Source organism: Lasioglossum baleicum, chromosome 7 (genome assembly GCF_051020765.1).
Source record: "Lasioglossum baleicum chromosome 7, iyLasBale1, whole genome shotgun sequence".
NCBI lineage: Eukaryota > Metazoa > Arthropoda > Insecta > Hymenoptera > Halictidae > Lasioglossum > Lasioglossum baleicum.
The window spans coordinates 9,531,885-9,666,176 of record NC_134935.1 but is presented as its reverse complement, the minus strand read 5'-3'; the positions used below and the strand labels follow the sequence as shown (position 1 = coordinate 9,666,176).

The following is a 134,292-nucleotide window of genomic DNA, read 5'->3' as shown; positions in this document are numbered from 1 at the left end:
TCTTTAATCAGACAAGCACCGTAGACCAATCTTTAACCAATCCAGTAGTTATAAGGTCTCTAATTATCCGCATGTTATGGGTCAACGTAGAATGAACCCAGTAGTAGTACAGATCAATCTTCAGTCGCCCCAGAAGCATAGAAGTGAAGTACAAAATTAGAATAAAAATAGAAAAATAAAATTGATCAAGCAGTGATCATCGTTGGGTCTGCTGATTGTCAGTTGCGATTCGATAATTGGCACTTATACGGAAGAATCCTCATTCGTTCGATTCTATTGTCCCGGGAAACGGAAAGCGAGAATCCACGGTTCACAAGGATCAGTGGTGAATAGCGAAGAAAGGTGTTTTCAATCGCATCATGTCGGCCGGTCTTAACGATACCGGAGGACTTCTTAAGACGTCCTGCTATCGGTACCCCCCGTTGTATTTCTCCAGGTCCGTAGTATTTCCAAGGAAAACCGACTTGGCAGCCGGGTAATGCGAAGCATCTTTCATGGTAAAGTGGTGCCGCGTTGCGTGCTGCTCGCCCGGGACAAATATGTCTGCGAAATAGGGCTGAGCTCCAATTCCACGTGGAGAGTGCCGCTATTTATGTTGCCTTGCTCACGATCGTTCCGTTTGTTCATATCTCCGCGGTTCCGCTAGCTCCCTCCAACCCCGTCGCAACCGTTCCCTTTGTACTGAGACCGTTTAGGCGATACCCGAACCACCATTGAGATAGTTTTCAGAAGAACGTTGACGTCGGCTTCCAAACCGAGCATTACGCCGGTATCTGGCCGCGGTAACGTCCTTGAGTTACGCCGTTCTCGCACGTAACCTTAACACGTTGACTCTCACGTGAATCTCCGCACGTTTCACATAAGTATCACTTACTTGATCTGTCGCACAGGCATAGTCTGTTTCGCGAAAACGTGGACACGCGCAAGACGCGTTTGCTCGGAGTTCCTTACAATTTGAACCTCTATCGTTGCTGCCAGAAAGGTGGACATTTTTGTGCGGCCATTTACTGTGCTTTTCGTTAGTGTCGTCACACGGATTTTTATAGAAAATGAAAGTAGTCCGCGTTAATTTAAGACACAGGGGCTAGTTAGACATTTAATGAAAGTAAATACAGTAGAACCTCGATTATCCGAGCCAGTGGATAAGGAACCTCGAAAAGACGGACTTGGATGGTCAATAATAAAATTCAAGATATAATATTATAATTACTATGTATTGTACACACGTATATGTTGAGTTTTATATATCACTAGACTGCGGATCATTATGCAAGATAAAAATTGTATGCGTTAATTGCAAGGTACTGGAACCAAATAACACTGTATTTTTTCCTTCAATAATTTGAATAAGTTGACGGTAATATAACGACACTATTAAATTCTTTTAATCCTTCTATCGTTTTATATTTCACCTATCCATGTTTACCGTAAACGCATAAAATCCGCAGTCTATATATCATATTTCTAATTACAGCAGCAGTGAAATAGAATGACGGTGTATACTTCTATTAGGGAACACATTTCTGTGTCAGGTAACTGGCACGACGTTGTAATTGTTTTCCACGTGCATCGGCTATTTCGGCGAGCGATAAACGTGCTTTTATCTAAATTGAATACGCGGAGATTCAGGGTTAGGTCGAAGACATTCTGCAGGGTTTCCATGTGGGTAGCAGTTTCGATTTACAAGCGGGAGAAGGAACGAGATTACTTATGGAGCGCTCATCTTCGTAGATTAGTAATCTTGCACCGAGGAACGGTTCAATGGGATTGCGGAAACGTGACACAGTTCCACTCGGTCTGGAACTTCAATTACGCCCGAAGAGAATATATACGTTGGAACGACAGTCCCCTCGAATATTATTATCTTTCAAGAAAAATGCACGGCTTAAAGAGAGAGAGAGAGAAAGTAATACCGATGTAAATCCCGGCCATAATTTCCAGTTTCGTATTCAGTTAGGAGAGACGAACGAGCTGCGACGAATTTCTTCGAGGAACACGGACCAGGTACGAGGACGGGAACGTTTACGGTGATCTTTAAATGATGTATGAATTTAGCCACCGAATCAGAGAACGAACACGAAACTACTATGTCATGATAATTCTACGTCAAGTGCATGTATGTATATCTCGGTAATACTAAGTTATTCCCTTTGTGACGATGCAGTCTGCTCTTATGTGACGGCTAACGTTCAATAAATAATATCCTGTCTGACTGTCTCACGGTCGATACTTATGTTTCGATGCGATAATAGCGAGAAAGTAATTAGAAGACTGCTGACTTATGATTTGGGGTCAATGAAATAATGAAGGCGCTATAGTGGCCGAAAGGTTCATAGCTTGTCTTGTAAAAGGGAATTAGACCGTCTTAGAGGATCTAACAATATGCAGACAATTTGGCAGCGTCGTGGAGTATTGTAGCTGGTCCTTAAGTCTGCCAGTAATGTGAACTGAAATTGGCAAGATAAGGAATCTAATCCTGTAACTTGTCAGACAAGTAGAATAGATCGACACTGGTCAGACAAAGAATGTCGGTTAGCTGCACAAGTAATTTAAGATGGTCACTGGTCAAGTAAATAATATTCGAGAACAATATAATAATCGAGTTAGATGTCTGCACGTGTCTAACTGATCAAGGAAGTAGTATAAGTTTCTCATTAATCAGACAAGTGTATTAATATTGAATTGGCGATAAGTCAGTCGGCGTAATCTAAAACTGTAAAGATGTTAGTGGGAAAAGTAGAGTAAGTAGTAATAGTTGATAACTGTTCAATAATATACATGTCTTAAGTGACTTCAAATTGATTTTTCTCAAGAACGATATAAAATGAATTTTATTCCATAATTTATGTATAACCGTTCTATAAATAATAGGACACTTTGTATGTAGCCGGTACTATACAATAATCACAAGATGCCAGTCCAGTTCCACGTTTTCATCGAGGAATAATGGAAATCGTGCTCCCATAACAATGGTGAAGTATTATTAGACGGAATGTTCCTGTGGCGTCGTCGAACTAGAATTACAAGATTCGGATGGATATTTATTCCAATTAAATCTAATAAAGAAAATGCAAAGTACGTGCAATTAAATGCCATCTAACAGAGATAAAAACAGAAGAACTATGCTTTGAGACAATTTGAGATCTTGAGTGATTATCATAATAGGTCACTGTATTCATCTTGAGACACACTACCGGAATGTAAATAAACAACCATTCCGTACCATTAAAAAAAAAAAATACAGAGTTACCAAGTCAGTTTGGTCTGATGCATTTTCTTCTATTTTCAAAACCTAGCGAGTTATTCTGGTGACTTGTTTTAGATGCCCCAACCTTTACACATATTACTGTTATGTAGCAGAAATAAGTCTCGCATGAGACTTCAAATGCTTAACAATAAACCTACCACCGGTCAAAATGACCGGTTCCAGATTTATTATTTTACAATTATTGAAATAACAAAAATTATTTTATTGAATTGATTGTATAAATATCTTTAGTAGAGCACGTATTTTGATAGGAGCAGCACAAAGTCCAAATAAAATCCAGTTACTTTTAAGACCCGGTAGGTTTAGTGCTAATAAAAGAAAAAAAATATGACAGTTAATGCAATTTGTCTAATCACCTGAGACATGCACAGTTGTCCATACGTTTCGGGAACGAAGATTAATGATAATCAAGATGCAAGAGCTAGGTCTACTTTCTCTGATTCGATACCGTACATCGAGAGCACCTTTAGGAGATTATCTCAGCAAGCGGTCGAATGAGCGAATTGACCGGTCGAGAATTTAGGATCGCGGAATTCTCAGGTGTACTATAAACCACATTATAATGTGGCGTGAGAACTCGTAAAACTAACTCGATGGCTGGCCTGAGCCGGTCCAAAAGTGAAAGCTCAGCGAAAGCGCGCGCCGTCGAGGAACCGTGACGTAGTCAGCACCCGGTATTCCGTCCGGGATGTTCCGTTGCATATCGAAGTCATGCGCCGATATTATCGACTGGATATACCGGGTAGCCAGGCCAGATTGGCCAGGAGCTGCGCGACGATGACGAATGACGTTCCGGGGAAATTTAATTGGCTGGCGTTGCAATCGTGTCTCCGGTAACTCAAAAATCGGTGCAATCGAGCGGTCCATTCTTCTCGTGTCCCGACAGCTCGACGTTCGCGAATGACTAGTTTGTCCGTGCGGCAAATACCCTCCAGGCTACAGGACGGCGAAATGTTATTGCCGTGGAATTCGCGCTACCTTTGCGAGCCCTCCACACTATTCTACGCCAAGAGCTCCCAACAAGTGGTCAAAAATTAATATGTTTCTAGACATTTCTAAAACAAGGGTAAATGTACTGCGGGGGTGTACATTTCTTCTGTGGTATTTTTCCCAATGAGATTCAAATATGTAAAAATATGTATGCATTAGGTTTTGAGGGCCGCCAATTTTTTTTGTATTCAGAACACATTCTTCCATAAAATGCTTACGCATATTATTGTTTCATGATAAATTAGGAATAATATTAAAATAAAGCACGATCGAACAGTTACCCTATGTAGAAGTGTGCGAGGTCGATGAAAACAAATCCAAAGATTCAAAATTCCCCAGTGGGGTTGCTATAAAATTGAAACCACTAGATTTTCTGCTAGACTGAATAAAATTTTATAAATCAAACATAAGATGCTAAACAATACGCATGCTACGATAGTCACACAAAATATTTTCTCCGTACTGTATTTTCAGTTATTTTATTGTTGTTTCAACGTCAATTTTCAACTTGCTTTCTGCCCACTTTTCCGAAGCTTCTGACCTACCGTGCGCTCGCGTATTACGTGGATCGAAGAATAAATGATGAGAAAGGAACGGGAGAAAAACTTTACATAAAGTGAATCGTTCCCATCGGTGAGTGTCTTAGTTTCTCCCTTGTCCTTTCATTTCCTTGATAAACGGCCGGTTTCTTCAGCATGGAGAAAAAAAAGATAAAGAAAACGAAAAAAGAGGAAAACGGATCGCGCCGAGGTCGGTCCAAAGGAACGCGCTTTTATCTTTTATGCTCGGAGTTGCGAGAATTCAAGCCGCTTCTGAAGTTTACGAGCAAGAAGCACGGAGAAGAAAGAACGCCCGTTATATGTATTAACATCGACGCGCGCGTCACAACGACGGGGGGGAGTGGAGGCGTGACTTCTGTTTGTCCTGAACTCCGGGTTCGTAATAAAGTACGCATACTGGGGTTGAAGCGACGAATCCTGTTCTGTTTACAGACCAATCTGCCAAAGCACTTTCGCTTCCGCACTCCGCCACGCGCTGGTCATGTTAAAACACTGTCCAACATCGATCCAATTCGAGCATAGACAGGAACAAAGAATCAGGGACAGAGCTTGACATTTTCATCTCCATAAAATATTAATCGATGAGCGAATGATTTGGGACCAACGAAATAATGAAGACGCTGCAATGGCCGAAAGGTTTATAGTTTGTAAAATGGAATTAAACCGTGTCAGAATATATAACAACATGCAGATGATTTGTATTTAATTTTTTAATTTTAATTATATGATTGTATTTAAGTCTGCCACTAATGTAAATAGAAATTGGCAACATAAGAAATCTAATCCTGGAATTTGTCAGACAAGTAAAATAGATCGACACTGGTCAGACAAATAATACGAGAATATGTTTGATTCGAGAAGTAGTATAAGTTTGTTCTTAGTCAGACAAGTAGAATAGATCGACACTGGTCAGACAAAATAATACGAGAATATGTTTGATTCGAGAAGTAGTATAAGTTTGTTATTAGTCAGACAAGTAGAATAGATCGACACTGGCCAGACAAATAATACGAGAATATGCCTGATTCAAGAAGTAGTATCAGTTTGTCATTAGTCAGACAAGTAGAATAGATCGACACTGGTCAGACAAATAATACGAGAATATGCCTGATTCAAGAAGTAGTATAAGTTTGTTATTAGTCAGACAAGTGCATCAAAACCATACATTGAATTTTTTGTTCATTGCACTTACGTTTATATAAATAAATTAATGTCTACGCGCTGTACACAAGGCAACACTTATCTTCGCTTCTGTCACATATGTACCGACAAAGCTCCCGTTCCAGCAATCAAAAAACGAATTTCACAGTTCGGAATTGGTTTTCTGATTCGCTTATAAGAATGCGCGTATCTATGAACCCGCGTAAAACGAATCCGCGTAAATCGAGGACTCGCTGTGCGCTATGAATGCAGACTCGAGTCCTGTAGAAAGAAGAAAGACGGGAGGGCAAGGTCCATTATTTCCCGAAAATGAACGACATCGCTTCGAAGATTGAAAATCGAATCGTTGCGAGAGGCTCCATACATGTATATAGTGCGTGAATCGCCTCTCGATAATTTTCCAATTTCGCCCCTGAATGGAAGCGAAACGTTAAAGGTTTCAATTCTCTTACCTATCGGGGACGGAAATGAAATCACTAGTAAACTCTCCTTTCTTTTACAGACTGAAAGGTTTTGCTATAATGGACCCGTTATGTCATACGGCACACTTTTTCCCCGGGATATCGGCTGGGATCTGAAACTCGTATTTTTTACAATTTTTTGCACCGTGCGTCCGTACCCGGAGCTTTTTTCCAGTTGTCGCAAATTATACAATTTATTTTCGTTCGCATCGTATAAAGTAAATATCGGATCGTTTGATGGGCATCGTATGTTTTTTCAAAACATGATGACGTTCGAGGAAATACGGTGAACACGATTCGTCGGTATAAACGACGAAACGATTGCCTTGACGATGAAATGATTCCCCTGTATTACACAGAGCTGCTCTCTCTCTCACTCTCCTCACGTTCGCCGCGACACGGGAACGATCTAACTGCGTCAGCGTTGCGAGTTTTCACTACAGCTGCGCTGAAATTTCGATCTAATTAATAAAGTTATGCGACATTAATCTCCGCGACCCAGAATCTTTCGCGTCGCACAGCAATTTTGCGCTCGTGAGGCGTTATTGTCGAACCTAACCCAAACCACGCTCTTCTCAAAGAAACGTGTGCACTACCACGCATATGACAACCAGTACTTACCTGATAATTAGTAATTTACCTCGAAGCACGGGAAGAGGGACCGTATAGCATCGCGGCTTTGACTATTTATGCAATAAACTTGGCCTGTAGTGCACAGTGTCGAGGAGGCGAACATCGCATAAAGTCATTACCATCCAATTACAGCAATTGTTCCATTTGCACAGAGCAGTCACATAACGTGTTTACCTAACAAAGTGAAGTTTTCATACCGCTGTTTGACACGCAACTACACGGTCCATGTAATTACGCGAATCATAGCCGAGTGCGTGTATTATTCCGTGAAACGTTATTTCCCAACGAGCCACGCTCGCTCGGGAGTTGACACCTACGTTCGAAAAAAGCTTTCACAGTATTACAATAATTATTAAAACAAACGGTACACACGCGGCTCGAGTACGATAATTGCCCGTGTTCCCTCTGTCACTGTCAGCGGCTAACATCACCGTTCAGATGCAAATAATCTAAATTTCATTTTTCTTGTCGTCCGATCTGGTCACGCAACACTGTTGACGTTATCGCGATTCCTAGTGTTGGTGGACACGAGGAGCTTTTGAATTGTCGCACAGTCGTTTGATTACGCTTCGTGCTGGCTGGACATAATTATTCTTTTACGGTTCAAAGTCACCTTCGTGTTGCAGTTTATAATTTCATTAAAAATTTTGTAATGTTGAAAATCTGTTTTCTCAGATCTAGTCCTCACAAAAAGGTACAGAAGTTTGCCCTTTAAACGATTCCTCTACCTGTAATAATTTCCATGATATTCGATAAAATATGTCTGTCAAGTAAACCTCGTTGTAAGAGAAACCCTCGTGTCCGTGTTGTCTCTTAGATCATGTAGTTCTACTATTTGTGACCTAGTCGACCGCGTTGAACTGAAAACGGTATTTTTTAACATTTAATATATAATGGAATCATTCTGGGTCGGCAAAAATGTTTAATTTTCAAGTTAAAATAGCTCCGAGTGCAAAAGATTAACTCATGTATAGACAACGAATTTTATGCATTTATGGCAAAAATTAATAGATGTAATTTGAAAGAGTTCATTGGAAAAATTAGAAAGTACTCTAATGTATATTATTTTCAACCTATTGAATGTATCAAGAAAGAAAATAAATTTCTATTTCTCTCTAGTTCGTTGCAATTCAGCTGGAAAGTTTTTATTTTGCATAAAGATCCGTTGTCTACTCACGTATGTCGAAAAATGATTAGCTTAGCGGATATTAATTGAAATATTACTAACTATGGAGAGACCATTTATCGACCGGATTTATTATGACGAAACTTAATCGTCTACTCCGCGAGCGTTTACAGCGTAATTCAAAGTGGCAGTGACATCTGGTCGATGAACGTTTCCCGGTAAATGAAAGCCCGATCGTTTTCATTCGCCGGACAGATTGCTCACGATGTCCGTAACGAAAGTCATAAACAGCGCGGAAAATTTACGGTCTGGCCCGTTCGTTAGTCATTTATGCACGACGAAATCGTCGACCGTAAGGGAAACGTGCTAATTGAGCGGAAGCGTCGTTGATGAATTTTTATGATGCAATAACAATGCGAGGAACCAGGCCAAGTCGCGGCGCGCGTCGCACTCGACGAATAAGACATCTCGCTGCTTCCCTGAATTACCCTGTTATGTGTGCCCGCCGTCTCCGAGACGGGAGCACTCATTCTTCTTCGAAGAAATGGCGAACTTTTCGGGAATGTCTCCGACTCGCGACGTGCCCTTCTCTTCTACCTTTCCTCTTGGTCTTTCTGTCAGTACGCGTCTCACTCCGGAGAGTCATCTTCGCAGAAAGTTGCGACAAGTTGAGGCTTTACCGTCGCCGAGCAACCCGTAGTTTGTTCCATCCCTCTTCTTACCTGATTGTTCGTACAGGATATAAGCTATCTTTACAAAGAGCTTACCTGTGATACGCACCGGGTCTCCCCATGGATTAAGACCCTCCGACTCCGGAGCGTTCAAGGTGTGCGACTCCGGAGAGAATCGGGTCACGAAGTCAACCCAGTCCCACGGTGGAACGCGATTAAACCATCTGCGAAACTGTCCTCCTCTAGTCGGCTCTGTCGAAGCGAAATCTACATCGTTTGTCGAAAGTATTCCTCTGCTGTATTCCTTTCTGATAGTGCTCTGCTCTAACGGAGTGTCGTAAAGGTTGAGACACCGTATAAGTTGGTTTTCCATAAGTCGTTTTTCCATATTAACGCACTGGAAACGCCAATGTCATGGTTGTCAACTTCTTTTCTGTTTATAACCAAACTTTTCATCACCATTAGAAGCAGCAAATCGTGTTCAGTGTAGATGTGCGAAGCAAAGGCTACAAAATCGCTCATAATTGATGAACCACAGATCTCTTAGCCTCGAAACTTGAATTTTTGGCATTTTCTCGCCAAAATCTACAGGATTACGCAAGAAAAGAGCAAACAACTTTTAAATATACCAAACACGTAAATATATCTAATTTATAGCTGAAAAACAAAACGTGTCCCAACTTTTACGACATTCAAATAACTATCAAATCTCCTAAGCACCTCCACGTGGATAAAAGTTATGTACAAACAACTTTTGTCTGAAACATTTCTTCCTATCTCAAAAAATGTAAAAGTCATTCAGGTGGATTCTCTCAGGTGACTCAGCTTGTATAATTGAATAATTAACAGTTATTGTAAAATGTGGAAATAATTCAAAATTTCATTATCGCATCGGCCACGAACTTTTATAATCAAGTGTCGCCCTTCAAGTAGCTAATTGCACTTGGTTGGAGCGTTATGAGGGATGTTGTGGGACCACGAGAGACCTTTTAATATAAAATATCCGGAAGAGCTATTGTCATGTAAAACCTGTCGTCCAACGCTCAAGCTTACACAGGATTAGCTTTTGTCGAAGCGTGCAAAGTCCGTTTTGATGAAAGAATTGCTGATCGGCGTCATTCAATTTTCCCGAACACGGGCACGTCGCGACGTTAACATTTTAGGTACACTGGAATGAAAACGCGTTCGCCGCAGCTGATACGCAGATCACAAACAAATTACTAGATTGTGGAACCGCAGCGGAATCGGAGAATCGACATGTCCTCTCGTTATTTGTTGTTGCGGCGGCGTGTATCCATCGCGTGCAACCATACGTGCGCTTATGCTATCGTAACGCAACGATATCGCCGACAAGCGAACCACGAGCATGTCCCGTTCATCTTTCCCTGGAACGAAAAGATTTCCTGGGCGACCGAACTTCATAACGAAAATTGACCGTGCAAAACGACGCGCACACACGATGTCGCCGATTTCAACTCGCCGAGAAAGAAGCACATTTCTTTGTTGTAAAGGGGCGATCTCGTCGTGACCGGGCAGGAGTGGCCGAAGGAACGGTCTTTGTGTAGAAAGTCACGGGACCGTGCCGCTATGTTGCAAGTAGTGTTTCAATTTAGCACCCGTTAAAAGAGTTTCGGTGCTTTTATCGCGAAAGTTCGGTGCGGCCAGGTGGAAAATAAGACAAGAAAGTACGGCCGGGTTCAACAGAACGAGGTTAAAGGACAGACAGAGGGGGACGAAGTCGGAGGCGAGGAGCAAGAGACTGGGATACGCCGCCGTACCGTACCGTGGCGTGTCGAGGCACCAAAAGCTAACCCGTGCCACGCCGATTAACACCTGCCTGCTAAATTAACTTTCTATTGTACTAACTACACACGGTATCTTCGTCCTCCACGGGAACTTTGCGAATAACGAGCGATACTGCGATCTCCAGGCTGTGTGAATTATTCGGCCGCCTTTCAACGGCTAATCAGACCGGCAATGCCAGACACCTCTTGCGCATTAGACCATGAGGGCACGTGCACGAGCTGAGAGCGATTGGTATGTGCCGTTTTAGGATAATGACTAGATTGAACTCGTTCAAGTATAATCATATCATTTTTGGTGTAATTTTCATCAGAAAAGCAAGACGAATACGATAACAACAGTTTCATTGACGCACAACCAAAATTAAGAAATTTTGATTTTTTAATGTAGAAGGCTGAGCGGGGTCCTTTGATGTTTGCCAAACACCCGAACCTCAATCCCTCTTTCTTTTTCAATCGCTATCCTTCTCTCCAAGAATGTGGCATCTCTTCCATAACTGTCGCTCGACGACAGAGAATACTGTAATATTTACGCTTTGGCGTTATACTCTGCGTTACCTCGGTTTCTCCATAAAGAAATTCTGTGGTTGTCACAATTTCAAAAAAATTCAGTTTTGTGCATTAAAAAAGTCATGAAAACAAATTCGAAGGCTCCAAAAAATAACGCAATTTAACCGGTGTCCTATGTCAAAGGATTAGCGATGAAAACTTTGAACGGCAACATCTCGAAAGTGAAATTAAGTGACATGCGGCGTTCTTCCTGGCAACCACAGAATTATCTGAGTACCCAATGAGACAAGACGGGCAGCTTAAAATGTGTTACTTGCTGGATAAGTATGTAATATCGGCGACCCTCGACGAGTCTTATCGATTAACCGAGGCCCCAGGTTGTTCCGAGAAGCTCTTACCGTCGCAAGTCGGTGCCAGTGGTAAGGAGAGCATATAGTTCAAGCCTCTTGGCGGATCGTGATATTTCTACGGTCGAATTCGCGGTCGAATTAGTCCGTTTTAACACGATTCCGGCGGGAGATAACGGGGCCGGGCTCTTGTAATAATGTTTGCCATGGGCGTGTTAAAGCTCGTGGAAAGTTCGGGGACTTTGTCGGAGAGAGATAGGTAACGCGCGCGTTTATCGGCCGAAGCTATTCCGGAGCAACTTTCGTACGGAGTTTCGTCGGAATAACTTTTCTCCAGCGACGCGGGGACGTTCGTTTCACCGGCGAGCGTGCTACTTCGCGTTCAATTTCTTGCCTCATCGTTTGCCTATCGAATGACGAGAACAAATGGCGAAGTTTATTCGCAATTCGTTCGCGCTTCATCGATGAACGGGACACGCCTCCGCCTTACACAAGAGGCAGCATCTGTTCGGGGACGTCGAATAAAGTATGTAATTCGTTATTCGCAACGTTTTTCGAGTTGGGGATTCTTTTCGTTATTTGCCAATTGTCTTGCAACCTCTCACAGAAAACGTGGCTCAAAATAATTAAGGTAAATGTCGTATAATTCTGTTTACGTCGTTTCGTGGTGATAAATAGCAATTATAAATTTTAATAAAAATGTATTTTTAGAGAATTTTCTGGTTGTAACTGAAGGGAGGCTGCTACTAAAAACAATAGAAGTTGAAGGGAGAAGACAAATTCATACAACTACTCTACGAATAAAAATGACTGATTTTTTAATCAATGTACTTGAGAAAATTTCAAATTGACATAGTTAAAGATATTTTCTTCTATTGATGAGCTGTACGCGTGCTTTCCTAAACTTCATTCTTAGTTTATTCATTCCCTGATGTTTTATATGAGAAAAACTTATTTAAGAAGATTAAAGACAGATGTTTGACACATCTTTAGTTTTCAATTTCGATTTAATTCGACGAATCACAGTGGAATTATTCACTGTATTGACTCGAATATGACAAAAATAATCGCGAGGATCTCCAAGAGCTTCCGTTCAAACTCGCAGGAAGTAAGAAAATGGTCGCCTGCATCGTTCACGAGTAATGTTTTATTGAATGTATAATTAGAAGGTAGTATTTACATTGATTCCATTTACCGGGGCGAATGACAGTAATGGTCAAGGGACCGGATATCGCCGAGAAATCTCCGACGGTCCTTTATCGATCGACACGATCTGTCTTCGACAGCTCCAACAATCGTCCGCTCGTCAAAAACCAATCATCCGGACACCGTCGGAGATCAATCGGTACGAAAAGAAATCATCTCGAGGTCGAGCGATCGTCTTACAAGATCCGAAGGTACCATACATCCACGAAAGAAAGCGAGAAGAGTCTATGTCCGCGTGACGGTTTCGACGTCGGTCATCCGACAACGAGATCCACGCGGCAACTTACACGCTACATGTATGTGTACATACATAAATGTATACGTGCTTCTCGCGTACGCAACGAATATCTGTATATATGTGTGTGTATATGCATTTATATACGTATATTTATGTATTTATATATGTATAACGCACATTACGAAGGAAACGGTTATCGCGCACACCGAGGGACGCTAACCTCTTCCTGTCCCTTCACGGTAGAATGTGGGACAGAGAACACGAGTTGTTCTACGTGTTCGTGTCTCTTCCTTCGTCCAAGGTTAGCGACGTATCCTCACCACCGTCGAGTCCTACGTCAATTCCAAAACTGGGGATAACGGTCGATTGCGAGCACGTGAATCGGGACATCACTGGAAATCGAGAGACGATCTCCCGAGCAGCGTACAAGATCAACGAACAAGGTTCACAGTTACTCTACACTGGCTGGAGCACTAGTCTTGCGGTACACACGAGGTGCATTCGTTACTTTCGCGGGTTTCAATCGTCGCACGCGCACACAGGGACAGAAATCACTGTTGTTCCTCTGGTCGATCTTCTTGTTAGGTCGATCCGAGGAAAGGCTGCAAGGTCGAGCGTCGATCCCTGGATCGTCGGAGTCGTTCTGGCGGAAGATGGCGGATCGGGTTGCTAACGCAGCCACTCCCGTAACTTCGACGGTGATTCACGTCGGGTAAAGGCTGGTGAAACTCGGTATCCTCCAGCTGACGACCGCCAGGAGGGACGCCAGAAAGTTGCTCGCCAAAATTGCGGGGCTAAGGTTCCGTCTGTCGCCACCGTGCATCGCCGCCGGTTTCTCCTCCTCTGAAACCAGATTAGAAACTCCGACTTTATTACAGCGGGAAGAGCCTCTCTTCTCCGCCTCTATCAGCCCCGCTCGTTACGGAGGAGAGGGGGGAAAGGAGGCACTCGCACAAGACCGGTAAAGTAGCCCCGAGGGCAAACTACCACGCGACGTTTTAAACGAGCACGACCAGTTGGACACTGCACGGCGAACCTTGGGACCAGACTGGTCTATTTTACTTCTGTGGCCTGACTCTTTCGCCAACGATCGTCCACCTTCGCAGTCCGATCACGCGCCTCGCGATCTACGGAATCCACGTGACCGGACCGCGGTTAAACTCGTCGTTCACCCCCCGTCTATCCGGATATCTATTAAACGGGCATCCCGGCTTTATGGGGCGAAAGATCGATCTTTCTTTAGTATCTCTGACGGGTCTTATTGTTTAGGGGACGCGTCCGTGTGAAACGACGCAGACGCGAAGACAGAATCGGTTGTGTGCACGTGTGATGCCAAGTAAAATCTTTTGGTATATTGATTCTTGAAGTAATTTATAAGTTATAAGTTATAAGTAGACTGCGGATCTTTATGCATTTATGGCATCTGAAGATTTACTAATAATGCGGAAACTTAAAATTCGATAGAATTTGGTACGATTTTTACTTGTTCCAGATCTACAAAGGCCACTATCACTGAAAATAAGATTTCATTTAATTCCACTTTCTTAAAATTTGACTAGAAAAATTGAAAATTGCGTAAAAATCCGCAGTCTAGTTATAAGTTACTACATTATAAGTTATTTGCAGGATTACGTAGAAATACGCAGAAAAAGACGAAGATGATATGAAAAGAAATTTTAGTAATTATACAGAAATGGGCACACCTCACTGATTTATAAGACCTAGAAAAATGTTGTCAAATAATCCAGTATTTTATACCTACTCGGAAACTGTGCACGACAAAAATCCACTTTCCGACCGGAGGGTAGTTTTAAATTTCTGAAATATCGACAACTTCTTCAGGAGTTCAAAGGTTTTGTTTCCTTTTATACCGGGTGCTGTGGCTTGATAGCGTGTCATATTCGAGGTCAAAACGCTTTTGATAGAGAAGCAAGGCTGGCGAAAATATGAAAAGACTAGGGGACACAGAGCGAAAATTGAAATATCTAAAGAGGCAAATATTATTCTGTTCAGCGTCTACCGTTTAATATTTTCATTCAGATTCGATGCAGATAAATTATTTGCATACATTCAAGATTATTTCAAAACACATACTTTAGGAGTGAAGTTTACCCCTTAGACATCTTCGTTAACCTTTAAAATGGCGGTTGTTTCGCCGACTTTGAGTGAGAACTTGAAGATTGAGCAAATTTTACCATTTGTGAATCAGTCGATAAAATTTCTAAAAAATGATTAAATCTTATTCATTCTCGTAGAAGGTAGCATAACTGTGATAGGTCCGACAAGTAGTATAGAATCGTCTAATACAAATATCATATGATAAAAAAGTCGAACACGTTGCCCATCGACATGCGTGTTTATACAGACCCTGTGTGTCAAGCTCTATCGGATAGGCAGCGTATGATCTCGTCTGATCGGCCGTGTAATACGACACCACGATTGATCGTACAAGTAGTATAGATTGACTTGTAACTAGTAAAGTGCAGTCCATTAATCGCCTATTCTAGTATCGCGCGATTCCAAGCAATAGAGGTCCGGTTAAGGAAAAAGTATTGGCCGGTTCTTAGGCGAGTGGAACATTAAAGCTTCGCCACACGCGTGCAGCGTATCTTGATGATCAATCGCTGACGGAATACATTGCGCGGCAGCCTCGTGGATTATTAATTACGTTTAAAAAGAAGAAAAATGAAACAGCCACATTGGAATGCATTTATGCAAGGGTATTACCGCGCTGGGGATACAACCGGAAAATAACTGTGATTCCTCGTGAAAAATGGACCGGAAAATCTGTCCCGCGAGAATCAATTTCGCCGTCGTTTTTCTCATTTCGTACGCCGCGATCTAAAGACAAAGGTCATTCTGATGACCTTGACCACATATTTCAACGTTATCAGAATTGTTGAGGTGTACACTTTTCTGTATAATTACTAGACTGCGGATTTTATGCATTTATGACAAAAATGAGTAGGTGTAATTCTAAACAATAAACAGATTAAAAGAGTTTAACAGTGTCGATATACCATTTTTACCGTATGAAAGTTGTTAATGAGCAAAATAAATGTTTACTTAGCTGCTGTAGATTGCAATTGACGTATCAAAATTTTATTTTGCATAAAAATAAACAGTCTAATAATTACCAATCATCCTCAACTTTTCCCTAAAGTTGTTCAGAGTAATGACTTTGACAACATATTTCAAGATCATTAAAATCGTCTGCATCGATTGCAAGAAATAGAAACGAAGTTGAATGTTATTTCTTCCCTTAATGATTTTAACAAAGGAGGAATCATTAAAAATATTTCAACAATTTTGAATTTCATCTACTCAATTTTACTATAAATGCATAAAGATCCGCAGTCTAATAATTACCAAAAGAAATTGTAAAGCAATGTATTTAATACTGCTCGCTACGATCGACAAGTTTTCTTTAGCAAGAAGTCGCGTTTGTTTATCGTGACTTAAAATTCAGATATTTCATATGCAACAACCTGCCATAATCTTGCCCATCAGCGTGTAAAAGGCGGATCGATTCTCACCTTCGATCACATGAACGACCACGTACGAGGACCTCGCGTTGCTCGGGTCGCACGTGTAATTCCCGCCGTGCACCGGCTTCGTTTTGTTCACCATTAGGATCGATCCGTTCTTCGTTAGCTCGACTTTCACGCCCGGCTCCTCGTCGTAATTGATCATGCGACCCTGACGATACCAGAAGACGTACTGCGGCGACTCAGCCGCCGCCATCAGTTGACACTCCAGCCGAAGACTCGAGCCCTGCTTCACATGCAAATCAGGTGCGCCAGGTATGACCGAGTATGCCTCCGTGATTCGTAAGCGGACGAAATGCCGTTGCACTGGATGCGACGTAATCTGAAATACCGAACACCCTAATTACTCCGTAGAATGTCACGGTCGACAAGGATCGCGTGGTTCTGATGATTTTCGAAGACGAACGAGCGGGTGCTCGAAATGATAGAGCACACGAAATTGACGATACTTTTAGAATATGTATAATTAATACAGATCTACAAAATGTATTTTTTAAATTTTCAATATTGGCCCCCATAAAAAAGTTGCAAACAACTTCTAGAATTTTCTCTGTAATCCCGACCAATTGCAACTTTTTCAAAAATCTTTTTTCACGTCTTGTATAGTAAACTAACTGCTCTAACTTCTCAAAAAATATCTAATTCGTATGATCGAATATCTATGGTTCACTGTACGTATTAACAATTATTTGATCTGGTGTCTAATAGAAGAGTGTACGTTACAATTCACGGAATTTATGGGCAATCCTGACAAACAATTTGTTGCACAATGTATTCATGAAAGGATCGGCTGGTGTAATAAACGAAATTTCTCACAGTGGAATAAGGTCGTATGTTCCAGCACATACGTTGAGCGACAAATTGTTTTTACATCCACCTATAAATTTCACGAAACGTAACATACAACCTTCTGCTAGACATCCATTTATTTCTTGAACACTGATAAGAGCAGAAACTTCGTTACGGCTGAAACTGACCCAGTGTTTCCTGCCACATTCGTTATCGAAGCATTCATAGTCCGTCGCAACATGCTTTCTGAGGTTAACTCCATTTAAAGTCGCTGTCACGCTTCATGTAACAATACTACGTACATTACGGAATATGGTCACGGGGTGTCATTAATCAAACGTAAGTAGTATGGCCCTACCATTAATCAGACAAGCAATAAAAGTCCGTTTTCAATCAGGCAAGTGGCACAAGGCCCGTCATACATCAAACATAAGGCTCGAAACAATGACTGAGATCGCAACGAGTACCCACAAGTCCATATTTCAAAGGAATATTCAGTCAATTCCATTCTTTCTGTGTACAGTGACTACCACTAATATTCGGACAGTCTTAAAAAGGCGATAATATTTTTCATAGTCGACCATACAACTTGGAGTTCTTTGAGAAGTTAGAACAATTAGTTTGCTACATCACGTGAAAAAAATTTTTGAAAAAAAGGTAGAAGTTCCAGAGAATACACTAAAACTTGTATTTTATAACTTTTTAAAGTGGGCCTATACTGAAAATTTAAAAAGTGTTGTGACAGTTGTTAGATACAACTTTCAATATTTTCTCAAATTTTCACGTCATGTAGTAAACTAATTGTTTGAACTATTCATAAGAATTCAAGACGTATGGTCGAATGTTACAAAAGTTATTGTGTTTTCCAGAGTGTCCGAATATTAATGGGAGTCACCGTATACGTAATTTTCATTCGAAGCAGTTCGCTAATTAGGCGGGTCTCGTTCGTCAGCTAACAGAGCCAACGAGATGTGAATCAACATAGAATTTTGCTGAATCATTGTTTCAACGGAACGAATCATTGTTACCCAATTTGAGGCGGAATACGAGACCTGACCACGTACCTGACCGGAAACACGAAAATGACCTTAAACAAAGGTCGGACTGCCATATTTCATGACGAGCACAATGTCTAAGCGGTTAGCATTTAATGTAGCGAATAATGCCGAGCATTAAACACATCTATGAACTTTCTTGACCTTATGCGTCCATTGTTGCGCGTTCTATCCAGTTGGCCGTTGGCATTTCGGCTGATATTTCGTCCCGGTGTGGTAATGTATTATGGCCGATGTAATTAAATGGCGACCAGGCGATATTAATGGTCAGCGAACGTTTTATACGGGCTATCTGTTCTCATTTTGTTTCCCGCTATTGTCCACGCGCAGAAAGAAATGCTTCATAAAAGTCGTCGGAAAATTCAGCCGTAAATTTCGGACACGGCCGCGAATAAATGGACGAACGGGTGCAGCATGATGTGCTCTTGTGAGAAAGGAACGCGGATTTTAATATATGCGGGTGCATCGGCCGCGGTGCATACCTGACACTCGTAGATGCCTGCATCTTCGATGGTTACCGCTCGTATCTGTAGCGTCCAATCAGTACTCGAATGGATCACGACAAATCGTTTGTCGACCGAGTGGGTGTTCATGCCGACTGTTAGCAGCTGCCTGTCTTTCACCCATGTGATCTGCAACACGAGACAAACAATATGATCTTGGTATACTCACTTTCTTGGTATAGAAAAATCGTGGGTAAATCAGATAGGGCGTAAAAATATCTGGATGATTCTCTTTACTTTCAACAGTAAACCTACAGAGCCTTAAAAGTATTGAGTTGTTCTGAAAGTCTCCGCCGTTTTTCAATTATTCTTATAAACCTTTATTATTATAGATTTTCTGAATGATGGCACTTTCGCCAATACTTGTATCTATTCACCATGAACATAGGCTCAATCGTTTTTGTTTGGCGTCAATGGAAACGTGGAGAACGAAAAAGTGCATTTTCGCCATTTAATGCTTTTCTACTACAGAAAAGGCAAGAATGCTGTTCAAGTTACGGAAAAGATATGTGCTGTTTAGAGTAGGAAAGTGAAACTGTTGTCAAATAAAATGGTGCATATATTACTAAATAACTTGATTGTTAGTACAATTTTTGTTATTTACAATTTAATCAAAAAATCGGCGGAGACTTTCCGAATAACCAAATAACTGGAACACATATTCTCTTATAAAAATTACAAGATCGATTTTGTTTAGACTTTGTGCGGCTCCTATTGTAACGCGTGCTCTACTAAAGATATCTATACAATCATTTCATATGAAATGATTTTTATTATTTCAATAATTGTAAAATAAAAAATCTAGAACCGGTCATTTTGACCGGTTGGTTTAGCGTTAACTATATCGATATTTTCGCGATCGAAGGTCACTTCAAAATGATGGTCGTTCAACTCATCTTGGCGGCGATTATCACATTGCGATGTAAAAAATACATCCTAATATGCAAGAAAATGTGATGATCTTGAAAGAACCGTTAAAGCGACCTTCACAAGATTTTTTCATCACCATCAGATGCACGTTTCAGATTAAGACCATGTTAACCTATTTAGACATTTTGTCTTACTTTCGATAGTAACGGATATAATTGAGGCGAGTTAAAATTAACAGCCTGTATATAATTAGCCCTATAGAAAATTTGATCTGTAAAAGGGCTGGCAGAGAAACTGAATATTCGATTAATGGAAGAAGAGCTCCTAGCAGTCGCGATTATTATGCTTCTCTCTTTCTCTCTCTCTCTCTCTCTCTCTCTCTCTCTCTCTGTGTGTGTGTGTGTGGCAAGTCGTAGTCAGGAATGCATGGAAATAAATCATTTATGAATCGTGAACAAAGCGTGTGTAATGAAATAAATAATCCTTCTTGTAGTAATAATGAAGAGATTATTCCAGGGAATTCCCAAGCAATTAATTCAGATTGAAATATCGCGTTGTTTTTGCTTTCTTTCTTTCACAATTTATTAACAACACTTTGAGCACAAAGAAGCGTCTTTGTACAGAATCGGTACAGGTTATTTTAATTAATGCTCGTGCACGGGTTCCGTAATCTGTGTTTCAAAGACTTCCCTTGTGAAGTACGCACGAAATAATGTATAGGTGAAAACGAGTCGCGGTTGGGCGGAGGCGTTAAAAGCATTTACGGTAACAACGTATAGGAAACAGCGTGTATCATATCAGCGAGGGGTGGAGGGGTAAGCCACGCTTGCGTCCAATATCAATTACGGAGGCCATTAGTGCACCCTAATTTCGGGCCAATTTTCATTCCTGACCGTAGTGACCACGAAACTTTACTCAATTTGCCCGACACCCGTCGCTTCCCTGTTCTCCCTGTCCAGTACACTTAAAAATACCTTCATTGTTGCCCGATACACCGACAGAGAAACGTTTTTCGGTCATCCTGTGTGAAGCAATGACAACATTTCTGAATGTATTGTACAATACCGAATGAAAAACAATATTCTAACAAGAGAAGTTTGTTAGTAGGTCGTTGCATATGAAATGACCGATTTCAGAATGCAAATTTTGTGAAGTGTTTTAATCAAGAAAATTGTAATCTGCTACCTAAATCTGGCTTACGTGTAACTCTTTTGTTTACAACCTTGAATTACAGCCATGATATGGGACGCTAATAAATAATAAAAGTTGATTTTAAAGGGAATGATTGCCTTTAAGACTTATATATAACTTAACTATCGGGTCAATTTAAAAATGCTCATTGTGCACACATAAATTATTACTGCATCCGACAGGTTCGAAATATTTGGTCACACGTGGTGTACATTCCTAATTCAAAGGACTATTTCCAACCCTTCGAACGATTCCAGGTAGACAAAAATATGTGATGAATATTTTGGCGAGCACTATGCCGTACTAAAAGCGTACAAAACTCGACATTTGTCACTTGCCCGACTTCTCTGGTTAAATAAAAAAAATATCAACGAACCGACGGTAGTATTTATTCATCTTATCTAGCTTAACGTTTGCTAGCTTTATGTACATGTACACCGTACTTCAAAGTTACATTACCAAAACAAAAAATTTTTAAAACGCATAGAAAAGCAGATCCACATTTTGAAGTTGTTGAAGCAGTAAAACCATTCCGGTCATTCGTCGTAATCTGAATTAATTACATGCCTTTAAACGGCGGAAATACGAGATATTCGAGAAGTTTTTTTAATATATAAAATTACGTTCGTTTAACAGAGACCGCATCAAGTGAAAAATGTGCGCGCGTATATGTTGTTTGATAAAAATTGCTGAACTAAATTTATTCAAATTTCTCGTAATTTTTATGACAAGCTTTAACGAAGTGATGTATTTAATAATATCCAATGGAAGCATCCCTGTAATTTCGATACTAATAGAATAAAAAATGTAAAAATTTCGAGATTTTACTTGACATTTGGAACACTTTTAAAAATGACATCATAGAATTTATATAGATTTTTATTATAATATGTGCTTGGATACAAAAATTTCAACTATTGTAAAATAAAAACCGAGTGGTTCAGTGTTAAATATCAGAAAAGTGAAAAATGTAAGAACAAAACTTCGATTGTATTGAAGACCTAGACCGGAACCTTCCGTTAAGAACTTGAACAATCGTGTGATGCTCAAAGCGGCAGCGAAGGGAACTCGCAATTTACGTTTGCTCGTGTTGGATGTGCTCTTCGACTAGCTGACTCCGATATCTTGCTGAAGGCTCGATAATCGACGTACCAATCAAGACTCGACACGGTTGCAATCAATCAATCCATTCTTGGTTCGCGGAACGTTTACAATGACCTGTTTTAATGCTCAGCCCGCGTTCTAATTACTGCGATTCTATCTAATATGTCTGAAGGGAACCGGTTACCGAGGTATGATACTCGAGAATCCACCGAGCACCGTAATCCCGGAGGTTTCCTATAATCCTGGGTTCCACGTGAAAAGGACCTACCTTCTAGACCCGTCGTTGTCTAATAGCAAATCCAATATTTCGACCGGGTGTTCGCGCGTGTCTCCGTGTCTGTGTGTCTGTACGCGAACGGTTCTCGCACACTGTTCCGCCTACACCTCGGAACGCTACGAGTTATCGAGGACTCGAGTTTTCCTCGATCAGCAAGAAGTTAACCGCGAACTTTGTCCTTGTCCTGTCGAACACATCCGACGCCGGGCAGCAAAGACAAAGGCGAACTCCCGACGTTTACCCTGATCACTTTGACTGGCAGCGGCGTGCTGGATAATTTGCGAATTTCGAGTAAATGATACTCTCCGCCGTTCCAGAATGCTCTGTCCAATATTCAAATATCTATCCCTCAACTTCAAAACATTGTGGTGGCCGTGGAATGTACTTCGGTTTTCCGAATTTTGTAAATTCGAACAAATAAGAATTTTTATGGGTACTAGTCTGGGTAATGAAGCTGTTATATTGACATTTTATAGTGAACACTGATATACTTCGGCGATTCGAATTAGGACATAAAGCTGTAAAAGCTCCTTGAAGTAAAGCCTGCGGCGACGACACAGCTGGTGAACACACAAGACGGTCGTTGGTTTAAGAAATTTCGTTTAGGTGACACAGGCTTCAGGGATCAAGAAAGCAAGGGTGTAAACTTCCCTCGAGTCTTCGGAGCCTGTGTCCACACTAACACTATCCGACAGGTAAAAATGACCCACTTCAGAGAATTTTTCTTTTACTATAATAATAATTCTATCAAGTACAAGTCTATCTTAACCTTTCATTCTTCATCACTCTCATTCCCATTATTTCCTCTTTCTACTATCTACGTATATTAAGTATCTACATAATTACTTGTTGCACCTCTTTAGTCCTTAGTTTTCATATTCCCCTGTCCCTTCATTGCGATACCCTTACCTCTTTGTTCTTTTTTTCTTTCCTAATGCAGTTTCCTTAACCAAACATCCACCCTCTGTTTCTTTTTCTTTTACTAAAGTAACCAGAATTAATATTATTTTACATGTAAAAACATCGTAACGTCGAACACAATATTACGCAGCGATAATGTAGCAAAGAATTTCAAGATTGCTTTGTTTTTCAGTGCCGTTAATCGAAACTCCAGTTGGCATGTAACGGAAAGAAGACGTAAAGAGTAAATGAGGGGTATAAGTCATTCATGACATACATAAATAGTGTAGAGCGTTCCGCGAACATGCGAGGAATAAGACTGTTTCTAACGACATGCATCAGGCTGCAGTTTATAAGTCGACACGTAGTATAGGTCACCTTGTGGCTGAACAAACATTATCACGAACAAGTGGTGCAGACCAGTTTCTACAGAAATGAAAGAATGTGTAGACGTTTCTCAAAACAAAATGTAAACATAGGCTAATAAAGGGAATCGTTCTATTCCTATAGTCAGGCAAGGAGCAATCAAATCTGTCTCGTCAATCATGCCGATGGATAAGAAACTGCCAATTTACATATAGGAGTTCGAACGAAAATATTGTTTGCTCTGTAACTGTCTCATTTAGTTAATACATGCTTTTGAGGAGAAACAAATTCTTTGGAGTTTTTACGCTGCGTGAAAATAACCAAAATTCTACTTTCCGACTGTCTTATTTAGTCAAAATAATTTTCGTCGGACTTAATACATGCTTTCGAGGAGAAACAAATTCGATGGACTTTTTACACTGCGTAAAAAATGATGAAAATTCTCAATACTCATGTTTGCCACACGACTCTGTCATTGTTAAGGCATCCGATCATGGGATTCGAGTTTACAAAGTGGCGGGTCGCGGATTTCCATAATAAAGAAGTACAAGTCAGCGGCGGGGGAATTTTGGCGGCGTTCTACGAGCCATAATGGCCTCGTCGAACGGGCTTTTAGCTCGGCGAACTAGTTTGTTAAGATCTCGACAAGATACGAAACGCGACCATAACGTTATCCCGTGATCGCTGGGAAGACATTCTCCACAGTTCGCGGCAATTCCCATTCGAGAGATTAAGAATGGAGGATGGGGGGTGTGGGGCGATCGAGGAAGGGGTGGGTGGGGTCTCGGGGAGACGAAGTTAGTGGATGCTGCGGATAGCCGTTTCCAATTAAGCTTCCTCCGGTGTTGGTGAACGTTCTCTTGAAACGCGCTGGTATGTGTGTGTTTGGATCCACATCTGCGTTCGTCGCACGTACGCTTACTCCTCGGGCCGTGGTTCTAGGTGCAGGTAGCACTGCTCCGCGTTATACAAAGTCTTTCTTGCCTGTTCGAGCTTTAATAGCTCCCCTCGGGAATTCCCGGAACATCGGTCGCCCGATTCCCCGTCTAAGAAGACCGATGGCTTGAAACAATGTCAAAGGGAATTAGGGGTCGCGTAATGAAGTCGGCGTTTTAGCCCGCTACGCAATTTACATTTCGCCGAGAGCTTTCATCGATCTGAATATTAACCAGGATCTCGTCCCCAAGATGCTTTAAAGCTCCTCTGGTAATCAGTTTTTAACGGAATTAAGTTCATTGTTCACATTGTTCAACTGCGACAATCGGCGTCGGTACTGTTCTAATCATTCATGCTTATTAATATAGACAGCGGATCTTCACGCAAAAGTTCATTGTTCACATTGTTCAGCTGCGACAATCGGCGTCGGTACTGTTCTAATCATTCATGCTTATTAATATAAACAGCGGATCTTCATGCAAAATAAACATTTTGTACCTGAAGTGCAACAAACTAGAGTGACATAGACATTTATTTTCTCTCTTAATATGTTCAATAGGTTGATAATAATATAAAAGTGTTCTTAAATTCGTCTAATGTTTTTACTGTTTTAAATTACACCTACTCATTTTTGTCATAAATGCATACAATCCGCTGTCTACTTATTAATTGATAGTTGTATGCTTAACCTTCACCCGTCCCTCATTTCACGAACTGAACCTGCCTCCCTCGGTGTCAAATTGACACAGCGGGACAAAAATCATTAAAACAAATCTTCATTAAAAGTCTGACACGATATCATGTAAAATGAAAATAATATTTCTTACTTTAATCGAAACTATTCATGAATACTTTCATCGAGAGGAAACGTCAGCCAAACTGCAGTGAACAGTTTTCAACAGCGTGCTGAGTACTTTCTTCGCAAGGTTCTATTGTTACAAACATCGAAGTATTTATAAGTACACTTTCAAGAAGTGACACTCTAGAAGTATTGGAACCAACTTGTACGGTCCGACATGCAGATGTAATCAACAGGACACTATTTCTGATAGAAAGTATTCGGAAGCTGAAAAATAAAACTTTCGCATTGAAATCGAGTCGGATTCGCAATTCCAGAACATAAAATATTATGCAGGGGACGTTCGGTGAGTGGTTTATATGCACAATTTTTTATTGAACCAACCCAGGAATTTTACCGTATTTGGTTTTACTACGTTTGTACTCTAGAAGAGAAACCGTCCCTTTCGCACATGTCGCTTCTTTTACTTGCGCGCTCATAAGTCGTAAACTACAAAAGATATCGAAGGAACATTTACATAAATTTTATGCCGCTTCTAGAGCTCCATGTATCCGCGAAAAATAATTTTTTACGGAAATTGAATCCGCTCGTTTTCTTCGAAAGTTTCCATCTTCTCCAGATACGTAGAAACATTTATTCTAAATCTAGTAACACATCTAATCGACTGGGAAAAGTAATTTTTTTAAGTACTTTGTGATTGTATCATATTAATTCTATAATGGTATAAATGATAATATAATTGGATTGAACTTTGATCATCGACGAAAAAGTCGCATAATAATGTAGGTTCAAGATTATCCTCAGCATAGGGTGTTCGCAGGAGATTCTCCGCAGCTATCTATTCTTTGGAGACAATTCTGCAGGTTCGCAAGAAAATTCCGAAAGACACGAGAGAAGTCGATACATACGTGTCGCCCATTTTCGATTTGGCCGCGTCTGGTAGATAAAAAGCAACTTACGAAGCCGAGCCCGAAGTAGTCCGTGGAACGAGACGGCAACTTTCTCGATGTAATCTCCGAGATCGACGTTCCGGTGTCTCTCTTGTCGCGAGTTAGGAACAGTTTCGCCAATTTCTCGCATGCACAAGGGGAACAACCGGGAGAGCAAAGGCTCGTAGAATGATCGAAAGACTGTCGAGCCTGTCGAGCCGAGAAATCGGTGGTCCTAATATCCACGGCCTAGACTCTGTAACCCTTTGAGGAAGCCTCGAAATTACTACGATCGTAGTAGGAGCTGGGCCCGAGTTCGTGCGCGCGCGATTTCTCAACGGTGGGCGAGAAAACTTTCCTCATTACCGGAATACTTTCGAAACCGTTCCTCTGATAACCGGACGAACTTTCGATGTTCCACCGGCGAATTATGTGGCCCGCGCATCGGCCCGCGATCGTAATTGTTTCAACGTAATTGGATAGCGGTTTTATTTCGCGCCGGGGCCGCGCGCGCGCGCGAGAAACTGACACTCTCCCCACCCCAATGTATCCGTGAAATGCGCGATTGAAAGTGCGCGCGACCATGCGACCGATTATACAATATACACGAATATGCGATTTATTTATCTGCGGCGGATCAATTTCAGGACACGGTGTAGCCAATGAAAAACTGATTACACATGCGATCAGGTTTGTTCGACGGATCCAGCTCGTCGAGGATTAAATGGTTTAAAACACTGCGACTAGGAAATCTCACAAACAGCGGGACACGTTTGATCGAATTTACTGCGAGATCGTGGTTTTTTTCGAATGAAATTAACGCAAAACGGTGCCAGTGCAGACGATCGAAATACTTGAACAAATACACTAATGATTTTTCTCTGTTGACATTCCCATAATTTTGTCGAATATCTAAAATTTCTGGTTTTACATCGCATGTAAAATCATGACTGGTAATACACACACACACACACACACACACACACAAGTGATTTAACTGTATTCGAAACACTAATGTCACTCAAATTGAGCAAATTACATAGCACAGAGCTAGATCAACACTGACGAGTCAATTTGCAATTAGCACGTATAATTGGTTATCTGTTTGTCCAATAAATATTTGCGCAACGAACGCCATTTCGCCGCGTACGAGTTACATACATCTGGGCAACTAAAATTTTTACACGCAGTCTCGATCCGGTGGCGAAGGGTTGCACTTGATAAATAATGCAGAGGTTAAGATGGCGAAGGAGATCCTCCCGTGAATACGATTTTAGTTAGCGAATCAGAGCGAAAGCAAGCGATTACAGCCAGGAGTCTTCGTCCGGCTGTGCTGCAGCCGCCGCGCTGGTAGGTTTAATTTCCCAAAGTGCTTATTGTGCACGAAGTTTAACGAGATCGGGTTAATAAGTATTTGTTGAAGAGTATTCCTCGGCAGCGATTCTTGCGGGCACAATGTTGCTTCCGAAGAAAATCTTCCGCCCTGGAGGAGATGGCTTTCTTGTTTGTTCGGACTTTCGTCCGAGTTACTTTATTATTTCGCAATCTTAGCCGGGTCTCAAGGATTTCCAGGGCACCGGGCCAGTTCGCGTTCCGGCATCGTTGTAATCATTTTCCTCGGTTTGATTGTTTAATCGGCGAGCACCGGCCAGATGAGGAAGATAACGACACCGCCGCGGTCGGGATTGCGCTGACAATGTAAAATGCGACGGCATCGTAACGGCAGGTGACAGTTATGATCTTTACAGCACATGGTTCAGCACTTAACGTGTGATTTAGCGGCATTGACGTTGCGTCCAACCCTCGTTTCGCGGTTTCCCGTAAATCGGCCGCATTACCCGTATACACTGAATAAGTAACGACAGATTTATGGCGTGATAGAAGTTTTGTCCGTGCCGGCAACGGGGACAGGTCACATCTTGCGAGCGTCACCACGCGTCGCGACGCGTCGACTTCACCGCTCGCGATGCATTTGTGAGATTATTCTCCCTTCCCCTCACGTTCGAGCGCATAATTGATACGCCTTTGTACCTTATAAAACGACGCGAAATTGGAACGGTTCACAGAGGACGATTAAAGGTCGATTCATACACGTCCGTCCGGTCCGTGTCAAAGCACGCATGAAGCTGTTATCTATTCCACCTTGAGATGTCCTTGAGAAGGCCCACAAAGATCAACTTTGAATTTTTCGATTGGAACCCTTATATTTTATTGTATTTTATTATTGCCAGTATCGAGACGTTTTCGTGACACTACCTGTACGAAATTTCATTATAATCCTGGGATATGAACTGTCAAATTTGACTCGAGAGAATAATGAGCTTAAATAAAAATAATAAGAGCAATAAACTTTCCAGTGGGAAAATATGTCTTCATCAGTCATTAGTCTGATGCGAAAAGTACTCGCAGCCCGAGCTTCCAGGATTAATCGATCTAGGACTAATCTCGGTGAAAGGAAATACGATTGAAGACGCATACAGACCGCCCGTTCATGGCCGCGATTCAATAGAGACGAAACTCTGCGCCGTAGATTCAACAAATGGCCTTTATTCCATTGCACCATTTAACCGTTGTTACGAAAACAAACCAGCTCCGGAGTAATTTGGAAAAAGATCTCGGCGAACTTAACCGGATAACGAATTAAGCGCGCAGACCGTCGAGTGGCCGCGTGCTCTTTCCCTGGAACGCGAATAATAGTTCCCCGGGAACAACATTAATCAACGTTACTTTGACCGGAACCCACTTAAGGCGCCAGTTCCTGGAAATTCCCTCCGGAAATCCGTCCATGGATTTCCCGTGATCGGGAAAATGATTTCCAACTCCCGTGGCCCTCTGAATGTTGTGACCCGTCAGACTTACAGCCCATTAACCAGGCTAATAATACATATTATCGATAATATTCGACGTAGGCACCGGTCGAAAAATTCCCTCCGACGCACTGTGGTCCGGGCGGCCGATCTTGCAGTTTATTTGGTCAACGACTTGTCTCATACCGGTGTTTATTAATATTAATTAATAAATCGAAAATGTCGATATTAATGAAATTTAATAAGAATTATAATTAGAACAAGCATTTAAAAATGAACATTTTGTGAATATGATTTCCAAACGAAAAAATTACTAATTTTCTTTTGTGAACCCCGCCGAACCTATTCAATATTTCTGAAAGAATTTTTTTTTAAGTGAAGAGCATTCTTTTATCTTGAAAGTGCATATCTCAAAAGTATAGAATTACAGTTCGTCAGTTATTAAATAAGTAATTTTTCACGTACTAATGAAAGTTGTAAAAATTATTTCCCTTTGACATGGAATGTCTTTTCAGTTCCAAATAGTTCAGTATACTTTTCCTTGCATGTGAAGTTAAACTTCCAAACAGTGCTGAAATCTTAATGAACTGCTAGATTGGGCGCCCGGAACACTGTGCGACGAGTATATTTGCGACCCTCGCGAAATCTCGACAATTACCATTATGTAAACCTTTGTATCGATATTCAGCAACCGGAGGGTCGTTCTTTTTTTCTTTTTTTCCAGCGTCGAGCGCGTCAGGAAATTCGATGAAATTTTCTAGATAACTCCGTGAGCGCCTCTCCATTTTCTCTATTTACAGAGTAATTGATGGGCACGGCTACGGAACCGTCAATTTTCCCTCGCGCGAAATTTTTCCCACACCCTCCGGCTTCGCGGAAAACTTTCGTCCGGGGTCGACGCGTGCCGCGGCATCCGTGGTTCACTGCTCGCCGGGAATCGACTTTCGAAATTGTGTTTCACAGACAATCCGACGCACCCATTTCCCGGTTTTCTTCAATTCTTCTCCATTTCCCAATGTGTTGCCGCAAGTTCCGCTCGCAATACCGAGAACTTGTATTGCACCCCCCCCCCCCCCCGTAAGTCTAATTCGCCTGTATGGCTATACTTAGGCGAACTGCTGCGCGCAATATCGGTACCAAGTTTCCGATCGATTGTCCCATCCACAATCTATTACGGGACACTATTAGATTTATTAATCGGAAATATGTGGAGACCGGAACGCCACTTGCGAATCCTTATTCGAAACTTCTGAAGGTAACTGCACTTAATATGGAATACCTGTCTGCCGCCCTTAAGGGTTAACCCTTTGCACTCCGAATTATTTTTCAATTTTGTTGTCGACAACTGCCTACTATTTTAAGTGTTTCATTCGAAATTTACTTCAAAGAACAGTTTCTTGACACTTACTTATTTTAAACAATTTTGGTTACTAATTATATTAAATATAGCTCTCAAACTTTGTTGTAATTTATTTTTGTGGAACTTATATCTGTGTTTAACTAAAAAATACAACTTAAATAAATAAAGAAATATAGGAAGAAGTAATGTCGGACATTCGGACGTTATATTTCGAAGTTCAGAATTTAAGTAGATTTTCATGAAACTATAAACCTTTCTCAATTATGTTCTATAGTATTTTTTTTTTACATTTTGCAACACTAATTCCAAGGCATTTAATATTAAACACCTTGGTAAACTTTCTGTATTTCATTTACGATTTTACCCAAAATGGATGGAATATATTTTTGTTTGAAAAAAGCAAGTTGACCTACGAACAACCTTAAAGACGCCCAACGAATAAAAAATAAATATCATGGTTGTATTTACCCCTTGAAACCGTGAAACTTTTGTGTCGAACATTTTTCCCAAAACTGTTCTTTCGAGATATTTAGACGAGAGACTACTTAAATAAATAAAGGTAGGACCAAATACATGCAAAAACACGTTTCATTTACATTTTCCTTTCTCCGATGTCGAGTCACACCCGACAAAGGAGTGCAAAGAGTTATGTAATACTCGCATTCAATAATTCACCTGCAATTTGCGTTAATTAAAAGAGCACATCAAATCTAACAGTCGGATGATCCAAGAAGCTTCGACATCAACTGTCACTCTATACTTCTTCGGTCTATTCAGCTTCATCCGTGGCCTTGTTCAATCTCACCTTCGAAAGCAGCGCCCCTTGTTTCTCCGTATCCGACTCCCACACAAGACATAGATGAATTCATGTTTTATTCATGCCCTCAGACAAGGCCCGCAGACAGTATACCTGTCTGCTGACGATGGACAGAGTGTTTTACATAAGTGTCACTGGGTTCTTCAACTTTCTTCGCACTCCCCCACACTGTCAGAGTTCTTCGTAGTTGTTAGTGTATAATACGACAGACAATGACGTAACAAAATCGTCGACGCCAGACAATGCAATTTATCGAAGAGACGATGCAGAACGTTGTTCTACATTACCATAATTGCGCCAGGAATGCGTAACGTTCTCAATTTAGCTGCTAGTCAGTAAATAATTCACTTACTCGCCCGTTTCTTGCGTGAAATTCACTTTTTATTACGTACACTTTGCTTCATTAAATTTTCTTAATTCTTCTTTAATTACATAACTGTGCTATCTTGGTTTTCAGACTTCTGTTCTCATTTCTGTTATTTGGAGATGAAAACTAAATAGCACGAAGCTGGCGCAAGTTGAGTTTTTAAGGAAAACGAGGTAAAACTGGTTTCAGTTCTTCAAGTTAGTAATAATACTTGCTGGTAATTTTGTAAATATTAATAACAGTGTTATATTTAGCAAAATTATTTCAGCTTCTTTACCACAATTAAAGCAGCGTTATAACAATCTATTTCTCGAAGCAGCAATGTGTGAATTGACATTATTTCTGAACACACCCGACAACTTCACTGGAGATCTACCTCGGCATGGAGAAGCATATATAGCATTCATCCTATAAGTAAATTATGATTCCCCCGTGAGGCTGTTTCGCGGCAAAGGATGCGTAAACAGAAAAGCAGAAGACCTCTGAAACTCGCATAAATATCGTGATGCTTGAAGAGTATTTCCCAACGTTGTCAATACTACTGAAACGTATTGCGCATATTTTCATTTGGTTCGCCAGTTCCATAACTTGGACATTTTTCTGTGGATTTTGTGCATTTATAACAAAACAACCAAATCAATTATTATACTGTAAAATGCTATACCATGAACATAATGATCATTATGTTCGACTTACTGCAACTATTACACGACACAGTACAATTTTATTCAACCTCTGTTTCTTACAGTCGACTTACAAACTCTCTGTTTTGCATAAAGATTCGCAGTCTGGTTATTAGCCTCGTAAATAAACGAACTCAAATAAAGCATGATAAACTGCTCGAAACTAAGGTAACGATGCAAGTTAAGAAGTTTGAAGTACTGTAACGACGAGAAGCATTACCGATATTCGTAACTGTCTGCTGTTGTGTTGGCTAGCCCCTCTAAGTAGAATAAGTCACCGCTTAGCCGGACATTTTACTAGTAGTACCACGGACCTCTGAACGGTGATCGCTCCATGAGTAATTAGTGTTTTTAAATTATACAGGGATTAAAGGAACACTTATTTGTCACCCTAGCGATTGGTTATCATTACACCGTGTCGGCCAAACCGGTACACAGAGATCCTATAGTAATGTCGAACATCCGAACGTTGCATTTCGAAGTTCAGAATTTCAGAATTTGAGGAGATTTTCATGAAACTATGAACCTCTTTCTTAATTATTAAGTACCTTGTTAAAGTTTCTGTATTTTATTTACAACTTTACCCGAAGCATGTGCACAACACATAATATTACAGTTCTGATAAATCCAAAATGTACAGAATATATTTTTGTTAGAAGAAACAAGTTGAGCTTCAAACAACCATTAAGACGACCAACAAATAAAAAATAAACATTGTTTATTTTAAAAGTGAAACTTTTGTGTGGAACATTTTCCCCAAAACTGTGTTGTTTCGAGATATTTAGACGTGAAGTTTTGTTACGCTATTCTTCGAAAAATCCTGTTGCCTCAGTCGAGACGATTCCCTCTGAGAAGCTTCTCGCTGGCGTATACCACACAGGATTACCGTTGAAATTTCAATCGACCCGAATTTCGAGGCCTGTGTTTATTTCCGACGCGACTCTATTCGATCTCGTCGTCCCGCTTTTCTCCCCGCTACGTCTCCTCGGTTTCTTCTCTTTTTGTCGGTCGCGTTTCTCTCGCCGCGCCGAGCTTTTTCGCGCGCTCGGATCCACGGCGCCGGAATATTTCAGAATATTTTACGGGGTTCCGCAGCGTTAAACCGATACGGTGGCAGGTGCTCTGTTCAAGTTTCCTGGTAGAAAAAAAAGAACGGGTCCCCGGGATAGAGGGGCCGAAGAAAAGGAACGGCAGAAAATCCAGGTTGTGTACACAGACTGTCGAGAAGCGGGGAAGTCCCGTTCGATACCGGTGGCGTCGCAAGCCAGATGTCGGAATCGAATTCCACTCGGCATCGCGACGACGACGACGACGAACGATTTCTTTATAGAACGGATCAGGTCGAGCGGATTTCCAAGGAATTTTTATTCGCCATATATTGATAGGAATACTTGATAAGCTTTCACCGAAAGAAATACGTTCTCTCCTGATGCCAGGCTAATTCTTTGGTTAAACCACTCAACCAGTTCCCGTTTGCTAAATTTCAGCTGCTACTGCGATCTTGAGAGGGTCCTCTGGTCCAGAACCTTGCAAAACGTCGATTTTTCGCATTTCCTTAAAGCGTGTGTTCATTTTTGCGAACACGGATGCTGAGCTCGTTTTTTCTATACTTTTATAATATCGAAACAAAAATATGAGTTCTGTATTTCATTAAACCAATTTTTAAAATAAAATAAATAAATACATAATATATTACATATTTTTTTTTAGAAATGGGATACCGAAAATTGTCATTTCTGGAATTTCCTTAACCGAAACTTCTCCGTAAGGTAGAATTAGCGGTCGTCGATGGGACGTTCAGTGGCAGCAAAGTATCGAGCAGAGTAGCGAATAGTTTTTCAGTGCTCCGAGACACTTAACGTGATTCATCGATTTAAAGAATCTCGCCAGCGATCCATACAGGGAGAAATATAGGGGTAGGAGAAAGAACCGGAGAGGAAGGATCGAGACGAGGCGAAGAGGGGCGAGAGTAATTTGTCTAAAAGTTCAGGAAGGTAGAAGGAAAATTAGCGAGAGCCGCGGCCGAGCTATTTGTTAGCGAGGTGGCAATAATGCTTCCTCCTCCTGGCTCCCGTTCGTGGAAGTTTCAGTCTCGGTGATAATTAAACTTAATAGCGTTACGTTGCCCACCGAATCCGGAAAAATTCGTCGACTAAGGGATGCAGAGTGCACAATAAACGTCGCTGGGACGCTCTCAAGCTACGTGCCCAATTCGATTTAGCACCGTGAATTATTTCTTCACGGGCAACTTTTCCGAGGAATCGCTCGAAACACGAAACTGGACTTCATGAATCATCTTGCCGCTAATGAAACACACGGTATCACCTATATACCTAGTGAAAGTAGAATAGAAATCTGTTTCCTCTTTCTTCCAATTATGAGAATATTTAAAGTCGTTTGCATAACCACGTACAATGTATCGTATCATTAACAGAAGTACATTGAAACGAACTAGTTCACTCTGGATCTAATTGAAACACTAAGTTTGAAATGAAAAATGTTCAGTCTCGCGGAATTGATAATCTCATGTGTTCCCGAGAAGGTACCATAAAGTAAAATTTAATTGGATTATAGTTAAGTTGATAAAAGAAATTCTGTTCTCCAATTATACTTGGATAAGGAAGTGTAAGGCTGAAAGATATCAGCACGTTTATGAAATTTACATATTTTCATACCGTTGACATTATCTGATTGCAATGCACCAAGCGAGCAGTTTTATAAAATCTTAACGACGAGATATAATGTGATTAACAAAGATCTAGGACACAAAGTCACGTTTCGTGTCTCGTGGATAATTTTTACAATTAATGCATCTCTATCCACAGTCTGCTCATGGATTATATCAAGTTCCTTCATCAGGAAATTCTTTGTTCCCTTCTGGTGAAATCAAATCTCCTACGTCACGCGGTTCGATCGATTAATTTTTGCTGTCGAGCGCGCCTGCAACACGCGTGCCATAAGAAAATTAGGTGACCCCGGACTTTCGAGTCGCGCCGCGTCGTACTTGCCTGTGAAATTTCGCCGTGACCCAGGAAAATTTTTGCGAACGTGTGCGAGTCGCCTGCAGCATTTTTCCGACTGACGCCGAATAAAAGGGTAGCGCATGTACGCTCCTCTCGAAGGGAACAAGTTCCAATCTACGACAATTTCTCGCGCTTCATAAGAACGAACGTTCATTCATCTTGATGATGAGACTAGCTCGACGATATTTTTATTTAGCACTGTTGCCCGACGAATTCTCTGCAAATTTTCGAGTTAGCAGCTTTTTGGAACACTTCCAAATATTTAAGACAGCTACCTTAGCATCAGACACTGAACTTTTTTTTAAACAATTGAAACAATATAATACTTTACTTTTTTTGGTCTTTTTATGAACTACCCCTACATATCTATTATTAGACTTAAAATGCTTTACCCAAAAATGAGTAGATTAAACGCAAAATAGGGGAAACATTTAGAAAATTAAAAAATTGCATCATCTCCTACCTACTGATGTTATAAAAAAAATAAATAAGTATCCATTTGTACCACTGGAATTAATGGAGGCAATTTTTATTTTGCATGTAAATTCTGCAGTCTCTTTACGACCATCAATTCTGGCTCGAAAAAGAATTCTGCAGATACGGTGAATAATGTAGGAGTCATTTTAGACTGCACAAATACGAATTACATACACATTTCGAAACGCACGGTTAATAAATGATGCGAGAGCTAATTGAGCCGTTCGTTTGCTATATCGATTAACCCCGCAGAATAAAGAATAAAGAGATGAGGTATGTTCATTTTGAGAAATCCTTTCCGTTTTTGTAATTCAGTGTCGGCAATTGTGAACTACGTGCTCTACTCACCCATAAAGTGAATCTGAATATCTGGGACATTCGAAAAAACGTGTCACTGCGTCACCACAAAAAATACCGCTGAATCCGTCGGAAACTTTTCAAAAACGAGGGGATATCGATGGACCCATCGGTGAAACGTATCGTGTGAACTGCGAAATCTGAAGTGCCTGTCTAAACATGGTTTTACAGCGTTACAGTGCATCGTCATCGGTTCTCTTTCTCGTTTTTTGTCACCGTGCAACAACAGAACAGCTGTTTCCGTTGCTTCTCTTTGCGAGGGTTATTTCCACGCTGAATATCGATCTCTCGAATAGTAGAGAACTTGTGAGTGTTCAAGGGGTAACACTAAAGGTCCGAAGAGCAAAGGGAATCTACCGATGGCAGATTCAATCTCGTTTAATCGAAAGGTGATGAAAGTAATACCACGGAAATTTCAATTTTTTTTTTTAAGCATTTTAAACCTTTCTGGGTTTATTTCGCTTTACAGGAATAATATAAGTAAATACAATAATATAGAATACAGAAAATTTCAATATTGATACGTATATTTTCGCTTGGCGATACCGTTAAATAACGACTGAGAATTGTATTTTCGCCACAAAATTGAAACGATAGAAAATTCTCATTTTTTCTAGCATGCATTCCGCTCTTCGCGGAATGTTATATATCTGGATTTTTAGATATATAATATTCATGTAACAGCGCACATTGTCTCTATAGAGTACCATTAAACATCGATTGAGAATTTTGTTCTCCCCGTGAAATTGAAACGATGCAAATTCTGATGCCGTCTAGCATGCATTCCGCTCTTTGCTGTTCCCGTCGTTATGTCTTTGTTCCCTCGGTTTTTTATATTTCTATATTTTTAAATATATCAAATTCCATGTAACAGCATATACTATTGCTCTGCAGCACCGTTAAATATCGATTGGGAAATTTATTCTTCTTTCACAATTGAAATGATGCAAATTCTAATGGTACGATTGAACGTTGGTATATTTTCGAACATTACGCCTAAGTATCGAAAAAATAATTTTGTTCGCGTTTCAGCACAGTGCGTCGCGTAAATTTTTTCCTGTATGTATTTGTATACATATATAATATATGTGTATAGATGTGTGTGTATGTAACTGCGTTGGTATCCCACTACAAGCCAACGACCCGCTCTCCCTTCCTCTCTCCACACTCGACTGTTCAATTTTCATTTCCCGTCAGAGCAGCGAGTTGAGCGATTTTCATTTAATTTCCGTTCACCAGACGGCACACGCAGTCCAATCGAGGGAAAGGGTCTTTCCACTGTGCATCCAGCTAACGTAACTGCCCCTTGAGTCTTAAAACCTGAGGCCACAATTCTAATATTAATATTGATACGAGCTAACTATCGGGCCGCGTGCCCTGCGAATTGAAACGGAATAAACATTTCCTATACACGAAGCACTCCGAGATTAGCAAGCAGCCGTGTCTACATGTGAGGATCCATGAAAAATGCAGCGTATCGCCTATTCCTCTGGGAGTGTCGGCAGACAGGGAATTCAGGTGGAAATACATGAGAAACGCGTATGTATGCGCTTTGACGATTCATTCGAGCGTCTATCCGCCGACCGCGTCGACTTACGTTGATGAGAGCGAAAACCGCCGAATTAGTGCTACTTCATTTTCCACGGTAATTTTATGTGAACGTGGAGAACGTGGAGGCAACGATCATTGCATAATGATACACCTATACTTATGTTCACTTTAACAATCCAAAATGGATAGTTTTAAAAAACGTTCGAAACTAATTTGTTCATTTGTTTCTATGGAACTTTGCATTAAGAAGCATATTTTCGACGTTATACGTATACCAAAATGTTCTTTGTATAATAACTAAGGTCCCAAGTAACATTTTTTTCCACAAAAGAATTCAGAAAAGTAGAAAACAGACGGTAGCTATTTATTTCGATCTCCGAATTTATTATTTGTCTTCATGCGGTAAAGCTGTGGGGAGTTCTTGATATTTCTAACTTATACTTTTATTTCTCGTATTATGAGTGAACGTTTCCCTGCCAGTGGAAATAGTAATCATTTCGATGTTTATTATAAGCGATACGGCTCCATATAACGTTGTGCTAGTAATTCGTCCGTATTGTTTGCTACTCGGATATTGTTTCATTCGCTAAGATGTTTGCTATTCGAAAGTATCGAGTCAGGTTAAAGAAAACGCGTCCAACCGGTTGTCTGTCGAAACGAACCGTTCCCGTGGAACAACTCGGCAAGAACAAACATCAAAGTGGAACACGGACAAAGCAAAGTTTCATCTAATGTTGTTCAATAGATTGCCGCGATACACACGCTCGGCACATCCGACTCGATTGCCTCGAAAGTTTCAATCTATTTTCGAAATTGCTTCTTTCGCCTTATCAATTCAATCGGTGCGACTTCGTTGCTCGAGACACTCGCTCCGTATACTTATCCTGATGTATTCAACAACGATTGCTGTTTATTGAAAAGAAAAATTCTGCGCTCGAAACTTCGACCATTCTAGAACACTCGAATCGCTGTCTTCGTTTCGTGCAATCTGAATTGATGGAAAAGCTGGGACAATCAGTAACAGTATATACAGTGACGGAAATAATGTTAGCTTAAACTTCACTTGAAGAAACCAGAAATTTCTAACTTTTTAAAACATAATCCTGGAGATCTCGACGAGAAAATGTCGAAATTCCAAGTTTCGATCTAAGGAATCCACTGGTTCAAAATTTACGCGTGTTCAAAGTTCAGCGATTTTCACCGTTTTAAAATACCAATACATCAAAATACTTTATTTACTACAATCGAAACTGAAAAATACGAACTAATGACAGTGATTAGTTCTTTAATTCTGCTGCATGCGTATAGACTTAGTAAAAACAAGATAAAAACAAGGTCAAATTGATCAGAGATCGCTTTGGTGTCCCGATTTCTGAACCGAGAGTGATTGTCACGAACTGGAAAATATGACGTAACGTGAAAGGACACTTACAGTTCCAGCTCCAGGATTGCCGATCTTACAAGGTAAATTGGCAGTGCTTCTGCTCTGGGCGAGGATTTCCGTTGTGGGAATCTTGTTGACATCTTCGCCTTTATGGAGGGAGACTTTTAATGGCACCACTTCGTTGGCGCCTAAAGATCGCTGGTGCTCCGCCTGGCTCCCTATAAAATGAAAGTAAACCGATATACTACTCGAAACGATGTGAGCTATTGCATTAAGAGTGCCATGAACACGTGACAGTTCGCCATTGTGCGAGACACGAAGAGTATTTGAAAATTTGATTTTTAGGATAAATTTTAAATTTGAGGTATTGGTGTTAAAAATCGCATTTTCAGAGTAACGACATATGATTATAATTATTGTGTTTAAATCTCAGATTTTTTTGGTAAGAAAATATGAATAAACGTTTTTTCAGAAAGGTTTGTTTGATTCGATTTAAGAAAATCGATTTAAGAAAATTATTAAATAAATCACTTTTCACCAGTGACCAGTGATAACTTTTCAACAGTGAATTTTTTACAAATAGTCTGCGAACATTTACAGAACGTAATTGTATTTACAAAATTCTTGATGAAGAACAGTTTAAATAAATAGAAATCTACTTTCCTTGCTGACGGTCTCAGGAAATTGTAATATAAGATGGAACCATATTAAATTTTTCTAAAACGCTCACTCCCGCAGTACCTTGAGGATTTTTATATGCAGTAAATACGTGAAGTTCTGCAGTCTATTTATTGATATAAAACTTCAAAAGATATTCCCGTCATGTTTAATATCTGAAACATTCGACTCTTTGAAGCTCAAGGTCTTAGTCTAAGTAGATTTAAATGACCGGGGATCATGCGCTTTGACTTCAGTTGGAGTTGAACCAAATAACTATCTGCGAATCCTGCTAGTAAACAGTTCACCTTATCTAAATAGGAATTCAGGATTGCTGTTCAAGATTTCGAGGCAAGGACAGAGAGATAGTCTGCGACTCCTATTTATCATGAAGAGTACTAGCACGAGTGTGTCTCTAGAAATTGTACAGGATGTCCCACCTAAATTCAGCATTTTGAATACCTCGCTTATTTTTGGTGATAAAAACAATGTCAGAGGACAAAATTGTTCGGTTCGGAGGGGCAAATATTGTAGTAAGCAGTCAAATATTTTTTCAATAATGAATTCAATTCAATTTGAATTTTTTGTAATTCAACGTCACGCAAAGGTCAAGGTGTTATAGGTCGTTGGACTCGTCTTGACCTCAGCTACTATACCACAATGACTATACTATACTTCGGTTTGGTCATTGGATCCCCAAATATAGATGCATAAATTTTATAATGAATAAAATTAATTATTTTTCATTATTACACACTACTTCTAACTATTATAAAATGTTTCCCAATTTTTACTTTTTAAAATTTTATTAAATGTGACTATTCTCTCACTCAGGGGGGTGTATCTCACGACAGCGTATTTAGATGTTTCGCAAAGTATCTTGCACATCTCTTTCACATTTTTAAGCAATTTTTTCAGAACCGTTCCAAGCTGAGTCTAGGAGTTTTTGCACCTGGAATGCCCATTTGTTCCACCGCGCCGGGCTAGCCGCTCCATATTTCATCGCATCGCGGGCGAGTTTTCTATTAGCACAGATAAATTTCCGCGAAAATCCGGAGTCTTGAAGAACGATGGTGGAGGTAGTCGTGGCGGAAGCTGGCCAGCTTTAAGGCCTAAACGCAGCTACGATCGGAGATTAAGCAACGGTTTTCACGAGGGCTCGGTTGGCGAAGGGCACAATAATGTCGAGGGCCGAGGCAATGGCCCAGACAGGATTTTCCTCTCCCCTCGAGATTAATGCAACCCCGTCCCAACGATAACGCATAACCCAACCGCGGCGTAAGTGGCTTAAATGAATAACTTAGTCACGACAATTACGCGGCTTTGCCCTGCGTTTGCTGCGCCCAAGCTGTTACAAATCTACTAGGCTCACGTGGGAAATTCACTTCAAAAACACTTAGTCCCACTGTGCATTCCCTGTCTACCATTCGAAACCGTGGCTCCCTGCCGCCGCGCCGCCCTTAATATCGAATCCATTTGCGTTTCACACTGTACGGGCATTTTTATCCGGAAATGTGGGTCACGATCCGTTTCATCGGAGTCGGCTCCATTCGATGGAACATACAGGCACATTGCTAGCAATAATTGAATTTTTATTATTGAATTGAATGTCTTAGAACTTTCTAGCTAATTATGTTATGGAGATACTTCTAGAAACAGAAATGTTTTTTATAAATATTTCTTTGCTTTATTATCATTCAATGTACCAACATTATTAAAAAGGCATACTAACTCAAAGTGCATCCTTTCAGCTTCAATTTGACATGAAAAAATGGATACTGCGTTCCACTGTTGTAATTCACGGATTTCCAATACCATTAAAATCTCATTTTATTCGAACATATTAGAAGCTTATCATATCTTAATGGTAGAGTTGATATCTTATTCTATCTTATGAATTCCTGTTGAGTATCATAAATGTGGCTCAGCATTTTTCACCCGAGTTCAATTTTTCGGTCGGCGCTAAAATATTTAATGGTAAATTTTCTTACCTTTCCAGTTAGCGAGTTAGAGCTCGCAGAGATAAGTAGGACAAGACCCGAACTTCAAGAAAAAATAGTATATCTTTGAAGTTAATTTATGATGGAAACTTTATTCAATAATAGCTTACATTAAATTGTTCAGGAACATACCTAAAATTCTTTAGAAATACATTCTTATATTACTACAGATTACACGATATTCAAACTTCTCTACCTTCCACTTCTACGACGCTATTCGTATGGGTTATTCTTATACTTCATAGGTGTACAAATAATAAAAACAATACTGAAGGCTTATTCTTCGGGTCTTTACCTACGTCGGACAGCAAAGATTTTACGGCTCACGTAAAATTTTGAAATCGACTTTTTTCCGGCTTTTCGGGCCAAATATCCCACTGTGCGTCGCGTCGTGACGCGTCTAGAAAGTCCCACCTTAACGAGGAAGCGGTTGCTTATCCTGTGCGTACTTTGGCAGTGTGCACAATGAAAACGGCGGCAATTAGCTCTCGTTACCGTGCTCCGGCGTTCGTTCGACGGTTCGTTAAACCTGACCCGTTTCCTCGTGGCCGCGGGATCGTCCTGCTCACTAACGCTGGACGAGAAATCTCGTCACGCGGTGATCGCACGCGAACAAGGAAACGACGATCGTGCACGCGATCATAGATCGACCGGCAGAAGCCCTGCCACGCCGGTTTTCTTCGAGGATGACCGAACAGAACCGACTTCGTTCTTTCTTCCGACAGCTCGGCCTAGATCCGCAGCCTGACCGCAGGAAGCCTCCGCGATTTATTGCGTTTTTATTGGCACCGTCGCGCACGTTCGCCACTATAATTTCCTCCAACCCTGCCCACCAGAACCCTTCCTAATTGAAAAGTACACCGGCGGAAGTCTCTCCCTCGGTTTACACGCGGCCCTTATCGATCCCCCATTCGAACGATGCATTGCGCGCAATGGGAACTTTAACCCTTTGCCGACTAGAAATATATATGTACGCCTACTGTACTTTTTAATATGTACATAGAGTTGTCTAGATTTTATTAGGTTCCCTCAAATTATGGTAAATACAAAAGAAATCATAATAATAATAATAAATACAAAGAAATAGTGCAGAATAGGTTGTTTCGTTTCCGATTCAGGGGATAAGTTACTCTACATGGCTTATTTCATTATCAATTTTTCGGAATTTTTTGCAAAAAGATCAGTACATTATTCCTTCCAGAAGTACAAGGGCGCTATGTTCACCATTATAACAAGTAAACAAAATTTTTATGGCAATAACATTATGGTAAATACAAAAGAAATAGAGCACCACAGGTCTACAAACGTTTCGAAACTTAATTCATATGCCAACCTCACAAAACTTGTAATGGGTACATAAAAACCTATGTATAAGTATAGGTGCTCCAAAGTATATGCAGTATAGGAATAATGTGCACGCGTAAATTATATCTATATTGTGGGTACTTCTGCTGATAAGCATTAAGATGCCGGTCTAATGTATGAAAAACCATTATTCCATAAAATATTCTAGAAGAATTACCTACTTAGCACTACACCTAGTGCCTCGTAAGAGTATAAAAGGTAATCTATTCAACCTCGATAGCCTCCAGTAATGCTTATTCAAGACTTTCGACACTTTATAAATATTTTTCACGCCATATTTTCGATTGCACAGACAAAAAATAAAAGAAAATCATAGACAGCTTTGATCCTACATAATTGGCACATCGAAATAACTTATTTACTAAAATTGAAGCTGGAAAGGTACTTTTTTAATTCCTCTGCGTGCTGCAAACCCTAACAAAATGAAATTTGCTGGAATATATCGTAGCAAACATTAATCTTTTTATTTTACCAAATTCTTCAACAAATATTTAAAAAATACCAAAAAATCTGAGAGCACCGTATATCATTTTCAATTCGTTAAGATTATTAAAGGAAGAAACAAATTCCTTTGTGTGTGGCTTCTGTTTGCTTGATAAAGAAAACTGGTTGATTTTCCGAAAGATCCGTAATAATAATATAAGGGTCGCGGGTTACGTGTAAATTGACTTCAATCAGGAAAGCTGGGGTGAGCTGAGAATACCAAAGTGAGGATATCGGGGGAAAAGAGAATTGTTCTTATTTTGCATTAATGGTTGACGCACCGATACGCTCGCGGCGTCGCTTTGAAGATTGCAGTATCGTTCAGCGCACCTCTATTTTCATTCGGTGTATTTTACTCGTTCTTTTTGCCATACGATGCCAACAAATCCGATTCGCGAGCGCTACCACTACAGCCTATAGCAAAAATCCGCTCACCTCGTCTTTGTGAATGCTGCGATAAAAGGTTCGCTGAACAGCCGATATCATACTACGGCCAATACTGATAAAATTGCCGCGGTATAAAAACGTATAATGTATTTGAGGAAATACAATAATGTTTAATAAATATTATTGCGAGACATCAAACGTGTGCAATATGTAGCGAAGATGAAAGAATAATCAATAAACAAACGACGATAACGATATTTCAATAATTACGAAAACATACGTTACAGTATTCTTCAATATTGAATTAGAACTTCATTATTGAATCACATGTTACGATAAAAATCGCATGGAGTCTGAATATATGTTGCTCGGTAGTTATAGCGTTAAATAGAATAACAAATGTATTATAAAATCCTCTGTGACAAGTTTCGAGGCTGTACCCCCACCACAAAGGTAGTTATAGGGTGAGTACGAATTGTTGACTGCAAAATTGATTTTTACAAAATTCCAGAAAATTGCAGGTTTTATATTGAAGCTTCTAGATGACCATTTTTATGTTATTATAGTACTCACGACTTATTTTCGGGTTAGACAAACACCTATAATAGCAACCGAGGCACACTGGTCCACGCGCTCGTTCTAGCTGTTCATTAATATTTTAACACTATTTGAAAGTTTAAAGGTATAGTAATTTAGGTCGTTGGATTCGTTTTGATATCAGCTACAATATTACGAAGTCAAAAATGCATATTGGCTTTTAAAAATTCGAGGTGACTTTATTTATGCATTAAAAATTTATTTTTTAATTTTTTGGATTGAAATTTGTAGACTGCTGAATGTTGATTAAGTTTTGTTTAAAACATTTTTTTCTCAGATTATCGGAGGTGTCTGATAAATCAGGTTCAGATTTTAAATAAACACAATAATCAATCACTTTTGAAGTAATGGATTTTATAAACATAATTAAAAATATTTTATTTAAAACTGTGTGAAAAACATAATATCAATTATAAAAAACAAAAATATAATTTTTATTCTATAAACAACAATAACAGTTGTTGTTATATTATATTATATTGACAAATCATTATTGTCATCACTTTCTTCTTCACCATCTTTCAATATTAATTGTTCGACTTCATCATCAAAATGCCAGAGTTCAATGCCGCAATTCAGGCGACACATACTCTTTAAACAATAATAACTTGTGTACGGGGGCCGAATGGGGACGCTGATAATAATGCACTTTGATACAATGAGGGACGATGAGAGACTCAAAAGATATTCTTTACCAAAGATTGAAAACTTTCAAGATTCTCTTTAGTTTATTGAGCATTGTTATCTCAATAAATTATAAATATTAAATCTTAGTACAAAAGATATACTCTAAATATAGACAAATACTATTCATTTGCAACAAAAATGGACAAACATGACATTAAATAGATTCTCCAGGGTATCAATAAGAAAAGAGGTAATTTTTTCGGTGGCAAATAGGATTCATAAAATGTTGATTTTTAAATGCTTGTTCTAATCAAAATTTTTAATAAATCTCATTAATTTCATCGTTTCCGAATGTCATGGACATTTAGGAAGCAATATACATTCAATAAACATCGATTTGGGCAAGTTGCTTTTTTACCAAATGAACAGCTAGATCGAGCGCGTGGACCAGCGTGCGATGGTTGGAAAGGAAAGATAACTGTTTATCTTGCTGAAACAGAGTGTTCCGTCCAAATTGCAGGATTAGTGAAGAGAGACCAGTCGCAGAAAAAGTTTCTAAAATCCTGTTCCGGTGTCGCACGCTCCAAGCGCAGGGCAAGCGGAAAAATATTGGCCGGGATGACGTCCCTTAAAAAATTCCGCCTTCCGTCCCCGAACACAGAGGAGGAGTTCCGTCGCGTCGGGCTGTGGTTCCGCGACTGGGTCAAATAAACCCATGAATAATTTCTATAACGTCAAAGTCGTTTTCCGGCCGCAGCACAGGTTCGTTCGACGGTGCTTAGCAGGCCGGTATTTTACACGGGGCCCGACGTGTCCTGCCGCGTTACGAGCTCTCCCGGGTGCGCGAAGCACCGTCTCGTTCGGCATTATCGTCTTTTTACGAGGTACATAGCGATAGCGGTTGCAAGCAGCGGCCGCGTGCTGCTTTGTTGTCGCACGTGTGAACGGACAATGCGCCCCGTGCGCGATAAACCTGCCAGCTACGTTTCCACGGCAGTCGGGGACCCGTAACCGGTAACCGGTAACTGGTAAATAACCACCTGACGACCGGCGACCAGATACTCGATATCGATTTTAGACGGCGCGGTAAGACTTTCGAAATACCCACAAGCTTTTGGCACCCGTTATACAGTCAGTCTCATGGGTGACGGCACTCACTTTGAACTAGAATAACTTTTTTATGAATGGACCAACAGATTTCATTTTCATTCCTGTAGCAAATATCAATATAATATAAATAAATACAGTAAATCCTCTATCGACGCAAAAGGGTGCTACATGATGGACGCAAAAGAATATCCCCTCCACTGTAGTAATCTGATCTCGGCTCGTGTATATCCGTGTGAATCTCTACTAATGCGACGCTGAGAGATGCAGTCGTCGGCACAGTTCAAAGGCCCGTGCGATTAATTGACGATGAACGTTTCGGGCGCAAAGAAGGACAGCGTATGGGAAAGAAAGAGACGAGGAGAGTCGCGGTCTATGCAAACGAACCTCCCCGAGGCTTTTGCGTTGATAGAAGATTTACTGTATACAGAACAAATCAACTTTTGCTCCTTCTCTTGTCCACGACTCAACCACAGCGCGACGCTGACGCTACGCTCGAAAACGCGCGCGAAACGCTCCAGCGCGGAATGGCAAAGGATAATTCTGTTGTCAGAATTCTGAGTTTATGCATTAATTGAGCTTCATAGTATAGGATTTACGTATTTACCAGAAAAAGGAAGAAGGCTCAAAAATTAATGTAATTTAACCGATGTCCTATGTCAAAGCATTAATGATCAAAACTTTAAACGGCAATATCTCGACAGTGAAATTAAGTGACATGCGGCGTTCTTCCTGACAACCACAGATTTATGCTGAGAACCACTTCAGCGATTGTTTCCTTCAGGATTGTCGATACTTTTCGGAACACCCTGTATAATAAACCTGTAGATTGCAATAGAGTTACTTGATCAAAACCTTTTATAAGATTGGCGTTACTAAAATCAGCCATTTCATGAACGTTAATAATACTGTTTACGGTTGGACGTCGTCGTTTCTGACACGAGATAGCAGCATAATAGCCGCGCAAATTCGCCAGAACAGTTGCGGATAAGTTTTCTCATGGTCGAGCGGAGAGTTTCAGGAGGCGCTCGTCCCACGTCAGCTCGACGGTTTCTTCTTCCACGTTCAAAACGGCCAGCGATTATTCAAGTTTCGATTAAAAAAGTGTACACAAGTCTAACGAGGAAACCCAGACGACGACGTTGAATCTCGAGGAACTCAGCGGCGAATCGAGCTATCCAGCGAAATGAATTAATTAGCCATCAGCGGGGATGGGAAACTCTTAAATTACACTTCGGACAGTTTGTACGTGGAAATTAACGGTGAATTGAAAACGCCGAAGCGGAAGGCTCATACACGGTCGACGAGTTTCCTCAATCGAATTACTCTCAATGTTCGCAGTTCCGTTATTCAATTATTAAACGCAATAAAATTCCGATTTTATTAATAAAACACCGGAACGTTTCCTCTCTGCGGCCAATATTTTTAATATCCAGTTTTAATATCGATTTTTATATGTATTGGATTGGTGGGTTTCGTGGAAACCGGAAGGCTTTCGTTCTCCCTATTACAGTTGCGAGGTATGTTAAACTTCGAACATGATTTATAATGTGATCAATATTTCGATTTTATACAATAGAACTCGGTGAACACGCAATGTGAACATCTCCTAGAAAACCTTACAACCAAATGGCTAAAAGTGAAACAGAATAACACTTTCACACTACAATACAACAAATACAAGGTAACTTCAAGACCGTTGAACTTCTTGAATGGCAATGAATGACCTTAAATGATCTTGAATGACCTTCACAGGTGACATGCTTAAATTTTTCGTCATAAATGGGTAACATCCACAGTCTATTGATAACATTAAAGTAGAGGCTCCAATGAATACCGTGAAATTTTTCTCAGGTTTTTTTTGCACCCATGGAGGGTTAAACGTCAATCCAACAGCGGCTCGAGGTCTGTAAATAATTCGCTAAAAATATACACTCGCGTAAAGATAAACACCGCAGCAACAAAGCAAGTTGTTAACAGGCACGAAGCTACGAAATTCAGTTTATCGAACCGCCATCGAGTGCGTTGACGGCAACGCTTTAGACCTTACCGTGGCGGTATCCTAGCCCGTAACGTTTTACGGCCCTTAAGTCTTCGGCAGAGCTTTCGCCGTTAACTCACTTGGCGGAGCATACGCTTAAGCCGTTTGAGAACAAGGAGTTTGCGCGCGAAACAAGACGATCATCGGGAGACGCGTAATTTTCCGTCTTAAGCGCGAGTTGAGGAGCAATCACGTCCCGTGAATACTCTCGACGAAAAACAAGACGAGTCGCGACGGGCGTGGAACGGGTCGTTTACTCTTAAATGGTACAGTGTTTACTGAGAGAACAAAGTATTGTGATAGGGTCTTTCGTATCTGGCAACTATACCAGTAAAATCGCGATCTAGCTCCCTAAAGATCTCCACGATCACTGTCCCTTCGCCTACCCCTTCCACTGGGGGGCATCCCCGCGAGGGGCCAAGAAGCAAACGGTCCGTGTTTACATGCTGTCCTTTTCTACGTTCGGCATCCTTTGTACAGGGTGTCACAAAATTATATGTTGCAGACACCATAGCGCGATCCTTAATAAAAATTCTACAAAAATGACATAAGGAACCCCCCGCAAAATTAACCTTGAGCCTGAAAGACACGGTAAAAAAAAAACCAAACTTTTTTTAAGATTAAAAATCTCAAAATAAATCTTTAATCTTAAAAAAGTTTTTGGTTTTTTACCTTGTTTTTCACGTTCAAGGTCAATTTTGCGGGGGTTTCTTGTGTCATTTTTGACTATATCGAGAGTGCAGAATTGCGGAATGGTGTCCGCGACATATAATTTTGTTACACCCTGTGCTTTGTGCTCGATGGACGCTTTCATTAAAAAATAGTTTCCCTACACGATCTCTGTCCCTGCTCTTTACTGTACATTTTTGTGTAATTCTCATACCATGAGACTTTATAACTAAAAAATAAAATGTATTTCAACTTTCACAACAGTCCCTTACCTCCAAAGAAAAATTCATTTATGAGGTTTCGCCCAGGTTTGGCGATTTAAGACCATTATGGGGCGACTCGAAAATAGAATTCCCGAATTAGCGGGGCGGTCGAAAATGAATCCCGAGCAATTTTCGGTCGTCCCGGCAATTGGAAATGTCTGTGTAATGGAGATTGGTCGGCGTTTAATTAAACTTTCAATTAGGGACGACTATCTTGAGGCGGTCGCGGCGACTGACAATTGTACGTTGACGACGACGGCGATTCATACGCCAGAGAACCGTCAAGGGTCATCGATCGACGATGACGGTGACGAATTCGAGGATTTCTGTAACAGCATTGGGCGAATTTATTTGCGAAATGAATTGTGCTAGCGACGGTAATGACTCCAATCGAGGAACGAATGGTTTATGGCCGTCGGAAAGTTTCCAGCGGCGCTAACGAGCCGAAAGTTTGTGCGGTCTTCAAGAACACGATAACCGGATATTACTTGTCAGCCATCAACTGGCACAGTGAATTAAGTGTTTTCTGTGTCAGCACGAAAATGACTTGGTGAAACGCGAACAAGGAAGTACTCTGTGAACGCACACAGGTTGCGTTCCCTCCAATGCGATTGCGGATGGACGCGCCACCGATTTCTGACAAAATTGTTAACTACTCTCCCGGTAGTCCTTTTCACTTAATGTGTAGTCACCCTACCCGATGCTCCCTTTTATTACGCATTACGTTGCTCGTTCCGCCAACGGTCTGTAATTATTCACTACAAATTTAACGAGACGTCAAGCTGATTTTACGATTATGAAATTGTCCTTCGCACAAGAGCTACCTATGTTATGAGCCCGGCCTTAGGTGTTTGTTATTTTTCCGTCTATCAGACAGGGTGTCTCAAAATGTTGTACTTTCTTGTAGGAGCTGATTCCTGAGGTTATTTCAAGTAACTTTTTCCTTTGCGAAAATCTTCTCCGCAGATTTGTTAAAGAGTTATTAGTGAAAAACACAGTTACCATAAAACGTAATAAACACAGTATATTGAACAATACGACGTTTCAAACGATTATATTGTTACTTTAAAAGAATTAAATTTTGATATTTTCTACGAGAATGGAGATTTCCTAACAAATCGGCTTTGTATTTTCAACATTCATAAAACTCCAGACACGTCGTGTCGAAGTTGCATTCGGCATAAGCACGTTGTTCCAACGTTTCGAACTTTTAATTGGGGTTTCTGAGCGGTCCACATATTGTTCGCTCATAAATATGCTCGCTCAATGATGAAATTAAACCTGGGGAGGCGGAAGCAGGACTCGACGATTTTAAAAATGTTTTTATACGATATACAGGGTGTCCCAAAATGCCTGAACATCCCGGAAATGGGAGGTTCCTGAGACCATTTGAAGCGATATTTTCCTTTGCAAAAATGTTATCCGCGGCTTTGTTTAGGAGTTGTTAACGAAAAACACGGACCAATCAGAGCGCGACCTAGACGCGAGTTGGCACAGTCGGTCCTGCGCGCCAACGCCGGGCGGTTGTCGATTGGCCGACTGTGCCAACTCGCGTCTAGGTCGCGCTCTGATTGGTCCGTGTTTTTCGTTAATAACTCCTAAACAAAGCCACGGATAACATTTTTGCAAAGGAAAATTTCGCTTCAAATGGTCTCAGGAACCTCCCATTTTCGGGATGTTCAGGAATTTTGGGACACCCTGTGTATATTTGTCCGTGAAATATTAAAAGTTCTCTCCGTACGTTGGTATTCGATTTACCATTTTAATTCATAAAACAATTCCAATTTCATTAATTAAAAAAGTGCCATTTTATAAGTTTGGCAGAGCCCTAACCGAGCTTAAACATTTCAAAATGGCCAACTGAACATAGCACACATAATTTTGGTCCGACAAGATCCTAATACAACACTGACATTGATCTAACTCCTCCCTTAATAGTTACGTTTACTTAGCCTGATGCTTTCCTTTATCACGTATTACATCGCAAACTTCGATGACGCTTATCCAGCGATTACAGCTATCGTGTAAACTATTTTCTCATGCTAATAACGAAGGTGACAAATGATTCTACTCACCGGTGAGATGAAACTGTATTTCCAGGAAAATGCTAGCTAGGATCAGCAGCGTTCTCATGGTGACAATTAATTTTACAACGTCGTTATTTCAGACGTTCATCGTAGGTATCTGTAACAGAGAGAAATGAATCGGATCAGTGGGTATATTTCGTTGAAATATTCTGAACGGATTCTACGGTAGAAGAACTCGCTTCCAGAACCAAGAATATACTTATCACGTTGCTCTAAAAAACTGTGGTTTGAAATTGCGTCTACATAATGAAGATTATATTGATCCATCCAACGAAAGTAGAACACCAATTAATAATGCGATTAGACTGAGGTTTTAGTACGAGAGAAGTTAAATTTAATTTCCGTAGAATCGCTGACTTATACCTGCTACAGGAATATCTGAGGTAAAGCAGTGACTTTGACTTTCAGTGTATCAATAGTAATCGCAAAATAGCGCATAATGTGAGTTATAATCGTTTTTATGCGAAAACTATTAATCGAAACATTTATTACATATGGAAATATTACTCATTTATCTTATCATATATTAATCATTTAATAGACAGCGTTGGAAAAACATTTTTCTAAAATCTTTTATTCCATGACCTCGCTGTTAATGCCACCACGTTAAAATAAACTGTAAATGAATAATAATAATAACAAAACGAAATTCAGTCAATCGAAAGTCTTTATAACTTATATTATGTATCGCAAAAAAATGAACGGCGCTGGTGTTTCATTCTTTCAGTATATTTGACATGTTTGTTTGAAGCGAAACGATGTTGATTTACGAGACGCGAACCGCAAGCTCCAATAAAAGTTAATAATGCCGATACCGTGAGATACGCTGGCACAGAATTCCCTCTTTCTTCTCAGTGTCCACGTCAATGTTCAAGTCCCCTGCAATCGATATCGGTCTAAGCAGGAGGGTTTGTGATCTCTAGACCCTTAGCCGCTGGAAGCCTCAAGATTTCGATACAAGTGGCCTACCTTTGTCAAGTATTTTCGACGGGAGGTATGGGGAGGGAAAAATAGATCGCAGAAAGTGTCCACTGACAAGGAATTCACGGCGTGCTCCACCGAGGCCCGCGGATTCATCGAGTTCCAAACATTTTTGTTCTTCAACGCGGCTTCTCTACATCGTGCGGGCCATGTAAACTTGTATTACTAATAATTAAAAAATTATTTGATCTTCGTAGTTGTACTTTCCTCGTTTTTAACGACAAAATCATCCCTTTATTTTTCCGACCCTCTTTCTGGGACACCCTGTATACGATCATTAACATCTTGATTTTATAGGATATATAAACTATTACTTATTAACTGGAATTAATCAGAAATACATATACAGGGTGTTTGAAAAGTTCAAGATCACAGAAAAATGTAAGGAAACACTTGTGTATATTTTAAATTGATCACATTAAAAAGAAAAGATATCTTATTTTGGAACTTTTCAGGTATATTTGCAGGCAACTCGATATAACGGGGATAATTCGATCGTATTTGTTCTTTAAAACTGAATTACAATTACGAAGAAATTACGGATGGAGCTATGGTAATTCTGTGAGCTGTATTTACATAGGGACGCCGACCGATTTTCTCTGTAAACACTCGACGACGCAATCGTTGATAAAGCACGTCCTCAAACTGATTTGTCGAAAACGCACCGTTTTTATTAGAGCGGCGCACGCCGCGTGACTTTAACGGCAGGACATAATTCCCGGGCAAGTTTACTCGCTTTCGTGAAGAAGAAACCGGACAATCGGCGGGCGGCGTCCGTGCTCGGTGTTGGAGATTTATGGGGGCCCATAAAACCCGAAAACTCATTGCCAACTGGTGGCTCCTTAAGCCCTATCCCGTCGGCCATGTCCAACGTATCCAGCGAAATAATCGGAAATAACGGAGGGGCAATCATGCGAACGCACTAAGGCCACGCGTGCAGTAAACAAATCTGCGGAGATCCGATAAGTTTCCGATGGCAAAAAGCCGAGAACAAGCTTTCCAGTAGCCCACGTCTGTTGAAATTCACCGTCGATTTATCACCGACGTCAGTCACGTTTCGACCATTGTGCTTTCAATTCGTAACTTTGTGAGCTCCCTCCGACTCTCAATATTTCGTTTCCCGTCCCCCGGCGATTGCTAAATGCAGAACACCTGTACGTACGGTGATGTTGAAAAATGTTCAACTTTCTACACTCTGCGGAATTTGATTACCACACTGCGGACTTTTATGCAAAATAAAAACTGTCCGAGGCAACTGTAAGAAACTGAAGCTAAGTGAAGGAAGTATTTTCTCGTTTAGCTATTTTTAAAGAAACTGACTTAACTAATTCGCTATTTTGCACCGCATTTAAAATACACAGTATAATGATTGCAATTGAATCGACGTTTTGAATGTATTTCTCATTTGTAACATTTACGTAAATATAGTTCATAATCCGAAACTAATTTGGTTTGTTTCTGAACATTTAATAGACGTGTTAACATAATATGTTTCCATGAAACTGTTATTATACAGATTTTAACATGTCGGATTCGTGGGAATGCTTTTCAGAGACGTTCCTAAGGGTAACCTAAAAATTTACGAGAACAGTTTATTTCTCATATGAAATAAATTTCGAACGGTTCATGAAAATTCAATAAGAACAGTAGTTTGTTTTCTTATGCGAAACACATCAATCCGAACAGACCTTTTTTTAAGAATGAAAAATAGCAGCTCAGTTTGACCTTTGCTTTATTCACTTCCGTCGAAATTTCCACACAGCTACGACCCCAGTTTCACCCAGTTTAAAACTCTTAGCATGATTCAGGAGGGTCGGTGGGTACACTGTGCGAAGGATAAGCTAAATCTTATCATAGATTCGACGCATTCACGGCCCTTCGTCATACACTTTTTACTGTTCAGACTTTCGGATATAAGCCGTATTTTTTTATTCAGCTGATTAAATAAAAATCCTCTCTTTTGATTCTCGAGAAGTTCACCGGAACATGAGCTACCTTACTATACATACAGGGTAGTTGCATGGTATACATAGAGGGGGAAATATCAAGGTGATTAAATAAAAATCCTCTCTTTTGATTCTTGAAAAGTTCACCGGAACATGAGCTAGCTCTACTATACATACAGGGTGGTTGCATGGTATACATAGAGGGGGAAATATCAAGGTGATTAAATAAAAATCCTCTCTTTTGATTCTTGAAAAGTTCACCGGAACATGAGCTAGCTCTACTATACATACAGGGTGGTTGCATGGTATACATAGAGGGGGAAATATCAAGGTCTAAAATTCAAGGTCACCTTGATTTCTTTGAATGGAAAGCCGTACTTTTTTTTTATCATGAATCGATGGAGTATCGAATTCCGCATAAAAATGTATTGACTAACGAGATATTTACTAGCTTCCAGTTACAATGACGAAAGTCGGATAGAGTGTCGTCTCCAAACGGTTAACCATCCAAAGTCGTCTTTTAATTACTTAGTTTCTGGCAATTAAATGAAACGAGCAACTGTTACAGTAAAAACACAAGAGACACTATCGTATCTACAAAAAGTACCTCCAAAAATATGTCGAAAGATTATCAACTCTATCGTTTTAAGAATCGCCCGCCGTCAAGGGTTAAAACTGGCTACTGGGAATTTAGAATTTGGAAGGAACGTTTACGACTCTGGATCGAAATGGACACAACTCATCCGAGGGTTAAACCAACGACCCACCAGCGCATCTAGCAGACAGTTCGCTCATTCGCAACGATTAATCGGATTTTTTCCGGTCCCGTAACAAATGGGCATTCCGACCGAAATCGCTCGGCGCGTTTCCACGCACGCACAAGTAGGATGGCGGCAATATTCAATAGCTTGTCGACCGGGAAATATCGTCGCAATAAATGATACATGCACAACGGAACGTCGCCGGGAATTATCGATGTTGGCATCATCGCGGCTGTTTCCCGCGGAACGAGCTTGGCCACTCCCGTTTCCAATTTACACGGCCGCGTGACACTTACAATTAGAGCGCTGTCTCGCGGGGACACAACGAATCGGGATTGAAAAAGATACAGACAATAATTACGCCAAAATTATGCAACTCGGTTGCTTCGTTATTCTTGTGTTGCTCTATTTCTTCCGTTGTGCTCAACAAAAAAATGCACAAAGATTCATGAACATTCTATCTGATTTTTTGATTCTATCAGTATACGCTCATTATCAATTCATCAGTATGAATTTTTTCTGAATTTTCCGACTGAAAAATTGGTTTTTAAAAAATCGCTGATTTTATATTGAAGTTGTGTTTTATCACGGTTCTTAATGAGTATTCGTTTCAGATTTTTCGGATTAGAAAAGTTTACGAAAAAATTCATGAACATTATATCTGACAGTATACACTGCTGTGAATTTTTTCTGAATTTTCCGACTGCAAAGTTGGCTTTTAAAAAATCGCTGATTTGATATTGAAGTTGCGTTTTATCACGGTTCTTAATCAGTATTTTTTCAGATTTTTCGGGTTAGACAGACATCTGTAAAAGACTTGAAAATGTTTAAAAAACCGAAGAAATGCAAATTTTTAATTTCGGGCATCCTTTATAGGTTTGTCGCGGGGTGTAGATGTGGTCGAGCAGTAGGGAAATACGTCGATTCCGCGCGGCTGGGATCCGGGCCGAGTTTCCGGTCATTATTTCTGGTGGACGCGCGCGATGACTTCCAACAATGAGTCAACTGACATCTTTCCGGACGGTGACCGGCGCCGTTGGTACGTTTCCACCGGCGCGGCGTTTTCCCACGTTTCCAGCGGCGTTGTTTGCACATTCCCCAGCGCATCTTCTCATTCGATTAGCTGCTACAACGAGCCCGTTTAAAAACGGCGTTCCGCCGATTCAATGGGACGGAAGCGATTTAATTGGCGTCGACGCTTTATCTCCTGCATAATTTGCAGCATTGTAAAGGATACCGGCGCCACTCGATCCCAATGCTGCTCGTTTCACGGGAACGACAGGATAAATTATTCCCGTCTGCCGGTCTCTAACGCCCACCCACATTGTTTTATTCGCACATCATCCGCGCGGTCATTGATTCGTAATAATTTCGGCTGGAGTCCAGTCAAGCGCTCGCTGCCTCTCAAATTTTTAACGTTTCATTAATACACGTCGGGCTCGCCGTGTTTTCTCGTTTTTATTTTTAAACGTACGAGGTGTCGATTGTACCTTGAAACGGTTGTACAATAGAATGGGCGATTGCACTCGGATATCCGTTAAATGATTAAACCTTCAATCCGGGGATTTATTAATGTCCAACCGAGTGTTAATTATCGGCGTTCAGCTATTTTTCATTATCTTATTGACACTTCGTACCGGATAAAAATAAAACTGTCGGTCCTTATGAATGTTGAAAATACTCTCATCTGGATTCGTTATTGAAAATTAGAGAAACTTCTTTCGAAGTTGCCACTGATGAACTCAAAATCCGATTGTCGTCACGACTTAAAAATTTGCAGTGGTTGACAAAAATTAAGAGCTGAATTCGAGGTGCTCGAAAGGGGCGCAAAACCGTGATATTTGGGGTCGCTATTTCACTAAATTTCGTCGCGGAGCTTCGCGAGACGGCGTTTTTGCGCATGCGGCCGTGGTAACGCATACGCGATTCCGCACGGCGAACTGTAAATTGTGTGTACGCACCGGTGATACGTGGGACAGGTGCGGTTAGGGGAACGGGGGTGGAAGTAAAGAGCTTCGGCTCATGGTAATGATCTCAGTCATACGGTTTCGCGGTGATAGCCACCGCGCTATTTACATACTGATACGAGCGGCAACGCGAAAGTTTCTGTAATCAGCTCGTCGGAGAGATGAACAGGGAATCCCGGCAGGATTGTCGCGGGAGAGTTTAAATTGTGTGCGTGCAAAATATGCGAAACTAGAGGCAGGAAGTTGCCACGATAACGAATGGGTTGGGCCGAGCCCGAGTTGGCCGGAGTCTGCCCGTGGAACGAGAGGGACAGTGTAAAGACATTAAGCCGATTTCAGGTTAAACGAGCAGTTCTCACTCTCCCTACCTCTGTTCCCCCTCCATTCCCTCCTCTCTCTCTCTCTCTTTTCCCTTCTTCTTAAACGCGTGCACACGGATTAATACCAGCCTTACTCGCTGAATAATTTAAATGGCGCATGCATGCGCCCTGTATCAGCGTCCCAACTGCCTCGGGAGCGACCCGGCAGGATTAAAATCTGGTGTTGCGTCGGAATAAACGGTGAAGCTGGGTCAAGTGTGACGTGTATTAGCCGTGTAGGGATACGTTTATGGTTGGAGATAAAGATGTGAGAGAGCGACGACGCACAGTGGTGCCGAACGCGAATCTAGCTAAACAAAAAGAAGGATCGATACATTTATGAAGGATATTAGCAGCGAAGAACTAATATTTGCAGCTGAAACTACACATATAATACTTAAACAAATACAAAATGATATTATATGTGATTTGAATACGTTGCGGGTCATTAAACATTATAAATAATTTTGGTCAGCTAAATCAATGAAAAGATTCGATTCGGAAGCTTTTCGGTGCAAATGACCAATTGTCACCCACGATGTTTTGAACATTTCGGATAATCTGGTAAGGAAATGTTTCCAACAAAAGTTAATCGATACACAGTATCCTATTAATCCCAATTTCACAAAACTTTTTTCTTTAATAAAAAAATATGATCATGTTAATTTTTTAAATGTCACTAAGTATTTTTTATTACATATTGGTGTAGCTGATGTCAAGACGAATCCAATGACCTACTTAACTACGGTTTTAAGTCTTAAAATAATGCTAGAATAATTTTGTCCGGCTAGATTCGCGATCGGCACCACTGTGCGACGCGACGGTAAAACGAAAGTGGAGAACTACAGTCTATCGTTTTACAATGAAGTCGCAATGTAGCTCTCATCTCCTGTTTCGAGCAGGGACAGAGATCGTGTAGGGAAACTGTTTTTTTTATGACTACGTCGACCGCGCCGTAAGTACAAAGGATGCCGAATGTAGAAAAGGACAGTATTTCAACACAGACCGTGTGCTTCCTGACCCCTCGCGGGGATACCCCACAGTGGAAGGGGTAGGCGAAGGGACAGTGATCGTGGAGCTTCTCAGGGAGCTACATCGCGAAATAATGAAAGCGTCGCAGCAGCGAGCGTGCCGAGTTTTATAAGAGAACATGTACCAGTTAGTTTTAAGGCTCGGTAGGTTTAGTGTTAATGTCTGAAATGTGATCGATCTGCCGCAGAACGAGTTTTTAGGCAATTTCCGAGTGGTTATTCGTGAGCTGCAATTCTCGCGAGCAGCGCGGCGGGATGCAGCGGTGCACCGCGGGAACGAGCCAGCCCCGAGGAAAACAAACAACTTCGGGCGTTTCAGGGCTCTCTAGGAACACTATTCTATTCCGGCGGTGCAAGCTCGATGAAATCAACGAAACTCATGCGTTAACGTTCATTCGAGCGGACGAAGCCTTGGTGTCCAGCTGCGTTCCGCTTCGCGAATCCACGTGGAACGTTCAACTTCGTGGCCGGACTGTTTACACTTCATTACCGGCGCGGTGATGCGGGATTTCATTCGGAAACTAGATAATTACTTGACTGGGGGTAAATATTGTATTATGGTGTTTGCGGTGTCTCCAAACTAGCATCGGATAAACAGAAAAATGATAGAAAGTGTCCACCAGCGAGACACTCGACGGGTCCAAATACTTCGGATCGCACAGAGGAATGTTTGAGCCGAAAGTCTGGTCAAAATGTGATTACATAAAGCTTGTCTAACACGACAAATTGCTCAGTTTGTATCTGTCGTTGTAAGGAAGAACGTCGCATGCTACAATTTCAAAATACTTGAGTTGATATATTAATTGAGCTGTAGAAAAGTCGCAAAAAATAAATTTGAAAGGCTCAAAAAATCGCAGTAGGTAATGGGCCATCTTCAAACTTGAATAATATTAAACAGGCAAACAATAAGGAAGTGAAAATTGCTGAAAACTATAATGTATACCTGTTTAAAAAACCGAGCGATATTTCAGGAACGGGCGAAGTGAAAAATGAGTATTAAAAAAGACTTTACTTTCAATGCATAACAACGCTACGCGAGTACGTAAATAAAAAGAAAAATAAAACTGGTACATTGTTGTTCATATATTACAATAGCTCAGACAACCAAAATTTTTCATCTTGCAAGTATTCCACTTTCCAACGTTTAGTCTTCGACGTCATACGCTACATAGTATACGTGAATACGTGACCGCCTCAGCCAATAGTTCGCTAGAGCCAGAAATGTATATGAAACGTGTCCCTCCCACTCCGACCAATCAGACCCGCATTCCTTTCGCGGGACTTCTTGCGAGGCACGTACAGTACATCTTATTTATGGGACTGCCCGAAAAAATGCCGGATTTATCTCGACAGGCCTGTAGATCAAAGTATTAGCGAGCGCAATGGGCACACAATTCATCCGGAACAAAAATATGGCGGCGATACATTATGGTCGCTGGAAAGGCGATTACAAACGCAACGTGTATCAGAATTTATATCACGGACCCGATCGTTCACGCCTGAATCCCTCCGCATGGAAATTGCCGTGCACGCGATTCCGCAGAGAAGATGATAAATAAAAGGAACCGATGGTCGATTTCCGCTTCGAGTTCTACCGTAAACATTGCGAAATGATGACGCGATTCATACACTGCCTCGCTTCTTCGCATACGCGTCGTTTCATTTCGAAATCGTTCGGTCTAGATAACTAAATATTAATCGAATTTAGTCGTAACAGTTCATTAAATGCAACCTGTCCTCTCGTAAAGCGTGAGAAACGTTAATGTTCGTCGAAAGTTATTACGAATGGCTTGCTGTGATTTTTAATTTTCAATAACGACTGGCGTAAGAGTCATTTTATTTCATCTAGGTGAAATACGAAGTCATGATTGCCATATAATACGTAACAATCGTGAAAATGTGTTGAAATACATGGTCCCGCGCGAATATTATTTCTAAGTTTATAAGCACTTCGTAAAATGTGTTTCACGTATGATTTCATAAATGCATGGAATGAACAGTCTAGTGATGAGCTACGTTTATGTCGATTGTAAATGTTATGCCTGATTTGTATTATGAAATTTGTTATGCCTGAGTAAATCAGTAAAATGAAATCATATAAAAATACACATTATAAACCATACTTGGTTTAAAGCATTAAATAAATAGTAATAATAAAAATACACATCAAGTTTCTTTTTCTTCTGAGGAATTACGAACAATAAAGAAGTTTTCGAATCACTGCAGCTGCAAAATAGTATAAGTCAAGCGGTTAGTTGTGAACACAGGAAAATTAGTTGATGATTATGGAATGATCTGATAGAATTTAAAACGAGTTTTATTCGAAGAACCGGGTATCTTAATTAGTTCTCCAGATAAAAGGGTTTACAGTACCCCTTTGATACGTGGATGATGAATGGGACTCGTGACCTACATTTTTCCAACGAAATACGTACAACTGATAGTAATAGCAAGGAACTGCTGAATCAGTGTCTGCCAGTGATCAGCACACGCGTTGAAGGGTAGGATAGGTCAGGGAAATGTGCAAGAACCAGAGGCAGGGATTGATTCTACATACAAAAAATAAGAGAAAATTTGGCATAACATTGTTTCATCGAAAACATCGTTTTCGGGAAAATCGAGTTTGAAAATGCAGCGTATACGCGTGTTATTAAATAGGAATCGTTTGCCGCCTTTGATCACGACTATCCGCTCCTACTTCCTGCGTATACTGAAGCACGCGATCCCGGCGGAACTTTAAATTTGATTTTCTCGAAAACGAGATGTCAAACAAAAAAATTCCCTCTGGACTTATCTTTACATGTCGTTCAATCACCCATGGCAGGTCATATTACGATTTCCGTCCAACGACTGTAAGCTATGTATTTTAATATTCCTATTCTTGTATTATTAATACTTTCAATGTTCACCCAGCAGCCTCAAAAATTCCATAGGATCAAAGTATTTTATTGACTGAAATAAAAATCGACAAATTGAAACGACGCGACGCTATGGGCGAGATTTCACAAATTTCGAATATTTAAAATTTCTAGCGCCGAAATTTCTAGCGCCACAAAATCCTATACAAAATAAGAGAACTTAATATTTGTCATTTTCGAGTGCTTTCCACCAACGTTGGCATGTCTTATTCACAAAACGATTCACCAAAAAAAGTTTCATTAAAATCGACGACCCCAGCATGGGTCCATGTAAGTTTTTTTCATTTTCTGCAGCTAATGTTGCGAGCATCGGTGTGGCAATCAACCTGTTAAATTACATGTTTGCAACTTCAAAAATCATTCGGCCCGAAAGTGATCCAAGTTTCACGCGCCCGTGCCAATCAAGTTGCGCCGCGTTTCGTCACGCGTTTATTCGACGCACCAGGTAGCAATGTTCACTCGTCTCGATCAATTTTTGCATTAGCTTATCTGCCGTGGGGTCCAATCAACTCGGCAGCTCGGGGATCCGGCTGGGGAAAAAAATAGGCGGTGCGTGTCACGCATTCTGTTACCGCGGAGTATTACTGCGAAAAAATATGACAGCGCATGGCCGGATTGATATCGTAACGATCCGGAACGGATTTATTTTACGGGCGGGCAAATATTATCGGCGAGGCTTTTACGCGCGTTATTGTTCGAACGTAAACGTTCGGTTGTTTCGCATTGTTTTTAGTTTCGCAGCGATATCGAGTAGACACCGAATAAGCGCAAGCGCCGCGCCGCCCCTGTATAATTATTTACGTTTACTTTCGACGTGTACCATTGAAAATGACAGAGAAGCAATTCGGGGAGCAATGATTGAGACTACACGCGATTGCGCGCTATCAAGCGCGCGTGTTTCATATCGATGCACAAAAGCGAGATTACGGATCGCGCGAGAATGAATGCGATTCCCTTCCGAACTTTTCTCTGGCACGAGTCGCAAGTGTCGATCGATCTGCCGATTAATCTGTTGAAACCTTTGAAACGACCGTCATCGGTTAGGTGGGATTACCTTAATCTCTTGTCCACCCCCCCCCCCTCCCCCTCGCCGACCGCGCACGGAGATCCGGCGCAGTTTTTGTGCGGTTTCCGCGCATTGACAACGTGTTTGCGCTATGGTCCCCGAGTTCCTTTTCCGCTAATGGCATGCTTCCAGATCATTGGCTCCTGCCCGACAGCACGACACATTCGCACGCACTGTTCCTGTCGATCAAACTGAATCCCTCGAAGCAAAACCACGACAAACTATTCAATCTCGCGTCGCGATTCAACCGCCGATACCGATCTATCATCGTCACCGGATCATATGGTGCTACTAAATTGCCGTACACGTCTTACGGAGTCTGCGATTGCTACGTCTGTTGCCAACGAGAGCCGGGTAATTGATTTTCGAAAACATTGTGGCAAACCTCCGTCGCACAGTAGTGTATTTGCCGCGAAAATCGGTCAAAATATGATATTTTTAAATCTTGTGTAAGATGAAACATTTTGGTTGTCTCACCTGTTGGATTGTATGAGCAACATTTTTTTTTATTTATGTACTACTGTAGCGTCGTTGTGCATTGAAAGTAAAGACTTCTGTAGTACTCATTTTTCTCATGTATTCTTTATTACTAGACAGAGGATTTTATGTATTTATTACGAAAATGAGTAGGTGTAATTTAAAACAGTAAACAAATTCGAAGAATTTAAATGTTCACCTTAATTGTTTTAAGTGGAACCTTTTTTGAACATCCACGATTTCTTTCATTATTAATTCAGTGATTATTAGACTGTGGATTTTATGCATTTATGACGAACATGAGTTCAGTGATTATTAGACTGCGGATTTTACGCATTTATGAGGAAAATGGATAGGTATAATTTAAAACAGTAAACAAATTAGAAGAATTTTAATATACAGTTATATTATTTTCAACCCACTGAAGATATTAAGAGAAAAAACAAATTTCTATTTCACTGCAGGTTGTTGCAATGCAAGTAGAAAATTTTTATTTTGCATAAAGATCCGCTGTCTGTTTAGTACATATTGTTGTAGCTGACGTCAAGACGAATCTCGGACATTTTCTTTTTTTGACTCGGATTATCAAACTCGTCGTTTATAAATTTTTTATAAGAAAATTGTTTTTATTTAATTTTTCTGGAGATATCAAGGACACCTTAATTGTTTTCAATGGAACCTTTTTTAAACATCCACGATTTCTTTCATTATTAATTCAGTGATTATTAAACTGCGGATTTTATGCATTTATGACAAAAATGGGTATTTGTAATTTAATGTAGTGGACATTTTAAAAATATTTAAGGACATCAACGTATTAGTTTCAGCTTAATAGGATAATTAAAAGAAGAATACAATTTTTATTCGGCTGCTTTGTCCTGCAATCAATGCAAACATATTTTATTTTGCATAAAGATCTGCAGTCTAGTAATTATATAATTACTCAGGGTCATCGGAGGTCACGGACAAGCCAATAGGAGCTAGCGACCTTCCAGAGAAGTACAAAGAGATCAAAAATATGGCCTGTTATGTTAAAGCTAGTTCTTCGTGGCTTGAACCGAGCGCGAAGAGATTGAAAATATGGTCCGTTAGCCAGCTGATGGAGCTAGTTATGCTAGTTATTTGCTGGTCCGTGCAGATCCAAACTGGATGCCCTAACTAAGGTAACATTTCTGGTCGTTGGTCTCCGACCACACACGTTAATTTACCAAATGGAAGTTCCAGTCACGGTGGATCGAATCAGCGCGTGATTGCGGGCACACTAGATCAGTTCGGAGTTAAATCTTCCTTGAGGATATCGATGCTGCTGATCAAATCGCTAGATACTAAGTGAGATAGTAAGATCCCTGATAGAATCATTCGTCAAAGCTTATGGGTGGATCGCGGTGAACAAGGGAGCCGGCCCGGAAGTAATTAAGCTTCACACGCAGCCGGCAGTATCGAACGGTTCTTGCGGGCCAATGAAATTTCCATTCGCTAATCATGACGTACGAGCTAAGATTCAAGTTAAAAATTCCCGGACACATTCGTTCGAGACGTTGAATCTCACAGTGGTCCAGGAGTTGTGAGGTTCCCGGGTGCCAACGTAAAAATTGATTTTTTTTACTTTTCTTCACTGGACAACGCTCTGCAACGCTGCGAAGAGGAAAAATTGTATGTACGATGAAAATTAGCGCTGCGATGGCGAACGCATGTTACGTGGATATTACTTCGAGTCTCCTGGTTAAACATTCCTGTTCGCCGGGTCGCGAATCGTTTCGGGCGAGCATGCACCGAACGCCGAGCTACGTAAGATGCTAATTTCCCGAGAAAATTGCCGCTCGTATTCGCCCGGGCAGAGTAAAAACTGTTCCCACGCCAGCCGCGCTCGGCACAGCCTTATTTTCGCCGAGTGTTTTCACGGGGAAACACGTTCATTGAACGGTAGCGCGAAACAGTTAAACGATAACAGCACGGCGAATAAGTGGGATGCGTTATCTAATTTCTTGATCAAATGTATGCAATCCTCCTCTCAACAGGCATGCGTGCGCGCGAATAAGCGTTGAGCTCCTGCTATAAATGAAACAATTAAAGTGGCGAAAAAAGACGATACTTGACATGCTACGTACAGGAACGATGCAGCAATAGAGACTTTCGAAATGGCAATTAAAAGTGTGACGCTCCCGTCCTAGTTTCTGAACGCCGCTATTTTCAGCCATTGGATTGCGGAGTACCTGTGTTAGAGAATGTTACACCCTTAACAGGGATTGGATGCAAATAAAAAGTTCAGTAAAAAACAATATAGAAAACTTCATCAAACTCTCGAAGTTTAGGATTACTTGAAGCGCATAGAATTGTTGTACCGTGAAGAAGGATTGGAAGCAAATGAAAATGCGAAGAAAACTTCGTCAAGCTCTTGGGAAAAGAGAAAAACGAACGATATTTCTGTTTGACCCTCGTCTTCGAAGTTCAAGGTCATTTGAAGGTCATGTCATAGTACGCGGTCATACGAGTTACGCGAAGCAACACTAAAATATACACTGTGCAAAAGAAAGAAGCACCCGGCCATATTTAATAGAAAAGAGTAAAAGATCAAATGAGAACAGCAAGTTTTGAAAAAGGATTCCGCTGTTTATCTAATTTTCTTAGATAATTATCGTAATTATCTAATACTTTAAATGTAATAAATCAATCATTGTATAATACTATTTCTACATAAAGATATTGTTTGTCATTGTACCTTATTATTATACTGGGTGCTTCTTTCTTTTGCACAGTAGCGTACGTAGTTAAAACAAACAAGATTTAAGAAAAGGAAACTTGTGGGACACTCACCACTTGATACCTATTCTATTATTGTTCCAGTAGCTTAATAATAGTTGCGGATACGAATATCTCTGGCAGATAAAGATGTCGGATGACCGGTCCTCATCGCGTGCGCGGTGATTGATGCCAGACAGCAATAGCGTCGGAAGAAACAACTATATGAAGCTCGATTCACGAAATACTCCGAAACAGGCCGTGATCTTGCATCGCTCTATCGGCCGAAGTTAAATTGCTAAAAACTTCGCGGAGCTCGATCAGCACGCGATCCGAGTACGTACAAAAATACGTGATCGTTCCTCCCAGATAACGTAGAGGGAACCAAGCGAGAAAGGTAAAAGTGGTGATGCCCTTATTAAATCAATTTCTGAAGACTGGAAATATGTGCTAGAAAATTGAAAAAAAGTATACGGAGAACGCGAAGAAGCTTGTTCTTGCTGCGCTTATGCCAGCTGCATTTAATATACTTACTTCATATTCATACGCGTGAATTTGAAAGTCAAAGGAAGAAAGTATGTATTCGCGTATGCTAAAGAGTTGCCACCGTGTTTCCCTCTTTTTGTTTTGGTTTGCCAGCCGACGGGAAAGTTCCGACGAGACGGCGTAAATCGATAAGGCATTAGCAAATATGTATCGGAGAATACTAGCACAACACTAAAACGGAAATGGAAAAGTTGCGAACTGCTCGCGGTGTTACACTTCTTTTTCCTATGCGAGAACAAAAATAGAGTCGCTTTCGGTACGGCGATAAAAGCGTGACCAGACAGCCGATGTTTATTCATCTCTGGAGTACCTTCATTAATAACGAATCATAATAATATGAAAATCTGTAGACTGCAGATTTTATGCAATTACGACAAAAATGTGTAAGTGCAATTTAAGACACTAAAAGAAATGAAAGAATTTAAGGATGTCCATATATTACGTTCAATACGTTCGACTTATTAATGAGGAAAATAAGTTTGTATTTAACTTCTATAGCCTGCAATTGATGCTTAAACATTTTATTTTGCATAAAGATCCGCAGTCTAGTGATCTGCAAAATCTCTTCATTATGAAAATAAATAGCAACCAGAGTTGGGCAAAAATTTTATTCAAATAAAAATTTCGAATAAAGTGGACGTTTTCCAAGTGGAACGTTGTCAAGGATTATTAAAATATTTAAGTATGTCCAGGAAGATGCGTTTATTCAATTATGAAATATGGGCTGACACGTACCCGTAAGACGCATTTATTATAAATTTTTATAATATAATCGATTTATTTATCAATACTAAAATTAACTGGATTATCATGTAAGGTAAATGAATTCATTATGATGTAGGCAACTGTTATTAATAACGCTGACTGCTTTTATGAATGATATAATCAGACTCGGGCAAAAATTTTATTTAATAAAAATTTCGAATAAAGTAGGTTTTTTCCAAGTGGGTATTAAATCCACTTTACTCGAAATTTTTATTTCAATAAAATTTTTGCCCAACTCTGATACCAACATTTGTTCTTCATGTCTTCTTGAGGTGAAATTCTTTATTATTTTATTTTAAATAAATATGTCCTATCATTTTCTCCTTCCAAGATTAGTTAACGATCATATTTCTTTCTTCAATTTCCCTTTGTATACCCTACAAACTGAAGATTTTATATGTTCACTTTAGAGAACGGATCGAACATATAGGGTGCGTGAAATATATATTATCTTCTTCCAACCATAGATATTTAAATACATGAAACGTCCTATTATTCCGTGCGGCACTGTAGACCAGGAGATCCCCTCGAGCAGTGAAGCGTTTCAACCAGGGGAAACTTGCACGCTTTATATCATGCCGAGAGTTCGAAAAGTTTCGAGACTTTCGAGCCCGAGCGAATGCTCGGGACCATATATTACGGCGCAGTGCCCCGTAACAATTGAAATGATTCCATCGCCGGTGGTTCACGAGTTCACGGAGTGGATTTTTCGTCGTGCAATATTTTCGCAAACACTCGAATAACCATCGACGTCAGAGCGCCGAGGCGGGATACACGGAGCAAAACGATTCTCTTAAGTAGTCGAGCGTACCTGTCGAGAGAACTTGTACGGCTCGTGGCACGCCGTGAGTTTCAAAAGTTTTAAAGACTTTCGAGATCGAGCGAGTGGCCTCTCGAAGTAGGTTGACGTCGTCGTCGGGGGGTGCAACGTCAAATCGAACAGGCCACGAAACTACGAGATTTCGAGTGGCCGTGGAACGAAACTGTTCAATTAAACGGACAAGATGCACGGGATCGAGGATCGTGACGTCGCCGGTGAATTTCCCGAGGAAACTGCTGTCTCCTGATCGGAACGGAAAGCCCGTAGATGTTCGAAGCACGTAGACCGGCTTGCGATTAATCACGGAAAAAGTTTATCGGTCGTAAGCGAACGGCGGGGTTTGAAACAAGGCTGGGAGGAGGGCTATTAATCTGAAGTTGATGAACCCAGCCGGTCGGGTCGGGCCGGGCCGATTCTCGCGACTTTCGAATCGGAGAACTGCTCTCCTTCTTTGTCGGGATTCGTCTTTCGTCGCCGACGTAATTAAAGGCACGAGTCCTCGGACGAGCGAAAACAAAATGTGACGGTTTCGAGGGGAAAAAGTTTCGCCTACCGTTTCTCCCGATCCCTTTCCTAGCCCGTATTTTGCTTGACCGTTCCACCCCGATCATTCTTCTAACCGGATTCCGGATCGCGTATCTGTTTCCATTTTTATTCCCCGGTGAAGAACGGTCGAACGGGTTTCTCGTCTAATCGAAAAATTTCTCGATAACTGGCGGGAGGCCGACGCGGACGAGCCGAGGCACGTACGATTTAATTGAACGATCCCGATCAAACGAAGAATTAATTCCAAGCGACGACGAGCCGACATCGCGGGCGTACCTTGAACGTAAGCCGATCGAGCCCCGAGTTCGATGATAACGCCGGCACAATGGACACACCAGGCTATTCTACCGAGCGGAATTTATAGGACGGTATTGGACGGCGAAAATATTTGTCGCTGGCAGCGATTAAAATTATTCCGTCGAGCTCCGGGCGATCCAAGAATCGACGAAATTGAAGCGAGAAGCACGAACAATCACACGGACTCGGGAACGATTTTTTTGTTTTTCATTTTTATTTTATTGTCGAATTGCTGCCCGGATCTGTGTAAAATAGATGCGTGCTCCAGCACGGAGATGGGAAAAATGTGCCGCATAAAAACTGTACTGTCGAGGTTGTTCTTCTTCGACCGAAGGTTCGTGTTACGGAAGGATTGTACAAATATTTTCCAATGTTTTCTACGTCAACACTCGCGAGGCAAATCATTTCACGATTTAATACGTTGCATCCATTTATATGCTTGCATATCAATTATCTTTTACATATTTTCTGATCTTGTTCTCTTTGATCGACGTTGATTTTTTTTTATTGAATATAAGTAAGCGATGATGTAAGCAGTTACTAGAGAACCAATCCTGCGTAAAAATGGACCCAAGACCAGCTATACGAGGGTTAATCGTGTAATTATTCTTTTCTTTTTTCGGCTGGTTGAAGATTAAATCTTTTCAAGCAATCCACCGTTTTGAATTGCACAAATTCGTTTTCGTTGCAAGTGCATCAAATCGGTCTAGTCGACAGAAAGTTAAGAATCGTCTCGCCGAGAATAAAATCTGCAAGGTGGTGAAACTGAAATGTTTACAGCCACTTGGCGGATAACGCGAGTAATACAGTTTCGCCAAGGAAACTTTTAAATCAGAGTGAAAAGGGTAGAAGGTTCGCTTAAAATTCCTGGACTTATTCCGTCCTATTCCCCGTTCGGCTATTAAAGGTAGTAGAAAAAGCTGGTTAATGTTATTTATTCAGAGCTCGGCGAGCGGCGTAACCGGGGAAGCCAGATTAGAAGATAAATAATCGCGCCATTACGGCGGACGGTATTCGCGAATTAACCCAGAAAGTCAGCGAGCGGATCACCGGCGAGATTGAAACGATCGTAACTCGGTCGGCGGAAGAAGCAATTCGTTCGCAATCGTCTATTTCATTCATCGGTGGCGGACTGTATTGCAGGCACGAGTGCAGCACACGTTACATTTCCTCCCCTGAACATCCGGCCCGCCACCACCGCCGCAAACCCGCGCCGAAAGAATTCGTCGTTCGTCTTCGTGTATGAGAACGATCAATCGTGCCTCCAGGTTTCCCCCTTTCTTCCCTTAAGTGGCTCCGTACGCCGAGGAATTTGTTCCCGGTCGCACAGAGAACTACCAAACTCTTCCACAGTCAAAGAATACCGCTCGTGCTCGAACCAGAGAAGAAAGGACGCGGAAAGCTCCGTGATTTTTCTCGTCGGGACCGTCACTCACGACGACCCCACCAGGCAAAGAACACGTTGTCAACTAAAGACACTTCAGACGATTCACTACATTACCTATGTTCCGCGGAAATAGTTTCTGACAAAGCAAAATCAAGTCGATAAAGAAAGTTCACACGAAAATTCAGTAGTACAAGTTAGGCGATACTTAAGTTATTCAAAAATCCCGAAAATTGGCTTTTGTATTAGGCGGATGTTCGACTATTTTGTTCGTAAATATTAGGTTGTTGCGTATGAAATGTCCGATTTTAGAATGCAACTCTTACAAAACGTTTCGATCAAAAAATGCTATTACAGTCTATCAGTTTATTATATTAGGTTGTCCGAAAAGTTTCTTTCGGAATGTGTTGCTTTAATGTTGCTAAATAAATACAAACAATGCGATAATTTTTAATGAACTGAACGAGGCGTTCCCGTTTCCTGTTTTCCTCTAGTTCAGTCTGTCAGGAGCGCATAGCATTTCTCAGAAGTGATTCAAGAAAAGTGTCAACGCGTCGAGTCGGTTTTCTGTGTCGCCTCGAAGTTCGTGCCGATATTCTGCAGAGCGTATTTCTTAAAAATCAATGACCCGAAAAAGAAAGATATATTTATTGGCACCACGCGAGGCCAACCGGCGTGCACTTTCAGATAAACTCGCTTTCGGATACAGGGTCTACACGGGCACCATAACGGCGAACACTTTCCGGAGATTGTGCCGGTAGGCTCGGTCTCGGATAAATTTCGTACGGCCTTACGGACGATTTTCCTTCGGAAATTTCGCCGGGAACGACGTTACTACCTCCTATGTTCGCCGTCTTATTGAGCTACTGCTCCGCGAACGCATTACCCTACTTCCGGAGTTTAAGTAAAATTTAATGTCAGAGCTCGACGATCGGAACGGGAAAACAGTAGACATTGTTGTTTCGTATGCAAACGTTTTCGTTTCGTATTACAATGTAGCGCGGATCTCGCCATCGTGCGGCGCGGCACGGAGGATTCGCCGGTCTTATTTAAATTAATCGACTTAGCGGATTATTCAATTAAATTAAAACGAGCTTGCTTTAAATACCCCGCGAGGCTATCTAAATCTATGTTACGACGGCCGACCTGTCGTAAAGTGTCCGCGCTAGCGAGGTAATTAAATGAGGTGTTATCCGGTGGAACGCTTACCCGATACGCTGACAGCTTACAATACCGCGAATTTAGGGTAAAATTTATTTGAGTACAGATTCCGAAATGTTGGATTCAGAAGTTATTATTCATTTCATTTAGAACCTTGTCCTCGATCTTAAACGAAAGGAGAGTGCATAAGATTTAGTTATTTTATTTTAACACAAACATTAGGATTGTTTTGACAAAATGTTTTTTGTTCATACAGATAAGGAAATAGTTCTTCGAATCTTATATTGAGAAAAATGTTGTTAACACGAAACCTACCACTGCCGGTCAGACAGTGACCGGTTTTATATTTTTCATTTCATAATCATTGAAATTATGAAGTTGCTTACGTGGAAATTGAATCGATAAAATTCTGTATACAAGCACATATTGTTGTAAAAATTGCAGAAAATCTAAATAAATAGAGCCTCGTCATTTTTGCAAACTAAAACATGTCAATCGCTTTTAATGCTCGGTAGGTTTAGTGTTAAGTATTCCCAAAATTGGTGAAGTACTCTGTTATTAATGTTTCATTAATTACAAAACGACTTTTTGTTCATCCCTCCGAGTAATAATAATATCCGAAGAAACAACAAAGCTTTGACAAAAAAGATCTGCGATACTCTACAAAAACATGTGCCTTCCACAGAGAGGAAGGTAAATAGTCAGAGTTTGGTTGCAAGATATGGAAACGGAGAATGCTGGAATAAATATTGGAAAGTGCTGGGGATTATGCGAGCCTGAGAGCAGAATGTAAGAACGGATGCTGTTGAAATGTAGACTACAGAGGCAAGGTGTGAAGGTCGAAATCGTAATCAGCTGCAGGAGAAGGAAAAAAGAAGTAACAAGATGTCTGGGGGAAGTAGAGAATAAAGAAACGAATAAAAAATGTGAATAATAGCGTGCGAGAGAGTATGTGTAGATGGGTGAGCGGGGAGATTGGATATAAAATATTACATTTTGTAAATGCAATTCTCTTTCGGGCTTGCAAAAATGTACGGATGTAAAGGGATGATTCCTGAGGTCATTTGGAGTAACTTTTTTCTTTGCGAAAGTGTTCTCCGAGGTCTTGTTCAGGAATTATTAACGAAAAACCCACGGACCAATTAGGGCGCGGCTATTGGCGAGTGTGGTGTTAGTAGCCGCGCTCTGATTGGTCCGTGGTGTTTCGTTAATAACTCCTTAACAAAGCCGCGGAGAACATTTTCGTAAAGGAAAAAGTTTCTTTGACACTAGGTTTACGGAGCTCTAGAAATAAACTATTTCACATTATTTTATAAACATAACAAGAATATGTCTATCCAAATTTTTAGCCATTTGTCCAGTAATATATACCCAAAGAAATAGATTTGGTAAATAATTCTTCAGCATCTTTACAATCTTAATAATCGCAAATTAAGAATATTAGAACCCGCCATTTTGACGGGTCCCGTAAACCTAGTGTTAAATATCCTGAGGAATTTATCCTTTCAAGGAAATACAACATTTTTGGGACATCCTTCAGTAGTTGTCCGGAAAAATATTTGATACGTATTCATATTTTTCGACCATGATCCATATTGGAAGGGTGAAAACAACCCTGAAAGGTGTTACGCGATTTTCGTGAAATGGGGTTAACTAAAAGGAATCTAACAGTGTTCACTGAAGAAAGCAGAACGAAACGCGTGGCTAATGATCTGGAAACCGTAATTGAACAGTGAATAAATATAAAAATAGCGCGGCAGCGTACTAAATATTGAAGAGTATACTCGATCGTCATTTTCTCATAAACCTTCGGAGGCTCTCCCGTGTGATGCACCCGACGAAAATATTTCAGCGATACATGCATGCATATATGCGCTTTATGCCGCAACGGCAAGCCTCGGTAGCTTTATCTGCTTTCCGGATCGTTTGGTGAACAGGCCATTTTCGTTCGCTTCGGAGCCGAGGGGGTTTAAAGAGCCGCGACACGTGAACAAACTTGCGGGGCACGAGGCACGAGTGGAATTCGTGTAAGCGATAATCCGCGGGCGAAACTTCTTCGGTGCTGGTGTGCACACCGTGATTCCGGAAACGTCTTGCGAGCTATGCAACGCGAGAACGGGACCGCCCCCGACCGACTTCCGTTCGGCGACGAAAATTCGCCGACACAGTTTTTCATCTGAACTCTAACCGGGACACAGTGTCAAGCGGCCTGGAGAGAAAAAGAAAGAAGGAAAGGTGAGAAGGTAGGAAAAAGAAAACGAGGAAAATTCTTTGCGAAGAAACTCGACGAGAGTGGCGTACGGCTTCGAATTTCGGTGGTCGTTCGATAAGCAAACGCTTTCGTGGCTGTGACGCTCTTTTGCGAGGAGTGGCTACTAACCAAGCAGGTTGCCTGTACTCATCATTTCAATCATGCATGTTTATTTATGCGGACTGTATAATTATGTGAACTTTTTTTCATAAAGACAACAATCTCTATTATTTCCTATACGCTTAATCCATCATTTTTGTGTTTCATACAAGTTCCAATAATATCCAGAGTTGGGCAGAAATTTTATTTGAATACAAATTTCGAATAAAATGGGTTTAGAACCCACTGGGAAAAAAGCTACTTTATTCGAATTTTTATTAATATATATAATAAATAAATATATATAATAAATATAAAAATAAAATTTTTGCCCAAGTCTGATTATATCATTCATAAAAGCAGTCAGAGTTATTAATAACAATTACCTACATGATAATGAATTCATTTACCTTACGCGATAATCCAGTTAATTTTAGTATTGATAAATCGATATTCAATGGCATCGATTTTACTATAAAAATTTAATAAATGCGTCTTACGGGTACGTGTCAGCCAATATTTCATAATTTAATAAACACATCTTCCTGGGTATATTTAAATATTGTAATAATCCTTGGCAACGTTATGGACATTTAAATTTCGTTATTAATAATATAAAGTAAAATATGGTTCGAACGGTGCTGAGGTAACGTATCGTATGAGGTTACCGTAAAGCACGTCTCGTTAATTTAAAAAGACCGTCGGAAGGCGTCGATTGGCACGAGCTCTCCCGTTTCAAAATCCGGAGCTAACTAGCTTGATTACGTTGCACACTTCATCGTTGTTATCTCGCCAAGCTTCTTCCAGCGCGTCCAAAACCGAAAATAGAAGAAACAGAGGCAATATATCTCAGGAACACGATCTCAAAGCTTTCTTCGTTAAATCAGCTAACAACCGCTAAAGGAAAGATCCGATCCGACCAACTAATCCTTCGAAGCAGCGCGTCGCTATAATTAGATAGTTAATTTGGTTGACGATTCATCGTGCAGTAACATTCTGAAGCTTTAGTTACATGAGCAAACAGAGGAAGAGAGGAGAGCAACGTTGTTAGCAGTGTGTGCATTTTTTAAATTGTTAGCTGAACGTATTAAACGAGTGGAACAGGATAATGCGATAAAACTGTAAAACTAACGAGCCAGAAAAAAGTTTCTACCAAATATCAGATTAATAAACAAGTTACTTCCTACGTTCAGTTTCGAAAAATTCGGTTCGCGAAACTATTATAGTTTATACTGATTTTTAAAGTTCGAGCAAACATTTAATAAAAATTATTTGTTCGAACATTCATCAAAATCCGCTTTGCTATTTTTATTTGGTGTTTTATTACACAGGGTGTCCCAAAAATGTTGTATTTCTTTGAAAGGGGTGATTGCTGGGGTGATTTGAAGTAACTTTTTCTTATTCGCGAAAAACAGGAACCAATTTGTTTAAAATGACGTCAGAAATTTTCAAAGAAGGACAATATTTAACAAATCATAAAAAATAATGTCTAGATTCATTGGTAATACATCACAATACCATTTAATACATAGTTCAGAAGTAATAAATGCGAAGTTTCAAAATTTTCTTATATTTCTGTAAATCTCTGGTCAATTAGAAAAACCTCCCAATATTCGGCAACTTTCTTCCATTACCTCTTAAACTTATCTAAATTGTTCTATAATTATTGTAGTTTCTGAAAATGCACAGTACCGTTCCGATATACAAGAAAATCCGTTTCGGGCACGAGAAAATGGCGTACGGAGTTAATAAAGCTTAATTTGCTGTACGTTTCTGTACGTCGAGAAACGGTTATGTGTATTCGCGAGTCAAACGGACGATGGTAAAGGTTCTTATGCAAATAAGAGTTGCAAACAAATAACTTCTAACTCTGAAATCCACTGCACGCTCCGAACGATCGGGCGCAGCGAGCGCGTGCTTCTTTCGCTTTCCGTTTCCGCGTCTGATTCGAGACGTTCGGAAGAGAAACGTTCTCCGGAAGGCCTGAAGGAACAGGTCCTCCTAAAGGAAGTAATTGAATTTTCATCGTATCCGGAGCGAACTCTGTGGAAGCCGAAATCCAAACGTAGCGCGCGAGGAACCGCGCTTTAAACAGTTTCGCCAAGTTAAATCCCGGCCTGGCCTCAACGCGGCGCGGCGTCTGCTTTGAGGCGATCGTGATTCGCGAAATAAGTAAATTTCTGGAATAACATTAAACGTTATATCCTGGCTGAAGAGCCGCGGTCCACCGGTTCGCCAATAAATGAGATTTAAAGAAGCACCGGTGGCGTTGCGATTTAAATGGATTCGATTTATAAAGAACGAGCTCTTGCGGTGCGGTGTGCAGTGGTGTAATTCACGGGTGGGAACACGAGTAACGCGCAGCTGCTGGACTAATGAAATTCATCGCGCGACGGATTTCTGCTTTATGAGACTGTAAAATTCTTACTGCCGCGTCGGCCACCAGCTTCCGTGTATCCCGAAGAAACCGCGGATGCTCGAGGCCGCACTCGCGCGCAATTTAATGCACCGCCCGCGCCGTTCACTCGACCATTACACGACCACTGGAATTGTGCAACGAATGCTGCGAACCAACCCTCATAACTATGCTAACACTATTTTTTAAGTTGCCTTGCGACAGCTGATTAGAAGACAACGGACTTTATGCATTTACGACAAAAAGGAGCAGGTGTAATTTAAAAAACTAAAATCAAGAAAGAAGAAAAACTTTTATTTTTATTTTGCATAAAGATCCGCTGTCTACTGCTTAGAATCGGTGATCGGCATTTGAAAAAGTATTCAAATGACAAATACATTGTCAAGTGTAATTTATATTTTTTCATTAAATTCTCTATTGTTCAATCCTGCAGTTGACAAAGCTATGAAACCAACGCTTTCAAATGTACACGATAAACTATCACAATCAAGGAATTCACTTTTCAAGTAGAAATACAATATGTTCCACTGTATACATACATGACATATTTTCAATTTATTACAGCTTTCGTTAAGGGTCAAGTTATGTTTAAAACAGTTCATCTATTATATATATTATCTGTAGGATAACTCAATGTAATTAATTAATATTTTTTGAAAACGGACCGAGAGGAAATGCACTACTCGGTAGCAAAATTAACTTTTGTACTGTACTTTAAAATATAAATCCACAAAGGACGTATATTATAAACGAATATTAGTTATCATATTCGTGAAAGCTTTTATTATACAATGGTCTTTCATGTGTACAACTGTGGTCGCCGCGTGAAAACCTTTTTGACTTATGTTATAATTTAAAGCAGAGAACAATGAGCAGCAACCAAACTTGTTCATTTGTTAATTATTTAGAAAAGGGGCTTCTTCACCGATTTCGATCATGTTGAAATATGTTGTCAAGGTTATCATTCTGAACAACTATTTCGTATACATGTTGTAGCCTTAGTTTTTTGGATGTTCGCAAAAAGCTGTTGGAATTACTATAGCGAACTCAACAAGACTAACTAGTCCAAATTTATTATTGCATTGTTTTGTTTAACTGAAAATTTAGTGTTCAAATATTTTTTGGATCCACCGTATCTGACCTTCTGGAAGCTGTGAAGGTGAACGTTCGTGCGACCACATTGGAAACGCTGAATAAAATCTAAAATATACATGAGACCACTTCGCAGCGCGTGACCGTGGTCTCACGCTGGAAAATCTGGTAACTCGAGCATCGATTCACGATCATTCGGCATCGCATGATCTTAAACGCGTTCGCCCGCATCGGTACGATCGCGATCTCGGAACTCACGCGATCGAAAAGCCGGGGCCCTCCGACCTACGGAGATAGCTATCGCATCGCGAGTGTGAGTATGTCACGGACTTACTCCGACGGACAGTGGAGGTTCGAAACGTGGTCGATGCATGACCTGGTTTTCCTGCATTCGAAATTTAAGTCGGTAATTCTATGCGGGAATGAAATTCGGCGGATAGTACATAACGACGACAGCGTGTTCGCGATGCATAAAGTTTGATTGAATTTTAAGCGGCCGCTGGAATTACCGGGACACCCTGCGTTCGGTTTTGCGCGCGGGTTTAATAGTCGATCGGAAGAGGCTCCGTGATCGTTTCGATTAGCAAACGAAGAAGAAATATCGAACTTGCTAACCGATACACAAGAATTTAATTAATGTGCTCTGCTGGACCGCGGTTTCTTACTGCGTCCAGGAATATTCTCGAACAGACGACAGTCTTTATATCAAGATACAATAAATTCCACCCAATCTGAGTGAATGCCTCAACGACCAAAAGATTATTACAAGCGTTCTTACTTTTCTCAAAAATGTAGACCTGTACTACAAAATTTAATTATATTTACACTTATGTATAATATTATTGCGATAACAAAAGAATGTACTTATAACTGTATACCAAAAGTGGTCGCTAATGACCTCGATGTTAATGCGACCTTTATAAATAAACAATTTAAAAAAAAAAGAACACATACAATAAAGGCGATAATTTTTTTCATATTGGACCATACGACTTGGATTTTCTTTGGGAAGTTAGAGAACAATTTACTACATGACGTGGGAAAATAATTTTGTCTTCTATTGACCTCTAGTGACCTTGAATAACCTTCACAATAGGTCATTGTATTCGTCTCGAAACACACCATCAGAATGTAAATAAAAAACCATACTGTTTTATTTAAAGAAACAAGTTGACCTTCCTATAAAAAATATCACCATGCCTTCGATACCAATTACGTTTGTTCTGATGTATTTTCTTTCATCTTGATAAGCAAGCGAGCTATTCGGCTGACTTGTTTCAAATGCCCCACCCTGTATAATGGCCTCCGCTGTAGTTGCGAAATAACAGGCCGCACGGAAAATTACGTCTGCCTCCGCTAATTCCTTCTCGGCGTAAAAAAAAACCCGACTGGGAGAGTTCGCGGGGGGTGGAACGGTAACGAATCGCGAGCGTTTTTCTGACCGCGTGGTTAGAGCGCGCGGTGGTTCCGTAGCGGGCGGCAGCGGCCTAATTCCTCGCCGGCTCGTTATGAGCCGCAGAGCCGCGCGCACTTGTTACCCACGGCAAATTTACATTTCAAAACCGCGCGCGCGGCTCGAGCGCCCTGCAAATGCACGTCGAAATTGACGTTGTGCACCGGCCGTCGATTGAACTTCTCCGGCGAGAATTATTACCGACGCGGCCCGCGAGCTTATTTTTAGGAGCGTTGCGCTCATTTAACCCGCAATTTGCCGCATTCCCTCCTATCCGGCAACGTTCCGTACACACACCGACGCGCTCGCGACCGCCAAAAGCCGCAGCCCGACCGACTCTTGCTAGCCACGCAAACGGAAAACTCTTATGAGCACTCGTCGGATCGGGAGAAGAATAGTTTATTATACAGAGTGTTCTTCGATCCACGAGAACCGGCGCGCCGCTGCACGAGCTGCGTTTAATCGACCCGAGCTTTTGTCTATTTTGTTGTTGAACCGCTCAACGACACGGGACACTCGACTAAAAACTACTAGAAGCGAAACAGATGTATATCGAGTTTTGTGTACAAAAGACACTTTCTTTCTTTTTCTTCGTTTAGCCCCTCGGACCCGACATCAATATACGCTCGTGAGGAGACTGCACATGTTTATTTTAGTTTAAGAAAATATAAAGTGAATAAAAATCGTACTAAATTCTGTCGAATTTTTACTCTAGCATTCTCTAGTCTACTCATGAGCAGTGGACAAACGACAATAAAGTGGAGTCTAAGATTCATAAGTTGTGGTATTGTTAAATACTAGTAAAGAAACGTAGATTTTAATATCGTTCGTAAATTTTACCGAATTTTCCAATTTGTTCAGCATTATAGGGAATTATAAGCTGCAGAATAATGTTTTTATTTGAGTTTCAAAATAAGTTGCAAAAAGTTCCTCCCCGATTTTTGATGTATCTAGTAATTGGGGGCATATTGAACTTCACATTGACGTAAATTTCAGTTGCTCAAGTCTGCTCAAAATGGTAAAGAAAAATAGTTGAAATTAGAAAATACATTTCGAATACGTGTTCATTTTTGAACTTTCGTTTTCAAAATCTATATGCTTTACATACGAAGCATACGGAATGTGTCCAAGATCGAAGCCAGTCTATCAAAGTTGATCCAACTTCCCGTGCCGCATGATCAACGAAGACAGTCCCCATTCCGCTTTCCAATAATTCCTGGTAATTCAATGATCCTGGGCGAGTTCAATACCTCCGGCTGCCTCTGTTCTCCATCAAGGAATAAATCATGCTACCGGGCTGACTTTATCGCCTTGGCAAAGCCTGTGTGCCTAGCTAATCGACCGGTCAGCCTCGAATCAGAATGGAGGAGCTGCGACGGTGCGCGTCCGGCCGACTGGACAGGAGGACACCGTGAGCGTAGTACAAGCGACAATGAAAGGGCCGACGTGTTTTATTGCACCGCTGATACGCGAAAACGGGGGACAGTGCTGTCGGCGATCGCGAGTTAGTACAATGCCCATCTCCACATACCGTAATTAATCATCGCTTCCTCGACGAATTCACGCACTACGTTCCTTAACGTACCTGAACCTGTCTGCGTCTGTTCCGGCTAGCTACAAGTTCCTCTAGCTAACAATGGGACCAGATTTAATGCGTCTGCTCTCCTGAATATCAATCAAACTGACGCTTCATTCTTGCGGACACTGGCTGATCCGAGACTTAATTGAGAAATTACTCTCCTCTTCAGACGCGCGCCTCACCTGTGTGCACGAAACGTCTCCTGTGGAACAACTCGTTCTATCAACTAAAATGTGCAATTATACTAGACGTAATTCTTCAATAAATTTCAGAAGATTATTTAGCTGAATTCTTACTCAGGCGACCAAATACTTGCAACTTTTCTGAATGTAATATTATACAAAATTTCACGAAGAAATGTTAAAACTTTAAATTTTAGTGCGAGAAATCCAAGTTTCAGTGTGCGGAGATGTAATTCGTTTAAAAATTTATTTCGGGACCGTTTGACAGGTTAGAACGCTCCCATATTGGTTTTGCATTCCTCGCACTAAAATTTAAAGTTTCATCGTTTTTTTCGTCGAATTGTATACTATTCCGTTCAGAAAGGTTGAACATTTTTGGTCCGCTGAGCGAAGAGGTTTAACCGATTTATTTATTCAAGTCTGCGGGTTACTGAAAGCCCCGTGACTGGCTGGCGACACGAGTATGCAGAGCGGATAGAGAGAAAATTGGATAAGACTGAGCGAAGATTCTTATCGTAATCGAGGCTCGTGGAGCACGTGAGATTCCTTTTTCACCGTCTGCTCCAATCGCTTTCTTTATTTTCAATTAGCGAGCAGGAAGAAGCTTGGAAACTGGATCTAATATAGAGCGGAAGGATTTCGACTGTAACGTCGATTCCCATCAGGCTCGAACCGGAACAATCCCGAAATTCCAAGGTAAACGTAATACCGGCGTGATTAATAGTTCCCGCGAATCCCGTCGAAAATTGCTCTTTGATTAATCGAGTTCTGAAATTGCTTTACAGGACGCCCGGCCCCAACCCTCCTCCCGCGGACCGTTCGATAAAAATCACTGAATAAAATCGACAACGTTATTGCGACCTTTCCGAGAGAGCTCGAGGCCCGAGATTTTTAGGGGATACGAATATATCCGCGACACACTCCTCTCCTAAGTTCTAAGCGTCCCGCGTTCAATGACATTTTCTTTTTCTTCTCTATTATAGAGCCCCCGGTCCGGACCTTCGAGATTCCGGTCAAATCCTCTAGCTTTATCCGTTCCCTTCAAGACTCGCTTCCCCCACCCCCTCGCCTTCTCCTCCTCATCCTCCTCGTACTCACCCGGCTCCCTTTTTGTCAGACCATTTCACCGAGCTATCGAAAAAACGATCTGCCAGCATCCACAATTTCAAGACGGATCTCTTCTCGTCCGACTCGAAATGAAACGGGTGGGAATCGGAATTCTTATTACCGTTCGTTTCCTCAACCCCCGCACCAGTTATATCTTCTCCGCTCGAACACGATAAGAGGGAATTCCGTCGAATTTCTTGCTTCCCCGATAGTTGTAAATTTGAATGCGGTCGAGAACTAACTTGTCGACCGATTAAACTTACTCGGACTAGGTTTTCTAATTTCCCCACTGGGGTGGCTTCTATTTTCGACCTTCGAATTTTCTTCGTGTTACCCCTCAGAATACTTCCGATTAATACAAAAATAATCTGTGCACAATTTGAGCTTGATCGGATACGATACTTTAAATATTAAAATAATTAATTGATACTCATAAAGTCGATTTTGTCGATCATCTACTAGATTATATGATGACACTACTCGATCCAGACTGATATCGACAAAATGTTGTTTTGATTATTTTTTGATCAATAAACAGTAAAAGATGTGAGTATTTTATTTTCTAAATAAACTAAATAACAAACCACCCGGTATATGGAATTACAAAAATAGAACAAAATAATATACTTTATACTATAGTAAATGAATATAAAGAAATTATAATTTACACCATCTTTCAGTTAAAAATGGAAATAATTAATTAAATAGATTAATTAAATAAATAGTCTAAATGCAAGAAATAAATTTTTCTTGCATTTCATACATATGTGTATGTATGTACTGCCACATAGAAGAGAATAATGGAATAGCATTAATGGTTCTAATTAAAGCCTTGATTATAGTTTTTAGGTAGTACTTTTAGCATGGAAAACTGGTTTTCGAAACTTTAAAACCTGCTATGACATTTTACGTGATTATCCAAACGAAGTGGTTTGTAAAATTCGGAATTAAAAGTGGTGGAATTTAGTTACAATATTTTCTTGTCGACACCGCGATTTTGCACTCTTGTTAGCGTTCTATTTTTAACCCCGTTATCAACGCATTCAATAGTACATATTTCTTTCCATCCCCTAGAGGAAATTTCTGTTGGAACCTTTGATGTTCGTGTTTCCAAATTGGGTGACCTCGACGTTTTCACAGGGAAAGTCTTCTGGTTGAAAATTGCTTAAAAAGCAGTTTGTAAGCTCCGCAATTTCTATAGAAGTTTTTCAGTGTAAAGAATTAAATCAGGCCATGGATAGTTAACTCCACTTTTATGTCTTGAAAACACTTCTAAATATTAAAAGTGACTTAGTTAAAAAGAAGGTACTAATCCTCACAGTTCCAAACCTAATTACTTTTTAAGAAATGCAGATCCTTTATTCCAAGAAAAAAGTTTTTATTTCTCATGACATCTAAAAGCAAATATGTTTGCTCCAGACTGTTGAAAAATACGTTACGGTTGAAGTAATTTTCTCCTTCATGCAATCAGTAAATATTCGTCACTTCGTTAACAAAACTAAGAAAAGTAATTAAGGGTGACAGAATTAGGTAAGGCACGACGTATATTCTCTTACTTGCTCGAAACCACTGTTCTTCCTTCGTCTACGAGGCAGCGCCGTTGCCACATCGAGTTATCTAATTAGGTCGAAGAGGATTGTTCCAGTTCCTTTTCGGCATCTCGCTATAGGTATTCCTCGAGCTGCGCGACGTTACAGAGGGAATACTTCTCTTTCGATGTTGAACATGTGCAGGGCTCAGAAGCCAATCAGTGTAAGCCCAATTTTATCTGAAAATAACATACAGTCAGTGTTAAAAGTGTTTGGACATTTAAAAAGACTATTAATGTACCAAACGACCTGATCTTTTGTAGGCAATTAGAAGCATTGGCTTACTGAATGACGTGCAAAAAAATTTGAAAAAATAATTACACAAAGAAATAAGAAAGACACTTTTTACAGCTTTTTCATTCGGGCCGTAATGAAAATTTAGAATACGCGTTTTGTAGATCTATGCTATATACACATGCTGATAATTTCATCAGGAAAGATATGGGCGAGGAATCGCTAATCTGCATAATTACCACTTACATTCTAACTTCTCAAAAAATCTAAGTCGTGCGGTATTTAAAAGGTTATCGTTTTGAAGAGAGTGGTCTGTATAATAATTAGAAAAGCATTCAACGCTGGCCGTCATCGCCGACTGCGATTTTCTTCGCCGCGCGAACGAAAGATTATGAAAATCCTAGTGAGCGAGTGCGGTGAGAAAAAAAGGACCACGTTATAAATTTCCAAGAGCGCAAAGCGGTCAGCGGTTCGCTTATCGCTGCGTGGATCAGTTAATTACACGGCGAACTCGCAACCCGCAATACCTCGAACGATAGTAAGCCGTGAGAATGATAACGTCGGCTCTCATTTTTGTTGAACCCCTAATACATTACCGTTCGTCGAACTGTACGGGAAATCAACCGGCATTAATTACTAGAAATTTGCTCGCATATTTTCGAATACATACACCGGTAACTCCCTTATCGTCCGAAGTATTCACTGGCGAGCGCGTGCGCCGGGATACGCAATTAACCCGGCGTTAGTTAGGTGGGGTCTCACAGACCCCAGAGATTTTAGATTGATTGTAACATTGTAACAACGCGTGACAATTGTTAAGTATTTTTGAATAATAAAAATTTAATTTCGTGGATCTGAGTTTTTACTCTGATTAATTACAAGCCTCTTAAGCAATACACCTAATCTTAAATTTATGAAAAAAGGGATTTTTATTTCTATAATACAATATATTATTTCGGTGGGTCTGTGAGACCCCACCTTGCCAATTACGATACATTTTCCCACCTTACCAATGCCGGGTTAACGATACCGTGATTCGTTCTTGCTGAACGTTTCCCGGCGACCGGGCCGCGTAAAATCGCCCCGGGGAAAATATCGAATTCATTGGCACGTCGCAGGGGAAAAACCAAATAAAAATTCCCCATCCTATTGTACACTGACTCCGAAAAGTATTGGCATACTATGTGCCTGATTTGCGGAAAATTCTCGATACTTAAATTGTCATGATTAGACTGCGGATTTTTATGTAAATTAAAATTGTCTTCTTCAATTACAAGACACAGAAACGCTGTAAAAGTTCCTTTCTAACTTAAACAATTTTAATAAATTGAAAATAACATTAGAAAAAATTACATCCACCCATTTTTGTCATAAATGCATAAGATCCGCAGTCTAGTAATAATTTAGTGAAAGAGAACATTTTTCAATTTATAATTTATATGTTCTAGAATATGATCTAGAATAATTCAGTTCCAACTGTTGACGGTGGCATGTAAAAGCAGTATCACTTTGAAAATATTATCCAAACGTTTCGTTAATTCCACAAACAGACCACGTAATGGCGAAAATTTTTTTACGGCTTTTTGTTCTCTGTCGCGTTTCAAGAACATTCAAACATTAGCTGTAATACCTAGTTTCGTATTCCGTTAAGCGTTTTACATTTATCCTGTTCGTTGTTTTTAGCTACTTTGTTTGCCGGCTCTTCCATCATGGTCCTTTGACTTGATGAAATCCCTACTCTATTTATTTCCCCTGGAATATTCTCTTGATACGGTGCACCGACAGCAACCATTAATAATTAGCGTGTCCCTTTTTTTCAGTGGTCTGAAAATACAAATTTTTGCATTTTGTATAAAAATAGTATATAATTGACCCATTTTTTAAAGCTTGAAGCTTCTCCTCTTGCCATCCAACGTTCATTTTTATCTATTCGATATTTTTACAAGACGAGACACGTTGAACAAACAATATAAACATTGAACAATTTTTCTTGCGACAGGAATTACCGTAGATTTAAAGATTGTGGCTTCCCCTTTCTAATGAATGCTTAAAACTTCATCAACATTTTTTACGCGAACAAACTTGTTCCACATTTTTATTTTACAGAACAGTTGAAAAGATCGTTGTGAACAGGAAGATTCAATCTTCAAATCTGCAATAAATTACTCCAGAAAAAAAAATGTTTGAATGTAGCGTTCAAATACTTTTTGGATGCACTGTAGATTCTCAAAAACGACAACCGTCTACATATATGTTTGACCGTCAGAAATTTCATAAGAGTGATTCGCACGCACGATTTAACCAATTTCTTTCCGCCTGTCGGCTCGGAGAAGAAGATGAGTCCCGAGTCAGGAGAAAGAAACTCGTCACGAATGGAAGCGGGGAATCGTAGGCTAGCAAGTCAGAAATAAATCTCCCCGGGCTGGGGAAATATGACCGGCCAGATATTGAGATCTAACGGAGGAAGGGACGAGGTTTTACGAGACAGCGGGACCCATCAGTCAGGAAAGAGGATCGCGTCGCGATAATATCGTAATACTTTGGCGTGTGCGATGGCCGCGGGGAGAGCACCATACAAAGTTAAAGCGATATCTACATATACGTAGCTTCAGCGAAATTCCAGTAGGTGGTAGGTGTTGCTCGGATCACGGCAAGACACGGAAACTTCACCCGCGGGAGTCATGGATCCTCTGAATTATGCTGTGCAAGCCGCTTTAGTTACGGCAAGTTACGGTCTAATAATTGGAGGATCGAAGGGTTTTGGCTGTTCGATGGGCTTCTTATAGGTGTAACGGCACCTCTGTTTTAACAAACCCGAATCATCGCCTCTCCCCACGGTATATCGGTTCGCTACGTGAAATTAATTGGCGGATTAACCGTGGCAAATTAATCGCAAATTAGCGCTGCCGGTCCCACTCGAGGCTGGCTACCTCCCGGGCGTTGGCCAGGAACGGATTTTGATGCTGCGTTAACACTTTGATCGTTGAATATAAACGACAAAATCTGTTATTCGATCACTGAAGTCGTTATTCGATTACTCAACACCTAGCGATTAAATTGAACGAATGTAACAGAAAGACTAATGAAGCCACAAGAAATATTTTCCAAATCATGTGTAAAAATATTTATAGGTAACTCGAGCAACGCCAGAAGAAATATCTTTAAAATCTTGTTTAAAAATATTTATAGATAACTGGAGCAACATGACAAGAATTAACTTCAAAATCATGTTTATATGTATGTGACTAACGAATCCACAAGAAATATTTTCTAAATCATGTGTAAAAATATTTGTAGCTAACTCGAGCAACACAAGAAGAAATATCTTTAAAATCTTGTTTAAAAATATTTATAGATAACTGGAGCAACATGACAAGAAATAACTTCAAAATCATGTTTATATGTATGTGACTAACGAAACCACAAGAAATATTTTCAAAATCATGTTTAGAAATATTTACAGTTAACTCGAGCAACATCAACTTCATATTCTAGTCTACACGACCGAAACCATTAAAATATTTAATTAAGGCTACCGTGCAATTTTATTTTCGTACACAGTTACGGAGACAGAGTTAATTAGTTCCAGGGAAGAGTAAACGAATGTTTAACTGGATATATTGGATTCTTCGATATTCGGGAGTAAATGCAGGACGATTCGTATTCCGATTGCGTCGGGCAACGTCGCGGCGCGGCTCACGTAGCTAGGATTCGAATTGAAATCGATTGATCGACCGAGAGATACGGATCGAGGACCTAGGGCGGCGTTATCGCAGAACCCTGCCATTTGTCACGATGTAAGCCATGGGATGGGAGCTGGATCCTGAACCACGTGCGATGTTTCGCGAAATCTTGATACTCGCAGATGAAATCAAATCATGGATTACTCGAGACAGCCGGGAGGTAGTCCTTTTGATCCGTATTCCTTCAGTGACTCTCTGTATTTAACTAATTGGTGCGCTGTACCGTCCGACGACGACGACGACGTTCGCTGTAATGGCGACGCGGTCGATTAAACCTTGTACTTAGGCAAATTGCCATATGGTATGATCATTGCTCATTACGCCAGCCCTTTGCGCATGACTACATGTCCGATTCGGGAATATTATAGTCCAATTAGATCTAAACTTGATTTCCGGAGTAAACTGCTCTTAAATACCTAAGAAACGAAATTGGACGGGTTTGTGAAACGTAAACAATAACGCAACATTGCACCTACTAGATTTTTTTCATAAATGCATAAGAAATTTTTATTTCATATCATCTCACCAGTGGATCTTCACCTTTATAGTAAATTGCTCTTGAATACCTAAGACACATACCTTAGCTTTGTAAAATGTGACAATAAATACATAAGAAATTTTTGTTCCATAACTCCTCAGCAGTGGGTCTTCACCCTCCTGTTATGCGTGTGCAGGGGGTTCAAGAAGTATTTCAATTTTCCGTAGAAATATTTGCACCATAATCCGCGCTTCGATAAAAACGTTCAGTGAACATGAAGTTCGAAGCCTTCGAGCGGGAACAGATAAAGGTGTACAGTGTACAGGCTATAGACTCTGTCCCAGTTCCAAGACTCCTCGCATCGGTTGCCTCCTAGTGGTTACGCTATGATTATTCTCTAAGGTTTCATCGATGAATCTATGGAATGTCTCCACGACCTGTACTTACATCCCAAGAAAGGCTCTACTTCACTGTGTCGAATCGATTCAGTGTATCTAGTTGCGACGATTTCTTTTCGTAACAATACCGTGCTGAAATTTTGCCTGTTCAACCCACCGTTGAATATACTGGTATACTCATTGATCCGAAATGAACACTTGAAAATAATGATTGCAGTAGAACCTCGCTATCTTAGCTAATCTACCAAGTGTTATTTATTTTGTTAGAAAAAAATCCAGACAATAATTATTTCTTTAGCTCCCCTTAACCCTTACACGTTCCTTTATGTCTATGTTGTAATAATTGATTGATTTAACGGGTAGAACGAAAGTGGGTGAATTATAATATTATCCTAGCGTTTTTTAAAAATGAAACGTAATTTCGAATTTTTTGAAAACAAAAGGTGAATTGCGAAATCTCTGGATAATAAACAGGTGAAAATGCTGCAGATCATTTTATAATTTCGGAGAAAGACGAATTAATTGGTGCAGCTCTCGATATACTTGGCGAGCGAACCTTCCGAGAGAATTACGTAGGGACGACTATTTCGGATCGCTCCATCATCAATCCCGAAATTTCGTACACTCCGAATTTGTTAGCGTAGTTCCTGTTGCATCATTTTCAGATGAATTCTCTCGGCCAGTAATTGGACTACTTCTCCCGTTGGATCCGACAGTGGATTCCGCAACGGGTTGCCGATTGGCCGCGGTACCCGAGTTTCCTGACCGCAGCTTCCAACTGCACGGCCCGATAACGACGTCCGTGTCTTTTGACATAAATACAAATTATCCGACCGCGTTGTTACGTTACTCGTAACACGACGTCGCTTGTGCAGGTTGAACCGAGCCCGTTCCGCAATTTTCAGAAACAAATACAACAACCCGCCGGCTATCCTGCTCATGAGAACCTGCCTCACGGCTCCCAGGGAAACGGCGAATGGTTACAAAAACAAAACTGCGTGCTACTTCCTTTGCGAGACTCCGAAAAATAAAATAGAAACCAAGGAGGAAGTAAGACTCCAGCACGTAATTATAATTTAAGAACCGCGCCTTGGCGTGCACGGCACGACGACGTGATTATTCTTTTATCAAAGTCCCATTTCAAACGCGACGCTTTGAACGCGCCACTTCTTTCGTCGCTACCATCGACAAAAGAACTTTGGTAATTTTATTTGGACATGCCTCGAGTGACAACAAATACTTCGCACAGCAAACTCGTCGACGAGTCCTTTGGAGGTTCTTGGAAACGGGTGGAATGCTCCGAAGTATTTAAGGCTGGCTCTAAAGAGGCAGTATCAAAGTATTGTTTCTCCAGTGGTTGGCTTAAGTAGGCCATTTCTTTTAAAAAATGGGATCATGCAACAATTTGAAACGTTTTCTCGACTTTCATTGTACTTTTGTTAAGTTGTATAAATGTTTTCAGTTCGATTTGATACCTAGAATTGGCAGTGTCAAAGCATTGTTTACTTATCGATTGGTTTAAGAAGGCAATTTCTATTTTAACCATAAAATAAGCATAAAGTCATCAATTTTTTGTATTTTCTAACAATTATTTTTGAATATTTTTCACTGGAAATTTCGTATTGATATTCCTTATAATTCTAAATGTTATACCCACCGTACGCCACCAAATTTTTCGTTCGGGACGACTATGGGCCGCGTTAGGGTCCATCCGGCGAGAGAACGAACCGGAAGTTCGCGGCTCATGCGACTTTTACGACACTTCTGCGCGTACACTACATATATCTTCCGTTCAAGTGCTCGGAAAATTGCGCGAACCTCAGGTGCAAAAATTTTAGTCGTCAGTACTGTCCACTCTGTTCGATCGACGTGCGGCGATCGTTCGTTAACGTAATTCAATAAACCGGATAGCAGTCGGAATTAACAGATGAACGTGGATGCGAAAGCGCGGCTCGTCCTATTTCTCCGACGAAGCAATTCACCGGGCGCGCGTACGCGAAAGAAATAGCAGCGGTATAACCGCCATTTTTTCTTTCTCTCTTATTTTCTGCGTTTTTTTCTTCTTCTTTGTTCCCGTCGCTTCTGGTGCGTCCGTTCCGCCGTTAACGTTATAGCAAATGGAGCGGTATTAACTTTTCAACAGTCTCCGGCACTCGAAATAGTATGACTTTCGGGATTTAAGGTGGTTCCGGGAGGGGGGAACCGGAAACGCTGAATACGGGTTTCATGCGAGAAGTGTTCAACGTGTTCCGGGAAACTCGCGAAAAATCTGAACGAGCTTCTATATCCAGCGCGAGATTTTGCAATTTACCGTGATTCTGAAATTCGTTCTGCTATTGTAGGCTATTTCTCGATGGCATGGTTCGAATATGTAGTTACTTTCAATCGTTTGTTACTAGACAGCGGATTTTATGCATTTATGATAAAAATTAATATAAAATAGTAAAAACGTTAGGAGGATTTATAGATACTATTGCATTATTTTTAACCTATCGAACATATAAAGAAAGAAAATTATTTTCTATTTCACTCCAGTTTGATGCAATTCAGGTAGACAATTTTTATTTTGCATAAAGATCCGCAGTCTGTTTATTACATTTTACAATCAAACGAATATGGATCATACATCGGGTTGAAAATTCATGAAAATTAACATATTTTCTGTTCTATTACTGAATAAATCTATGAATAAATATCTTAGGCATGACAATAATTTATCATTTTCGTAAACAATGTTCTTTAAGAATTCTAAACTACGTAATACCTAAATTACATGTAACAATATTGTCTTTGCTAAATTATCTATCCGGTTTAAACCATTAATTGACAAATAATTGTACGTCATCGTCCGAGAAGCAGTTAACAATGAAAAATGAAATGTTCAGTGATTAAAAGAATACTAGAAAGAGTAATTGAAGCATCGTTGACGAACCGTTAAATGGAACGTCAGGGCTCAGTTTGTTGCTGAAATCGACGAGCCTAACCGAGTTCAGACAGATATTCCGTTAGCCGACGATCCTGAAATAGGCAAAGAAGCGTTAAAATTTGACGACAGGATGCGGCTCGATGTTTTACCGAATTTTCCTCGATTCACAAACAGAATACGTGAGGTCACGAGGAAGGTGGGACGTAACGAGAAGTGGGCTTCATATCCTATTCCTTTTTCCCCTCGCTTTGATCCCTCGCGCAGGGTAACGCAATACTATCACAGTTATGTATACGAAGAAAATGACGCGTCGCCTAAAACGTGCTCCGACGGGACGGGCATTCGAGTGCCAGGCGCGCAAAACGAAAATTTTCTTCTCACCCCTCAATCGTGTTTCAACTGCATAGCTCACTGGTTTGCAAAGAAGTTAGAAGTCCGGACTCGGGAATATCAAACTGTGTGATCACTGTACAAAGGAAAATCGTGGAAAATGGTCGAAGCAGTTCTTTCTAACAGATATAAGAGAATCACAATCTTCTATGATAAGCTACAATTCTTTTAACCTAGAACGATGCCTTATTTATGCATTACATTAATCCCTTGCTGTGCCATTTTCTTTAACTTACAGTGATTAAAACGTCTTTATCCCCAAAAGTGTCGTGGAAGGACAAGAAAATGTATATTTTTTGAATGGCTACATTTATTTTAATGCTTACATCATCTAAAAAGAAACACATAACATTCATATTTGTTAGACTTTGTTAACATCTTCGACGAGTCTGACTCGTTAAAATACAACAAGGAGTTAATATAGACTGTGTACAATTCATGTTTCAACCAATTTTATTTTGCATAAAGATCTGCAGTCTAATAATCAGACGTTATACTTATAAGACATAAAACAGTAAAAAGATTAAAAGAATTTAACCAACTAATTCAAGTTATTAAAGGAAGAAGTACATGTTTATATGGCCCTACTAGTTCGCGATTGAAGCAGAGAAATGTTTGCCTTGCATCAAAATCCGCTGTCTAGTTACAATGATCGATGCTGTATTTGTTTGATCGAATACTTCTTCGCAGGTGTGTACTACGTCTTTCTATTCAACAAGGAACTTTTTCCCAACAAAATGAAGAACTGGAACATTTTCGAGTCGTTCGATAATCATCACGAAAACGATTGTTATCATTGCAAGACCGGCATCGACAACGGTAACGTAATAATTAGTTAATTCGTCTTTCGCTGCGTTGACAATCGGCGCTGGTAAAATCGCTTTCCAGTGAGTTATGGTAACAATTTCTCGCGGTTTGATTTGCACGTGTTCAATATCCGGCCGTGCGGCAACCGCAATTTACGACGTCAACGGCAGGATGTTAACGAAACTTAGGTGTCTTTGCTTTGCAACCGTTCCCTATCCATCTCGGACCATGGCGGAAACTCGTCGATTCTTTTGATTTACCGTTCGCCGATAGCTTAGCTGGCGAAACTTTCGCGGAGCTTGTACGCTGCGCACACTGATTAATAGGAAGACGCGGCCGGAAAACGCGCGGCAAAAACGCGGCAGGAGCTTTCGATCCGACCTGCCCGTCGACCCGTGGAACTTATCCGCGACGACAAAAACGCTCAATGGCTGAGCATCGAATGTATCGGGATTTGGAATTAAGAGACGACGGGACCACAATTAACGATCCTAAACGAAAGAACGACGGCGAGTGGACCATTGGAATCGAATTCGGTGGCATTTCGTGAAAGAGTAGTAGAACTACACGATCTAAGGAACAGGAGAACCCTGTTTCATATAAAATTTCATATTTATTGCAGCTTTAACATGACTGTGCCACGTCTTCCTCTTATCATCTTTTGCAAGAATTATTTTCTTACCCAATGACACAATTTTAGAGGGCGTGAAAAAATGTCATCAGGTATAGCTAAGGTCAAGTTAAGAGGTAGGAGCCTTAGATAATTGTTATATTTAAAAAATTACATTGTGGCACTATTATTAAATTATACTATTATAGAAATGAGGACGTGTAATTTAAAATAGCAAAAATATTAGGAAAATTTAAACATACCATTATATTATTTTCAACCTACTAAACATGATAGGGAAGAAAATAAATTTCTATTTTCACTCCAGTTTGTTGCAATTCAGGTAAGAAATTTTTATTTTGTATAAAGATCCGCAGTCTAATTATCATAAATATTTTTGCACAAGAAGAACGTTTAGTTACAATGTGCCGCGTCTTCCTCTTATCCGATTAACTTCATCTCTTGCAGGAATTATTTTCTTATCCAACGATACAATTTTATGTGGCGGCATGAGAAACATCTGGCAAAAAAATAAAAAATGGTATAGCTAGCGTGGCGAGACCGTTCGTGTAACTGTTAACGTTCGACGAACCACGTGCTCGAGTGGGGCAGATTAGTAAACGCAAACGGCGGAATTATAATTGCGTGGCGGGTTTCGGGCCGAGTACATCCAGAGACAGAATACCATGTTTCGGTGGAGAAATTCAGTTTCAATGGTGTCCGTTGCCGCTGCAGCTTTGATAGAGTACGTACTTAGCGAGCTTTGTTCCTCCGCGAGCGAGTCAGAACCGCAGATGCACCTAGCCTACCGGGGAATCGCTCGACAAACCGGGTCAGGAGAGAATGATAAAGTTTATTCTGAACGCTGGCGATGCGGGCCGCATTGTTCCCGTCGGAGATTTCGGAAACGCCGCATTATTTGCTCGTTTCGGAGTGCACGAAAGAAATGCGGGAAGGCGTGAGTTATCTGGCCAGCCTTCACGGCTCTCTGTTTCCCTTCAACGCGTTGATCGGCGGCCACAAGAATTGGCTACAGTCAGACAATAAACCTGCAAACTATGTACATACACAGTAAAACTTTGACCTAAGAAAAACCCTGGGTGATTATACAAAAATGGGTACACCTTACTGATTTTGGTGAAATTCAAATGTGTTGCAGGATTCATAATTTTAAGCAACTTTTTCGTGTACGTGTTACTGTCGCTCGGACTTTGTTCTCGAGATATTTATAAAAATAGCTTTCGGGATCTTTCGTTCGGTTTGAGTTAGGTCTGGGTTTGGTTTGAGCTTATTTTCGTCGTGCCCTGGTAGAGCATCTTTCGATGTCTTATGTATCAGTTTGCAAACTCGGAGAGACCAAGAAAGCTCAAAATATATACGTCACATTTTATTATATTTTTGGAGATATAAAATATTTAACTTCAATTTTCAGTGTACTCTTCACATTTAGCGTGCAGTTATTTCTATTTCAAAACTTCGCATTCGATGTGCCACATCTTCCCGACGTCCGATCGATCTAAAATTTTAGATATACAGTTTTTCACAAAATGGAACAATCTTAGGTGGCGGTGTGCTCAAATTTTCATAGTTGAGAAATAAGGTCCACCCCAATGCGCACAACATGCTTAAGGGGCTGCGTAACCATGGTAACATAAGAATAATCGATTCTTTAAAAATGACACATTGTCTCGGTAGGTTGGCACGATCCTTCTGGAACACTCTCCCAAAGATTTATTTCGGAGCTCGTAAAACTGATGGATTTATAGCTCGGAAAATGCAGTAATATTGCATAGTGGTAAAAGATAATTATTTAAACGAGTTTTCAATATTGGTAAATATTTCCAAGTGAACACTACTAATTATTTAATGGAGAGAATAAAAAGCAGGTGGTTGCAAATAACTCTGACTCACCTTTCGAATTCACTCTTTCCTGCATCCCGTTAACCATTTAAAGTTTAGGTAACACGAGTCAATTTGGCGCGAGTGTGAGGTGAAATTTTCATCAACTCGAGATAATTCTGGCTTACAGTGCTATTCTAGCCTATTCGAAAACGTGAACGGTTACGTAGTTAGGCCACCTGTTCTACTTCCTTCGATGACATTCATGTGTAACACGGTTTTCAACTTTAACTTTGTAAGCTGACGTAGTTACCATAACACAGCTGCACTTAAAAATTAAACGAGTTCTTACATACTAAAATTAGAAAACGAAAGATTGATCAATTATTCAATTAAAGATGTCAACGTTTCTCCTCGAAATTATTATCATAAAAATAGTCTGTTAGGCTATTCTACGATAACGAATTTTAAAAAAAATTTCTCTGAAATGTAGCCATTTGTAATCAAGAATTACACACACACAGTTACTCGAATACAATTCTGTACTGTATCAATAAATGAAAATAGATTTCGAACATAGTCGAACGCACCTCACGACCTAATAATAATCCATATCGAAAGATAACTAAATCGATAATGCAAAGTTCCGAGATATAAACAAAGAACGAGTCACCGCTTTATTGGTTAAATGTGTTCCTCGTCCACGTCGTAAAACGAGCAATAAAAAAGAAATGGGAGAGAATGGAAATTAGTCGGTGCATCTGTCGCCAGCACAGCGGGAATTTGGGGTGGCACCCTCGCCGTGACGACGTATCGGCCAACAGGCGTATAATCTGTTTAAGTTTGCTCATTTGACACGGCTGACTAACCGCGATTCAGGCTGACTCGTCTTTCACCGGCCCCTCGGGATCTAGGCGGGAGCATCATCCCTTATGAGACAGATGTGTCTACGGATCATCCCCTAAATACACGGAATCTCGTCTTGCACATTTTATCTGGCGCGTGGAGAGGGGTGCACGGTGTAACATTCGCGAGCGTAACATCGCCTAATTTGATCGGGGACGATTTCGGTACTGTATTCCATTCGAGATCACCGCTCTCGGATACAATTTTCATGCTACCCCCTGTTCCCGATGCCAAGCCGCAGAATTTATTTGTTGGCGAGTAGAGCGTGCGCGGGAGTGCTACGGGTTACATCACCGGCGGTTAACGACTTCAAGTCGAAAACAGGGACGGGGCCGGCTTACCCTGGATTTACGCGGGCGTATCTCCGTTCACGCGTGGCTACCGGTTGTTTTAAATCCGCGGACGCACCCGGTGACTCAGCGGAAATTTTCCGAAACCTCGCAGTACGGCCTGAACGACACAACTCGGTCGCGTAACTCTCTCGTTCGTAATCGAACGGAGGTGAGACTTTCGACTTGCCAAAACTACCGCTTTTTTTTCTTCCGCTCTCACGTAATCTATCCAGACCTACAGTGCAGATGTATAAACCGACCAACTCGTTTCTAAATAACGGTGGGTTCAAGATTTGAGAAAAGGATACATCTTTATATTGCTTGTGTAGTGGCATACGATTGCTTATAATTTATAGTGTATTATATAGCGTGTAGCCGGACGGGTGGTACAACCGAGCAGGAGGTGCTACTACTTGCAAAAATAAATTGAAAAAAAGGAATAACATTTTTTCGTTTGACCCTTCGTTTTCGAGAAAATCGAGTTTAATGTGATCTGATAACGGAAATATCTTGTGACGCACTGAAGTTACGAAAAAAATTAGTTTACAAAAATTGTTCCGTATGAAGGGTACAATCATATAATCTAATTTTCTTGAGGACTTGAATGGTGGGGACGGGGTATTTCAAAGGCAAATTAAGTTTTTCAAATGGAATGTCCTATTTTTTATACCATAGATCGATATACTGTCAAATTCTGAGTATTATAGTGTTGACCTTCATATGTCCTAAACCTAATAGTTAACGAGATATTATCGAAACAATTTTCTTTCTTCTTTGGATAATATCTTGTTAACTATTAGGTTTAGGACATATGGGGTTCAACACTTTTATACTCAGAATTTGATACTATATCGATCTATGCTATAAAAAATAGGATATTCCGTTTAAAAACTTAATTTGACTTTGAAATCCCCCCTCCCCACTATTCTAGTCCTCAAGAAAATTAGACTATGTGATTGTACCCTTCATACCGAACAATTTTTGTAAACAAATTGTTTTCGTAACTTCAGTGCGTCGCAAGATATTTCCGTTATCAGATAAACGATACGCACTGAATGTGCAAAGTAGAATTGGTTGATCATGGTCAGACGCGTCAGACGATTCCTATGCAATAGCACGTGTATTCGCTGCATTTTCAAACTCGATTTTCTCGAAAACGAATTGTCGAACAAAAAAATGTTATTCCTTTCTTTCGATTTATTTTTACATGTAGTATCACCCCCTGCTCGGTTGTACCACCCGCCTGGCCACACCCTGTATAAAGTATGTATTATAATGTACTGAAACGTCTGTTGCAGTACTGCAAAATAATCTCTTCCTTGAGATTCAAATTGTATTCATAATAAAAAAGAAAACTATTGCGCCTTTTTGCGCCTACCCTAAGCTTTTGGCTCCTGTTAGACGTCTTTGCAGAAAGCTCACTGGAAAGGTGAAGCTGACCATCAATTTTTTAAATGGAATACTATACATTTTTTTTTATATCGTATAAAAGCGTGTATGAAGACAAACTCGTTCGTCAAGGTCATGCAAAGACACCTTCATTACTGATAAAATAGTGCAAGAGCCAGAACTCGAGTAAGTTTCGCGGCCCGTAGCGGCGAATTGTAAAGACCCCTTAAATTCGCCGGCTTTTAATTATCCGGCGCAAACTCCAACGGTCATCCATACATATATCGTCGGCGGGCGGTAAACTATCACTGCGGTCGCGCGCTATGAAACATCTACTGTATTTATCTGGAACGTGGTGTCGTAAACTGGGAAACGCGCTCGTTACGCTTCTCCCGGCTATTAGAATCGGTATCCAGATTTCGTTAAGCGTTACATTCCCGTTGAAAATTACGGCGGCCGATGCCGCGCCGCCACGGGTAACAATGACCCGGTAAATTAAAAAAAACCGTTCGCACCGGGCCCACGTATCAAGCCGGCGCGGCGCGGCGCGGCGATGCGGGGTGCAGCGCGTCGTTTTATAATTTGCTGATATTTTTTCGTGCGGTCGACGCGTTCGAGTTCGCGCGGCTCGCGAAAAATTCCGCCGTTCCCTCTAATTTCGCGTCAAAGGTGACCGGGGCAAATTTGGCCGGCGCGGCACGGCCGTTTCGGTACGTTAAACCGCGCCGGGGATCCTAATTCCGGTTTCCTGGACGGTGTAAAATTGCCGCGCGAACTTTCCGCACTTTTAATCTCGCAATTCCCGCTGGAAACAAGCCGCATCCGCATCGCCGCGACGCGGCAGTGCTCGGATCGTTTGCAAATGAACAGAGAGAGTGAGAGGGTATCAGTGTGTGTATGTGAGACTAGTGTCCGCGACCTGGGTCGCACGGTTGCTCGAAAATCTCGTCGGTGAACATTGGTCCGGGAGGCTAATCTAGCAGTTGATTAAGATTTTAGCATTATTTGTTAGTCTAAGGGTATAACAATGTAGGTCGTCGGATTCGTTTTAACGTCAGCTATCATATTATGAAGTCAAAAATAGAGGGTGAACCACGAATCGTGACCAGTAGAGATTACTCCGTTATTAGCAGTCCGATCGAAAATGTTTGTATCAGGTATAGTATGGTTTCGAGAGAGTTTTCACGTGATTACAGATAATTTTCCGTCAACTCTTCTTTTTCATGATTTTTTAACGTCACATTTTTGCAAATGTACTTGTAATTTTTTTACGCCTATTTGTTAGAGGATTTCAAGGCGAATTCGGTAAGTATCATAACGAGACTGCGGATCTTTATGCAAAATAAAAAAATGTTTGCATTGATTGCAAGACACAGTAGTCAAATAAAAAATTACTATTAAGTTTAATTGTCTTATGAAGCTGAAAATAATATACGGATGTTCTTAAATCTTTTTAATATGTCCACGGTCTTTAAATTGTACGTACCCATTTGTGTCATAAATGCATAAAATTCGAGGTCTAATCATAACATAAAAAATTGCAAAAAATTTGCTATAAAAAATTTTTCGATCGTACTGCTAATAACAGAGTAATCACTACTGGTCACGATTCGTAGTTCACCCTGTATATTGATTTTTAAAAATTAAAGGTGACCTTGATTTTTTATAAGATAAACATTTTTTTCATTTTTTGTAATGAAATTTGTAGACCGCTATGCAGAATGTTTGTTTCAAACATCTTTTTCTCTCATTATTGAAACTGCCTGAAAAATCATGTTCAGTTCTGGAATGAACAAAAATGTTCATTTTGTAAGATGTTGTAAGAATGATGTAAGTGTGCATGTCATATGACTGAGTGTGAGTTTAATGTTTAAGTGTTATATATGTTTTTATTGATTTGCATGTTGCGTTAATGTTTTGTTAACAAATGTATGCTTTACGTTGTGATTTTGTTAAAATAAAATAGACAGTCCCCTGCGAGCGATTGACGAAGCATCACGTCGTGTCGAAATATATTTACGAATTCCGTGTCGAGCCTCCTTATAATTTTTAAATGGTTTTTCATTTTCAACATTGCTAAACATTTAGAAAGTAATGTAGACGCGGTATTGACCGCTATGAGACGGCATTTCGTACCAAATGAACTGCAAGACCGGCCGTCCTGACCACTGTGCGGCGCGGCGGCAGCGTTGTCTTCGTTGCTCGGTTATTTTGCATCGCGAATACCTTATCGCTCGGCCGGTTGTGTTTTTAATTAGCACCGCGGTGCGGTGTGGCGGGCTGCACGCGAATCGCGGCGATAATGCGAGTCGCGTACGCGATAAACGGTCTCGCTCCTGGAATTTCTAAGCGCTCGGTGATCCAGTGAGTTAGCGCGGCTTTTCACGGTGCCCGCAGATAACCGGCAAACGAATGCGGCCGATTTTCATCGCGTGATTAGTCGTATAATCATAATTATTACTAGAGCGTTAACGCCGCGCGTCGTAAACGGCAGCGTTTAATTAATCAGTTTTTGCCGGCTGGTAGGAGCTCTCGATATTAGGAATTGAATTAAACTACGAAATAAACTGTCGGTGACCGGTCGCATAGCGATAATGGGGATTGCGCGTTCCGGCCGTTCGGCCACGCGTGAAATACTGACAAATAGAAACTTCAGACCCGTCCCCGCCACGCGAAGCATTTACTCTGCCCGGCGGATTAACCCTCTCGATTAAACGATTAAACGATTTCTAGCGTTGTTACCGGCATCCTCATTAACGTACCAGGTAGGTTCTCCGATTTGATTACCAGCACTTCGAAGATCAAAGAATTGGCATTGTCGGAAATTATAGATGAAATATGTTGTCCACTTGATCAAAACGATTTCTCTCTCGTTTTATTACCAGGCTCCGTAATTACAATATTCAAATTTCAAAAACTAGGATGACATCATCAATTTGCTGAATTACTTTGTGACCGAGAACAGACCATTGCTTGCAATTACAATGTTTTGCACGTTCAAATTGATTTTTTCCACCGTGTCCCAATTTGATTCCTAAAATATAAATGTCCAAATTTCCTGAAAAGTGCACAAGAGTTAAATAACAATGGGCGTATAATTGAATTGACTTCGTTTACGTAAAATGCGACACGTGATTGTTGCACTCCGTTCTTTTTAATTGTCTCCCGAATTTTTTAATTAATTTAGATATTGTGATGAAATATTATGAATTTGGTGTGGTTACACAATCAATATTATTTATTAAAACGTAACGCTTGTTTATCGGATATGGTATTGAGAATCTCTCAATTTATATTTTATTACAGTTACAACAAACATGTGACACGTGACGAATGAGATTTTGATTAATTTTTTAACATTGAAAGCAGAGTACAGATATTATTAGTATACAGTAACAAGCAATTATTCGACTAATTTTTCAGAAAAATATACACTGTGTAAAATCGAATATTCTATTGAAATAATGTTATCAGAATAACCCTGACATTGCAACTGTTATAATTACAACGTGCGGCTCCCCGATCATTAGCAGATCCCAGATTAATTAAACTCGATAGCCTTCAATCTGTAATCGATAATTTTGAGGTCAAACTACGATATTGTGTTACTCCTTGGAGTAATCACTTTGGAAACCTTATTCATTGAGAACCCGTTTCAATTATATTAAACTTCTGTTTGACGGATGAAAATTCTGGAGCGAGAGAACCCGTTGAACTGCGAAGCTCTCAGTAAAATTTGTGCGTTTTTTTAGTACATTTTAGTGTTTAGTTCATCATAGGCACAGATAAAAAATTTCAAAATCGTGGCCTTTGCGTTAAAAAAAAAAATTATTTTCACATTAACTATTAAACTAAGCCTAAAAAAATTATTCGTTTTTCACCGTGGTTGTCGGTGCTTCTTTCTGAATTTCGAATTTGCGATGTGCGCGAGAGACTCGTTCTATTCCGGCAGTGTTTCCGTAATCATAGGATCGTATTTGAAAATACTTAATCGCCATTGTCGGAACGGCTTCGTGTTCGAAGTGTACAGTCATCTGGATTATGAATCGGAGCACGCAGAGTCTCTTGATTGGCATTCTGAAAATCTCTATAGCGCGGAGCGAGCGAACGCGAATCTATCCGGAGCGGTTCGAAAGGGATTTACTCCAAATTCCTTTATCGACGCAACTATTGTACGCTTTTGACGTTTTATTTGGGTCTATAGAGCCTCGATGCTGCACGGCGTAGCGATTCTGTGACGCGAATACCGTCACAGGAACGAAATATTCTTACGGATTCGACTTCTGTATCGATCTACTGGTGCGGTTACCAGTAATGGTCGCTTTAAAACCAGAAACCCGACGCATTCATAACCGCCGGCGAAGCGTACGGCACAAGAGATCCATCGAACAACCTGTCACGAATAGGATCGATCCCCGTACCGCAAACTAAAAATAACGACAGCGAACCGAGAATGTGTTGTGTGTTTGTGATCGCGTACGTTATTTTTCCGTGGAATCGAAAGGACAATGTAGAACGAGAGGTACCATCGACTTTTCCGATGCGTAACCATTACATTTTGTGCGTGGATATAAAAGTGAACGTGTCGAGTAGAAAGCTTATCTACCAATCTCACAGACTAAATTATGGTCGGGGACGAAAGGAGAAGCTGCTGCTGGTTCGATCCGGACTTAAAGTACGATCGACGTTACACCGAGAAACCACTTATCCGTTGACAATGCACCTTATTCAGCCTCACACTGGCCTCTTGATAGACCTGAACCTATGCTAGAATAGTTTTCCGAACACTGAACAAGAGCTTTCACACGATTCACGGTTGTCCTCGCTTTCTTCCTGTGTATTGATTCGCTAAATTTTTGTAACTATATATATATATATATATATTTCAATTAAAATAACTCCAGTCACCATTATAAATTGCTATACTATTATTCAGAATATTGTTTACATTATTAAATATGTTGGTATCTAATCAATAGACTGTGGATTTTATGCATTTATAATGAAAATGGGCAAGTACAATTTAAAGCAGTGGACATGTTAAAAATATTTAAGAACGTCAATCTATTAGTTTCAGCTTGATAGGATAATTAAAAGAAGAATGCAATTTCTATTTGGCTCCTCTGTCTTGCAATCAATGCGAACATTTTCTATTTTGCATAAAGATCCGCAGTCTACTAATCAATATTACTACATTGTATGAGGTATTATATCAATTTCATATGCAATGGAATTATTCTAGGTCAGAAGAAACGTTTAATTTTCGAGTTAAAATAGCTCCGACTGCAAAGGGTTAATACTTCTACATGGAGAATGAAAAGCTGCTTCGATCGGTGCCTAAAAAAATATACGGTTCCATACAAAAACCAATGACACCAGTATGCGCGTCTTTTGAGATAAATATTCGATAAAGTGTGTCTGCGACTCCGAACTTTGAGGGCTGTTCTCCCCCCTTTCAACGTGGATGACAGCCAATAAAAAGAAACACATGTCCAATATTTTTCTAATAACCAACTTTCCCCACAGTTTCATCAAAATCGGCTCGCATCCCTTGTATACAGGGTGTCTCGCCTGATTTTGACATCTTGATTTTCTCGCTATTGTTACTCGTAGCAAAAAATTTTTCAGAATAGGCTTGAATGGTATCGAGTGGAGCATATTTTGATGTTATTAGTTTTTTCGTTAGTGGACGCGTAAAGGTCGTATAAAGGTTAACTTTTTTTTTTTTAATTGAAATATCTCCTGAACTACTAACTTTTCGACATACATAGGGTTAGTACTTTTTTATAACGAATGTCCAGCTGCATCGATTGATGTATTCAAAAATACCTCATTCCATTTAAAAACAAAAAGTTAACATTTATATGACCTTTACGCGTCCACTAACGAAAAAACTAATAACATCAAAATATGGTCCACTCGATACCATTCAAGCCTATGCTGAAAAATTTTTTGCTACGAGTAACAATAGCGAGAACATCAAGATGTCAAAATCAGGTGAGACACCCTGTATAAGAAGCTGTTCGACAGCCGACAAAAATTACGTTCTGCTCTCATTGGAAATTTCCTGATAATATCCTCAAATACGTGACGGCGAAGATGAACTTGTCCCGTTCGATTTTCTCATATCAAGATGAACTTCGCTGCACCCTGTAACAGGTCGTGCCGGCATTTTTTCCCCTCGGTGGCAAGACGACCTCCTGAGATAGGACAGATGGCGTGACGAATATCGCGTTCGACTGGTAATTACCAGCTCGAGGGTATAACGTGGGTAATCAAACGGTCAGACGCTGCCGTTCCCAGAGGGAAAGGCAACCCTTCGTGCCACCCTGCGCCTACGTTCCACCCCTTGTCTCGAAACCGTGCGAGAAGACTTATCGGATCCCGCTAAATATATCAGGCTTATGTCTCTTTCAGTATCCGGGAAACCTCATCGAAAGTGACTTCATTCGACATCGATTCCCTGTCCATTCGTTTCTCTTTCGTTTAATTGGCTAAGGATCAACTGAACCACGCACGAATAATGCAATAACCGCACTACTCGCGCTTGCGCATGCACGAATTACGGTAGATCCAACGAGAGCACGTAAACACTAACTTTCCGATTCTCGAGAAATTGTCAATATTTGAACCACGATAATTTCATATATCAATCCTATCAATAGCAGACAGGAACGATATAGAAAATGGTACAATTTGAATCGTCTGTGTAAAAGCATAAAAAATTTTTTTCTGAATGAATTTATTACTACTTTGAAGATTGAATCTTTCCTTTTAAAGCGACTGCTTTTAACGCGTAATTACATTTGATTCAAACTGTCCTCCATTGCTGGTTACGACTTCCTTCCAGTTGTCTGGCAACAAATGAATTCTACGATTGAAACGGAGGTGTTACCCATACAAATATTGAATGATTCTTTTGAACATCTTCCTTTTTAACTTTTTAACACGTAGAGAGTTCTCTCTAAGATGGCAGACACCGTGCAATTTCTAGAGTGCAATCTCTAGCAATTTCTTTTAACGCGTAATTACATTTTATTCCAACTGTCCTCCATTGCTGGTTACGACTTCCTTCCAGTTGTCTGGCAACAAATGAATTCTACGATTGAAACGGAGGTGTTACCCATACAAATATTGAATGATTCTTTTTAACACCTTTCCTTTTAACTTTTTAAAACGTAGAGAGTTCTCTCTAAGATGGCAGACACCGTGCAATTTCTAGAGTGCAATCTCTAGCAATTTCTTTTAACGCGTAATTACATTTTATTCAAACTGTCCTCCATTGCTAGTTACGACTTCCTTCCAGTTGTCTGGCAACAAATGAATTCTACGATTGAAACGGAGGTGTTACCCATACAAATATTGAATGATTCTTTTTAACATCTTTCTTTTTAACTTTTTAACACGTAGAGAGTTCTCTCTAAGATGGCAGACACCGTGCAATTTCTAGAGAGATCACTTACGTCAAGAGCGGCTCGTCGCGTCGTCGCAAGCGAAACGGGAAACACGTTCGCCAAGAACGAGGCATCTGTAGCCGGGATAAAGGCTTGTCGATGGGTACGCGAGCGGTAACTGCAAAGACACGTTCATTTCCGTTCTACGCGCCGCGACCAGCGAGACGTAAACGGCTATTTACTTTAAAAGGCAGCAGAATGCACTGCGTGAAGGGTTGCAAAGCGGGGGCGAGCCATGACGGGACGGAACGCTGGCCGAAAGGGTCTCGCGCGCAATTTTCAGACAATTTCAGGTAATAAGTTTTGCATGTGAAATTGCAGTAATACGTTTTCCCGGCGGGTAAGTCGGTGTACGTTATGCAAAGGCCAGTCTCTTCCTGCTTCTCTCTTTCGGTCGGACGGTAATGGCCGGCGTGTACCGTCAGGTCAACCTTCCGGATGCTACTTACCAGTGCTCATCCTCCATCCCCTCTTCCCTTTCCGTTCCTTCTTCCGCTCTTTCACCCTCTCCCTCTCGCTTTGCATTCGTTTATCAGCACCGTCGCCCCTCTTTAGGCCACTTCCTACTTTCGTGTCCTGTTCCGCTGGATGACCCTTTTTGGACGATCCCTGGATGGGTACTGTTTTACGCAAAAGGGACTGCACAGCATTTTCTCCGCTAATCGGAAACTCGCGAGACACCTACCTCCAGCAAAGGACCAGGGTTATATCAAACAATCGTTTTCGGGTAACTACTGATTACTGCGGTATCATTTTAATAGTATTCCTAATTTATCATGAAATAATATGTACAAGCATTTTTCGGAAGAATGATGTGTTCTGGATACAAAAAGATTGGTGACCCTTAAAACCTAATACAACATACGAAAACATAAAATAAATAACTAGATTAAATTAGACACATTCCTAGTGATTTTTGTGCAGCAGTAATGAGCTCCTCCTTCACTTCGATGTACTCAATGCTGAGAGCATCATTTTGTTTATTGAAAAGGCAAGAGACGTTTCTTTCTATATTTTGATTGTATCAAAGTAAGTATCTAAATAATAACACAAAACGTTCCCCTATGCAATTTAAAGCAATATAAAGAATGTACAATCATGCGAACAACAGTTCTTTGGGGATCGAGATAGAGGAGTTGTTTCTTCAAATCCTGAAATTATAAAAATATGAGAATGATCGGCAATTTTGTTTGCCTCGCCAACGAGAATACAATCTCATTGAGGAGAAAATGTGTGGATAAGTGTGGCGAGGATCAGAAAGAAACAGAATGAGCGAGAGGCAAAAATGTATGAAGTGAATTTGGTAGTGTGAAATAAAGAAATGAGGGTGTATGAGAAGGAGCGTTTGTTTAAACATTTGTCCTTTCACTGCTTGAACAAAAATACCGCAGTAAAACCTATACTGGCAGTAATAGGTACATTTACCCTACATTTGATGGGTTTGCGGGAAATTTGAAGTGTCTATTCAATTTTTGAGTTGCGAAACTTCTCCGGGGTCAGTTCTACAGTATTCACACCTCGGGATTATGATGAAAATGATGAACGGTACAGCGAGCGGGGATCAATTTAAAAAAGCGCAACGTCGCGCGTCGAGTGGAAATACGAGACACTCCGCCGCTTCGAGTGTCTTCAACGTTAGATTCCGGGGGCTGAAGTGTCTATGGTGAAGCACTTTTCGAGCGGCGTCTTAAGTTTCCGTGACTGTAGAATGGAAAGGGGCCGGATGAATGCCGAGGAAATCTGAGATTCACGCAGATACCGACCGGGCAAAAGTAACGAGGCCTCTCTCTGCGAATCGGGTGAAGGCTGTCTTTTCGTCGAAACGCGTCTCGAAAGTGGGTCGCATAAACGTATCGGTAAAATGTTACCGTTTCTGTAGCAGCGGACTTTCGGCCCTCGACGACTTCACGCCGGAATCATATAAACGCTCTTGAAAATAATCACCGGACCGTGAATGTATCCGCGCGCGTCGTGTTCTCCTCTTTCAGAGATTGTCCCATATAATACGGGGCTGTGCAAAGAATTTATTCCGCCAAGCGACGTGACGGCCAGATGTTTATAAATTAAGTGGGAGCTTGATTTAACTCTGTTATATTATTCGCCGCGTTCTGTTTAGCACGTGTTCGCGCAATCTGCGTAAAATCTGCATGAGAGATTAATACATAATAAGCGTGCACATTTTTTGGCGTGTTCAAACACGTTTCTGGAACGGATGGATAATTTATTATGATTCTCTTCCAATTAATTGATCATTCAATTTAGTTATTGAGAACACTTTTTCTTTTTTAGAATGGATCGTGTGTCGAAGTTCTTGTGGTTGTACTGGTATTTTGCCAGAAGATCATCGATTAGAGGCTGAATATGTTTGGAGTAGAGGCACACTGATTAAAAATGAGGTACAAGACACTAACGAATCGAAATTGCCCAGGCCTTACATACACGAAAAGTAGACGGACATTCGATTAGACTAGAACCTATGTTGCAGCTAATTTACAACTAATAGCCGATTAATATCATTAATAATACTGTAAATAATTTTTTTCTTACAGATATGATAGCAAAAGGTGACTCGAGGCAGAGCCAAAGCATAATAGTAATATAACTGTAGATAGTGTGTTTGCATGATTCCGTATACTACTCTCGTTAATTAACAGCGGATCTTCGCCAGCGTACAGCCTACAGAACAATTCACAGTGCATAAACTATTCATAACCAATAGCCTCAGTCTCATCGTGTATGTATGCCCCGAAAACGTAAATTCGCATGAACATCTGGGATCTAGAGTGTGATTAATATCTCATGCATTGTACTCTCATCGTCAATATTAATAAATTCCCTCGTAAACAAATCGAACGTGTGCGCACCTGTTCGGTGTACTCGTTACACCACGGGACACTCGAAAAGAAAAAATAAAAGGCGAATGAGGGGATACGAGACTGGAGAATCGAACTTAAAAATAACTTTCGCGTGACGCCGCGTCGGCCGTTGGATACTGTCCTTTGTTCCCCGTCCAGGCAAATAAAACGGGAAACAAAAGTTCCTCGTTAGGAACACCGTCTTTTTATTCAGCAGCGCGTAGGAGTTGGACAATCAAGGTGTAAAAAAAACATCCGATTCGAAATCAGCGTCGGGGCGCGAGAAACTTGCCGCGAGTTTATGTACGGCCGCTTTCACACGGGGTTGGCCGCGTTCAGTCGTGAAATATACTCCTGGACAAACTGACATCTTGAATTTATAAAAGACCACATTTGCATTTTGGAAGGAAACACACCGTACCATAATTGGTACGACTTCAAACGACCTCAGGAAGCGCCCTGTTCAAGGAAGTACAACATTTTTGGAACAATCTGTATGGTCACACACACTGTCTTACAATTTTATCGTTTATTATTATTACCACGCTTATATTAGCTTGCCGAGTTGTCGTTGTTGTCGTTGTATGCGTCAAATCTTGTAATTGAATTTTAAATCACTTCTCGATGAGCTAGAGACTTGAAACTTTAAACATAACTCAGAACTGGATGACAATGCAATATTAAAAAACAAATTTAAAGAAAAAAATTTTTAATATTAACCGTCACACCCCGCCGTGCGATGCTCGGTAGTACGTGATCGCGTTCAGCGATCCCCACTCCGCGCGCCAGCGCTCCCTACTCCACTACGCGTTCCCACTCCGACTCATCCTCGCTCCATTAACGCACTTCACACCGAAGGAGCTGAGTGTGGTTTTCCGTTCATTTAATTCCATTTCGGACAATTTCGGACTCCATCAAGAGACGTCGTCTCTCGGAGTCATCCCCTCATTCTATCGCGCGTATTTCCATATCTTCCGTTTCTATATATTACTATTTCATACCAGTATTACTATATCTCGCGTTCCATTTAAAAAAGACTAAAAAGTAGAAAATAAAAAAATATGTAAAAAAAACTTTGTAAAAACCACGCTTATATTAAAATGCACTAAAAAGGAAAAAATAATTTTTTTAGACATTAATGACTATAAATAAAAGCGTGGAGCGCTAAACTATATTGACGTAATCTTCGTGGGCACTTCACGCTTTTATTTGTAGTCGCTAATGCCTAAAAAAATTATTTTCTCCTTTTTAGTGCATATTTTTTTAGTTCAATGGGGTCGCATATTAACTGCGAAGTCATTAGCGAGCATTTATTCAAGGCAGTAGCTAGAACTGTGTAGAGCGGTACAATACGATTAAAACAATAACAATGAGGAATGAGGGAAGAAAATTCTTACTGGAATACACATATCCATTAATTTTCTTAAACGTCTTATTGCTTTATCCCGGGGTGTATCATTTTGTCGAGGAGTGTAAAATAATTGTCGGCTATGTCCAACGCGCGAAATCATATTCAATATTTTATTGTGGACGCGTGAACAACCTCTCTGTTTCTCTTGCGCGCGCCGTGGTTTTTCGTAATTAAAACACGACGTCACACGCCGCAACTTGCCCGGGCGTGATTTCATTGTCCGCCGGCCGGACATGCCACGCAGTCCCATTTTTTTCTCCTCTCTCCATTTCCCCGCGGATTTCGGACTTCCGAGCATAATAAATTCCGCTGCTCTCTTTTGCCCATTCGTTTCAACCATGGTTATGTTTTACTCGTGCGCGCACGCGATGCCGCGAACTAATTAAAAACAAACATCGTAGAAAAATTATTCTACACGTTCGAGGAAGTGTCGCGGTAACCGTGGACACGTAATAACTCGAGGAAACACTCGACCGCCGGGATGACAACCGCGAATTAGCGCTAAAAGTTCGGGGTACAGGGACTTTCAAAATATAGATATATTATCTCGCGATATTAATAAAACGCAAAAATTGAAATCTCTGCAATTTATGAAACGTTATTTGTCCCCGTCACCTAATATTGAAATACTCATTCAGCTTTCATTGCGTTCATCCCCAGTCGTTGATTTTTACGATTTACCCTTCACTGAAGTATTATTTTATTTCTATACGCTTTCGAACAAAGTTTACGCGATAATAAATGTACAAAATGTGATGTTCCAACGTATCGCCCGATCGAGGCTGTCGACGGGTTTTACATGTTTATCTCGGAGATTCTCACGATCCATTATCGTCGATGAATCTTTATGATCCGACCATACAAATGATACTCAGTTTATTTCAGCATTTTTCCATGGCCCAGTTTTATTACCGTGTTACACGGTACCGAACAGCAAAGTCGCACGAAAGTAGCGGTGCTCGTAAAATTTCTTGGGCAGTGTTCTTATTAACCGTAATAAAATTTGCGTCCTTTTACAGCCTCGTTCCCAGCCTGCTCTCGAAACTGACCCGTGTCCGAACTTATCCGCTTCTTAATCTTTACCGTCCACTTCGACTTTTCCAGATTTCTTAGAACGAACAATTACGTCCGGCTCCCAATTTCAGAAGAAATATATTTCATTCCAGAAAACAGTTCTATAAAAGCGTCACTTTGAATAATTATCGTTAATCATTCGTTTATGATAAAAATGAGAATCAGAAACGCTATAAAACAGGGATTTAAGAATATATCAATGTATTGTTCTACCTCTTTCTCTTAAATTGAAGTGAAAACACAATTGCTGAGCAACGAATGAGTCTGATCCGTCACACTCCGAAGTGAAACACTATTCGGGTAAACTTCGGGAAACAGACAAGGTGTATAATCGTCATAGTCTTTATAATTAACGGCAATTTTATTCGGCTCCTGCTTCTTGTAACTGCTGCAGACCATTTTAATTTTAGCACAAAGGAAAGAAGTAAATGTGCAACTTCAATTTCACGAATTCCGTCCTAATCTCGCTCTTTGATTCTACTTTCCACAACACGCACCTCGAACAAAATTTCTCATTTTCGAGACGTTATCGAGATCCAAATTTACAGCGTTCGACAACAATATATCCCTGCAATTTAGAAGCCAGTGCGCAATTTGCATGCCAGACAAGATTTACCAACGTCTGCGTAGGATTTCCCCGATCTACCTGTTCGGAAGATGAACAATTATTCGTAGTATCAGAGCAATCGCTGCACGCATCAGACAATGATAAACGTCAGGCTGGTAACGTAGCTGCCATAATTTAACAAGATTGAAGGCTGCGCGTTGCGGTAGGCTCGCGTAGATCTGTCACAATTTCTCCTAGTTAATTATTGCTGATCTGTGTCCACTCGATCTATAACAATCCTCTGTTCCCCGCGGAAACATTTGTCCTCAATAGACATACAAGAGACAGAGAAGATCTTTCAGAGTTGTACACATAGAAACATTCTAATATACAAGGTATTGTAAAAATATTGTATTTCCTTGAAAAGGGAGATTCCTAAAGTCATTTGAAATAACTTTATCCTTCACGAAAATCTTCTTCGCAGCTTCCTTAATGCGTTATTAGCGAACAACACGGACCAATCAAAGCGCGGCTGCAGCAGACGGATTTCGGCTCGGTAACAGGTCCTGCTGAGCGTGACGTTGGCATTGGCATTGGCCGAGCATCCTCGAGAGACCGAGTTTGGCCGCTAACGCGCGTACAAGGTTTCCTTCTTTGTTAGCGGAAGCGTCGGCGTTTATCCACGGTTGTAATAACTAATCAAGGATCAAGGAACAACAAGATCTCTCTCTCTCTCTCGCTCAACTCACGACTCGCGAAAACTCTAAAAATACAAGACAGTCTTCCGCTGAACGCAAACAAGCACAACTTTTCTTGTACAACCAGCTCGGCAAAGTTCAGGCTCAAACATGCTGTAATTACTAAACTGCGGATCTTCATGCGAAATGAAAATTGTCTGCGTCAATTGCAAGAGACTGGATAGCCAAATAGGCATTTCTCATTGTTACCTAAATAACTTTAACAAGCTGAGAATGATAAATTGGCATTCTTATAAATATTTTAAATGCATCAAATCCGCTGTCTAATAATTACATTTTCTAATCCTTTGGAGCTATTTCGACTCCAAGACCCAGATATTCCATCTAATTCGGAACATCTCGTAAAAGAAGAATACATTCACTTACTGTTAGACCACACTTACGTTTTCAATCATTTGTACGACTATTTTTGATAGCGTCTCGTTTGAGAGCAACAGGTTAATCTATTCAAGTGTCAATCTCTCTGCAACGAAATTGTTGGCAATATACTGAAACTGATTTCTTCGCCTTCGAGGTCAGTTCAAGGTCATGGTGTGTAGGTCGTTGAACTCATCTTGACTATCATATTATAGAAAATACATGTTAATTCACTCGGTGAAATCAGTTTTGCAAATCAAAACGAATAGTTCCGTCCAAGGTTCCGAACCAAAAGGAATACTAACTCCGCGTTGAATAAACCGCAACGAATCGAACATCTCTCGAAGCTCCATTGACGGAAACGTAATTTCATTCGTTCGACACGGGGCCGCAATTCGCGAGTCTAGAATCTCGGCCATCCGATTGAACCGGAGGCGCAGGTGTCAGTGATGTCAGTGTTAATGCGCCGAATCCTGTGCAAAGCTCCATTTAGCCAGGAAGATTACAGCTAATACACACGATAAGGATTATAGGACCAGGATCCATTCATAAAACGAAACGACTGGTACGAGGAAAATGGCAACGGGTGTCTCCTATGACAGCTGCAGACAGGTTCTCATCGTCTGAATAATTAACTCTCTTTTTGCCAGGAATTTGCGGTCGAGTCGAACGTACTGCTTTATCACAGATGCATTGTTTATTCGCAAACCGTTGAATTAAACGGTGCAAACTGCGATCACCCCGTTGCCCGGCTGTTTAACCCTTTTTGCGGCAACACTCTCATTCAACCTGCGCCCTTTACCCTCGTCCCGTTTCTCCGTGAATCGCAATTTTCTCTCTTGTGTATTTCGCGGACCGTTGCTCTACCTTTGGACGGCCCCGGTTGCTTTATTTAGACTTTTCCATTTACTTCCTCTATTCCTCCGTGTCCATTCATTCCTTTATCTTATTTCTTTCTCCCTTTTTATTCCTCCCCTTTACCGTTTGTACTCACTCTATTAGGATTGCCGCGCTGGACATACCATTCCTCTCTCTTTCTCTTTGACTCTTTTGTGCTAGACTCTCGGAGATCCATTGCTCGTTCGTCAATCGGGCACAACTTTCTCCCGCTTATCAAAGAGCAGTCAGAAAGAAACAGAAAGCCGACACTACTCTGATGTAATTAAGTAGACGACCTACTATAGCACTGTTCGGTTGAAGGGCCAAGTTCGATTTTGGTCGGAAACGGCTCGTTTGATAGCTCACCGAGAAAAAACCATTTTTTACAAGTCTCAGCTCTATACCTCGTCTATAAAGCTAGTGAACGGGGAGCAAACGAAAAATCACTTCTTTGCCCCATCTTTTATATTTAATCGCATCTAAAAATTCTGAAAGAAATCCGACACATTTGACAGATCGAATCACACATTCGAGAATTTTTTCCGATTTTTCGGTTGCAAACTCGGGTTGTGCAAAATGAAACACACGAAACAAATAGGATTTCGTATTAAAATTTTGTCAGAGTGAATATTCTGGACAATATTGGCATGTCAAAAACTAGTAATAACATGGAAAGTGTATTTCGCGTGATTTACATCGTGTTTAGACACATTTTAATCGAAAAAATCGCGACACTCCATTGGCGCTACAATTGCAAAGGTAAGATGACAATTATATTACATATACCGATTCTCTCAGTTTATCGAGCCGTGCTCGAGTCAGTTCTTGGGAAAAAAATGTCTTGCGAGCGAGAATTTAATTGCTGGCTCCCGAACTGGTGTAAATTTAACCGAGCACCACTGTAATGTAATTTCGGTTGCCGACCGTCAAGCCTATCGGAACGAGAACAAACCGGCCGATTTGTTTGGAGAAACGAGTCGAACGTGACCAGAAATCAGCGGACGATTATTCGCCGGATCCGATAGAACGATGTTTATGGCCGCTATTTTCTCGTCCTTTTTACAACCCTGGCTCACGAGCCACCGGACCGATAAAATTTCACCCGTTGGTCCGCAAAGCCTCGCAGATCGTACGTTATTAACACGATCGCCGCCGGCCGATGGGTCGAACAAGATTTCATTCAAGAATTTGCGAAGCGAACTGGCTCGCGAGGGAACGTGGTGTAGAGATTATTTAAATGCCGGGAAGATACGCGTAGAGTAGAGAAAACATGGGGAGCTCTTCTGAAATTTGCGAGAAAATACAGAGGATCAAAAAAAGTATTTAACGTGTTATAGCTCCACCTCATTACTGAAATACATTTTCTCGAACACTGCTTCATTAAATTTCAGACATTATCAATGCTCGTATAACTTAACACGTCGTTTAATTCTATTTCTCCTGTACCACGCGAAGCATATCAACCTAACAACTTCATCTTTCGCGAATGAGTTAATGCATCGTGTAATATGCAAATCATCCTCGTTGCCATAAGAAAGAAGGAAATAAGACCGATCCAGGGGTTGAAGCTTTCTCCCCCGAATATTTTGCTTATCGCAGAAATACAAAGTTGTATGAAAATTATAAACGACGCGAGTGATCGATGTCGTAGCGACAGAGATCGAGCGAAATTTATCTAAACCGGCATCGCGTAATTTATTCGACGTATTATGCCGGCGAGGGCGACATATTGCTACAGCATTGAATTAATTGCCTTTCGACATGGCTGGGACCGTGACACGTTTAACGATGCATTTATAATAAAGCGTTAATGCGAAAATAGCATATAACGGCCGTTTCGCCGGCATGAATCAACGCGACCTGAGCACTCCAATAACTTATACGATTCATCAGAGAATTAAATCCGACCGTCTGGACCTTTGAACGTGTCTCGTCGATGAACGACGCTCGCTGAAGCTGTTTAGATGTTCATTTCAGAGTAAAATCATCGCGAGTTACGATTGCTTTATCGCCTGTACTCAAATGGAAACAAAGTAACCATCGTGCAGTGGAGTATTTGCCACGAAAAGTTGGCCAAAACTGTTTTAGCATTATTTTATGACTTGCATGCACAGTGTAGTGCCATTGGATATATTATAATTTTTTGTATTGGGATTTATAGGTGACTGAATACCGATTAACTTTTATCGGAAATATTTTTTTGCCAGATTCTCGGCTGTGGCTGAAAAATCGTGGCACAGTAAAGTCGCGATCTAGCTCCCTGAGCTAGAGGGGTCAAGCAAACTGTCCGTGTTTACATGCTGCCCTTTTCTACGTTCGACATCCTCTGTACATATTTCCGGCGCGCGGCCGGCGTGGTCAACGCAGTCATAAAAATATAGTTTCCCTACACGATCTCTCTCCCTGTTCGGAACAGGCGATGAGGGGTAGATCGCGACTTTACTGTAACTACAGGGCATTTTCAGTGTGACCACGACGAAACGCACGCAGCCTATGCTCCGTACATCGCGGTACAAAAACTAATGTAAAAACCGTATTGGCAGCCAATTCTTTTTGCATTGTCAACAGAAACCTTTACAGTTTCCAATGGCGCAAAAAAGAACATCGGGACTCACTTGGAAGCCTAAAAATTTATAACGTTTAAAATTTTAAACTAAAAATTTATAATTTATAACGTTTTAACAACTTTTTCCTACACACATCACCGCCCCTCGGTGTATTAGATATTTTCAAAAACCTGTTAGTTGCAGTACAGCAAATTCCGCCGTTTTAAACGAATTTCGGTGAGGACCGCGAAGATTCACGGTATCTGGAGGGACGTCGCCATTCACTAGTTTCCGTTGCGTCGGTGTGTACGCTACAAAACATGTTCCGCCGGTATTACTTGCGCAGTTCGGATATATTACTCGACCGGGTTAATTGATTCAAATTTGCATGTATAACCCGAATGCACTCGGCAACGTAACGACACCGGAGACCAGTTCTTCCACCCACGACCCAATTCGGAATTAGTTGACCCGATAGCCGTCGGGGCCGGTCGCGTCGTGATATTATTAGGGGGCTTAGCATGACCGCATCTCCGTACTTTTCCATTACCGGGGATTTCCCTGTCACGTGTATGTCCGAACGTTATTACCATTAACGGGGAACAACTTTTATCCGAGGCACCAGGACCGCCGTGGTGCGAGCGTAACATCGCGTAAAATAAAACGTCCGGTCCCGTTCAGTTATTCCGGGTAGCGCACGAGCGCGGATTACAGTCGCTCGCAGAAATATCCTCCGCAGTGGTTAAACGAATTTTCTTTTTTAATTTCTCGTTAATAGAATCAGGAATATTTCGGCGCTGAGATCGTGATCCTCCCGCCCGGTCTAGTTCCTTGCGGAGTGTCTCAAAACTGGACTTCCTCGAAAGGGGTGAAATAACTTTTTCCGTCATTGTTTTACGAGTTTTCAAGATCATCCACATTTTTTTCAAAGGATTTCTATATTTATTTATCAATAAGTACATAGAGCGTGAATAGACAAATTTCCGCCATTTTATCTTGGAACATCGCGTAAACAAAATGTCCTTGATACGACATTGCCCCATTAGGTTTTTGCCTATGGGGTAAACTAAAGGATACAGTTTATTGCAACAAACCCACAACGTCGTAAAATATTATAATAATATTTGATGTGATGAAACCGTCGAAAAACCACGGAAAATAGAACAATGAAATTCACTTGAATCTGAACTTGAATACGCGCTTTGATTAACCGCATATCGATAAATTCGGTAACCGCGATACAAATAAGAATATCGAGCAATAATTCCGCTAGTTGTGGCTATAGTATTCGAATATCAACGCGAATAACGGTTTTAGCAGACCAGTTTGGTTTACTAGAATTAGTTTCTGTGTCAGATTGCACACTTTTGCGGCACAATGTACATGCGCGTAAATGCGCGATGCGGATATCCATGGGTCCAGAAAGCCAGCAACGTGGCATCTGCGTCCAATTACAGGACCATCCGAATATCCACGAAACCGGATAAAACACTGGCTGACCTATCAGGAATACCGTAATTCCGTGCACGTCCGGCAAATTCCCGCGAAAAACGGGACAGTATCCTTATCTCGCGGCAGCACTCGCGATGCACTCTTATACAGCATAGCAATATCGAGAAGAAGGAAATTCAGAGAAATCGATCGCGAGGAAAATCGTCATTTGGCTGATAGTCGAACCTGTGCACGGAAACGTTCGCAGCGCTGCACAGTTATTTGGCCCGGAAAGTTGGAAAAATTTTTTAAAAAGTAGCTATTTCTCAGGTGTTTGTAGGTATTATTATTTTTGCACAGATTCCATTTTATTAATGTTCGAACATAATCAATAATTTTCGGTGCTCTTTCTGGCATCATTGCATTCGATAAAGGTTTGTGCTCATAATGCAAAAAGAATTAATCCCAGATTTGCACAGATTAAAGATTTATAACGAATTTAAGTAGAAATGAGCTGCAACAATCGCAGCGTGTTTCCTGATGAAAATTAATAGTAAGAATTTCGTGCTGTACATAGTTAGTTTGAAAATAATAAATTACATCATTTCAACATAATTTACATGAAAAATAATTTTTTCCAGCGTTTCGGTGGAAGCATTCCATTATCACGATTTTATCCGGGGAAAAAATGTTTACAACGAACGTTGAACAGTATTAAACACCTAAAAACTTCTATATGTATATAATATTTCGAAAATCTTTTTCGACACAAAATAAAAATCATTTTGAGTTTTCAAATGTTAAAATGCATTTTTAACCTCGCTGTGCGTTGCACAAAATCATGAGACATTTCATGTACAGGGTCGTCGAGGTAAATGCGTAACAGTCGTTGTATAAAGAAAGACAGTTCAAATTCCAGGAAAACGTCAATTATCTGAATCATCGTATCGTCGAGTCGGGCCGGGTCGGGTCGAGCCGAAATGGAATCTTTACGAGTGAACGATACCCGCTGGTCACTTTTTTCGCGACAAAAAGAAGAGCGAACGGAAAACCCCCACGCCACGAGAAAATGAAAAGCATCTTTTCTCTATTGCGCCACTTTTGCAAACGACCTACTGCTGAGTGATTTAAAACGCTGGAACAGAGGGCACCTCCACGAACGAGTTATTGGCGTGAAAAGTTCCCTGCCACCGGGTGAACTTTCCTACCATTCTTTTTGTCCGACGTTCTACCCGTGCACTGGCGATCGATGCTCGCCACGTTTATCGTTCTCCACGATTATTTACACGGCTTCGACGATCTCGCCGACAACGAGTTTACGATCGCGATGACATCCAAGCTAGTCCACGGATCTTTATACAACGGAAAATCCCCCTCGTGCAGTTTGCGGCTTGGAATTCGACAGAAGTTTGCGTCCTCTATAAATGATTCGAACGGGTTTCGCTGTCGGGCTATGTAGAATGGTCCACCTGACGTGACCGCATCAATCATTTCTATTATTAATGGAATTATAGGTAACAATTCCCTTTTTTCGGGGATGGTAAAATTTTCTACAAATGTAAATTAATCTATGATTATCGAAGAACCTGAAAATATAAAATAATATTGCTATTTATTAACATTATCAACATTAAAGAAATTTTGCAAAATAAAAATAATGCAGGGGTTAGGTATTTCCCTTTTCAACAATTGCAACAAACCGAAAATGGTGTAACAATATATCCATAAATTCTTCTAACATTTTTTCACAGTTTTGCATTTGACCAATCCTTGTTTGTCACAAATGCATAAAACACACAATTCAACAGAGATGATAGTTTTATTCGTTGCACGTGCGATTTGAAAAAAATAAAAAGCCGCATTCTGTGTATTTGTATACGGTATCAATGTCGTAGATAAAAATGCTCTGCATTTTATTCGAAGTACTTGAAGTAAATATTATTTCCAAAAACACAACAACGGCTTACAAAAAAGGTATTAGATGGAATATCTAGAACAATTCCTATTTATATGCAGCATTTTCATGAATATTTGAATGCACGATAATCTTCAAAGCAGTTTGATCGAATAACTCCGAATCAACAGCGAACGATGCAGTTTATTCGAATCAATAATATCATCCATTTTACGCAGAAATGCGTTGGAAATTATTCCTCGTAACAGGGATCTCGTCGGCAAAATAAAACGTTTCGATGACTCGAGCAAAAATACGTGAATAGCGTGCGAATGGAATTGCAATTAACAAAGTGACCGATCTGTAAGCTTGCGAAGCCGCTCGCGCACGGATAGAAATAACCATAATCGAAGTAATTAATTACCTATCATTCAGCGGGCCGTTCACAAACGCGTCGATACCAGTATCTCTAGAAGCATCGAGATATCGTCGAACCAACCCGCCCCTTTGCCAGCCATCGCAGCAAGGTTGCCGCATTATATTAATTCCATTATAGTTCCGCTTTCCGCTATCCGAAACGATTATCATCGACGATCAGTAATAATGCTGGATTAGCGGTTATTATAGGTTTGGCCAATTCCCACATTTAATTAACGCTATAATTGCCGCGCCGCGTACGAATGCTGCGAGATGCGTCACTACGTTGACAATTTCGTTGAGCTGCATCGTGACAATTTTCGACTTGCAAACATAGTCATCCAGCCGACTACACAATCGCACAGTCTGTTACAGCTGCAGCACGATTATGTATAGAAGAGTACTAGAAAAAAGTATAGAAATATTTTCCGGACGATTCCAGAGAATACAGTCTTTATCAATCCTTTGTGGACGATGCCAGTGCACCATAGTGACATGAAAGAGCATTTCGAAATTTATTAGACAATTATGTAACTGTGTAATTTATAAAATTATAGTGCAAAAAGAAACTGGCAATTTTCAAAGAATCCTTTTAAAATTGGTGATCAAGAATTGAGAATTTCTGAACGAATTGTCTAAAAGCGACGGCAATTACGTTCGGGATCCAGAAAATTATTTCGCGACGATCGTAATGTAATACCTTCTTCTGGAATTGCTATTTGGAAGAGAATCTTCGAGCTTCTTTTAAGCACGGTATTTACAAAGTCTTAATGGACTTCCGATAATTAATTCGTTAAGTAAGGTATTCTCGTTGAAGACAACATTTCATTCAAACGTGTTTACCGTAATGCACTACTAGACCTGAATGGTTAAATAATGTTTTCAGACTACGATGAACTTAGTTCGTGTTTAAAATGATCATTGCTGTTGAATAATTCTTTAAGTAATGCGATTTCCAGAAATGTCCAAAGCACGCGCGACTGCTTCGAGAAATCAATTTTAATGCGTTTGATCTTCTACCGATTTTGTCATTGGTCAAAATGCCGGGAACAAAAGTACACTGTCAAAGTTAACGGTGGATCGAGCACGGAAATTAGCGTTATTAGTTTTATAGGCATTTTTATGCCGTGAACGGCGGCGGAATGCTAGCAAAACGCGGAGAAGTGAGTCGCGAAAAGCTCGTCAGCGGGTACAAAACCGCGGCGGTGATTAAATTTCCGCGTTATTTTCAATTACCGAGCAATTTATTTTCGAGCAACACCATTAAAAACAACGTCGCGTCGGCCGGGCCGGGACAAACGAAATTGTCTATTCGCCAATCGATTTCGTTTCTAAACTAGTCGCGGGACACGGTCGATCGCGTAATCTCTTTAGCTGTTGTGCGAGAAAACAGCGGCCGCGTCTCTGAGCCACGCGAGCAATTTACTGATGTCCGTCGACGAAATGTCCACTATTTCGAAATAACCCGGCTCTCGGTCGATCGATGGAAAGCAATTGCCGAAATTACGCCGCGGGAATGAAGATGAATTGTTGACTGGCGCCAAATCGGTCGGCCCGAGTGCCTATAATGCTCTCCAAATCCTTCATGCCGCGACTGTCCTTTTCCCAGCGAGAACGATCGCTGCACGCCTCCGTCCATCCCCGACGCAACGGAATTGTACAGTTAGCTGGCGTGCGTTTGCAAACTTTGCGATCCGGAAGTAAAATTCTTCCATTCACTGTTTTCACATACACTGTAAAGTGATTGCTCCCTTTATGTCTATGTTGTGAGATGTATTTCATTAAAATGTGATGTTATAAATGAAACAACTTGTTGATTTAACGTGTAGAACCCTTTATGTGTATGTTGCGAGATGTATTAGGTTGTTGCATATGAAATGTCCGATTTTAAAATGCAAATGTTGCAATGCGTTCCAAATACTATTACAGTTGACAGATTAATGTACGCCACTTTGAGGTACAAAGCTTACGGTCCTAGAAATTTCCTTTTATATAAATAGATTTGATTTCAACATGAATCAGTGCGATTGCCGCATGCTCGTTTTGTATGTGTGGAAAAACAACATATTGACGATAGCATTATGTGATGTTTGGTGAAAATGTGGTGACTAATTTATGGCAAAAATAAGTGAGTGCAATTTAAAACATTAGAAATGTTACAATGATTTGAGAGTGCTAATCTATGCATTTTTCTCAGCTTCTTCAAATTATTAAAGTAAGAATGAACTATTTATGTGGCTCCAGTGACTTGCAGTTGGTGCAAGCAATTTTTATTTTGCATCAAGATCCGCAGTCTAGTAATCAACGCACTGTTTGTTGATAGTAAAAAGAACTACAAAATAGAGATGACAGAGACTTCAATATCTACCATAATACAATCAAGAAACGTGTGATTTTTTGACCAATAAGAAATAGTTGCTGTTAGAAATCGGACATTTCATATGCAACGATCTAATATTTCATTAAAATGTGACGTTATAAATGAAACATAATTTGTTCATTTAACGTGTAGAGAACAAGAATGTGGGAATGATTATTCTAGTCTTTTTTAGCTTATGAGAATAGGAAGTGTCGTGTTGCTTATCTGATAAGAGAGACCAAGGATTTTTCTGTAAAATCCAGATCGTCTACGTCGATTGCAAAAGGCATGAGTTACCTGCTAAATTTGAAGTGATATAAAAAAAAGTTTCACGATGTCTAGTGTCACGACGATTAAACGAAACTTTTCCCAGAAAAAAAAGGTTTCTACAATTGTTTCAGCCCCAACTCCGTGACATGCGCCGTGTCACGCACGAAGGAAGAATTACGAGAACGATCCGTACGAAATTACACAGGCCAGTGTCCGTCCCACCCACAGTTTCACGGTAATTGTGCCGGCACGATTCGAGATTACGGTATTTATCGGGTAGGAGGTAGGTAAAATCGACCGATCCGAAAAGCACATCGCGACGTAGTTGCCGCGAAATTAGGCACGAAATATCGCGGTATCGGTGTCGTCTTTAACGGCCGACAATTTAGCGGTTCCGACTTTCGTGACGACCAGGTCGCGCCACGCGAACATCAGGTTTATTCGAAACTGGAATCGTTCTTTCGTAATTGCTAATTTTGTTCCCACTAAATGCTAACTCCGCTGGGATATTTCAGAATCATAATTCGTTCCTCAAATTTTTAACGATTCTGTGCGATTGAATTAGTGTCTCCTTCACGAACCAACTCGCTAAAGTTTTAACCGCCGAGCCTAGGTCTATTGCCACCCAGAATATCCGGTACATTTGACACGGTTTTCGAAAAAAAAAGTTATACTGTTCTATTATTTGTAGGTAAATTTGCCCGAAACTTCCTGACTTTTATTTTTTTAATGCGAAACGAAAGATTAAACGAAGGATTAAACGAAGCCGCGGAGAACATTTTCCCAAAGGAAAAGGTTACTTCAAATGACTTGAAGGATCACAGCTGTCAAGGAAGCACAACATTTTTCGGACGCCCTGTGTTTCTGCCAAAACGAGTTTCGTTTCGTTCCAACCAAGCTGACGCAAGCAAAACGAAGAATTGCACTGTCGTACACTAAAGTATTTTATAATAGATACGTTCCATTTTGGTGAGAAGAACCGCAGGACAAGCGCGATGGCAGCGTCGTCAACTGTTGTCGTTGGCAACGGCAACGCAAAAACAAAATGCAATTATCGCCGGACGACGCCGACTGACGGGCCGTGACGCGCGACGTTATCATTATTATTCCTTTTTAATAAAACCGAGAGGAAACGCACATACAAGACCATGGATGTAACGGAATATATATGTATATATATATACACCTAACCCAGACCAACACGGTCGGAGAGGAATAAAATATTTTTTTACCCGTAAGTCCGCCTGCCGCTCGATCGAGCGCAGCCTATTTTTTAGTCCCACGCGGCCCGCAACCGAAAGCTCGGGGCAATTCAATTCCGTCATCAGAGAAATCCTCTCAAGTGTGTATCTACATAAATTTCCGAAAGTCTAGCTTATTCAGCAACCGGGCCTTGGTTGCTTATTCGGCGAGAAAATTCGCACGGAGCCTCCGTTAACCCGCGTCCCGCTCTCCCGATTACGATCTGCAAACTTTTGACGACTGTTTCAATTTTGCAGTAAATCATCTTCTAACTGCACAAATAAATCGTTCGTTTACAATCTATTACCGTCATGGAAAGGAAAAAAAGTAGAATTCATTTGAAATCCAACGAAAATCCAGTAAACGAGTACAGAATCACGTTCTTTATATTATATCAATTGTATAATATCCAACTGCAAGTGTCTTCTAGTCGATCACAGTTGTGTATGAAATTATGTCCGAGTGAATTTGACTGCTTGGTGAAATGATCCATGTCAACAGTAATAGGACAGAGCGGCGAAATGAAATTGCAGAATTGCAAACCCTCGCTCTTCTGCCGATACCCCCCTCCCAATTGTAGGTAGAGATACTAATAAAGCGATTTCATTGTTAAGCGAGCGAGGAAAGTTTCGTAATTAGTGTTAATGTATGGCCGAATTACGTAATGCATTCGAGCGCGTTAGAATTCTGTAGAAATAATTACAGCATATATATGTATACCTATCTGTATATGTCTATATATTTTGCAGCGAGTGCAGAATAGTGTAGTATGCAGTTTTGTGTATGTCCCGTTGTACTACATTGCGCTGTATCAGGGGCACGATTTAAATCCCAGTTGGATAAGACCTCTCATTATCAGATTAATTCCTGTCCGTTCGCGGGATAATCAACGTGTAAATTATATCGACGCGTTTCAATTCGAGCCACCGATCGATCTTCTTCACCTGTTACCGCTCGATTGCATCTGACGTGTCGATTTTGAAATGGTAATGCAGGTCGATTCATCCCTCGCCTATCTCCACAGTGTCGCGATCTGGTTGTTCGACGAAAATTGACTGCAATTGCGCCGAGTACACAATTTTCACGTAAATATCTCCCGTTAATGAGAAAACCTACGAAACGATAACAAGCGTGAACTCGTTAAAATTTATTTGGACATTCAACAATTGCCACTGGAAAAAAAGCTGCCGCCATGTTCACGAAATTCCCAGGCTGATTTTTTTCACAGACATACTACTAGCCCTATCTATTATAAATTACACTATTATAATTTTTCTGTTTCATAATCTTCATCATTTGAATGGGTGTCTGGAAAAACACTGAGAGACTGTTTCACGGTTCGCTTTATTAAATGTTAAAGCAAAATAAGTTTCTAGACTCCTTCCAGACACCCATTCATTTATTCTTTGGCACTGCGTCTGCAAGGAATTGCTTGATTTTTTAAGTCTTCACGGTTACAACGATGAAGAAACAGTAGTCCGCGCACCCGCACATCCGTCAGTCGTCGTTTACAATTTTTCGTGGAAAAAGCATAACTGTTATTAACCACCTACCATGTTCGCTAGATTTGGCACCTGCCTTTTTCGTATTTCCAAATATTAAATTGTCAATCAAGGGAACCGTGTTATGAAGAGGCAAGTGTGCGACAAGGAAGACGGTAACCGAGTAATTAAAACAGATAACTAAAGAGGAATTCCCCAGGGGTTTCAAAGCACTACAGGAACGTTGTGCCGAGAGTAGACTACTCTCCTGTGTAGCTGCAATATGTGTGTGTAATACAAATTTCTTGATCACACCGAATTCAATCTTTTATTAGTAGACAGCGGATTTTATGCATCTATGACAAAAATAAGTAGGTGTAATTTGAAACAGTGTTGTTATATTATTTTCAACCTTTTATGTATATATATTAAGAAAGAAAATCAATTTATATCTCACACCAGTTTGTTACAATCCAGATAGAAATTTTTTAGACAAGTAAACGGCATGAAGTGTCTTCTGAACAACCTTCTTTTAACACGGGATAATTTGTTCCGTGTCGTAAGCGAAATTTCGAATTAGCCCTGAAATGGCGGGCCTCAGGACCGTTTCGACCCACAGTTACAAGCGTGCCATTTAAATTCTAATTTTCCGGTAGCAATTCGCAGGGTCGGTACACACTGTACCGATACGTTAACCGGAGAACTCGTGCGTAATCCTCAGTTTAATTTACACATACCGGTGACGTATCGGTGTCAGGTCGGTCCACGATTTTCCGTCGGTATCAGTGATCGTAAATATCGTTCTTGCGTTTTCTACTAAACGCGTTGGTACACGTCCGGCACAGTTCCGTATTTATTTCACCGATACATTACGGATGGCACTGATCCGGCACTGATACGTGTAATTCGACCGTAAGGATTTCACAGCCGAGTTGCATCAAAGGGCCCCGTTTACGAGACCGTTTGGTGAATTAATTCGCGGGATGAACGGGCCTCTTACCTGGTTGGTCCGCACGGCCCTGCCCGCCGCGTAAGAATCCAAAAAAGGCAGCGCGCGGGTTGCAGTGGTACGCGAGAGGCCGATCGAAGTTACGCGCACCACTTTTTCGCGTCGTTCACTGCAGTGGCGGTAACACGTTGCAGTACTCTCGCGGTGTCTTCCGGTCCACTATTATCACAGCACTGTTGTGTCGCCTTGAGTCGAGGACCGGCGAGCGTAACGCGGCTGCGAGGCAGCTCGATCCGCGATCGAAGCGATCTCGCGAGCGACCGCGAGTCACACTCCGCGCGAGCGATCGCCTCGATCTGCACCATGGAAGGACCTCTTCAGCGTGATCCTCGGGGTCGACGAGAGGCAAACGTGCTTCCTCAGGGTTTCACAGAGCAACCGCGACGAGTTCCTGTACTTTGCAGCCGAGTCCCTGGGCGGAAATCCTCGATGCATCCGGTCCGGCTCTCATCCTATAAGCCTGGAGCTCCGGAGAACATAAGGAGAGATCAAAAGCGCGCGTCAACCGAGCGACGGGATCTTGTTCGATGGCTCGATCGAAAGTTTTTCGACACCCTGCGTGTGTGTCCCGGTGCGGGAGGAAACTTTCGAAACGGCGGCGCGGAGAGGCGGTTGTTATGTCGCGCGCGCGTTCGCCTCGTTTCGCTTTCGAACACCTCTTCACTGTGTAAGGAGTGCACTCGACGTGTCGATGGATGCGCGAAAGCGTCGCGTCGGGACGCAGGCCAGGGCACCGATACGCAGCAGGTAAGCCGAGAGACCGAGCGATCACGATGCGCGAGCGTCGCGTCGTGTTGTTGGCAAGCGACTAACCCCCGACGCCGTCCTGCACCCCCGGACGCCGCGCATGCCCCCTACCTTAAAGAACTCACCCAACCCCTCTTCTCTGTGCCGCCCCAAAACCACGGTGACTTCATCTTTTTTGACGAGAAGCCTGTGAGACCCCACCACCTTCGCCTACCCTACACCCATTCCCCCACGCATCATCCTCACATCCCTCTACACCCCCACACTATCCTTTTATCTTTTGGCCTGTTCTTTCGTGTCTCTGCTACCCTTCTCTTCTTTCATCTCCCGCGATTCGACGGTCTTTTTCCGTTTTATTCCTCGCACTCCAACCGACTCCTAAGCCACTCGCTCCCTTTCTTTCTTTCTGCGTTTTGTCGTCTTCCTTCTTGTACCAGGATGGGTCTCCACGGTCGTCTTGTTGGTTGTTTCATGCGCGGGACGATTAGCGGTTGCATCCAGATCAATTTGGTTTTGTGGGCGTTTGTCGAAGATTATACTACGTGTCGTACATCCACTGTGTGAGAAGAAGATAGTGCATCTCTTGTGTTTTTTAACATTTCGTAACGAGAACTAGTGGAAATGGAAAGTGCCTAAATATGGTATAGTCCCCTATTATGGCACTACTTTATATCTTGTAAAGGAGAAGTCGTACTCTAGTGAGAAAATCCTCAAACAATAGTTTACCATGTTTACTCAACAGTGTGCAGTGCATTCGCACCATTCTATAGATTATAGTATCGATCCTCCGTCAGTTGTGTCTCCGCGTGTTGAATATTTTTGTCGTTAGAATTTCGATTGTATCTTTTTCGAGGAAGGTAAGTGATTTGGAAATGTTTGAACATATCTGTAGTTTCAATTTATTTATATTGATGTTTGCCAACTGTTGGTTTGGGATGAAATTCATTTTCTCTTTGTCAGTAGCTAGTATTATCAGACCACGTGGAGTTCCCAATATGGCACTACTAAGGGTTCCCTAATATGGGTATAGCTATTGATATTTTTGGTGTGGGTGCCGAATATGGCACTAGGTGTCATATTAGGGATTCAAGATGTGCCATATTAAGACCCTTTTTCGCTGGAACCTGCAAATGACACACTACAAAAAAATATTTTTCCCAAGCTGTATTAATTTTTGAACAATCTTGACCCCAGAATTTTTTGTACGAAAAAGCGCATTCTAAAATAATAAAAAAATAATATCAACAAAAAGTGGTTCATATTTGGGCACTTCACCCTACATTTCCCGTATTACTACTAGTTTTTGGTATGCTTGTATGTGTTACTCAACACGGCCGAGAAGATTCACTTCGATCAAATTGTACGGATGCAATTGTAAATTTTGTGATATGGAATTTGTGGAAAGGAATGTTTGGTCCTGATTATTATACAGGGTGTCTTAAGTTTTAATGTTCAAACTTTGTCAGTATATTCTATGGCAGTAAATAAGGAAAAAATGTTATGTGAACATAGGTCATATAGAGCTTTATTAAAAAGTTATAACATAAATATGGAATACAAGTAATATTAGGAATAGTAACCGACTTGCTGTTACTGCGTGCATTGGCTCGAATAAATCAGCAATATTTACATTTAGTGGGTTTATATTAATGTATAAGCTGTAATTAACTCTGGAAGTGACGATGTCAAGTAGTAAATACATTGATTTATTTGAGCCAATGCTCGCAATAACAGCAAGTCGGTTACTATTCCTGATATTACTTGTATTCCGTATTTTATTTATAACTTTTTAATAAAGCTCTGTGTTTACAGAACATTTTTTATTATTTGGTGCCATAGTATTTACTGACAAAGTTTGAACATTAAAATCTGGGACACCCTATATTATAATTAACGTGAAAGGCGCAATATAATATAATTTTTATAAAATATTGAAATAGGAAATTTCCTTCTGGCATTCTACTAGTACAGTTTTAGAATTGAAGTTATCTGTCTAGGATCGAAGCGTTTAGTTCGATACAGGAACATGAGAAAATTACTTCGGGTGCGTTTTCACGCCGAAATGTCAAAAAACAAAATGATTCGTCACTTATTCCAATTCGTGTGAATTGTTTTCAAAATGAACTTGTTGCACTTGGCGCGAATTGATACGTCTCGCTATATAGTTTTATGAAATAATGGAATATTGGTGTGATGCGAATGACTCTAGGGAATTTCGTTATTTTATAGTCTATCGCGCGTCGAGTGGCGAGTCTCACTGGGTGGTTTAGCTGATTGTACTCTCGTGAACGAAAACTACGAACAAGTATAGCGAATCACGCTTGAATTTATACTGCATATTATACCCGTCGATTCGGCGATAAAAGTAATACCGTGTTGCTGATAATTAATTGAGATGAAGTGTAATTATCGCGTGAATAATCACTGAATTATGACCATCAACGCGAGAAATATGATCATTTCCCGTTCCTGATTAACCTGAAAATCACAACTTCATTTATCCAATAAAATTCCACAGGGTATTAATTACGATGTCAAATCGCAGAACTAGTTTCATCGTGGTTGGAGTCACTTCTTCTCGTTCGCTGACACGATTCGAAAAGTCTGTTGCATAGTGTTTGGTGGTTGTGTAGAAATAATAGTGTTTTGTGGATTCGACACACAATGGATTAGGCGATATGCCTGTTAAAGACGTTATAGTAAGCAAAAAACACATGCGAATCTTCAACTCCGACAGATCGACAACACGTGCGACGGAATCGACGAGCGGACTACCCTTACAAATCACGTCATTGATAACCGTAGACAATGCCGACAGGAATTTCTTTGACAGTTTCTCCACTTCTCAACCTAAAGTCCTTCCGACACACCCCCGTCCAATTAACAAACGCAACATTTCCTTACCCTTAACTATTCATGAAAAACCGAGGTGTCAACCGCAGTACTATTTTGACCGTGGTCGGAGTAACTTCTTCCCGTTCGTTGTCACGATTTTGGAAAGTGTGTTGTTTTGTGCTTCACACTTATTGAGACGCATTCGTGCAAATTGCAGTGTTCTGTTGATCCGACGGAGAAACACCTAAATATCTCTTCAGGTTATTGTGATGCAAAATATATTTGTTACGGAATGTGCATATTGTCAATGGACCAAATATCTGGCAAGAATATTTTTTTCCGAAGGTTTTCGGAGTTATCAAGGTCATCGATGTTTTTTCATACATAACTACATTTTTTTTATTGCATCGGGTAACTGATCGAAAAATACATTCAGATATGTATAATAACATGACCTTGAAATGACCTTGATCTTCGAAAATTAAAGTTTTACCTTCAGATCAAGGTCAATGTATAAGGATATAAGGATATAAGGATATAAGAGGATGTATATAAGGATGTAAGGATACCAGGATACAAGGTATTTCACATTTTGTGCAACTTCAAATTTATGATTCGAATGGGCATGGAGTTGATCATCAGGTACGGGCCTAGCGACGAATGTCCCTTTAAACTTCGTTTGGCCTAAGACACGCCCACGATCATGTTCTGTCTCATCGACACGGTTGTGTGGACTGTAGTAGTAGGCTTTTGTCTATACGTATCATTCTACACAATCAAATTTCGCAAGAACTTCGACAGCTTACATCTCAATAACTATTTATTTGCGACATGTGGCTCCTTGCAAACTTTTCTCTTCCCGATGTGTAGAAGGCGTTGATGTAAAAATCAACATTACCAACAATTTTCTTTGTTATAAACAATTTTGCGGCAAGTTCCTCTTACAAATGTCCACCGATCCAGAGGTGTAAATAGATTCACCCCTAGGACGGAGGACCATTACTTTTTATACACCCTGTGCAAGTAGAATGCCACAAGAGGGAATTTCCTATTTTAATATTTTATAAAAATTGTCTTCGATACAGACAATTTTGCAGCAAGTTTCTTGTATAAATGTCCACCGATCGAGAAGTGTAGATTCACCCCTAGACCGGATGAGCATATTACCATTTTGTTTGTACACCCTGTACGTCAATTTCAAAAGCATTCGCCATCGTCCATCATTGGTTACCGGCACATTTGATTATTTTATCGTATCGCTGCGAGGATGAACGTATCGTAATCGAAGAATCGAGTGTCGGAATTCTGTCTGATCGTCGCGCGGTAATGTCCCGGAAAGTAAGCGACGTTGCGCCGCCGTTTAGATTGCGCGTCGCGCGTCATACGCGAAGATGCCTTAGCAGGATGCATAAAGTCGAAATCGAAGTTCGAAGTCGACAGAAATGGTCGGCGATCGTTCACTGCGACGCGGCGCGTCGCGCCGGTCTGAAAACGTCGACGTTGTATAGTGTATACTGTATACGATCGCTTCAACAGGTACAAACGACCGGGGAGGTATCGCGCTTTTTCGTACGAAACGCCTTTGTGACGTGGCACCGACGACGCGACGCGCGACGTTGCAAATTATTCCTCGTCCTTTTTCAAACCGCGTTCCGATGTATTCTCCGGCCGCTCTGCTTGTTTATCACTTCGCGCGTAAATATTCCTCTGTAAACGAACAACGAAGAGATTTTCCTCTCGCGCTGCGCGAGCCACCACGTCCCACTTCGCGTCAACCGTCACCGTTTCTTTGCTAGACGAACGTACTCGGTTGTGTAATACGAAATGCTGCGTTCTTTTTTTTCTATTTTTATTTGCGACGAAGAATGAGAAACCTTTTTGTTATCTGTCCTTTTGTTCGTTCGGGCTTTTTTTTTTTTAATTTCAAACGAATGTTTCGCTCGTCGAAATTGTACACGTTGCCTGATTGTACTGTTCCGTTGCCAAAAGGATCCGTAACCATCGAGCTCCCTGGGCGCGGTCATCATCAACCGGGGTGGATTTTTCGCGAGGCTTATTGTTTAAATTCTCCTAGTCAGAATGGAACTTTTCATTACAGGTAGCATTGTCAATAGCATTATTGATATTGCGGGTGGTATAGGTTGCGGCGCTGACCCACTTTCAGATCATATAGAAAAATAACCTTTCTCTCGCGGACGACACGTTCCAGCAACGATATCCAATCGTGAAAATACTAATGATTATTTAGTCGGATGCTTCTCTATTTGCGTAAGCTATAAAACAGTTAAAACATTTATAGAATTTTATCGTTATTGAAGAATCACATCCAAATTATCTGACGTTGACGTTGAATTGGACATTATTCCTTTATTACTCCCGTTTCAATACAAATCTGAAAATTGCTTGAGAGCACAGTCTGTTTGAAAAGGTATTTATTGATTACATCAGCAGCAATTTGTATTATGCAATTTCATTCGATATTATATGTACATTATTTTCGATAATATTTACTGCCATATGAGTGAAACTCTTCAGCACTATTACGATTCATGAAGTCATAAAGCGCCGTACCTTTACAATGTTATTGCATCCTTCTATTATGAACAAGTAATATCAACAATTTTATTTCCTGGTTTCTGTTAGTTGTGAATGCGTTTCAGCATTGTTGCCTTTTACGTCATCTCTGACCGAGGAAAGCTGCAGAAAAGCCGTGCACTTCCTCTCCGATTTCGATAATTTTTGAATATGTTATACATCTGCATATTTTGAATTACTTTTTCCTGTATGTATAAGGTTTGCACTTGCTTTCATCGTAGGAGTTCTCCATAATAACCCTCTGCAGTCGGAGCTATTTTAACATGAAAATTAAACATTTCTTCCGATCTAGAATAATTCCATTGTATATGATCTTGTTCATTTTATGGACATGAAATTGATATAATACCTCATACAATACTGAAATGTACAATGCCTCAACGACCAAAAGATTATTACAAGCGTTCTTCCTTTCCTCAAAAATGTAGACCTACACTACAAAATTTAATTATTATATATTTACACTTATGTATTATTGCGATAACAAAAGAATGTATTTATAACTGTATACCAAAAGTGGTCGCTAATGACCTCGATGTTAATGCGACCTTTATAAATAAACAATTTCAAAAAAAAAAAAAAATACTGAAATGTGTAGTAATTGATTAGATACCACATATTTAATAACGTAAAGAATATTGTAAGTAATGGTACAGCAATTTTTTGCGGTGACTCAGACTCTGTTAAGGGATTACAATTATGGACCGAGTGCGAGAAAAACATTTCAGAGTGGTAGGAAATTATTAAAGCGACCTGAAATACCTGTTTTCAACTCGGCTGGTTACTGTTTCTCGTAATTCCATTTCCGCATTTTGCGTAAGAAGAATATCGGCCGAGTTTGTTATCTTTCGGGGAGGAAAATAACCAGGACAAATGAAAAACAAACATTCGCGTGTCGACGCGACACACGCGCGCACGCGAATAATGTCGGGATCACGGTTCATACTATCTGTGTCTCTTTGGTCGGACAAGTTGGACGGGGTCCTGGCGCGGGATTAAAAGAAACACTCGAACCAATGAGAATTACGATTAAATGATCTCGGGGATGAGTTTATTAGAGCTGCGACCCATTGAACCGGAGCTAGAGGAATAGAGTAATACGAACAGAGCCATCACGGGTACTTATTCAGACATCTTTTGCTCTGTCCCTCTGGGTCCTAGAGGGAGGAAGAAAGAGCTATCGATTTGGATATCGGTCGAGGTGCACCACTCATCTCCTGCCTTCGTTTCTGTCTCACGGCACTCTCGACCCCGCACTTCCTTTCGTCCACAATTTTTCATCTCGAAATGATAACAATGCCATTCGTTAAACCACACTTTACATAAAATTGTCGCCTCTCTATTGTATTTTTACTCTGACGAACACACCGTGCCCCGCCGCCGCTATACTTAATGACTGTTCCCGCTACAGCTTTGTCCCCGCGCAAATCTCCGGCCCCGTGTCGTTATTATCGCAACAATAGGTAACGCCAGCGGCAGATCGAATAAATCTTGCTTAAGTGTGCCGAACGATTTTTCGATGCGTTACCGTTGTTTGTACCTGCTACAAACTGGTCGTGTAACATGTCCAATTTCCACTCAAGTGATGTGTCTACGTGAAACATGTGGAAGTACAGTAGGACCTCGCTAGTTGCATACTAGCGTCCCCACTACGAGCTGTCAGAAGTTCTGGAATTCGAGGTGGAGATTGCGCTACGTAGGAAAAATGCGAGATGGGAAAACAGATCGCGTGATTGATTGGCTCTTCTGTTGCACAACTTTGATCTCTGCATGCATTTCCGGTCCCGTTTCGTGCAACGAACGAGGTTCTACTGTATTTCAAATGTTTATACCATCGTCATTTACATTATCTCCAGTGTAGAGCTAGAAAAAATGGATGATTATAAATATTTTTGTGCAGAATCTGCAAATAGACATTTATTTATTTTTTTAGTAACTTTATAGAGTCTGAAAGAATACAATATTTAAAAGATTTTAAAGTGATTTTACTATTTCACATTCGACCTAGTAATTTTTGTCGTAAACACGTCAAACCCGGGGTTTAATTTTAATACTTGATTTATTCAGCTTCTATCTAGTTTCACTTAACAAATTCATCACCATCCATAAAACACAAAGCATTTCTTGTTACCAAAAACATCGCCAGCAGACTTTCGGATGCGACTTATTGCATCGTGGACGTAGCAACCGTAGGACGAAGCACACTCGGGAGAGCATGTTTGCCCATATTTCACCGTGTACGAGCCCGGGCGAGCGATTATTACATTTCAAAGAGTGGCGAGGTGTCCCAGTCGACGGTGGAATATTAATTTCCGTCCTGTTTCCCTTGACATTTTTTCGAGCGATAATCAATTCGATTGGCCCGTGGAATTTGCACGGGAACGGTAAGGCCGCGTGGAAGATTGGAGTGGGGGTAGCGAAGGGTGCTAGAAGAACTTTTCAATCTCTCCCTCGTGCTCCGGCTAAGGATAAGAGGATCTTGTAAGCCGGCCGATTCGTTTTACTCCCTTTTTCCCGGGAGCCCTTCGTTGCCCTCCCACGGGAGCCCACGGTCTCGGTGTCGTGGCAGAGTAAAGAGGGTAAATCACCCCACGGCACTCACCTTAACGAGAGTAAACGGGCTCGTTCGGCAAATCCAGAACCTCCCGGGGAGCAGGTACTATCGGCTATTTTCGGCTGAATAAGGGAAGAAAAGACTGGGCCGCGCTTGTCCGTGATCGTGCCGGAAGCTATATCACACTACGCTAAAGTTCACCCTGCCCGAAGGAAAAACGTCATGGAACTTCGCCGGTTCGAGTTGTTTCTTCTCCGAGAGTTTCCCCTGGCTCGGTAGGTGGGAAACACGGCGGGCCACGCGAGCGGAGAGAAGAGGGTCACTTCTACCAGATGAAGGAAGAAGAAGAAGAAGAAGAAGAAGAAGAAGAAGAGAGGCGAAGGCGTGCACCGTTGGACGAGAGGAAAAAAAAACAACTTTTACTACAACCGGTGCGTCTCGAATGTAAACCAAACGTTTTAGACCGGTTCCAGTTATTGCCCCAGCAACCTCCGGCATTTTCGGCGACCCCGCCCACCTTTCTCGACGACTCCGCGAAACTATAAATGCTCGGGACGCTACTTGCTATTCGGCACGCCTTTCCGAAATAAATGCTAGATTTGACTCATAACGCCCTCGCTTTAGAGCTTCCGTGCACCGTAGAA

The 134,292-nt window shown here is 40.7% G+C and overlaps 1 protein-coding gene across 1 annotated transcript; it reads right to left on the bottom strand.

Moving 5' to 3' along the window:
* Positions 1-12,657: 12,657 nt before the first annotated feature.
* On the bottom strand, positions 12,658-125,744 carry LOC143210176 (zwei Ig domain protein zig-8). The gene is made up of 7 exons (XM_076426764.1): positions 124,909-125,744; positions 82,849-83,060; positions 51,338-51,446; positions 39,115-39,284; positions 18,848-18,997; positions 16,510-16,843; positions 12,658-13,816 (listed from the first exon to the last, which is right to left on the bottom strand). The coding sequence occupies exons 3-7, from the start codon at positions 51,393-51,395 to the stop codon at positions 13,677-13,679; spliced, it is 852 nt and encodes a 283-aa protein (XP_076282879.1). The 5' UTR covers positions 51,396-51,446; positions 82,849-83,060; positions 124,909-125,744; the 3' UTR covers positions 12,658-13,676.
* Between the last annotated feature and the right edge of the window lie 8,548 nt (positions 125,745-134,292).

What these genes read in the sequence shown, in the direction of transcription:
- LOC143210176 (XM_076426764.1), bottom strand. Translation starts at nt 51,395, where the DNA reads ATGAGAACGCTGCTGATCCTAGCTAGCATTTTCCTGGAAATACAGTTT. An exon ending in AATACAGTTTCATCTCACCG is followed by an intron (nt 39,285 to 51,337) that starts GTGAGTAGAATC and finishes TTCATTTTATAG; the next exon opens with GGAGCCAGGCGGAGCACCAG. An exon ending in CAGGCATCTACGAGTGTCAG is followed by an intron (nt 16,844 to 18,847) that starts GTATGCACCGCG and finishes TCGGTATTTCAG; the next exon opens with ATTACGTCGCATCCAGTGCA.